Raw genomic sequence first — 121,896 nt, 5'->3', positions numbered from 1 at the left:
TTGCATAATGAATGACACAACAGTCAATCTGGGGAAACCACTCTGTAGCAGTAAGGTCTGCCTTCCGCAAAGACCGCTCCCTCCGCAGTGTTACGGGGTATGGATGAGACCCTGGTGTGAGCCTCATCTATGGTGGCGGAGGGGAATCCCCGTTCCCTGAAGAACGAGGACATTTCCGATGCCCTGGTATGGAAGCATCGGAAATGTCCTCGTTCTTCAGGGAACGGGGATTCCCCTCTGCCACCATAGATGAAGCTTACACCAGGGTCTCATCCATACCCCGTAACACTGCTCTCTCTCCCCATCCCCGCACTCGCAGCAAGGGCAGATACCCTCTGGTCCTCACCTTTCACCCCACCAGCCGGCAAATACAACACATAATCCTCCGCCATTTCCGCCACCTCCAACGTGACCTCACCACTCGCCACATCTTCCCATCTCCCCCCATGTCTGCCTTCCGCAAAGACCGCTCCCTCCGCAACTCCCTCGTCAATTCTTCCCTTCCCTCCCGCACCACCCCCTCCCCGGGCACTTTCCGTTGCAACCGCAAGAAATGCAACACCTGTCCCTTCACCTCCCCCCTCGACTCCATTCAAGGACCCAAGCAGTCGTTCCAGGTGCGACAAAGGTTCACCTGTATCTCCTCCAACCTCATCTACTGCATCCGCTGCTCTAGATGTCAGCTGATTTACATCGGGGAGACCAAGCGTAGGTTGGGCGATCGTTTCGCCGAACACCTCCGCTCAGTCCGCAATAACCTACCTGAACTCCCGGTGGCTCAGCACTTCAACTCCCCCTCCCATTCCCAATCCGACCTCTCTGTCCTGGGTCTCCTCCATTGCCAGAGTGAGCAACACCGGAAATTGGAGGAACAGCACCTCATATTCCGTCTGAGGACCTTGCGTCCGTATGGCATTAACATTGAATTCTCCCAATTTTGCTAGCCCTTGCTGTCTCCTCCCCTTCCTTAACCCTCTAGCTGTCTCCTCCCACCCTCCCATCCGCCCGCCCTCGGGCTCCTCCTCCTCCTCCCCTTTTCCTTCTTTCTCCCCCCCCCCCACCCCCCATCAGTCTGAAGAAGGGTTTCGGCCCGAAACGTCGCCTATTTCCTTCGCTCCATAGATGCTGCTGCACCCGCTGAGTTTCCCCAGCAATTTTGTGTACCTTCGATATTCCAGCATCTGCAGTTCCCTTTTGAACACTCTGTAGCAGTAACTTGGTTTATCTCCATAGTTACCTGCAGAAGTTAAAAAAAAAGTCAAATCATGTCAAGGGCTCGTGTTCCTCTTTAATCTTCCTGTATTTCCTGTGTCAATGAATTCCAGAGGTCCCAGGCAGAGGCATGGAATCAGTCGCAATCATTTAACACCTTTCCAAATAAACTTGTGGTTTCCATGACACAACATGGAAATGAGTGAGTTTACATTCGTATTGCTAAGCAACAGAATAATGCTTAACAACGATTCATTCTGACAGGATGACTGAACACTTGGCAAATAGGGGCTGATCTCCAAGACCCTACATGGATGGATTAGTCATGAGAAATTTAAATTTAACTAACCATGCCAAGATAGCTGACATACTGTAGCAGATAAGGAAGTGTCAACTGATATTATTCGGGGGAAAATCTACAGATGCTGTATAGGAGGAGCTGTTGGAAAAACAGTGGAAGGGAATGAAATTGGTGACAATTTATTGCCATGGTTAGGAAATTAGTTAGGAGCTAACAAAGAGTTGACCGAGATCATCAGAATCAGAATCAGAATCAGATTTTATTCGCCAAGTATGTTTTGCAGCATAGGAGGAATTTCACTGGCCAGGTCAGTCATACAATTAAAAGCAGCAGACTCAAAAACACATTTTAACATGAACATCCACCACAGTGACTCCTACACATTCCTCACTGTGATGGAAGGTGAAATAAAGTTCAAGTCCTTCCTTCAAGACTCAATGTTGTCTGTTCTGTTAGTGTCGGTCATTAAGGACAAAGCTGTAAAGTAGGCAGCCTAAATAATTACAGGCCCATAGCTTTAGCCGGCATATTGTCAAAAGTTTTAGAAAGTGTTCTGCTGGATAGAGTAAATGAGTTAACCACAGTTAACCAGTTTGGCTTTAAAGCTAAACATGGCACTGACATGCATATATGCCCTAAGGGAGATTGTAAACAAATATAGAGGCAAAAACTCTTCAATCCTTATGTGCTTTATTGATGCTTCCAAAGCCTTTGACTGTGTTAATCACAGAAAGTTGTTTGGTAAAATGAGTCAAAGAGGGGTGCCTAAATACATTGTGAGAATTCTGGCCTACTGGTATGCCCACCAGACTATGCAAATAAAATGGGGCAATAGGGTCTCAGCCCCATTTGGGGTTAGCAATGGTGTTAGACAAGGGGGAATTTTGTCTCCAGTCCTTTTTAATCTTTATATTGATGATCTGTCCGAACAATTAAAAGCCTGTAATACTGGGTGCATGATTGGTAATATTTTAGTGAACCATATTATGTATGCAGATGATCTTGTGGTCTTTAGTCCATCTAGCGCTGGTCTCCAGCAGCTCCTTACTATATGTGTTCAAGAAGGAACTGCAGATGCTGGAAGATCGAAGGTACACAAAATTGCTGGAGAAACTCAGCGGGTGCAGCAGCATCTATGGAGCAAAGGAAATAGGCGACGTTTCGGGCCGAAACCCTTCTTCAGACTGATGGGGGGTGGGGGGGAGAAGGAAGGAAAAAGGGAGGAGGAGGAGCCCGAGGGCGGGGGGATGGGAGGAGACAGCTCGAGGGTTAAGGAAGGGGAGGAGACAGCAAGGGCTAGCAAAATTGGGAGAATTCAACGTTTCAGCCATCCGGACGCAAGCAACCCAGGCGAAATATGAGGTGCTGTTCCTCCAATTTCCGGTGTTGCTCACTCTGGCAATGGAGGAGACCCAGGACAGAGAGGTCGGATTGGGAATGGGAGGGGGAGTTGAAGTGCTGAGCCACCGGGAGTTCAGGTTGGTTATTGCGGACTGAGCGGAGGTGTTCGGCGAAACGATCGCCCAACCTCCGCTTAGTCTCCCCGATGTAAGTTTATTACAGAACAAATGACAGATGATGAGGATATTTATAGGCAACGACGCATGCTGTATGTACAGGCGAATATTCTCTTGCGTAAATTTAGTGCGTGTGCAGATGTGGTGAAGATGTCGCTATTTAGAGCATACCGCACACCACTCTACACTGCACACCTGTGGTCAAACTATGGAAATACAAGTTTGCAGAGACTAAAGGTGGCATATAACGATGCCATGAGAACACTGCTAAGGAAACCTATATGGTGTAATGCTAGTAACATGTTCGGGGCTGCAGGAATCAGTACTTTAGAAGCTGTCCTAAGAAGTCATATGTATAAATTCATTTGCAGGATAAATGATTCTAAAAATGTAATTATTGTGGCCTTGTCAAACATAAGGGTTAGCACTACACGCTACGAATCGCAGCTGTGGAGACACTGGTATCGTTGTCTCGTTGTAGGACATTGATCATTCTTTTAATCTGGATTTTTAATTCATGTATTGTGTTTTAAAATATATATATAATTTATGATGCTTTTATAAGTGACATACTAAGATTTTATATGCACTTTATGATATTTTTTAATATGCAATGCATTTTTATGTAATGTTGCCCCTTGTCTGTACTTCTAGTCCGTAATAATAATAAAGTTAAAAAAGTTTGTTCTTCTGTGGTCGTGGGCCTCGAGCCTCGAGCCTCCGTTGATGGGCGATCTTGACTCCCGTAGCTGGCGGCGTTCAGGCCCTCCGCGTCGATGCGTTCAGCTCCTGCATTGGGGTTTGTCTCATGGACTTCGGACCCCCCCCCAACATAAAACAAACCGAAGTACATTAAAACAAACTTTTAACAGATGCTAAAAATAACAAAAAGGTGAAAAAACGAACAGACTGCTGGCAGGGCTGCCATCTCCCCGGCGCCCCTGGTGGTCAAGGGTAGGCAATATAATGGGTGAGATGTGACCAGTGAGTGTTTTGCCCAGCCAGGACCAGGTTGTAGAAACAAAGAACTGCAGATGCTGGTTCATTCCAAAGATAGACCCAAGGTGCTGGAGTAACTCAACGGGTCAGGCAAAATCTCCGGCTCACCTATGATATATGTCAGTGGCTGAGCAATTTCAAGCGGCTACGTTTCTTTCTCCCCAGCCTTATTATTCTTTGAATAAAATAAAATTAAAATGGTGCTTATAAGCATCTGGATAAACAGGGTCTGATTAGGAACAGTCAACATGGATCTGTGCCTGGAAGGTCATGTTTGACTAATCTTCTTGAATTTTTTGAAGAGGTTACTCGGGAAATTGATGAGGGTAAAGCAGTGGATGTTATATATATGGACTTCTGTAAGGCATTTGACTAGGTTCCTCATGGAAGGTTGGATAAGAAGGTTCAATTGTTGGGTATTAATGGTGGAGTAGCAAGATGGATTCAACAGTGGCTGAATGGGAGATGCCATAGAGTAATGGTGGATGGTTGTTTGTCAGGTTGGAGGCCAGTGACTAGTGGGGTGCCACAGGGATCTGTGTTGGGTCCACTGTTGTTTGTCATGTACATCAATGATCTGGATGATGGTGTGGTAAATTGGATTAATAAGTATGCAGATGATACTAAGATAGGTGGGGTTGTGGATAATGAAGTAGATTTTAAAAGTCTACAGAGAGATTTATGCCAGTTGGAAGAGTGGGCTGAAAGATGGCAGATGGAGTTTAATGCTGATAAGTGTGAGGTGCTACATCTTGGCAGGACAAATCAAAATAGGACGTACATGGTAAATGGCAGGGAATTGAAGAATGCAGGTGAACAGAGGGATCTGGGAATAACTGTGCACAGTTCCCTGAAAGTGGAATCTCATGTAGATAGGGTGGTAAAGAAAGCTTTTGGTGTGCTGACCTTTATAAATCAGAGCATTAAGTATAGAAGTTGGGATGTAATGTTAAAATTGTACAAGGCATTGGTGAGGCCAATTCTGGAGTATGGTGTACAATTTTGGTCGCCTAATTATAGGAAGGATGTCAACAAAATAGAGAGAGTACATAGGAGATTTACTAGAATGTTGCCTGGGTTTCAGCAACTAAGTTACAGAGAAAGGTTGAACAAGTTAGGGCTTTATTCTTTGGAGCGCAGAAGGTTAAGGGGGGACTTGATAGAGGTCTTTAAAATGATGAGAGGGATAGACAGAGTTGACGTGGGTAAGCTTTTCCCACTGAGAGTAGGGAAGATTCAAACAAGGGGACATGAGAATTAAGGGACAGAAGTTTAGGGCTAACATGAGGGGGAACTTCTTTACTCAGAGAGTGGTGGCTGTGTGGAATGAGCTTCCAGTGAAGGTGGTGCAGGCAGGTTCGTTTTTATAATTTAAAAATAAATTGGATAGTTATATGGACGGGAAAGGAATGGAGGGTTATGGTCTGAGCGCAGGTATATGGGACTAGGGGAGAATACGTGTTTGGCACGGACTAGAAGGGTCGAGATGGCCTGTTTCCGTGCTGTAATTGTTATATGGTTATATGGTGCTTGTCTTTATTTTTGCCGGAAAACATAATTTACTTTTCGCAGAATGCTTGCCGCTTCTTTTAAATCTATGGTTTTACTCAGAAGCACTTTGGTAAAAGCTTATCATCACGCACACATCAAACTTCCTGCATATTCTATCAGGTATCATCGTGTACTTCCGTATAGCTAAAAACAGTCATGAGCTATAAACAGTAAGTCTATTTCAAATGATTGTAAAGTTGCCAGCAGCTTGCAATTTCCTTGTGTTCACAGTGTTAATGACACTTGCTAGAAATTATAAACATATCATACCTTTTTGTATAAAAAGGGCTCATGTCATTAAGAGTTTAGAACTCTCAAGAGCTCTTGATTTGACAATTGCACTTTCATTAGCACTTCCTCTGAACAGACAGACATTTATTTTAAGGAACTACAATCAGAAGATTTCCAACACGATGAGAGAACATAGAAACATAGAAAAATAGATGCAGGAGTAGGCCATTTGGCCCTTCGAGCCAGCCAATTCAATATGATCATGGCTGATCATCTAAAGTCATATTCCATTTCTGCATTTTCACTATATCCCTTGATTCCTATAGCCCTAAGAACTAAATCTAACTCTCTTTTCAAAACATCCATTCAATTGGGCTCCACTGCCTTCTGTGGCTGAGAATTCCACAGATTCACAACTCTGTTTTTCCTCATCTCATTTCTAACTGGCCTACCCCTTATTCTTAAACAGTGATCTTAATTTAGTCATGCAGTCATGCAGTCATGTTTATTTCTGCCTTTGTCAATTTCTGTGATATTCAGTGCTTCAGTGATATTTGCATTCTGCTGGGACTAACAACCGCAAAAATAGAGACATAACGGCTAAGAATTGAGCAGCATTTGCACTTATGCAACAGACATGGGGCAGCATGGCAGAGTGGTAGAGTGGTCGTGCGCCAGGGACCAGAGTTCAATCCTGACTACATGTGCTGTCTGTACAGAGTTTGTACATTTACAATGTACAAAGTGTGACCACTTGGGTTTTCTCCGGTTTCCTCCCACATGCCAAAGACCTGTAGGTTTGTCAGTAAATTGGTCTCTGTAAATTGTCTCCAGTGTGTAGGATAGAACTGGTGGACAGTAATTGCTTGGTGTCGCGGAGTCGGTGGGCTGAAGGACCTGTTTCCATGCTGTATCTCTAAACTAAACTAAACTCTGCCGACCATAACATTTCCCTCTTCTATGATCCCATTCTGCTGCGACTATTCTATATTTCCTGAGCAACGAACCCCCTCCCCCCACCACCTCTTCCTCTTTAACCTACGTCCTGGTCCAAACACTTCAGCTTCTAATTGATCCATCTGTTAAGCAACATGTGTTACAAATAGCACCCTGGTCTTTCACCACACAGAATATGAGCTCTAATGTTTTTCACTTGGGTGTACCTGACAGTGATGGTCTATTTTTTACAGATCATGGGTCCATAACGACACAGAAGCACGCCATTTCCTGCACACTAGGAACAATTTACTGAAGTCAGTTAACTGACAAACCTGTACATCTGTGGAATGCGGGAGGAAACCGGAGCACCCGGAGAAAACCCACGCGGCAACAGGGAGAACGTACAAACTCCGTACAGAAAGTACATGTAGTCAAGATCAAACCCGGGTATCTGTCACTGTAAGGCAGCAACTCTACCGCTGCGCCACCCTAAGCAATTAAATATCAAGCAAATCCTTCATTTTACCATGGACTCAATTATGGTGCATATTTTAACCTGTAATTCATTTATACTTAACCTGGTAAAAACACGAATGCCTATGTCATTGTTTTGTTTGAGAACCAGGCACATCACATTATGAACACACCAACGCAGATTAAAAAGAAGGCTTTAAAGATATATTTTATTCTGTTTTACTGAATCGTACGAATGCCTACTATGTTCTGTGTGCTGAAGCAAAGCAAGAATTTCATTGTCCTATCAGGGACACATGACAATAAACTCACTTGAACACTTGTACCATTAACCTCGTGGATCCTCCAGTGATGTGAACTGCGGTGCTGGTTTACATCACCAAGTTACCCAGCACAATTGATGGCCAGAAAGGGCTTGTTTGATTGAAAGATACATAATTGAAACAGGCCTTCAGCCCATCAGGCCCACACTGACCATCGATCACCCATTCACACTAGTTTATGTTATCCCACTTCCACACCCACTCCCTACACACAAGGGGCAGGTTTTACAGAGGCCAAATGAACCTACAAACCTGCATGTCTTTTGGCATGTGTGAGGAAACCAGGGTACCAGGAGGAAACCAACGAGGTCACAGGGAGAACATGCAAACTCCATGCAGACAGCACACAAGGTAAAGATCAAACCCGGGTCTCTGGCACCGTGAGGCAGCAGCTCTACCTGCTGCACTGCTATGCCGTCCATGTGTAAACTGGGTTATGATGTGTAAAGTGAGTCTGAGGAAGGGTCCTGACCTGAAGCGTCGCCTATCCATGTTCTCCAGGGATGCTGCCTGATCTGCTGAGTTACTCCAGCACTGTGCCTTGTAAACTTGCATGTGCAGTTCCTTGTTTCTACATGTGTAAAGTGCTACTTGGATAATTTATTACATTGAGGAGGACATAGCAGGATCACAGTGTTTGTTCATGCTGCAGGTAACTGCCTCTCTTCCCCTGATAAAGTCACATCCATTCACTGGTTCTCACTGAGATGAGCCTTAGATGCTAGGGCTTTTGGATGGCCTTAATAGCACCAAAGCATGTCCTGGATGGCAGCGAGTTGCTGAGTCTCTTTTCCTCTCTCCATCCACCATCTGTTCTTTAGGTCAGGAGTATTCAACCATCAGCTGTGTGCCGCCTGATTCAGTCCTGCCTTGCCACCAGCCCCGTCCAAAAAAATGTCAAAGAGGACATATCCCAAACTTACAAAAGACAAGATCTCCAGAGTGGACAGCAACCCTGCTAAAGTTCAAAAACTCGAGAGTGAAGAGTTGTACTCACTGTTTAGGATCATCAATAGTGCACCATAGTGAACCAAATGCAAGACAGTGAAGAACTTCAGCCAAATATTCTTATCCTCAACCTTCATGCCTGGGCAGAGAAGGATATACTAGGGAACCTCTGAGATGCTGTAATCACGACCATCTTCGAAAAAGGTGACAAGTCTAACCGATCTACTATAAAGGGGTGTCTATCATTATCTGGGTCCTCCTCTTCCCAGTGGCTGAAACTGTACTCCATAAATCACGTTATGGACTCCCTTCCACTGGTTGCACATCAGACGTCATCTTCATCACATGACCACTCCAGGAGAAATGCAGTAGGAGCACAAAACACTACACATGGCCGTTTCCGACCCCACTAGAACCTTTGATTTCATCTTCTGGGAGACACTATGGAGCTCCGTCCTCAAGTTTGGCCACCCACAGAAATTCACCTCCATCTTGCATTTGGTTCACTATGGCACATCAGTGATGAACCTAACCCATGGGTTTGTAATAAAGCCAGTCTCAATAAAGGCTGGCAAGAAAAACACTGCGCCAATGTCCTGACACTTTTCTCAAACCTTCTTGCACCTCATGAATGAATAAAGGAGTTTATTGGCCAAGTATTCACATACAATGAATTTGCCTTGGTGCAGTAGACTTCCCGCGGCAGTGCAGAAAATCTTCAGAGGTAGTGGGAGACCATTCAATCTACAGCAACTATACTCCAGAACCATCGTCTTCTAAACCTCAGTAATTGAAGGAATTCTATCCGTCTTGGGACGGCCTGGGCCAACTCAGGTAAGACTTCCTTGAAGTCACATTGGAGGAAGCTTCCCAGCTGCATGGAAGTTTTGATGTTTCCAGTAATGGGAGAATGTAAAACCAGGGCACAGTCTCAGAATTAAATGACGTACCTTCAGAATGAGGATGAAGAGGCACAGGGTGATGAATCTGTGGAATTCATTGCCACAGATGACTGTGGAGACCAAGACATTGGGTATTTTAAGCAGAGATTGATAGGTTATTGATTAGTGGGTGTCAAAGATTATGGGCAAAAGGCAGGAGAATATGGGTGAGAGGGAAAAATAAATCAGCGATGGTCGAATGGCGGAGTAGCCTCAATGGGCTGAATGGCCTAATTTTGTTCCTGTGTCCTATGGTCTTATTTGAATGGATAGCATGCAAAACAAAGTTTTTCACTGTACCTCGGTAAATGTGACAATAATGAACCTAAACTTGACCGTAAACAATGGTGGTCACTTATGACCATACTCGAAAATTGTGGAAATACTTTGGTGTCTCATATGCAGGGAGGACCTAGAATAAAATCCATGTACTTAGTTCAACTTGCATGAAGTCCTCAATTTTTAATTACATTTAGTTTCTTTGGAATTGGATCACTTATTGGACTAAAACATGGCACTGCTGAAACATATAACAGGAATAGGTCTTAGCCCCTACGATGTCCATACCGGACATAATGCCAAGATAAACTAATCCCCTCTGCCTGCATGTGTTCCATATCTCTTCATTCCCCACTATTTCAGTGCCGTGCAATACCCCTACTTGCAATGATGGAGAAGCAAGATAAATAGTCTGACTGCTCTCTTGATCATCTAAAGATAGGCTTATAAACCTAACAGGGGGACATGGAAACATATAAATAGTTTCATCAAAAAACTAGTTAAAGGTAAACGGTTAAAGTAAGAATAGAGCCAGACAGTAGTAAAGCAATTTCAAAAGGGGAACGAAAAGGGATTTTTATACAACTGAAAGTCACAAAATGTCTTTATTGTCATACATATTTAAAATATGAAAATATTAAATTAACATCCTTGAATCTCTATTTAAGGACAGTATTTGCAATTCCTTCCCATAAATAAAGAAAGCTTGCTTTTTTTTAAACAACTAAGTGATTTTTGAGTATGATTATTGACACTTAATTTCAGAATTCACTGTCACAAAGAGCTCAGTTGTTTTCTGAAATGCAAGTATGTGACACAATTTTAACTGTATTAAAAGAAAGCATGCAGACTTGTTTGCATATCAGTAATCCAAGCCAAAATAAATGAAAGTATATTTGCGTATAGTTGAAAAAACAAACCTGTCACCAATAAAATTCCATCATAAATCTTCAAATCATTGGAATGTTTGCATAATCTCAAAAACTAAATATTTGTATGCTGCACGATTGAACTTTTTGGCTTATTTTTTGTAAAATAATGTCTTCACTTTTTCCCTTTGAGAAGGTTTGAGGTTAGGACTGTAAAACTCTGATAATCTGGCATTCTTAGGGCATTGGTGGTGCTGGACTATCAGATTTTCCGGACTATTGGATGTTATGTGCATTATTACAATAAATTGTTTTTAATTCATTTATTTTAATTGATACATTGTTTTATAACGTGAATCCAGTGAGTTTAAAGGGAGGAGGGTGGAAATGGGGTTACAATGAGTGGAAGGGAGTATGAAAGTTCATTACTTCATAAATTATAGGAGCAGAATTAGGCCATTCGGCTGATCGAGTCTACTCCACCATTAAAGCAAGGCTGAACTATCTTCCCTCTCTCAGCCCCATTCTCATGCCTTCTTCCCATAATCCCTGACACCCTTATGCCCCTGTCCCACTTAGGAAACCTAAATGGAAACCTCTGAGACTTTGCGCCCCACCCAAGGTTTCCATGCGGCTCCCGGAGGTTGAAGGTGGTTGCCAGAGGATGCAGGTAGTGGAAGCAGGTAGGGAGACTGACAAAAACCTCCGGGACCTTGGGCGGGGCGCAAAGTCTCCAGAGGTTTCCGTTCAGGTTTCCTAAGTGGGACAGGGGCATTACTAATCAAGAATCTATCAATCTCCGCCGTATAAATATCCATTGACTTGGCCTCCACAAGCATCTGTGGCAATGGATTCCACAGATTCACCACCCTCTAACTAAAGAAATTCCTCCTCATCTCCTTTCCAAAGGTACATCCTTTTATGCTGAGGCTATGGCCTCTGGTCCGAGACTCACAAACTAGTGGAAACATCCTCTCCATATCCACTCTCTCCAGGCCTATTACTATACTATTGTTTATCGCATAGAACAAATGGAATTGTATCCCACCACCAACATGTCAAAATAATGTTAACTAAAATCAGATGGATCCTTTGGCAATGATCCTATTACAGACAAGATTGAGCGGGTGTTGGTGAGTTGGAAAGCGCATTGGAAGTGCGGCCCAAGTGAGAGAAAATGTCCATCACGTCACCTCTTGCTGAAACCTTCCTTTGCTAGCTTTCCAATAATTATTCCAACCTCTCATTCAAACTTCCATAAAATTGAAGTAATCCAAAGTGTGCTGTATTGTCCTAATTTGTACTGTCCAATTTGCTCATGATCCTTGTCCCTAGTGATCTATGGTATAACAGTATTTAATTCTCACCCTTGACTTCAAATCTGTTCATCATCTTTCTCCTCTTTATTTTTGTAATCTTCTCCCTGTTGCAACAATCGAAGATCTTTGAAGTTCTCAATTTCTATCCTCTTGAATGATCCAAATGTAATCATTGTAGAATAAGCAGCTGTGTCTTCAGCAGACAAGGGTCCAATTACTGCAATTCCCTTCGTCCATCGTCATACCTTTTACATTTAGTGCCAGCTGTTTGTCACCATGCCTGGGAAATGCCTTGGGATGCTTTGTTACATGAAAAGTGCTATACAAATATGTTGTTTTTTGCGGAATGTAAATTAACAAGATTGCTTCTCAACTTCCAAGGTGAATAGAGTTTGGAAATAGATGCTGGATTATCCATTGCTTATTTTTACATTGTTGCAAAAAAATCAAAGTTAGCCCCAATCGGTCGTCCATTTAAAAAAATGTCTGGACAAAAACATTTGGAGAGGATGTAGTAGATGTTTGGAATTTGAGCACAGAGCTTACTATTGTAGAATCCTCACAATTCTATGCTCAAGCCTTATGGTGTACAACAGATTCACAAAATATACCTTTAACTAGATAACATTATTCAGTCATGGCCTGGGAATGGGAAGGCAGGACCTTGATTTATAATCTCTGAGAATGGAGCAAGCTTTCAGTACTGCCGTGAACTATCAGCATGGCCCACATGTAACAAAGTACAATTAAAAAGCTGACATTAAGATATCATTTAAATTTCTAGATAACATGTTTGTGATAGTGTCTCCACGAGCACAGCTGATACCACTGCTGCTTCACAGCTCTAGAGACCCAGGTTTGATCCTGACCTCGGGTGCTGGTGGTGTGGAGTTTGCACATTCTCCCTGTGACCGTGTGGGTTTCATCTGGGTATTCCGGTTTCCTCCCACAACCCAAAGACATGGGGTTTGTTTGGCCTCTGTAAAATTGCTGCTGGTGTGTAGGGAGTGGATGTGACAGAGGAATAACGTTGAACTAAAGTAAACGGGTAAATCAATAGTGGGCATGGACTTGGTGGGATGAGGGGCCTGTTTCCATGGTATATCTAAACTAAACTCTAAAAGTTGCTTATACAGAGGTAGTGAACCTTGAAACTCATGGGTACATTCATAACAGTTACATAATAATCTAGAAATGCTCACTTCTGATAGTTACTTATACGAGGAATTGTCGCACTACATCAATTTACCAATAATGAAAAGGGTAAGGAATATATTAAATGTTTATTTCCATCTCCTGATGACATTTTAAACGCTGTTTAAATTAAATTTTATAATTGAGACCTTTTATAAGCGAGTTAGAAGTGACTTTCCTGATGCATGACAATATGCCACATTACAATAGGTTTCAAAAGAGGACGAAGAGAAAAATAAGGTATGGAATAGTTTACAGGATGGAACTGTCCTTTGAAAACATTGAATTAAAATGGAATTATTAGTAAAATGGATTTAAAAAAAATGAAATAATCGTTTGATTATGAAAAATTATCAAAAATATTTATTTTCCAAGAAATGTAGAAAATTGGTTTCCAATTTTGTTTTCCAGATAAACATCCAAAAACAATCCATGTATGATTATAAAGACACAAGACAGTGCAGATGCTGGAATCTTGAGCAAAACACAAAGTGCTGGAAGAACAGTCTGAATAAGGGTGTTCATCCAAAACATAATTTGTCCATTCCCTCCGCAGATGCTGCCCGACGCACTGAGTTCTTCCACTACTGTGAATTTTGCACAATTGATTACACATCCGTGAAGGATGCCTCTTCTTTATGGTCCAAAGTGATCTATTTTCAATATCATAGAAAACGGTAACTGGTAAGCTACCAGGTGTGTCAATTCTTGAATAACCAGACAAACCTTTCACTGAACAATACTTCACGGAATACTCCAGATTGGCAAACAAATCTTGTCATTTTTCTTCACTCTGTCACAGGTGTCTTTGTCATTTTGAGCAGCTATTTCCGATTGTGTTATTGCCACTTCTTCCATTCCATTCAACAAAGATTAACGGTATAGTAACGGCCATAAATATTATCCCTACAATGAGAAAAACTATAACCTGGAAAAAATAAAAGTTAAAAAGCAAATTATTCTCTTTATCAAATAAAGAAAGCCACAGGTGATGTCAATCTGATGGCATTTAACTGAGATTTTTGGAAAGAGATGCCCAGAAATGTATCCCTGATCAGTTGTACGAAAAGTGCTCATCTAGTCTGTTTCAGCAGCTAGTAAGCAAATGAGAGGAGGAGCAGTACGGGAGATTTAAACAGTAACCATTAATGTCCAGGATTGACTGGTCCTTGTTATGCTCAAAGGAAGGTATTAACGGGTCTAAAGAAGGGTCTCGACCCGAAACGTCACCCATTCATTCTCTCCAGAAATGCTGCCTGCCCCGCAGTTACTCCAGCTTTTTCTGTCCATCTTAGGCATTAATGGAATGGCTTATGTTGAGGTGGTCACTGCTAAGGTACAGACAGAGAGTAGATGATTGTCCACAAGGAAAGAAGGCAGAAGTCGTTGTGCACATTTCCACTATTTATGAAGGGCTGCAAAGTAAAACTTGGGAACTATAGACATGTAGCCCTAATATCTGTGGTAGGAAGGTTACTGGAGAGGATTCCAAGGGCTAAGGTATACTTGCATTTGGAAAGACAGAGGTTGAATGGGGATGCTATTGCATGGTTTTATGCATGGGAGATTGTGTCTCATGAATTTGATTGAGTTTTTGAAGAAGTAACCAAGAAGGCTGACGGGTGCAGATCCAACAACAGAGTCTACATCAAATTCAGTGATTTGTAAGTTTGCAGATGACACTAAAATAGGTGGACAGGTATAATGGTTAATAAGGATTACAACAGAATATTGATCAACTGGCAAGTGGGCAGGCAAAAAGCAAACAGAGTTAAATTTAGGTAAGTGTAAAATGTTGGATTTTGAGAAGTCATACTAGGGCTGGACCCTCACAGTTGATGGTAGGGCCCTGGGAAACATTGTAAAGCAGAAAATCACAGGTGTACAGGTACATAGTTCCTTGATAATGGTGTTACAGATAGATAGGGTGGTGGAGAAAGCATTAGGCACATTGACCTTCATCAGGCAATTGAGTATGGAAGTTGGGATGATATGTTACATTTGTACAAGACGTCGGTGAGGCCATACTTGGAGTATTGCTTTCAGCTTTGGTCACCCTGCTCTAGGAGAGATGCCATTAAGTTGGAGAAAGTACAGAGAAGATTTACAAGGATGTTGCCATGACTCAAGGGCCTGGGTTATAGGGAGAGTTTGGGTTGGCTAGGACTTTATTCCTTGGAGTGCAGGAGCATGAAGAGTGATCTTATAGATGTAGTAGATACAACCATGAGGGAAATACATTTTGTAAATGTACAGAGTTCATTACTCAGAGTAGGGGAATCAAGAACTAGAGGTTTAAGGTGAGAAGGGAAAGATTTAATAGGAACCTGAGGGGCAGCTTTTTCACAGAGAGGGGGGTGGGTAACTGCCAGAGGAAGCAGTTTTGACAATGGAATAACAACATTGAAAAGACATTTGGACAGTTATACAGATATGAAAGGATTAGATGGATATGGGCCAAACAGGGGCAAATGGGACTAACGTAGAAAGGCATCTTGGTCGGCCTGGATATGTTGAGCTGAAGGACCTGTTTCCTTCATGACACCTGTATGACTCAATGACATTTGTAGCCATGGTTCATTGTCAAATAATTAGCAGTGATGCCTCATTGCTGCTGCGACATGGGTTTGATCTTGATCTTGTTCCCGTTTCCTCCTTCATCCTAACAGTGTGATGGCAGTTAACCGGCTACTGTAAATTACCACTCAGCCTAGATAACTGGCAAATAAAAACAAAATGGCATGCGAGGAAATAAGTCGTTGGGATACAGGGAATTAAGGAGAGGTGCATAAAACTGTTAGGATTGCCATGCTGGGAGACAGTGGACCCAACAGGCTGAACAGCCTCCTTTGTCATACTAAGTAAGTAAACTCTCTGCCCTCTAAAGTTCAGTCCACAGAAGCCAATGCAATGAATCTTGGAAGCTGCATACAACATAGCGATGCCAGATAATGCTGTCAACCAGGGATGAATTTCTACACATTGTAGCTGTGAAATGCAAAATTAAAACACACAGCTGTTTCAAAATTCTGAACTGTGATTTTCACAATCACATACTGTGGTCTAGATAACAATAGTTACCTGAGTGCTGAAAAGTTGTGACAAAGGCAGAATACATTATCACAAACTAGATCACAGTGTTTAATGCATCATCTGAGGAAATGCTTTCTAAAAATATTGCACTCATGGACTGCATTTTCCAACCACTATTGCAACCTATCAGAAACATTTAGGCAGGTACATGGATAGGGTATGTTTCGAGGGATATAGGCCAAAAACTGGTAGGTGGTATTGGTGTAGATGGGGCTTGTTGGACGGTGTGGGCAAGTTGGGCTGTAGGGCCTGTTTCTATTCTGTATGACTCTATGGAAAATGGAATGACCACTTTCACACATCAAGCTTTCAAAAGCGGCAATGTTTCTGATGCTGATTACGGTCTGAATATTGGACTGGACACTTGGGATAACTCGCGGGAAACCAAACAAAGCCTTGATTTAATATCTCATCTGAAATACAGCACCTTGGTATTGGTCTAGAAGCATCAACTGAGATTTTCTGATCAAGACTCTGGACTATAGGGCGAGAGTGTGATGAACTGGACTTGGTTACGGCATTTACAAACTGAAAGATGGAGTGCAGTGCAGGTACCTTTATTGCTCGGCAATAGAAGCAGCAATGGCCAAATTTCAAGATTAAAATAAAATAGAAGGTCCAGTGAATAATGCTGAATGCTAAATTATGATACAGAGAAAAGGGATATACAATGCAATGGGAATGAAAAGTTTAGGATAAATATTCACGCTAAAGGATCACAGCAGGCCATTTTTATTAAAATTAATAATAATGGGGTGGCACGGTGGCGCAGCGGTAGAGTTGCTGCCTTAGAGCCACAGACCCGGGTTTGATGTTAACTGTCGGTGCTGTTTGCACGGAGTTTGTACGTTCTCCCCGTGACCGCGTGGGTTTTCTCTGGGTGCTCCGGTTTCCCCACACACTCCAAAGATGTACAGGTTTGTAGGTTAATTAGCTTGGGTAAAAGTTGTAAATTGTCCCTAGTGTGTAGGATAGTGTTAGTGTACGGGGTGGTCGCTGGTCTGCGCGGACACGGTGGGCCGAGAGGTCTGTTTCCATGCTGTATCTCTAAACTAAACTTAAAAGATCTACTGTGGGCACAGCAGTATTTACATGCTTCTGCTTGTCATCATATCTTGGCCTTGGCCCTGAATCACATCTCTAGCTGTGGCAGTAGATTTTGACAAAAATGCTTGGCAACTATTTATAATTTTTTTTGTAAATGTGCATCACATCAAAACAAATCAAACAGCGATGACGAGCGGTTAAGGCGTAGAATTAAAAAAAGGGTTTTCCCTGCAAAGGTTCACTGTATCTGCTCTGTATCTCTAAACTAAACTAAATACTGTGATTTTTGTTTTAATGAATGAATGATGTTGCAGAACAGGGATTCAGGTTTACAAAAGCATTAGAAATAAGATTGTAAATGGGGATGTCGTCATTAAAACGCACGTGTGTCATGTTAGATTTCTGTATTTAAATCTCTCAACTGACACATGAATCCCACGACCTTTGAAATCAGAGATGAGGGTCCCACCAATCAATTCATGTAAATTTGGTGTTCAATTTTACTTGTGATGGGCTCTTTTCCCTGTGCAACCATCTTGTTCTCAAGGCATAATAAGCAAGTCTGGAGGTCAGTGCGTCACTCTGACATAGGGCATGAAGAAGATAAATAAGCTGGGTCAAGGTCTTTGTCAATTTATAATCAACTTTTACAGAAGGTGCATGGAAAAGAGCGTTTTTATTTTTAAGTAATAAATAATATGTTACCCTTCAACACAGAATTGGATTTTAACGTCCACATTCAGAATTAATAAAATTGATTGAATGCATTGTTAAAGGTACCTACACATTTTTTTGTCCATTTGCCTTGAGACTCATTCTTCACAAGCTTTAAATACAACGAGGCAGGCAGAATGAAGATCAACATATTAGCAGCGGTGGAGCCTGGAACAAAAAAATGTGACGTGTTTGAAATCTGTGCGTAATAAAAATTAAATGGAGTTACAGAAAAGAATATTGTATGCAGGAATATATTATATATTCCATATAGCCATATATTTGTACAGGAATAATATTGCAACCTACCTATGACAGCAAATACATCCTTTATCGTTGGAATGTATATTACCAACAGATCCACAATTATTAGAAGAATGACTGTGACTATAATGTGATGAATCCAGTTGAACTTTCCCTTAAACAGCAACAGGACAATCGAAGATCGGATCTGTATGAATAAAAATCATAAACATGTGCTTAGCAAATCTTACAGTTATTAATCACCACAGCAGTAAAGCTCAATACAAGCGCGCACACACACACACACACACACACACACACACACACACACACACAGCATATTTCATTATTATTTTCAATGCGTATAGTTGAAGCAATTAGAAAAACACGACAAATTCTTTAAACTTGCACGGGCGTACATACACACACATACTACGTCAAGAACTACCAAATGTACAAATTGTCTTCCTCAGAAGTTCAGATCAATAAATATATACTTTAATCAAAAAATTAGTCCCTATTCATGACTAAGTCCCTATTCATGGTGTTATTCATTGAACTGAAAAACCTCAGTCTGACTCTTAGAACTCTTATAACTTAGAGCGAGTTTCTGTTCGAATGCAAGGAGAAATCTTCAGATCAGAGGATCATGCATCTATTGACTTCTGCAGCAAATTCTGCAAAACAAAATTGACTAACAGTTTCACAATTAATCTTGAGTACTCACAGTGAACAGAAGGACAGGCACAGTCAGTATTACCGCTATAATTACAGCCAGACGAATGAGCAAAATAAGCTTATCACGAGGATCATTGTAAGAGTGAAGCAGCTCTTCTTTAACATTGCCTGTGTGAAGAAACAAAAATAATCAGGTCGTCTTTCAAGAGAGAGAGAGAGAGTTAGATTTAGCGCTTAGGGCTAACGGAATCAAGGAATCAAGGGATATGGGGAAAAAGCAGGAACAGGGTACTGATTTTGGATGGCGGTGCTAGCTCATATTGAATGGCGGTGCTAGCTCGAAGGACTGAATGGCCTACTCCTACTCCTGCACCTATTTTCTATGCTTCTATCATTGGCATTTGGCTAATTTTAGCCTGAATCTCAAGTACTTTCTCTGTGCAGTTTCCCAAAACCTGGAGGCATAATTCCCGATGCTGCCTGATGAAATGGATCTGTCAAGGGTGACACAGCCACACAAAGTGAAGTCCACCCATGGACCATCATGAGAGCTCTTTGGCGGGTCATGTCGTGGGAAAGCTTTTTCCATTGACTGTTTATATCTTTCATCATTGGCGACATTTAGAAACAGTTCAAATACATATTAATAAATTACAGTTTAAAAAAACATAAACATTTAGACTTAGAAATTTAATTAAAAGCCTTAAAAATGAATGTAAATATAAAGGAAAAAGAAAACAATCATTTTGCTTCACTTAACCTTCCACTGAAGCTGAATGACTCCATTCAGATGAAAGGAGCCATGTTAAATGTGGCAGCTTTAAGTGTTGTTAAACTGATGCACCATGCTCTCATTGGACCTAGTCCCTCAGCTCCAGACAATCCAGGACATCACTCTTGGATGCAACAGTGCAACAGAAGGTCAAATGCACTGACCTCCAGCTTGTTGCATTGGGAGATAAAGCCTTGTATTCTCTGACCCAGGCAGCTTAGCTAGCCGGCCCATTGAAAATACTTGACCATGTTTCAAGTTCCCACTGCTACCCCCCCCCCCCCCCCCCCCCCCGCCCCCACACCACCCCTCCCCACACACCATCCTCTCCCCCCCCCTTACACCTCCCCATCCACACACACCCCTCCTCCCCTCCCCCCCCCCCCCAGCCACACACACCACTTTCCCCCCCCCCACACATGAAGAGGAGGGGGAGGGAGTGCTCAGGAATGAGGGAAAATGAGCTGCGCTTGTGCAGTTAGGGGCTATGGGTGACTGGTGGAATATTGCATTGGGGGAACGGATTGCGTTGGGGGATCGGGTGAGTGGTGGAATATTGCATTGCGGAATGGATTGCGTTGGGGAACCAGGCATCCCATGTGACTGGGGCCCAATGGGTCCCACTTAGTCTAGTCTAAATTAATTACTGATTCGCTTTTACAAGAGTATTACTTTTAGATGAATTACAGATCTGACTATTGAAACATTTATTTGGGGATAGTGAAATATGTTCAGTCCAAAACTTTGGTTTGCTGATAAACGACCATTTTCTAATTATAACATTTCCTCTTCAATGCATTGGCCTCCCCTAATGATGAGTGAGTCATATATGGAGGTCATCCCCAGGTTACGGCAAGGATCCCGTCCTGTGGAATGTTCATAACCCAAACAGTTTGCAACTCAGAAATGAGGGTGCAGACTGAGTTGCTACATGGCAACACATATCAACATCCCCACAGCAGCGGGAATGTCCATATGCCAAATATCCATCCGTCGTACTTAAGTTGGATGTTCGTAAACTGGGGAAGATCTCATTACTTTGTATCTCTAATCCCAATTGCATAAGAATAATTACATCTGAAATCTAATGACTTTAGACTCAGACTTTAGAGATAATGCATGGAAACAGGCCCTTCGGTGTACCGAAACCACGCCCACCAGCGATCCCCGTACACTAACACTATACTACACAATAGGATCAATTTACAATTTTAACCGGTCGATTACCCTACAAATCTACATGTCTTTGGAGTGTGGGAGGAAACCGGAGCACCCAGAGAAAACCCACATGGTCCCAGGAAGAATGCACAAACTCCATACAGATGCCACCTGGTAGTCAAGATTGAACCCGGGTGTCGGGCGCTGTAAGGCAGCAACTCTACTGCTGCGTCACTGTGCCGCCCCAAAGCTAAATCCAGTTTTCAATTGAGTTATTTGGTTTCAGATAAAGGCGTAAGTGCTTATGGTCAAAATCTGCACAATTTATTACTTGAAAGATTGAATCATTCAACAAAATGAATGACTGCACAGTTTGCTACACTGTATTCCATCTGCCACTTCTTTGCCCACCCTCCTAACCTGTCCAAGTCCGGGCCTGGCCAAGCTGGCCATCCGCGAGTCACGGCGCCAGGCGAAAGAGGGCTCTGCCCGAGCCAGATGCTTGACCCTTCACCAGGGTAACGTCCGCGCCCGGGTGGTGTTAGAGAGGGACATAGTTGTATGGTAGTTATTTAGTATATTTGTAAGGATTGTAACATAGTTTGATGAAAATTTAGTGTCTTGATAATTTGGTGATTTTGTAATATGGTGGTGGGTGTGTTACCATGGCTTTGTTTTGTATCATAATCGTAATTAAATAAATTATTTTTGATTAAAAAAAAACCTGTCCAAGGCCTTCTGCAGACTCCCTGCCTCTCCACCTATTTTCATATCATCTGCAAACTTGGCCACAAAACCATCAATCCGATAGAACCCTTCGATGGTGGGGAGGACAGATCACACAAAAAGGCAATTCCAGTTGATATTGGCAAGGTTGAACCCCATGAAGAACTTGGTCTACACATCTCGTTGATTTGCTTCCACATATGTTCCTATAACACAGACAGTCAGGTGGCCTGCAGTACATAATAGCAGTGCTGGTGATTACCCCTAATGTTTACCACCTTACTAAACCTCATGAAATAGCAACAAGAAGTGGCAAAGCAAGTTAAGATCTGGATTTTGAACCTAGAAAGAGAAGGATTAAATATTCCTTGCACTTACCAAGGAACGTCAGGTATCCAAAAATTGCTGTCAGTAGGTACATGATAAACATCGACCCAAAGGAATAGACTGAAACCAGTCGCATTTTCTTGCATGTGTGACTGTAAGACAGAGATTGGTCAATTTGTACTCAAACTGACTACAGCTGAAAAAATATATAGAAATATTTTTAAATGATTACACTTACTTCTTAAGTTCACTGTAAATGGGCAATACTGATGGATGGCACACAAAAGCAAAGGCCACAGTGGGCAATGCATAGACTGTCTGTGGAATAAATCAATAGTTCAGATACAACCAGATTTAATTTGTTTTATTCACCGGATGTGGCCAGTGCTGGGCAGCATTTATTGCCTGACCCAAACTACCCCTGAATCAGGTTATTTGCTGGGCGATTTCAGAGGGCAGTTAAAAGACAACCACAAAATAATAATAAAAAGGAACTGCCGATGCTGGTTTATACCAAAGATAGACACAAAATGTTGGGGTCACTCACTGGGTCAAGCAGCATCTCTGGAGAAAATGGATGAGTTCGTAAGTTCATAAGTTATAGGAGCAGAAATAGGCCATTTGGCCCATCAAGTCTACTCTGCCATTCAATCGTGGCTGATCTATCTTTCCTTCTCAACACCATTCTCCTGCCTTCAACCCCATTCTCCTGACACCCCTGATAGCTGCGTTGTGGGTCAGGACCCTTCTTTCAGACTGATTGTGGTATGGAGAGTGGGAGTGGGGGAGGAAGAAATAAAACTGGAAGCAAAAAGAAAACAGGACAAATTGGCCAGGCACCAGATGACCTCAGGCAAGGAGGTTATCTGTTGGCTAGAGACAGGTGTGAGCCTAAGAGGGGTACATATTGACGATCTATGGAACTAGCTACCCCAATTTTACTGGGGGAGGGGGGAGGGAGGTGTTTGTAGAAGCTACTTAAAATTAGAGAATTCAACTTTATAAGCTACCCAAGCAAAGTATGAGGTGCTGTACTTCCAATTTGCATGTGTTCTCACTCTGGCTATGGAGGAGACCCCCATATTTGTACGCCTGGAATCATTCTGATGGTAGATTTATTCCTAAAGTTAAGAAAATGGAATTTCATGACAAACAGTTTCACGGTCCCTTAGATTAGGTATGTTGCAAAGCCTACCTGAAGCGTCTTTGAAAATCTGCCGCTGCGGGTGTGTGCGATTTTGGCGCCGTTTAGAGGGGGCGGGTTTAAAACGCGATTTTCTCTAGGCTGTTCAAATCGAAGATGTTCAGCCTAGTTAATTATTAACGAAAAATCGCTGGAAGACCCCGTCGCAAAAGCTATTATTAGGTTTAAAGGCCTTGAATAATAGTTATAGTAGTTTAAAAATCAATCTCTAAACCCGGGACCGCCAGCAACCGCAGGGTCTCATAAAGCAGACAACTGAAGGGAAGGTTGTATATTTTTACATTAAAAAGGGCTTCTAAAGATCCCTTTATACAAAGTTTACTATTGCGAGTAGCTCAATTTGGCCCCATTATATCGCGCAGTATTTTTCTGGGCATTTGGGGCACAAATCTACCGCAATGTGAACGTTCTAAACCAGCGCGTTCCACAGGGACCCACTGGAAAGCTGATTTAAATGGGCATTTATTTACAGCAATTAAACACTAAATTCCTTCCATTTGGCCTATAAATAAATGTAAATGAGATTTAAAAATCATGTTTTATTGTGAATTATTTGTGAATATTATTTGGACATTTAGGCTGTTTAAAAATGTTAATCATTTATTAAGAAATGGATAGATGTTTAGATCTAGTAATTGAAGTCTGAAATTAGCTACAATTAGGTAACTAACTAATTATATGCTTTAATTTCAGGTCATCCAAGTAAGATTATTTTATATTTGTTTCAGAATGCTTCAATCTATGATAACTGAAAATTTCATTCAGTTCTCTTAATTTTTAAGAAAGTTATGGGCTTTTGACTATTCACGATCACAACTTTTTTGTTATGTCCATAGAAAATCAATAGGGAACAAGATGCTCATTTCCGAGTATGAAAATGGCCATAACTTTTTAAATACTTGAGATATGAAAGTGAATTAGGTGTCAAATTAAACTTATTTTTATGCTTTATCTGATGGGATAAATTACAGACTTGATTTTTAAAATCTCAAAATTTTGTAACATTGCTACTTAGATGAAATCCCAACATTATTTTTTCATTTCAAATTGATTTACATCGTTGGCCAAAGGAAAGCATGTGTGCAACATCAAGTGGGGAAGAGAAAGTTACATGAATGGAAGCAAATGACAGCATCTGGACTACACACAAAGTGCTGGAATATCTCAGCGGGTCAGGCAGCACCTGTGGAGGGCATGGACAGCTGACATTTTGGGTTGGGACCCTTCATCAGATTGTTTTAAGGCCCAACCCACAATGTTGCATGTCCATTCCCTCCACAGATACTGGCTGACCTGTTGAGTTACTCTAGCACATTGTGTTTTGCTCAGGATTCCAGCATCTGCAGCTCCTTGTGTAGGCTATTATACTTGACATTTACACCATGTAATCAAGGGCAAACGCCTACCCCTTGATAATAATACTGTGAATGTAATAATCACATTGAACACGGACAATGACACAGGCAGCAGGTAAGGAGAGAAACACAGTCTGAAGTTGGGTTCCGACCCAAAACGTCACCAATTCTTTCTCTCCAGAGATGCTGTCTGTCCCGCTGAGTTACTCCGGCAGTTTGTTTCTACCTTCGGTATAAACCAGCATCTGCAGTTCCTTCCTACACATTTAATCTGTTTCTATGCTGACTAGCTGGGAGCTGACAGCATTTTCCTTTTTTCATTTCAGATTTCCAGCATCAGCAGTTTTTATACATTTCCATTTACTTACAAAAACATAGAGTTTAGTACCTTACTATTCCAGATAAAATACTTGGCTGCGCACATGTCTGTGCAGTTTGAAGAATTAGTCACTGTATAAGGACAGGGAATCTGGGTCTTTTTATAGACAACCTGAAATCAAGACAAGGGATTCACTCCAATTTGCAGTTCTCTCAATCATTTGCAAACATTACCGAACAAATATGTATAGAAATTCAGTTTTAATCCCCATTTATTTATTATATGTATATGAGCAGACATTTTGCCCGGAAATCATGCACAATCCCAAAAAGGCCAATAAGCTTTTGGTTTATGCAGGCCAGTGAGCGATTTTTTAAATGGTTCTTCTTCTGAAGGGGATTCCTGAGCTGAAACGTCACCCATCCATGTTCTCTGGCGATGCTGCCTGACCCGGTGAGTTACTCCAGTACTGCTTGTCCTTGAGTGATTTATTTTTCTTGGTTTGCTGCATTATTCTGTAAATTGTCCCTCGTGAGTAGGATAGAACTAGTGTCCGTGTGATTGCTGGACAGCATGGATTCGGTGGGCAAAGGGGCCTGTTTCCACGCTGTATTTCTAAACTAAACTATTCTTTTAATTGTGAAACTACTCCCCCTTGGAGGGAATTCTTCTGTGATATATTATTGCTAGTCCCTGGATGTTCGCAGCTGTTGAAATTAAATGACCCATAAGGTTTCAAATGCACTTGATTTAGTTTTGCAAGCTGCAGCCGATCCCTTTACAGGTGTGCAAAGCAGTTCAGGTCTGTCCGGGTCTGGGTATGGGGAAGGGAAGGGCAGGGCATGGTGCGAGGGCTTTGGGGAGGCACAGGGTTGCAGGTCAGGAGTGTGAGGGTCTGGCAATGAGTAATGGTCAGGATGGAGCTCAGCCACTGGTGATTCTCTGCTGTAAGGCCCGACAAGAGCGGCATGGTGGCACAGCGGTAGAGTTGATGCCTTACAATGCCAGAGACCCGGGTTCGATCCTGACTACGGGTGCTGTCTGTAGGGATTTTGCACATTCTTCCCGTGACCACATGGGGTTTCTCCTGGGTGCTCCGGTTTTCTCCCACATTCCAGACATACAGGTTAACCGCCTTCTGTAAATTGTTCCCGTGTGGAGGATTAGAACTAGTTTACAGGGATCGCAGGTCAGAATGGACTTGGTGGGCAGAAGGGCCTGATTCCACGCTGTATGTCTAAAATAAACTAGTCTGAAGAAGTGTCTCGACCCAAACAATCACCTATTCCTTTCCTCCAGAGATGTTGCCAGACCCACCGAGTTACTCCAGCAATGGAATAAACTAAACTAAGTTGTCTGTCAGAAGTGAGATTGGAATTTGGGTGAGGGGAGAGGTTTTAGGCCATGAGAAGGCACGGTTGGTAATGAAGGGGTCTGGTCAGTTGTTGTGGGACCGAGTGTCCAAAATGGTGATGCCCAACGGCTTGTTGGTCTGGAAGTTTGGATGTGGAAAATTGGGTCAATGGATTGAGGCATCCTCAAGCAGGGTAAATACCAACCTAAGTGAGGACCCACCAGAGTGGGGTTCTCAGAGCAAGACAGGGACTTGCTCTAGGAGGCTTCCACAAAAAATATCTGAAACAGGGTACTCCGGCCTCCACAAATGAAGAGTTGCAGATTGGTGTCACTGCCTGCACTGCATCTTAGTGCATGCTGCAGCACATGCACGGCTTCCTCTATGCAAGGGGTGGCACGTTGGTGCAGTGGTAGGCATGCTGCCTTACAGCGCTGGAGACCCAGGTTCGATCCCGACTACAGGTGCTGTCTGTGTGGAGTTTCCAAGTTCTCCTTGTGACTACATGGGTTTTCTCTGGGTGCTCCGGTTTTCTCCCACATTCCAAAGACATGGGGGTTTGTAGGTTAATTGGCTTTTGCAAATTGCCCCTCGTGTGTAGTGTACGGGTGATCGTTGGATGACGTGGACCTGGTGGGCTGAAGGGCCTGTTTCCACGCTGTTTCTCTAAACAAACTAAGCTAAATTCTCGTCAGATGCATGGAGGCCCCAAAAAAAAAAAAATAAGGTTCTTCCTTTAACCTGCATGAAGGTCCATATTCTCAGTTACATTTTACTTTATATGGAAAGTAAATCACAAAAAGCAGAAAAAAATGATTATCCACTTGATTTTATCCCACCATACCATGAGGCTTAGATTTATTGCAATGCACATGGTTTGACTCACGGATACATGAAGAATACTTACTACAATCAGAAAGATGGTCATACAGAAAAGCGAAAATCCACTGGTGTATCCAAGGTATCCTATAAAAGGAATGATTCAACTATTACCTTGATTTTTGATGCCATCTCCTTCAACACGAAAAAACAGAATCATTTACCAGAGTCCTTCACAACGTAATGTCCTTTCCAACACATTCATTGCTTTTAAAGATGACATTTATGAAGAAATTACAAAAGGTTATTGAAGTCATTGAAAATACCTCCTCGGTCGAACCTAATTTAGTTTAGTTTAGTTTAGAGATACAGCGTGGAACCAGGCCCTTCAGCCCACTGAGTCCACGCTGACCAACGATCCCTGTACACTAACACGATCCTACACACCAGGGACAATTTACATTTTTTTACCGAAGCCAATTAACCTACAAACCTGTACGTGTTTGGAGTGTGGGGGGAAATCGGAGCACCTGAAGAAAACCCACGCGGTCACGGGGAGAACGTACAAGCTCCGTACAGACAGCACCCATAGATGGTATCAAACCGGGTCTCTGGCACTGTAAGGCAGCAACTCTACTGCTGTGCCACTGTGCTGCCCTAATACAAACTTTTATTGTCTCCTCAGTTCTGATGAAGGATCTCCAAACTGAAAAATTATCTTTGCTTTGCTTCTCACAGATGTTGCGGGGGTCCGCTGAGTGTCTCTAGCATTTTTGATTTTTAATTGAAGTCGTTGAATACATAGATGCAGTGAAATAAATAGGAGTGGGAGTAGATCATGCAGCCCTTGAAGCCTGCTCTGACATTCAATCATTATTCCTTATTTTATTTTTTGGTACCATATTCCCACTCATACATCTTTTGATGCTTAGAGTCAAAGAGTCATATAGTACGGAAACAAGACCTTCAGCCCAACTTGCCATGCCGACCAAGATGCCCCATCTACATCAGTCCCACCTGCCCGTGTTTGGCCCATATCCCTCTAACCTTTCCTATCCATGTACCAAGCTTTTTGCATCTTGAAATCTGTTTCATTTCTAAATACATTCTGCAACTAGGCTCCATAGTCTTCTGTGGTAGAAAATGACACAGGCTCACCAACAACTGAGTGAAGAGGTTTCTCCTCATTTCCAAATGACATAGACACATAGAAAATAGGAGCAGGAGTAGGCCATTCGGCCCTTCGAGCCTGCACCGCCATTCAATATGATCATGGCTGATCATCCAACTCAGTATCCTGTATCTGCCTTCTCTCCATACCCCCTGATCCCTTTAGTCACAAGGACCACATCTAACATCCTCTTAAATATAGCCAATGAACTGGCCTCAACTACCTTCTGTGGCAGAGAATTCCACAGATTCACTGAACCTCCCTTCTCCTATGATTCACTATGACTATCCTGTAACCTGAATCTATGACTTCTGGGTCTGCAGAATCAGTTCTCTCTGCATCTAGTCAATGGCATGGCTTTGCAATGAACAATGGCAGAATTTACCTCTTTTGATCTGTTAGTCTGCTCAGCTCCACTCTCCCACCCCATCTTCGAAGTCCTCATCACCGGATAAAATATTTAATCTGTTCTCCTACATCTGTCCCATTGTTCTGGCCCTTGCGTTCGGTGTCTTAAATTGGTGTTCCGGTGGATGAGTCATCAATTAGTAGAACACATCAAGTCAAAACAGAATGATAACAGAAGGAGGCAGGGAGAATAAAAAGTCCTGGCTGATTTCAGAAGGAAATGAAAATGAAATGAAACAGTGAGCTCAATTTGGGAGAGTCAGCCAAAATGTTCACATCAAAAAATTCATCTACACAATTTTAATCCATCAGTGGATTTCCCCACAGTGCAATCACAGCGAAGGTAATGAGACGAGTGAAGCATTATTATACTTTATTAACATGGCAGCGTGGTGGTGCAGCCGGAGAGTTGCTGCTTTACAGCGCCAGAGGTCCTGGGTAGAACCTGACCATGATTGGTGTTTGTATGGAGTTTGTACGTTGTCCCCATGACTGCGTGGGTTTTCTCTGGTTGCTCCAAAGACTTACAGGTTTGTATGTTAATTGACTTGGGTAAAAATTGTAAGTTTTCCCTAGTGTGTAGGAAATGTGCCAGTCTATGGGGATCGCTAGTTGGCACAGACTCGGTGGGCCAAAGGGCCTGTTTCCGTGCTGTATCTCTAAACTAAACTAAACTGAAAATATTGTTATAATCTACAGGATCTTGAGAACTGCACATTATGCTCTGTAACACTTCTGTGTGATCATGTAAATCCATTTTTATACAACACCTCATCTTGCCCTTGAACAAAGAAGCCCTCTCAGTATTGCACCTCTGTGTCTACTGATCAAAATAAGAGCGAAACATGAGCACACAGGTGCCTGACTCATAGTAAAAGTGTTACCAAGAAGTAGGCTGGCAATTTATTTAAGGAAGAGGAGGAGGTGGGGATTTCCACACTTAGATCAGAAAGATAACTCGGCACTGATCGAAAGCGTGTCTTTACTGGAATAGCACATTCACAATGATATGAACAGCAATACAAAAAAGACACGGAGGTCTGTCCATACAGCTCCGAAAGATAATAATCAGTTCTGCCCATGACAAAAAGGAAATTAATACCAGAGTTGTCACCAGAACAGTAATTTATTTAAGGAAGTGGAGGAGGTGGGGATTTCCACACTTAGATCAGAAAGATAACTCGGCACTGATCGAAAGCGTGTAATTAAAACCTAACGGCAATGAATTAAGTTCCATTTACACTTGCAGAGTTGGGGTTTGAAGAATAAAGGAAAGAAATACAGTTAACAAAAACGATGACAAAATATTAAAACTTTCTAAAATAAAGAATATGGCTATCATTTGCTGAGAGTGCTCTGGATTCACTCATTTTAATTTTGCTGGCCACTATTTTCCAGTCATTTTGATCTTTTAACAACATGTTTACTCAACATTTTGCTCATTACTTGTCACCAAATGCAGTTGGTGGTTTTTTTAGTCACACTTAACACAATAACATAAACATTTCCTCTTTCAGTTCTTCGTCAGCGAGGTGCACTACCTTGTTTGCCACTTGCTCTCATGGGGAAGAGAACCTCCCATTAGGTTTTAGCAAGCAGTTAGTGGTGCAGTGAGGTATATACCCAAGGAATACACCTGGAATGGAGCCAAATCTCACCCCCACCCAGTTGCTCACATCAATTGAAGAAACATGTTCATCAAATTGTTCTCTCCTTGAGATTTAATTAATTTGTATTAGAAGTAATTTCAAGCAGATACAAGGCTGGATGTGCTCCTGACGCTGTTTTAGAGAAACAGCATGGAAACAGGCCCTTTGGCCCACTGAGTCTATGCCTGACCATCGATCACCCAGTACAGTAGTCCTGTTTTCCCACTTTCGCAACCGGCACACAAGAGGGATTTTACAGAAGCCAATTAACCTACAAACTTGCACGTCTTTGGGATGTGGGAGGAAACCGGAGCACCCGAAGGAACCCACGCAGTCACGGGGAAAATGTACAATCTCCACACAGACAGCACCCGTAGTCAGGATCGATGTTGGGTCTCTGGCATTGTGAGGCAACAGGTCTACCACTGGTTTAGCAAACTAGAAGCATGAACACCCAGCCTTATTTTCACCATCTCTGGCATCTTACGGTAGAACATAGAACAGTAAAGCACAGGAATGGGCCATTCAGCCCACAATGTTTGTGCTGAACATGATGCCAGGTTAAACTGATATCATCTGCCTGTACATGATCCATATTTCTCTATTCCGTGCATGGGCATGTGCCTATCTAAAAGCCTCTTACATGATATATACATATTAAAATATATATTGCTTCAAGGACATTTGATACCTACCTAAGTTCTTGAAGAGACACAAAGGTAAGATGATGACCAAAGTCACAAGTAGAACAAGGCACGTGCCATTTAAGTACCACGCTCTGGAAAGAAATGAGAAATGTGCATTATTATCTGCACTGAAGAAAAATGTTTCACAACAGAGAAAACAACTGTAACCCTCTATTACTTGGAACAGCGAACAGTTGGTAACCAGTGAGAGCAAAAAACAAACAGTTGGAAGAACTCATTGAGGGGGAGACCTCATTGCAACTTACCAAATAGTGAAAGGCCTGGATAGAGTGGATGTGGAGAGGATGATTGCACTAGAGGGAGAATCTAGAACCGGAGGGCACAGCCTCAGAATAAAAGGACGTACCGGTACCTTTAGAAATGAGATGAGGAGGATTTTCTTTAGTCAGAGGATGGTGAATCTGTGGAATTCATTGCCACAGGGCTGTGGAGGCCATGTCATTGGGTAATTTTAAAGCAGAGATTGGGATTGAGAGGGAAAGACAGATCAGCCATGATTAAATGGTGGAGTAGCCTGAATGGGCCGAATGGCCTACTTCTGATTCCATGACTGATGAACTTATGAATGGGTCAAGCAACATGGATGTCGTGGGATGTGACCCTGCATCAGGAATGAAAGTGTGGAGGAAAGGTGGTCAATATCTAGAAGTGAGGGTTATGAGTCTAGGTAACAAGGGCTTAGCATAGCACCTGTCTTTTGTCTGCAATGACCATCTTGAGCTTCCTACACCAACCTTCTCCACTGTCATGGTGAGGCTAAACGCAAGCAGCACATTATATTTGGCTGGGTACACTACAACCTAATGGTGTGGCCATTGGACTCTCCAATTTTAGGTAGCGCCCTCTACTCTGTTCCCTTTCCTTTGTCTACATGGATGCTGCTTGACCCACAGAGATATTCAAGCATTATTTTTGCTCCAGCATCCACAACCACTTGTGTCATGTGATAGCTAGTTCGCACTTTAACTGTTTATAGGATGTTCAAATTAATGATCATATTTCAGCGTATGAAGGACAGTCAGCTTTAGTGTTCTTCTCCCACGGGGTTCCATCTACCCATCACTCATATTCCTAGGTTTCTTCTCTCTTGGTTCATCTTTACTATCGTCCCCTCCCCACCTTGTTTCATCTGCCATTCATCCCTGCCTTATCTGGTTTTACCTATCACCTAGCAACCTCTGTCTCCATCCTTCCCTTCCCAACATCACCATATAGTTCCATCTGTCTTTTTTAAATTTTCTTACATTTCCACCTAACCCCTATGAACATTTGTTTCAACACTAGTCCCTTCTTCTCCCATATCTGGCTCCATCTGCCCATCTGCCCCCCACCCTCCACACACTATGCTTCATCCTGTTCCAGCTATCGTGTAGCGAACAATGTCTCACTCCTCCTCTTTCTGCTACTTACTGATTATCTTTCCTCAAAATTTTCAGTTCTGATGGAGGGTCAGGATCTAAAAAATGGACTCTTCCTTTGTCTACACAGATGCCGCTTGACCCACCGAGTTCTTCCAGCGTTATTTTTGCTCAAGCACCCACAAATCCTTGTGGCTTGTGATAGGTAGTTCATCCTTTAAATATGTTCATAGGGTGTTCAAATTAATGATCACATTTCAGAGTATGAATAAGGAAAAGTCTGCTTCTGTGTGGAAGGATAATAACTTGATGATCCTGAATTGGCTCATGAAGTAGAGGTGAAGCTATTTATGAAGGCAGCATAGTTGTGACTCAGGATGCAGTCTCAGTGAAAGCAGATTCAGTAGGTAACATTCAAAAAGATTTTGATAAGCACTTGGAGGGAAAACAATTACAAACTAGATGAATTGAACATCTTCAACAGAGCTGACACAGACATAACTGACTGAATGGGTTTCTTCTGAGCTGCAGTATTCTACGACTCAACAATGGCTGATGTAGGGAATTCTCTGGCACAAAACCATTCCTGAAGCAGAATTTATAAATAATTTTATAAAATAGTTGTGCATTTGCCTGAAAAAAATTGTGCAAAATGAAGAATGAGCCAGAGGGTGGGATTAAACCCCACATGTGGCTCACACGTGGTTTAGTGCGCCACAATAAAAATGACATTGATGTATTTAAAAGATACGTTTTGAAATAGTTTTGAAATATCTGACGGATTTCCCTTCACAGAAAAAAATATTCTACCCCTATCATTTTATTACAAGACATGAAAAGATGAACTTCTGTAGTTATAAGATCCTCACAACATGCCAATAATCATGTTTTAATAAGTTAATTAAATTGCCAAAATATGTTCTGCAGTGGAAGCTCCATAATGATTCGAACAATCTGGATTCTTGTTTTTTTCCAAAATAGTTTTCATACGGACTTTGGAAATTCTCAATTAAAAATGTTTTCACAATATAATTATACTTACTCAGAATCTGCTTGGTACATAAAGGACTCGATGACATGTGGTAGTTGATTCTTGACAATTAGTAAATAACTCAGGATGGCTAAAATAAAAGGATAATCAAATGAACATGTTATTTCAATAGACAATAGGTGCAGGAGTAGGCCATTCGGCCCTTCGAGCCAGCACTGCCATTCAATGTGATCATGGCTGATCATCCCCAATCAGTATCCCGTTCCTGCCTTCTCCCCATATCCCCTGACTCCGCTATTTTTAAGAGCCCTACCTAGCTCTCTCTTGAAAGCATCCAGAGAACCTGCAGAGAATTCCACAGACTCACTTTCTTTTTTTCTGCACAAATATATTGACCTTGCTTTAAGATTGACACTCAGTGTAAAGTATTTTCTGACTGGAGAATTGTTCAGAGTGAGTTGCAGATTACCACAGTTGGAGTGTTTTCAGCAAAGCTTGACCAGATCATAATTATGGCAGATTAACAGGAAAGGCATGTATATGTACCATTTTGCTCATTACAGACTCTCAACAACCAATAGAACAAACACAAATAATGTTTAGTTTCATCGAAACCCATTTTCAAGATTGCATCAAAAGAAATTGAAGTTTTAATTCATCATTTAATTTTGCGCCTATTTTGCTATTTGTTAGAAATGTATTGTAAAGCATAAAGGAATATTTTAGAAAATATCATTCATTACAACTTAAGTCACTTTATTCTTATTTATTATTTCTCCCTTACTTATTCAATCTTCTTATTGTCCCATCATAAGCAGTCATGCTTTTGACAACCTGGACCCTAAACACAACCAGTGAACTGAACAGTAATGTTGTACTTGAGAAAATAAAAGTTCTTAATTCTGTAAATATTACCTCCAATGTTCTGAAGTGACGTCGATCCAAAAACAGCAAATTTCCCTGGTCTTCCATATGCTAGCTCTCCCAGCGTTTCATAAACCATGGAACCTAAATACAGGGACAGTTTTACATATTAAAATATTAGGCTGTTATTTTTATAGTTCAACATAGTTAGATATTATCTCAGTTTAAAATGCTGTGAAATGGTTAATGGTTTTGCAGCAGATAGACACAAAAAGCTGGAGTAACTCAGTAGGACAGGTAGCATCTCTGGGGAGAAGGAATGTGTGACGTTTCGGGTTGAGAACATTCTTCTGAATAGACACTTCTTCAGTGATAGATTTGCAGCGCCTTTTCATTTACCTAAAGATATCTCACTTGAAAAACTATGAAAGATTAGTTCAAAAATAAATAGATATAATTTATCTGCAATCTCTTGCTTGGAAGAATAAGTAAACTGGTTCTATTTTAACGTTGAGTTTTCAGTTTACTTAAATTTCTTGTTATGCATCATTTCAGTGGCGTTGAGTAATTCAAATCATAGACGGCTGTGGAGGCTGTCTTTGGGTATTTTAAAAGCAGAGGTTGATAGGTTCTTGATTAGTAAGGGTGTCAAAGGTTATGGGGAGCAGGCAAGAGAATAGGGATGAGAGAGAAAGATAGATTAGCCATAATTGAATGGTTAGCCTGTCTCAATGGTCCAAATGGCCTAATTCTGCTCCTATGGTTTCTGAATTTAGGAAGTTCCAGGCTTTCAATTCAATTGTTTGATCTTGCACCTTTCTCACCAACATCTGAGGTCATTCTTGAACTACAGTAGTTGTACTAGGATATTTAATAGCACAATCATGCACTTCAAGGTGGCAGATTTTATTTTCAGTGTACTAGGATGGTGTTAAAGGCAATCTATTAGTTTCATAGTCACTAATAGGCATTCACCTGTATTGTGTTAAATTTAAATCCCCAGCTTTGGCGAGATTCAAATCATTTTCTCCAGATCAATACTTTGGAAATCTATCACATCATTTCATTTTCTGTTAATTTTTTACTTTCTATCTTTCCTTCACAGGCCTATTTAATAGGCTGATTGTTTAAAAAAAAAGTATTTATAGTTGCATATTAAACGTTTCTACTTAGTTTAGCTTCGTATAGTTTTGCTTAGTGATGAGACAGGAACAACATGGGAACAGGCCCTTCGGCCCACTGAGTCCGTGCCATTCAATGATCACCTGTACACTAGTTCTATCCTACATATTAGGGACAATTTACAGAAGCCAATTAACCTACAAATCTGCATGTCTTTGCGATGTGGGAGGAAACTGGAGCACCCGGAGAAAACCTACGCAGTTGCGGGGAGAATGTGCAAACTCCGTACCTATCGCACCCATAGTCAGGAACGAAACTGAGCCTGTGGCGCTGTAAAGTTGCAACTCTACCGCTGCACCACTATACAACATATAATAATGACCAGCTAAAATAGCAAGTTTCCTAACAATAATATTTGAAAGTATATGTTTAAGCTCTGTATTTTAAAAATACCGGAAGATTTTACACCGAACATACATATAATGTGGTTGCTGAGAATATGTGGGTGTGCAGAGTGTGGCCACAATCACATGTCAAGTTTGAAAAGCAGGAGCACAATTACATAGAACAGTGCAGCACAGGAATGGGCCCTTCACCTCCCATTGCCTGTGCTGAACATTATGCTGTTAAACTGGTCTCATCTGCCTATCCATAATCCATATCCCTTTATTACTTGCACTTCCATGTGTCTTTTGAAAAGCCTCTTGAATGGCACTGTTGTATCAGCCTCCACCACAACCTATGGCAATGCGTTCCAGGCCCCCATCAGTCCCCGTGTAAAAAACGTGCCCCACACAATTCCATTAAATGATTCCCCACTCACCTTACAGCAATGCCCTCTAGCATTGGACATTTCTATCCTGTGAAAAAGATTCTGACTGTCTACCATATTTATGCCTCTCATCATTTTGTATACTTCTATCAACTTCCAATGTTCCAGAGAAAATAATCCAAGTATATCCAACCTCTTCCTGTAACTGAAATCCCCCAATCCTGCATCATTCTGGTAACACCCCCCCCCCCCCCCCCCTCCCTGCACCCTCTCCAAAGCCTCCACATCCTTCCTGTAGTGGGACCACGAGGTTGCGTAATTTGCGTGCCAAGGACACGTAGGTGGGACAGGCCCTTTACTCCCAATACTCTAAATGCAGCCTAACCAAAGTAACTAAGTGGGTTTGCAAAAAAAGACATACAGTGCTAGAGCAATTCAGTGGTTCAGGCAACATTTCCGGAAATATGGAGACATGGATAGCTGACATTTCATGATGCGTCTCTTCTTTTGACCTTTCTTCAATTTGGTTTGTTAGTTGTTTACTTAAACATGAAGACTGGACAATTTGCCAAAGATGACAAAGTGCTCTTGAAAGAAAGTACTACTTACCCGTTTCCACTGAAATTTGGAGCAAGAGGTGAATTGAATACAATGACATCAGTGCAATGACAACTAAAAGGAATCTGTAAAAATACAAATACATTTTAATTCTATGCTGAAAATAACCATAGTTTTTTTCTCATATTCATTCTGCTAATTTCATTTGAAGGTTTTTTGAAAAAAAGGAAATAGTAGTAGAGAAAAACATGTGCATAAATGTAGGCAAATGGGTTTAGTTTAGTTTCGAGATACATCGTGGAAACAGGTCTTTCGGCCTTGAGTCCATGCCAACCAGTGGCCACCCTGCACTAGTTATATCCTACACATTAGCGACAATTTACAGAAGCCAATCAACCTACAAACCTGCACGTCTTTGGAACGTGTGAAGAAACCTGAGCACCCACGTAGTCACGGTCACTCACGAGTTCTCCGATTTCCTTCTGCTAATTCTGTAAATTGCCCCCTAAATTGGAAGGAATGAATGCAAAAGTGGGCTAACATAGAACTAATGTGAATAGGTTATCAGTTGACGGTTGGACCTGCTTCCATGCTGGATCTTTAAAACTAAACTGAAAATTATTTTTCCCACAATGAGTTCCAGGGTTGACATGGGGACAGAAACATTATTTGTTGAGACTGCACTAAAAGATGAAAACATGCTGAAAAATCTCCCCTTGGCTTATAATGCGAGGTAGAATGTAATTTAATGGGTAGTTTTCCTGATGTGAAATAGTAGGTGTCACCGGTTTTCCAACTAATGTTTAACACCTCTCATTAAGTGTCAAAGCAGACTAAAGAAGCAAAGCCCACAGTGAGCAACAAGGAAGTTGAAAAGCAGAAATACCTTCCACCAATGCCAGTAATATATGATTACTAACTGGAACTCAAATGCTATTTTTTATCCAAGTCTAGTTGAGTTTAAGGTCATGTGTACAAGTGGAGTAGAATGAAAGGTCTTGCTTTGTACAGGTGATCGTTGGTCGACGCGGATTCGGTGGGCCTGTTTGCGCGCAGTATCTTTAAACTCTAAAATCTGCTTTCCACCTAATTATAAGCTAGAAATACTCAAAGCAGCATCTGTGGAGAGAGAAACTTTGTATGATGGTTGCCAGGAGGAAATTCTATAAATTTGTTCAAATCTTCTTGGCCCTTTAGCTCTACAAACCGGATTAGTTTTGGTTTAACACTTGAACTATGGAGTAGGTGAACTCTTCCTGTGAGTGGTATGTTAATAGATGTCAGATAGAGTTGTAGAGGCATACAGCATGGAAACAGGCCCTTCACCCCTACTTGCCCCATCTACACTAGTCCCACCTGCCTGCGTTGGACTACATCCCTCTAAATCTATCCTATCCATGTACCTGTCCAAATGTTTCTTAAATGTTGTGATAGTACCTGCTTCAACTACCTCCTCTGGCAGCTTGTTCCATACATCTACCACCCTTTGTGTAAAAAAGGTGGTGAACTAACTAAATCATTTCAATAACTTTCATAGATGATAAAAACAGAAAATGCTGCAAATATTCAGCAGGTCAGGCAGCATCCGTGCAAAGAGAAAATTAGTTCACTTTTCAGATCTGAGACCCTTCATCACAACGGAAATATAAAAAGTTCTGACAAAGGCTCTCAGCCTAAAATGTGAACTTGTTTCTCTTCCCACAAATATTACGAACAGCAGAGTATTCCAGCATCCTCTGCTTTAATTTGTTATTTCTACAATCTGCATTTTTTAATTTCCAGTGTTTCATCAAAGGTATTTGACCTGAAACATATAAAATTTGTTCCTCGTCCCACCAATGCTGCTCTGGGTATCTCTACCTTATAATATGCTGGAACATAAATTAAATGTGTCTTAAAATGTAGCTGGTGAATATTAACATTGTGCACCTTCAGTTGATCACCTTGAAGTCAATAAAGAAATAAAAAGAAAACACAATGTATTAAAAAACTGGCAAGATAGAAATTTCAAGTAATATGTAAATAGTTTTACTATTATATTAAATATTTTTAATGTGATAAAGTTAGCTGTAAATGGGTATCTGGAAAAGTTGAAGTAATAACAAAATAGCAATTAAAAAGACTGCAGTTGTGGAATGCAGGAAGTAAGAAAGTGCAAGTTAGTAATTATAGACAATAGACAATAGGTGCAGGAGTAGGCCATTCGGCCCTTCGAGCCGAATGGTTGGGTCTATGATTTGTCGCCATGAAGGGAGGAGCAAATCTTGCATTATGTCAGGCATATCTTTGATAATCGATGTGTGAATGTACAGAACGTATTAAGATATGTTCCCATGAAAGTAACTTCCCACTGGGGCTGCCAGTTTTGCAATCAATTTACAATGGTAGATGATCAAAAGCATTCATTTCATGTAATATCACTCATACAGAGCTGGTAACTAAGTAAATGAACACTTGTATGACTAGGGGTTTGGAGCAAATACAAAAATAAAATTTAAAGAGCCCAAGATGTTACTGAGCAGAAACAGTGAAAGTGACGGTTGATATGGTAACAGTTCTCTTGAACCATAATAATAAATAATATTTATAAAGGTACTAAATGGTTTGTTTAGTTTCATTTTAGTTTAGTTTAATATTGTCACGTGTACCAAGGTACAGTGAAAAGCTTTTGCTTCCGTACTATCCAGTCTAAGAAAAGGTCATACATGTTTACAATCAAGCCATTCACAGTGCAAAGATAAAGGATAAAGAGTTTAGTGCACGGTAAAGCCTGATTAAAGATAGTTCAAAGGTCTCCAATGTGGTAGATGGGAGGTCAGGATCGCACTCTAGCTGATGACGTACAGGTTTGTAGGTTAATTGACTTGGTATAAGTGTAAATTATCCCCAGTGTGTGTAGGATACTGTTGATGTGCGGGGATCACTGGTCTGTGCGTACTTGGTGCGCCGAATGGCCTGTTTCCACACTGTATCTCTAAACTAAACTAAAGTACTTTAGAGTATATGGAAGATATCCAACAGAATATTCAAAATCTCCTCATAGCAACTAGGCAGGAGAATAACAGAAATTAAAGATATGTGAGGTAATGTATTTATATAGAAATAGCAAAGCTGAAAGGTACATTTTTAATACGCTTATGCCAGACAAGAAAATTATCCGTTTGGAACTCATTGCGCAAAATGTTGTTTTCAGCTGAAACCACTGTTGCAAAGACAGATAATTATGGGACATGTATTTGGAAACAAGAATAAAAGATGAGCTGGCTTTTTTCCCTTTGATTACAGTGAAATAATGACATCAAATATGTTCAATGGTCTTAACATTCATGAAACCAGCTCACAAAAGAGCAACAAGGGATTTTTTGTTTAGTTAAGATATTAGAGATACATCGCGGAAACAGGCCCTACGGCCCACCGAGTCCACGCCGCCAAGCGATCACCCGTCCACTAGTTCTATCCTGCACACTAGGGACAATTCACAGAGGCCAATTAACCTACAAACCCACATGTCTTCGGAATGTGGGAAGAAACCGGAGCACCCGGAGGAAACCCATACGGTCTCAGAGAAAACATGCAAACTCTGTACAGACAGCACCCGTAGACAGGATTGAACCCGGGTCCCTGGTGCTGTAATGGGCCTGTCCCACTTAGGCGATTTTTTAGGCGACTAGGCTGTTGCCACATGGTCGCCGGGGTGTTGCCTGTATGGTCGTGAGTAATCTCCTCAAATCTGCCCAAAGAGTCGTAGCATCTTTCCGGTTGCTGTTGGATTTTCAACATGTTGAAAATCTTTCGGAGACAGTCGGCAACAGTGGGTTTGACGCCAATGAGCGTAGCTTGACTTCTCCTGACGTAGGTGCTGTCGTAGTTGTCGCCAGGTTAACGTAGGTTGTCACCAGGTGACGTAGGTTGTCGCCGATGCTGACTTCATTTAAAACATTTTGTTGTTAAAGTAATGATTCTATTTCAAATTTTATATCGATGGGGAGGGTCCAGTCGCAGGCTTTTCAGTGACCTGCTACGATTATGACAGTTCTCGGCAGTCGCCTAAAAATAGCCTAAGTGGGACAGGTCCATAAGACAGCAACTCTACCGTTGTGCCACCGTGCCACCCGGATTTGTGCAACAAGATTTCTGTTCATGAAATTATGGATATAATTGGTGATTTTTAAAAATGTATTCATTCACAGACTGTGGAAAAAAAAAACTTAAAGAGCCAACATTTGTTGGTTATATTGGCTTTGGTAATAATTGCAAATTGTCGCAAGTTTGTCGGATAGGGCTAGTGTATGGGGATTGATGTCGGTGAGCTAAAAGGCCTGTTTCTGAACTGTGTCACTGAACTGTACTAAACTAAACTAAAGATTTATATAATTACATGAATTTTTCAGCTGCCATGGTGCGATTTGAACGCATGCTTCTGGAAACTATTCCAAAGAATGATTGTTACCAGGCATAACAAGAGTCTGTGGCAATATTTTGTGCAGCATTATAATGGGCAAATCATGAATTAAGATTATAAACTGATTAAGGATAGAAATCACTAAAAGGATTTCAATTTTTTGATTCAATAATTTACTGAACTAACTAACTGAATAATGGTATTTAACATCGGACTAAAAGGAAAGTGAGGTCATATTTCGATCCTTCAAAAAAAAGTGGGATGTTTATTTAGAATATGAATGTTAAAAAAGTAGGTCTAAGAGAAACCAAAATAGAATAGTGGAATAGACCTTTTCACTGAAGTTAACCTTTCGGGATTAGTTCCAATAAGAGATTCATACTTTTAGAAGATATTAAATGTTCATTTGGTGATCCATAATTCTTGACTAAAAAAATCCACCTTTCATGTGAATGACTAAGTGCAATGAATAACAATTGATGGACATATGGCAAATATTGACTTCTGTCTCTCAATTTCATTTTATGCACCTACTAAATTTGAGAGACTGAATGGATTTTCTGGTTTTGAATTTAATGTTGCCTAATGAGCTGTTCAATATTCATTTAGTTTAGAAGTGTTCATTAATCTCCATTCGGTTCCTATATGCATACAGACTATTCTGTCACTTTATTCATTTAATGAACATTTTATAAATGAAACCAACACCATCAAATAAATTCAGCAAATCTCAAACATCAATTTTGATCGAATGATTCCACATGCAGATTAAACTGCATATCCTCAATTAATCTTAATCTCGATTTTTTTAACATTTAATTACCTCGGTTCAGATGGAATGCTGACGCACTGTTTGACCCAATATAATTCAAACTAGAATGTTCATATGTACGTTTCTTGTCCTTTACAATTTAAGTTATTACAAAAAAACATTCTGCTTTACCCCTTTATAAAAACAATTTAAAATCACATTCCAGACCATTCTGTACTCCTATGCACATGGAATTACTCCCCAAAGAGAGGATGGTGAAATTCTTTAAAAAAAATTCCCCAAGGAAACAGGCCCTTCGGCCCACTCAGTCCATGCTGACCAGCGTTCCCTGCACGCTAACACTATCCTACATGCACCAGGGACAATTTACATTTAAACCAAGCCAAGTAACCTACAAACCTGTACATCTTTGGAATGTAGGAGGAAACCAGTGCTCCCGGAGAAAACCCACAAAAATCATGGGGAGAACGTACAAACTCCGTACAGACAGCACCTGTGGTCAGGATCGAACCTGTGACTCTGGTGCAGTAACTCTACCACTGTGCCACCATGCCGACCTTTTTTCTAATTCCTAAGATCAAAAATATCCATCCTGTTTCACTCTCTACAGTTGCTGTTGATTATTACTAACATTTAGTTCTTATCACTGCACACAGAGGTTGGCATGTATATGGAATGAGCTGCCAGAGGAGGTAGACGAGACAGTTACTATAACAACATTTGGACACGTACATGGATAAGAAAGGTTAAGAGGGATATTGGCCAAACGTGAGCAGATAGGACTAGTGTTGATGGTCGGAATCAGCAAGTTTTAGCTTTAGTTTAGAGATACAGGGTGGAAACAGGCTCTTTGGACCACTGAGTCCATGCCGACCATCGATCACCCTACACTAGTTCCAAGTCCTCCCTCTTTCACATCCTACACATTAGAGGCAACCTACAAACCTGCACCATCTTTGGAGTGTAGGAGGAAATGGAACACCCCAAGAAAACTCACATGGTCACAGGGAGAACATACAAACTTTGCACATACAGCACCAGTGGGTGAGGATCGAACCCAGGTCCCTGATGCTGTGGGCAGCAACTTTACCACTGCTCCACTGTGCTGCTCAAGTTGGGCTGAAGGGCCTGTTTAAAAGCTGTATGACTCCCTAAAACTCTAATATGTTTTAAGGAGAAATTGAATATGCAGTTGTGATGTATTAACCATTGTATTAACATCTAAAAAAACATAAACTTGAACGTTTCAAACACAGCCTGAAAATAAAAATACACCTAAAATCAGGGACCAATATTATCCATGGTTCAATTGTTGGCCTTTGTGCTTCTGATTCAGAGTATCGTAGGTGCAATTGAGAACAACAATCCAGGCTGACACACCACTGCTGTAAGAAGAAGCCATGTTATGTGAAATGTGAAACAAGCAGTGCATTAATTATCTCTTCTTGCAGTGAATGTGAAAAAGGTAATGGGACGACACTGAACAGGAAGTATGTTATTGCTGGTGCTCCTGCCTAAATCCTTTAATCAACATCACTGAGCTGTGAAAGACTAACTTGTCGGCGCTACATTGCTACTTGTGGAGATTAGTGAAGTGCAAACTAACCATCTGCTGCATTTTTTATATTAGAATGGAGATATGTTTCCCAATATGTTGAATGGTTGCCTAGAGTTGTTGCCTACGGCGCCCGAGACCCAGGTTCAATCCTGACTAAAGGTGCTGTCTGTATGGAGTTTATACATTCTTCCGGTGACCAGGTGGGTATGCCCCAGGTGCTCCGGTTTCCTCCCACACTCCAAAGACGTACGGGTGTGCAGGTTAATTGGCTTCGGTAAAGATTGTAAATTGTCCCTAGTGTGTAAGGTAGTGCTAAGGGTGGTCAGTGCAGTCTCGGTGGTCTGAAGGGCCTGTTTCTGCATTGTATCTCTCTAAACTCTAATGTACTTTGAGATGTCGCAAAGATGTGAAAGCCGCTATACAAATTTACAAATTCTTCCACCAACCCAATTATCTTTTTAGCAGAAGAGACCGCAAGATGCTATTTTTGAGGATAGGCTATATTTTTGATGGTATTCACAGCAGAAAGCAATGCAATGTAATATTGCTGTTAATTTCAGCCTTCAATACTCACAAAAATGATATAATCCCTGTGTTGGCCATGGCATATGATAAGCCCAAGAGTCCACTGCCAATGATGGCATTGCTGAGGTTGAAAACAGACATCGGCATGGAGGTGAATCCAGACGGCTGAATGAATTAGAGAAATAATGTTAATCTAACAATCAAGAGTAACAGATGCCTGGATTTATTTTATAAACTTCTAACACAATTATGTCATTTTGCGTGAAAAACTAATAAACATCAGAATTTTTAATGGATACATATTGAATATATTACTAAATATTCGGATGGATGCACAGAGTCTCTTGCCCACAGTGGGGGAATTGCGAACCAGAGGGCATAGGTTTAAGGTGAAGGGAGAAAGATGTTATAGGAATGCCAGACCAAGTGCAGACCCGTTGCACTTGGTCTGCTCCCCCAACGCACCCTTTCCCTACCCATAGCCCTAGGAATATGAGGGGTACTTTTTCACGCAAAGGGTGGTGGGTGTGTGGAATAAGCTGCCGGAGGAGTTAGTTGAGGCAGGGACTATCGCAACGTTTAAGAAGCAATTAGACAGGTACATGGATAGGACAGGTTCAGAGGGATATCATCCAAACGCAGGGAAGTTGGACTAGGGTATATGGGACATGTTGGTCGGTATGGGCAAGTTGGGCTGAAGGGCCTGTTTCTACGCTGTATGACTCAATGACTCTATATAGTTTTTAAAGCCGGCACAACGGCACAGCAGTAGATTTGCTGTCTTTCCTGGTGCTATGGGTTGTTAAGCAAGTTTTTCAGGTGTCATTGAGATAGCAGCTAGTAATACAAATGAGACCAATCATTCAGATTATTCAAATTTAATTACGAGGCATGGGACTTCCTGAATTTTTCACCATTGTAAATCACACAGGGAAACGATAGGTATGTGTTAATAAGATGCAAAATAGATGCTGGAATCTTAAGCAAAACGCAAACACCTGAGGGTGCTCAGCAAGTCTGTCTGCATCTGTGGAGGGAATTGGACAGATAGTGTTTTGAATCTTCTGAATCATCCGAATTTTGTTCTCAGCAGGGCAGTACTCTGCATATCGCCAACTTGGACAATGTTACATTGTTATCAAGCCAATTAACCTACAAACCTGTAGGTCTTTGGAGTGTGGGAGGAAACCGAAGATCTCGGAGAAAACCCACGCAGATCACGTACAAACTCCATACAGACAGCACCTGTAGTCGGGATCGAACCCGGGTCTCTGGCGCTGCATTTTGCTGTAAGGCAGCAAATCTACCGCTGTGCCACCGTGACTGCTTGAGGTGGGACCCTTCTTTCGTCTGGTGTGATTGCTGTCGCATTAAATTGGAACCTTCAGGTTAAAATCAAGGAAGTGTGCAGACAGGTTATCTTGCCACCTAATATATGGTTATAGACAGAGTTATTCTGTCTATTGATTATGGGGTATTTGTGTATCCAGTGAGACACTCCTCGCAATAAAGGTAATGAAAAAATTTTTATTATAGGTGTCTGAATTCCCAATAAAAGGTGTTTGAATATTTAGAGGTGTCCTGTCAGGTGAGATGCACTCCAGTTCTTAACATGTAGCTTTATGGAACCACATGTCTCCATTTAAAAATTGTAAAGTAAACAACATGTGTAATTTAGAGTCATACAGTCATAGAGTGATACAGAGTGGATACAGGCCCATCGGCCCAGCTTGCCCACACCGGCAAACATGTCCCAGCTAAACTAGTCCCACCTGCCTGCGTTTGGTCCATATCCCTCCAAACCTGTCCTATCCATGTACCTGTCCAACTGTTTCTTAAATGTTGGGATGGTCATGGCCCCTGGCTCGAATACCTCTGGCAGCTTGTTCCATGCACCCACCACCCTTTGTGTAAAATGTGTTTAATCAGCTGGTGTTATCTCTGTGCTTAGAGAGTATAGAGTGTAGAGGGTTACCTCCAAGAGATTCCTCCACCATCACATTCAACATCACAACACTTGGGTTCTTCCCCTATTCCCCCAGCACCCACCCCCCTTATTTCTGGGGCACACAACCGGCAGTTCCTAATTTCTTTCCAACCTATCTTTATAACTCTTCTTTTGAACATTCTCTCAAAGGTTATAAATACATTCTGATAGTTAGCATTATTAAGCAAGTGGCTGCTTCATAAGTTCATGAGTCATGGTAGAAGAATTAGGCCATTCGGCCCATCGAGTCTACTCTGCCATGCAATCATGGCTGATCTTTCTTACCCTCTCAACCTCATTCTCCTGTCTTCTCCCCTTGACACCCTTACCAATCCAGAATCTGTCAATCTCGCCTTAAAAATACCCAATGACTTGGCTCCACAGCTCTGTGACAATGAATTCCACAGATTTACCAACCTCTGACTAAAGAAATATTTCCTCATCTCCTTTCTAAAGGTATGCTCTTTTATTCTGAGGATATGGCCTCTGGTTCGAGTTTCTCCCACTAGTGGAAGCATCCACTCCATATCCACTCCATACAGGCCTATTACTATACTATTGGTTTTCTCTTAATACAATTAGAATTGTATCTCACTACCAACATGTCAAAATAAGGTTAAGTAAAATCAGATGGATCCTTAGGCAATTATCTTATTCCAGTCAAGACTTTGGTACCATCGAGCTAGTCAACTTTGCAAATACAGTAGCTCTTTCTTTTATTCACTGCTCATCACTGCTGTAGTTGCTCTCCACAACCACTCTATCAGCCTTTCACTATTCGGTAAATTTCAATGAGGTTCCACCTCATCCTTTCTAAACTGCAGCGAGTACATGCCCAGTGCCATCAAACGCTCCTCATATGTTAACCCAATCATCCCTGGGATCATTCCCATAAACCTCCTCTGGACCCTCTACAATGCCAGCACATCTGCCTCAGTTATGGGGCCCAAAACTGTTCACAATTTACTCACCTTCGCCTGGGTTGGCAGGGAACATGTGCTTTCAACAGCATCATTATAAATGCTTTTTCTGGAAAACAATATTACAAGTAATATGAAAATCTAGATTATATATTTTTTGGTTTTACTCTTCGCCATATTTCACATTTTCTTTTAAAATATCCAATATTGTTTTTTACACTAATTTTAAAGTAACTAAATAAGTGCAATGTTGCATTATTTTCTCGAATAAATGTTTTGTTAAAATTATCAATACTCATAAATACATTTTCAACATAAATCAATGTGAATATTCTTTGCCACTGGGGTAAAATATGCCAACAAAATAGCATAAAGCTTATTTAGAGATGCAGGGTGGAAACGGACCCTTCAGCCCATCGAGTCAGTACTGACCAGCGATCACCCGTTCACCAGTTCTATCCTACACACTAGGGCCAATTTTATAGAAGCAATCAATCTACAAACCTCCACATCTTTGGAATGGGGGAGGAAACCGGAGCATTCAGAGAAAATCCACACGAAATTCACACTAGAACGTATAAACTCCGTACAGACAGCACCTGTAGTCAGGATTGAACCCCCCCCGGGTGTCTGGGGCTATAATGCAGCAAATCCAATGCTGCACCACTGTGTCACACCTGGGTTGCTGGAACTGTGAGGCAACAGCACTATCTGCTGCACCACAATGCTATTTTACTGTGTGCACTGCAGTTAGCAACCTGTTCTCTATAGAAATACCAGGTAGTCATATGCGTAATCTGGCCCAATTTGTTTGCCTGGGGAACACTTGACTTAAATAATTTATCTTTATAGTTGCAAAGTGGATCCATTAAAGTCAGCTTCCAATTTGTGAAATTAACTTTCCTGAGAATCTATGTTGGATTCCTATAATTCTGGACATTCAATATCTTACTTTACAAAATATTATTTGACAATGGCAGTTTTCTTTACAGTAGAGCAGTTAACAGTATTAATGATTCTCCAACATGTTAATGTAATATTACATGAAGGAATTTATATTTTCCACATACCCTTTCATTCCACCTTCTGCAGCTGCAGGTTCATATTCATTAAATTTGGTGCTGGTCTTAAGTTCCACATTTGCCATCCCAACTTCCAGGTCAGCGTTTGGCAAAGATGTTCAGAAAAAGTCTTCAACGCTGTCTTAATTGAAGCTTACCTATTTGGACCGACAGGGTAGTGTTAATTATTGAAAGATGAAATTACATATTGAGTAGAACTGATTGTTAAAACATCCCCACTGATTCATATAAGGACCAACCTTTCACAAATAGGCATGCAAATAACATTCTTGTAGAAATTCCTTGAGTCTACTTCTTGTAGAATTCCTACTTGGAAATTTAGTGTGCAAAAAAATGTATTCTTAATTTAACACAGTGCTAACGATTTCTGATCATGCATGAATGGGCCATGAAGTTTCTCTGCAGCAAAATATTATTATCAGTTTAGAGACACAGTGTGAAAACAGGCCATTCAGCCCACCGAGTCAGCGCTAACCAATGACCTCCTGTAAAACATGACCCACATTGGCTTCTTCTGATGCTCTAGTTTTCTCCACCATCCCAAAGATGTGCTGATGTGTAGGTTAATTGGCCTCTGTAAAAAATACACGAAAAGTGTAGGGAGTGGATGAGAAAATGGGATAACATACAACTAGTGTTAATGGGTGATTGATGGTATGAGTATACTCGGTGGGCCAAAAGGCTTGTTTCCATACCTTATCCCTAAACTAAACCAAAGTAAACTAAACTGAGAAGGTCAAGTATAAGGTAATTCCTTTCTAATTGATTTAATTTAGTCAATTTGAGTGTTTTTAAATGCTCCTGTAGTGTTCTAGGGTTTTACATGATTTTGATTATTTTATCGTAATAATTATTTTTATTTTATGTACTTTTTCAGTGCTTGTCACTGTCAAAGGCATTTGCAAGCTTTCCATCTCAGTATCACATCAGATAACCTGTGAGTTTGGGTGGAACCACACATTATGTGTCAACCTAATCCGGTGGGTGCAGGCCATCAGTTAAACTCAGAATAGCCCTGTTCTAGGCTGGTTATTGTCAATTAACTGGGGGTCGTCTGCCAAGTGGAGGCCATCTCCAGCAAAGAGTGGTGCTTAGAGAGTTGACAACTGGTGAACTCAAGAGATTTGTTAGCCAGTGGAAGATCTGATCTATTCACTTGTGTTCCATTCACAAAAATATATAAAACTTCAGTAAAAAAGTAAACATAACTGAACAACATCCATGGTTTGTGTCTCCAAAATACAACCTCAATAAGACATATGGACCAGTTAACTCATGTTCAATGGGAGGAAAGATACAAGAATATTTTGAGATAGAGAATACACAAATAATTTAGCATGAATTCATAAAAGGAAAACTCATATTTAAGCAATCTTATGAAATTATTTGACAAAGTATTAGAATGTGCAGATGTGGACAATGGAATCATCATGGAATACAGTCTTTCAAAAAAGCCATCATAAATGGCATTGCATTAATGACAATGCAAACAATAGACAAATGGTCTCTCAGCCCAGATAACCAACTGGGTTGACAGATGGCCATAAGACAATCTTCAGCTAGAGTGCGATCCTGATCTCCCATCTACCTTGTTGATCAAACTTTATTGGAATTTATCTTGAACTAAATGGTGTACCCTTTATCCTTTACCTGTGCACTTTGGACAGCTTGATTGTAATTAAGTATAGTCTTTTCGTTGACTGGATACCACTGTACCTCGGTACACGTGACAATAATAAACTAAACTAAACTAAACTAAAGAGTCGGTATAAAAGGGTTAATTTATTTGGTAAAACATGATAAGGTGAGACAATGGTTATGCACAGAACTAGTTTATAATCATAAATTAGTGGCATAATGTTACAAATTTAATTGATAACTAACTGTATAGGTAGATCAGATAGATAATGCAACAAATGTAAATGCATAAAAGGCAAATGAAATTTAGTGGCATGTGTGTATGATGGTACGTTGTACATTTTGGCAAGAGATTGCTACTAACTTAGAAAAGTTGGAAAAATAAGAAATAAAATGGCACAGAGGAACAAAGGAGCCTTGGAATATGTTCAGAATCCAGCAATAGTACCATTTAATAAGATCATCTGGAAGAGGAGCAAAGTATTACCCGTGTGTCCACTGCATTGAATTCATGCTAATGTCATTAGCCCTCGATGGGCAGTCAAAAGTGAAACTATAAAAAGCTCTAATGAAGAACAACTACCACTGTTGTTAACGATGCCAAAGCTAATTGAAACTGCCTTTTAGACCCAACTTTATGTGAAATCAGCAGAGCTTTTACATTATTAAGTGTCGAAATGCACAAAATAGTTACTGTTATTAATATATTTTAAGTGGCATTACTGGTAGTTGGTGGCTACAACAATGAAAATGGACGGGACTTTGATTAAAATGAATACATTGCATGATGGAGACAGGATACAGAAAATTCAGGCTCACGAAACATGAATTTTGCAGGTGCAAGCAATTTCCTAGCTGTTATGCATAAATACAGCATGGACAACTAGGAAAGTAAGAGTCTTCTCACCACAGGGCGTAAATATATTCATCAATAACCAATTGAAGCATGGAAACACTAACGTCCTCAGTTAAATCAAGTGTGGCCATAGGACCAATGTTTCATTGTATGTCAACAGTTGAATGTCAACTGATTTCATGGAACTTGACTTTTTAGTCTGAATTGAATGACCCTTTGCATTTGAATTTCAATTAGGAATCCATGTATATCTGCAATACCATCTATGACTATGAATTATTTTAACCTGTAGAAACAAGGAACTGCTGATGCTGGTTTACAAAGAAGGACATAAAGTGCTGGAATAACTCAGTGGATCAGGCATCATCCCTGGAGCAGGTGTGGTTCATGTCAGGACAAGTGACATTTTGTGTCAGGTTCATTCTTTAGACTGGTAGGAGACGTTTCAGGTAAGGAACCTTCTTCAATCTCAAGAAGAAGACTCAAAATGTCAACTATCTGTTCTCCAGGGACGTTGCCTGACCTATTGTGTTACTCCAGCACTTTGTGTAATTCTTTAGACCTACGGCTTATTACAACTTTACCTTCTAACACAAGCAATATTCCTTAAAACATAAAAAAGGACTCACCATTGCATTTATTGTTCAGAGCTGTTATCACTAAGAAACCTACATCACACATACGGACCTCCCCACCATTGAAGAGATTGATAGGAGGAGCTGCCTCAAATAGGCAGCCAGTATCATCAAAAGCCCACACCACCCTGGCCCACTCTCTCAGTTCACATTACCATCTGTAAGAAGGTATAATAGTAAGATTAAACGAGAACTTACCAGTTTGAAGTTTGATCTTTATTTTATGAGGAGTTACGATGAGGGATTACGTGAAGACCCCCTGCCAGCATGCATGCTCGACATACTTCAAAGCAGCGGTGTGGAATCACAGAAAACAACACAATAATTGAAATAAACATAGTAAAGATAAGGAGAACTAAGATACCAGTTGACCTTTATAATTAAGGGTGGGAGTGGAGGGCACGTAATCCCTCATCGTAACTCCTCATAAAATAAAGATCAAACTTCGAACTTCAAAGTTCTCGTTTAATCTTACTATTTTACTACGGAGTCACGTGAGTGACTACATGAAGATTTTAAAGCTCTGTGATTTCAAACCGTGTAACAGTCCATGCTTCACTCACTGCCGAAGTCATCCAAGGGAGGAAGTATGTTATCGTAATCAAACATGAATCTGTTTATAAAACAATAATGATATTTATTTGAAACAATAACAAAGAAAATAACGCTCCCCCGGGCTTAAATTATATATTTGCAGAGTCTAAAATTCTCTCTGCAAATGAAACAGGTTTTACTATTGGCTTATTGTAGAATGTTTGGAAAGTTCTTTCCATGGACCACCCTGCTGTTGCCAGGATGTGGTCCAATGGTACGTCCATTTTCTTAGTCGCCGATGTAGATGCTGCCCTGGTGGAGTGAGATGTGTAAATATCAATATCCACTCCAGCAGCTCCCAATACCTGTTTGAGCCATCTAGAGATGGTTTGACACGACACCCGACCATGTGGCTTTTTGTAGCTGACCCATAGTGCCTTTTCTCTCCCTCGGGGATCTTTGGTTGTGTTGATATATTGTAGTAGGTGTGTCATGACACATAAACGGGGGTCAGGCGGGTACGCCCGGATTTCCATAATGAGTCCTGAAGTTCCTGGTCTGCTCTGTTTTACCAGCTCCTGAATAGTGAGCGTTATTTGGTCTGATGTTATGACCATATTGTCCAGTCTGAGTAGGTAAAGGGACTGGACCCTTTGTGCTGAGACTAACGCCATCAGCATAGCCTTTTTCAGGGTTAGATGTTCCAGAGTGAGGGATCTGGCTGGTGGCCATCCCCTTAGGTATGTCAGGACAACACTGACATCCCAGATCTTGGTGTACCTAGGTCTAGGGGGGTTTGTATTGAAGATCCCTCTCATTAATTTGGCCACCAGCGGATGAGACCCTCTGGCCTGTTGTCCTGGTGCCTGCCCCAGATAGGCTGACAGTGCACTTCTAGCACAATTGATAGTGCTATAGCTCAGACCTTTATCGTGGTGAAGGCTGGACAGGAACTCCAGTACATTAGTTATGGTTGTTGATCTGTATGTTGTCCCTGTTCTTGAGCAGTATGTTTCACATTTTCTGATACTGGAGAGATATTGTTTCTTGGTGGAAAGTCTGTGAGATGCTGTCATAATGTCCATGGTCCTATTTGACAATCCCAGGTCCAGTAAAGGTCTTTTTAGAGTCTGCAGCCCAACAGGTTTATTCTGTCATGGCATGGGTGACTTTCGCCTGAGACAGGGTGGATCAGTAGATCAGGTCCGCTGGGAATGGTCATGGGTGGTTCAATGACCCTGTCAAGGACCACTGGGAACCATGGCTGTGTAGGCCAGTCGGGTACTACCAAAATACCTGAAGCAGAGTCCATCTGTATTTTGCGTAGTACCCGACTGATGAGGCAGAAGGGGGGAAAGGCATAGAAAAAGTAGTTCCCCCAGTTCAGCGAGAATGCATCCATCGCCGCTGCCACAGGGTCTGGTTCCCAAGCAACATATGTTGGTACCTGGTGATTCAGTCGGGATGCCAAGAGATCGATATCTTGTGTTCCATATTGCTTTGTAATTTCAGCAATTGCTTTGGGGTTTAACATCCATTCGTTGTTATCATTGAATTTGCGTGACCTGGTGTCTGCCACTGTATTTAGCTTACCTGGTAGGTAAATTGCTGATAACCAAATATGTTTGTCGACACACCATTGCCAGATTATCACATGATATCGATTTTATCCCGCCCATATGGTTAATATAGGCCACCACTGTGGTATTGTCAATCTGTAAGCAGACATACAAATGGTGCATAGTTGAACAATAAGCTTTTAACCCATAGAACGCACCCAACATTTCCAAATAGTTTATACCCAGTGTCTGTAGTAGTGATGATTCAAGATTATTCCATCTACCATCTGTACTGGATATAGTATTAGTTGTTCCCCAGCCTTGAGCACTGGCATCTGTTTGTATTGTTAATGTTGGATTATTGATAATGATGGGACTGGAAGTATGCCAAATGTTCTCTTTCCACCATTGTAACTGTGATATTGCTTCGATTGGTAATTTCATGGTTTGGTCAAAGTGACCTGCATGTTGTTTTAACGCTTGCACCATTGCTCTTTGTAAGTTTTGATAATGCAAAGGACCAATCTGGGTAGCTGGAAATGCTGCTACTAATTTCCCAATTACTCTTGCCACTTGTCGAATGGTTGGTTGATTGTTAACCATTAATTTGTTACAGGCTTGTGCCAATTCTGCTGCTTTTTCTTTGGCAACGTTACAGACATGTGGACTGAGTTAATTGTGAATCCCAGATAGTCCAAAGTTGTGGATGGCGTCAACTTAGATTTATCTGGATGTATGACAAACCCCAAGGTTTCAAATAAATGTTTATTAATATTAAATAAATATTAGTAGCTAATACTGCTAAAAGCTAATTCCATGGTTTTGCCTATTATCAAAATATCATCAAGATATGCCATGACAATATGTTTTTGTTTTCTTAGTATTGCCAGGGCTGGTTTTAATATCTTGGTAAACAGTCTTGGGGCTGATGTTAGGCCATTAGGCAACGATTTGTACTGCCTTAGTTGCCCCATCCAGTTAAATTTTAGGTATCTACGATGATCCTTATGAATGGGTACTGAATAGTATGCATCTTTTACGTCGATGCTTGCCATAAAGTATCCTTTGGAAATCAATTGTTTTGCAGTTACAAATGTTTCCATTTTAAAGTGTATATACCTAACAAAAGTATTCAACGTGGTTAAGTCAATGATGATGCGACATCCACCATCTTTTTTGGTTTTAGTAAATATATTTGATACGAATTCCAAAAGGTTCATGTTTAGATTTCTCTATGATTCACTTTGTATGTAACCTCACCAGTTCTGCTTGTCCCTCGCGTTTTTCTTTTAGTGAGAGGGTAAATCCCCTTTGGGGTGCATGCTGAACTGGTGGCATACTTTCTTGAATAAATTCAATTTTATATCCTTGAATACTTTTTAGTAAATAATTGTCAAGTGTGATAGTCCTCCATGCTTCCAAAAACAGGTGTAGCCTCCCCCCTGTTAGCAAAGGGCCCCCACCTTTTATGTACTGGTAGGAACCAGACCCACCTACCTCCATTGTTATTGGTAGAATGTTCACTTCTTGGGCTTCTGGTTCCTTGTCTGTCGGGGTGATGCTGTGTGGGGGTGGCGCATCTTCCATGGGGCCCGCTCTGGGCCCTGTCCTAAAAAAGACCTCCGGGGATGATATGCGGGCCCCGAGCTTTCACCAGTACCATGAAGTAGACGCCCACTGGTGGATGCGTAGGGGTACTGCTGTCTGGGTTCCGTGGTTTTGCTCGTTCCGGGGCCTGCCCTCATGAGTCCAAATGCCTTGGACTCTTCATCCAGATCTTTCACTTGTTTTGGTAGGTCTTTGCCAAATAGCAGGATCTTTGGCTGTGAGGTCGGCGTTTTACACAGTCCTGCGAATTTTGGGTTGAGGGCAGGTCTTATGGCCTCCTTCCGGAGGTTGTTGATCTCATACTGTGTGTTGCACAGCAGAGCCAGGGTGTCCTGTTGATTGGTTGTCATATCAACCCCGTCCACGGAACGAGCATATGAAGTTATAGCCGACGTCAGAAGCTTCAGTAATTTTTGTAATTTGAGTTCTTGGGTTCGGATACCCTGCCCAATGTACCCCCAGATTTGACTGTTAACGGCTGGTACATTGAGCGATATGCAATTTTCGGGAGGCGTGTAAAGATCCAACGCCTCATTGACTACCTGTTCTTGGAGTGGTTTAAAGGACAGGTAGTCAATACTGGCCGCCAGTTTGGGCTGTAACGGCCGTCCCGCTCGCGGTGTTACCGTGTAGCGGTTCACCACTCCCAGCAGCTCTTCCTGATCCTGTAACACCAGCACACTGCCGTGTTCTTCAGCCAGTGACCCCTGTTCTTGACCAGCCCAGTCCTGGTCGCCAACGCTCCCCTCACCTGAGGGTGATGCGATGCGAGTGCTTGGTAATGCACTGGAGCGGGAGTGCTTGTACTCCCTTCGTGAGCTTGCCCCATCTCCCGGAGCAGGTCTCGCTGGAGCATTTACTCCATGAGCCTTTCCATGCGGCCCAAACGGTCACCTCTGCCGCTCTCAGGCGGTGAGTCTTCCGCACCGGACTCGTCTGAGTAAACCGGCCGGTCTGACTTCCATTTAACCTTGCCTCCAGCCCGCTGCGGTTGTTCGAGCTGTGGTGCTAGCGGCGCTGGGCTTGGCTGTACAGAAATATTGTCGGTGACTGAGGACCGCAGCGTGTGCGGTCCAGGTGCAGCCGGTCGCCCCCCACTGCTGGGACCCTCCTGATCCATCGCAGTCGGACAGGGTACGACCTTCTTTGGTTGTCTTCCCTTGTTCATTGCGCTGAAACGAGAAGCAGTACAAGGATTTCCAAAATACGACCTCAGAGTAGTTTACTTACCTGGAGGTCCCGTTTTTAAACTAGCTGCAGGAGAGCTCGTTCTCCCGCCCGTCGCTGTGCACTGCGTGAGACGCTATGTCGCGCATGCGTGCTGGCGGGGTCTTCACGTAGTCACTCACGTGACTCCGAAGTAAAATATCATGAAAACTGTGACCACCGTATTCAAGAAAAGCTACTTCCTAACAACCATCACTTTCTTGAACTCTGCGCTACACTAACCTCACAATGAACTATGGACAGTCTTTGGTTTCACTAAGGACCATGATTTTGTTTTGCACCAATATCGGGGTTATTGATTTATTAAATTTTTGTTTATTGTATATTATCAATGCGCATTTTGTTCACAAGCCTGTTACGAAGTAAGGATTTTATTTTTCCATGGCTAGTACATATGGCAATTAAACATTATTTGTGTACAAACTCCATACTGGCAGCACCTGATGATGCCCATATCAATATTAATCTCCAATCAACAATATTTAAAACTGAAAAATACAGAGAGCAAAAGCATTTAATTTGATTAAATATCGTATACATTTTAATGTTATTAATAAAACTTAACTGCATGATGTTATTTTGTAGAGTTTCCTATAATTATGCCTTGAGAAGCAAGTATTGATTGAAGTGGGTAAGCGGGGATGAAGGAGAATCTTATCAAATATTTACTGAGCCCAAACATTACATTCAGAGTTAGTCAGATTTTTCTTAATTGATTAATGTCTTTGGCATCTGCCAAGCCCGGCATCTAGGGTCCATCTCTAATTATCCTTGAGGAAGGTGGTGGGCCACTTTCTTCTTACATGGCCCTTGACCTTCTAGTGAAGATGCTCCTGCAGTGCTGTTGGGGAGGGAGTTCCAGAATTGTGCTAAGCTGAGTGATTCGAGTAGGTTATTGGTGCGTTAGGGCCACTTGGTTGCTGTGTTATAGGTGCCACAGGTAGATTGGTAAACCGGATTAGTGTAGATGGCTGCCTGATGGTCGGCTTTGAAGGGGCCAGGCAATTATATAGTCAACGAAGGAGCATTCAACCATGCTGTACGTCACACAATGTTCCTATATCATTGGATCTTTACAACACCCACTTCTATAAAGCTGTGGTCTTAGCAACCCACAAGTGTAACATGAATCCTGTATTGGTAGTAGAACTACAAATCTACCAAGAAAAATAAGGAAGGAAAATGTATGGCCTACCCTTGTTATCCCAGACCCCTTTATAACGGACTTTGGTTATAGCGGACGGAGTGGCCCCACAGTAATCAGACACCACTGTCCTTTCAAGAACACAGGCTGCTAGTTACACTGTGGGTGGCCATAGAAATTGACAAGCATTTTCTTTGATCCACACGTGTGCAATAATACTGTTTAGCAATGCGACAAACAGCCTTTAGTAGTTTTAGCTTGCAGCAAAAATATATATTTTTAGCTGTTAAGAAGAACATTGTATTTTTAAATAAATTGTCATTTTATGGAGTGGCCGCTAGGTGGTTGGAGCGAATCCGTAATGGTTATAGCGGACAATCAGCAATAAGAGACACTATTCCCACCCTCCCACCCCATGGGGTTATTGTTCATGTCTCTGGGGTGATAAATATTACTACCTAGGCAAGTATCAGAGGTTAGCTCCCATATAAGCATCCTTTATTGAAGGAGACACAAGGAACTGCAAACGCTGGTTTAGAAAAAAGACACAACGTGCTGGACTGGGTCAGGGAGCAACTCTGGAGAATTGGATAGCTGACATTTCAGGTCAAAATGTCACCTATCCAGATTCTCCAGAGATGCTGCTAGATCTGTTGAGTTACTCTATCACTTTGTAACCTTTGGAAGGCACTGTGGTGCAGTGGTAGAGCTGTTGCCTCACAGTGCAAGAGTGCAAGAATCCTTACTACAGGTGCGGTCTCTAGTAGTTTCAGAGTTTGTATGTTCTCCCTGTGACCGCGTGGGTTTTCTCTGTGTTTTCCGGTTTTCTCTTACACTCCAAAGACGTGCGGGTTTGTAGGTTAATTGGCTTCTGTAAACTGCCGCTAGTGTGTAGGATACGAAAGTGGGATAACATAGAACTAGTGTACTGGTGATCAATTGTCATCATGAACTCAGTGGGCTGAAGGGCCTGTTTCAAAGCTGTATCTTTCAACAAAACTAAAATCCTTATTCAAGGCAATCAACTCTGAACTAACTACATTATTTGGTACAATAATGTGTCACAAATCAAATTACATGTTAACTTGTTCTCATACGTGTACATGCACTGATATACATCTCAATATTCAAATCTTTAGACTTTACTTTAGACATTCAGCGCAGAAACAGGCCCTTTGGCCCACCGAGCCTGTGCCGACTAACGATCCCCGTACACTAGTATTATCTTGGGACAATTTACAATTTTACCAAAGCCAATTAACCTGCAAACCTGTATATCTTTGGAGTACAGGAGGAAACTGGAGCACCCGGAGAAAATTCACACAGTCACAGGGAGAACGTACAAACTCCATACAGACAGCACCCGGGTCTCTGGCGCTGTAAGGTAGCAACAACTCCAGCTTTTTGTGTCTATCTCCGATTTAAACCAGCATCTGCAGTTCCTTCGTACACAACTCTGCCACTGTGCCGCCCCTAAATCATTATAAAGAATTTCAAGTGGAACATATAATGGACAGTTACCACCCATTTTATATTCTTGTCATTTATTAAAATAATTCCCCCTAATGTTAGATGGGGGCTATATCATAAATCATAGAAATAGCTCATTCAGCCTATTATTTGTGGATAACACATCACCAGCAAACACGTTCCTCTTAATTGTTCATGCTTAATTTTGCACTTAGGAAACCATATAGGTTAAAACACTGTCACATTTATAATGAGATCATGGTAAAATTGAAAAAACACAAACTCTGCCCTGAAATAAAACAAGGTATTGTAGATAACAATAATTGAAAATAAAGACTGGAAATAATGAAATAGTCAGCTAATCAGAGAGCATATATAGACAAAAACAAGTTAACACCCTGAACTTTGTGGTCGATAGTAAAATGATGACAGGGAGAGAAAGTGATCATGGTTCAGCTCACTGAGCATCACCAAAGCTGCCTGATCAGTTAAGTACTGACCAAGCATTGTGCTGCTTTGCAGTGGAAAGTGCAGTATGAAAATCATGAACAGAAATAGGCAAGAGCCCACTTGGAAAGAAACTTAATAGTGAATTGTAAATTACCAGTATACACATTAATAATTTAACAAGTGAAATGAATAAATGTAATAATCTCTAATTTAATATATTTTCTTATAATGTGAAAAATGCAGGTTAGACCAGCATTCATTGTCCATCTGTGTTGGCGATACTCTGCATTCTAATAGTACTTTAGCAAAGGTACTACCAACACGCTCTTAGCAGAAAGTTGGGGTCATAGGGATCATAGAGGTATAGAGCATGGAAACAGGCTCTTCAGCCCACCGACATACAGGGCTAGTCCCGTTTGCCTGCATTTGGCCCACATTCCGTCCTATCGATATATCTGTGCAAATGTCTTTTAAAAGTCATATTTGTACCTGCATCTATAGCTTCTTCTGGCAACTCTTTCCAGATACGGATTACACCATGAATAAAAACGTCACTGCTGAAAACCTCTTAAATGTCTCCCCTCTCATCTTCTGATTGAAGAAGGGTTCCATCCCGAAATGTCACCTATTCCTTTTCTCCAGATGTGCTACCTGACCAACAGAGTTGCTCCCGCACTTTGTGTCTATCTTTGGTATAAACCAGCATATGAAGCTCCTTCTACAATTGGCTTATGGATTTACCTAGGCAAGCTACTTTCTCCTAAGTTGAAGGGAAGGTTTGTCAGTCAGTGGGTCACTGTGTGTGCTGCAGGTGACTGCACCGATGGGCTAGCTGTGCCTGGGTGTAAGCTGGGATAGCAATCGTCCTAAGACTCAAGGATGGCTTCACACTGACCTTGACCCCAAACCATTTTCAATGGTGTAAAAGGATGTGAGTTAGGTATCAGCTCATGCTAAAGGCAGAATGACTTCCAGCTATCCTAGAGAAATGAGTCATTCTCTGTGACATAGATTCACAGTTTAGCTTAGAGATAGGGCTTGGAAAGAGGGTTTTCAGCCCACCGAGTCCACACCCACCAATGAACACCCACCAATGATACACTAGTTCTAGTCCTAGATATTAGGGCCAATTTACAGAAGCTAATTAAGAAATGTCACCAATTCTTTCTCTCCAGAGATGTTGCCTGTCCTGCTGTCATAGTAGCTTCAATCCACAAACCTGCACGTATCTTTGGAATGTGGGATGAAATCGGAGTACCCAGAGAAAACCGATATGGATCAGAGAGAACGTGCAAACTCCGCACACAGAACACCCATAGTCAGGAGCGAACCAGGATCTCTGGAGTTGTAAGGCAACAACTCTACTGCTGCGCCACTGGGCAGTAATGCTGTAAAAGCAAGCACTAAGGACTAGTGATGTTAACACACACTCACACTGTCCTACAAAGAGTGCAGAGAAAAGTGCTCTTCAAAGGAAGTAGGACAAAAGTGGGGCACCACTTGACTTCACGCCCTTAAAGGAAGAGTCAAGAGAGTCAAGAATGTTTTATTGTTAAATGTCCCAGATTGAACAATAAAATGTTCAAGAAGGAACTGCAGATGCTGGAAAATCGAAGGTATAACCATATAACAATTACAGCACGGAAACAGGCCATCTCGGCCCTACAGGTCCGTGCCGAACAACTTTTTACCCTTAGTCCCACCTGCCAGGTAGACAAAAGTGCTGGAGAAACTCAGCGGGTGAGGCAGCATCTATGGAGCCAAGGAAATAGGCAACGTTTTGGGCCAAAACCCTTCTTCAGACTGATGCAGGGTGGGGGTGGGGGGGAAGAAGAAAGGAAGAGGAGGAGCCAGAGGGCTGAGGGAGAACTGAGAAGGGGTGGAGACAGCAAGGGCTACTGGAAATTGAAGAAGTCAATGTTCAAGCCGCTGGGGTGCAGACTGCCCAAGTGGAATATGAGGTGCTGCTCCTCTAATTTCCAGTGGTGCTCACTCTGGCCATGGAGGAGGCCCAGGACAGAAGGGTCAGATTCTGAATGGGAGGGGGAGTTGAAGTGCTGAGCCACAGGGAGATTAGGTTGATTAATATGGACCGAGCGGAGGTGTTCGGCGAAACGATCGCCAAGCCTACGCTTAGTCTCACCGATGTAGATCAGCAGACATCTAGAGCAGCGGATGCAATAGATGAGGTTGGAGAAGGTGCAGGTGAACCTCTGTCACACCTTGAATGACTGCTTGGGTCTTTGAATAGAGTCGAGGAGGGAGGTAAAGCGATAAGTGTAGCATCTCCTGCGGTTGCTGGGGTGCCCGGGGAGGGGGTGGTGTGGGTGGGAAGGGAAGAATTGATCAGGGAGTTACGGAGGGAGCGGTCTTTGCGGAAAGCAGACAGGGGAGGAGATGGGAAGATGTGGCGAGTGGTGGGGTCATGTTGGAGGTGGCGAAAATGACGGAGGACTAATTGTTGTATGTGACGGCTAGTGGGGTGAAAGGTGAGGACTAGGGGGACTCTGCCCTTGTTCCAAGTGGGGGGATGGGGAGAGAGCAGTGTTGCGGGGTATTGAAGAGACCCTGGTGAGAGCCTTATCTATAGTAGGGGAGGGGAACCCCGTTCCCTGAAGAATGAGGACATTTCCGTTGCCCTGGTGTGGAACACCTCATCCTGGGAGCAGATGCGGCGTAGACGGAGGAATTGGGAGTAGGGGATGGAGTCCTTACAGGAAGCAGGGTGGGAAGAAGTGTAGTCTAGATAGCCATGGGAGTCAGTTGGTTTATAGTGGATGTGAGTCAAAAGTCTATCTCCTGCGATGGAGATAGTGAGGTCAAGAAATGGTAGGGGAAGTGTCAGAAATGGTCCAGGTGTATTTGAGTGCCGGATGGAAGTTAGTGGCGAAGTTGATGAAGTCAGTGAGTTGTGTGTGGGTGCAGGAGGTGGCACCAATGCAATCGTCGATGTAGCAGAGGTAGAGGTCGGGGATGGGGCCCTGGTACGTCTCGAACAAGGATTGTTCGACGTACCCTACAAAGAGGCAGGCATTGCGGTGTCCCATGTGCGTGCCCATAGCTGCGCCTTGTATTTGGAGGAAATGGGAGGAGTCAAACGAAAAGTTACTAAGGGCAAGGACCAGCCCCGCTAGGCGGAGGAGAGTATCAGTGGATGGGTATTGGTTGGTTCTCCGGTCGAGGAAGAACCGGAGGGCTTTGAGACCCTCCTGATGGGGGGTGGAGGTGTAGAGTGACTGGACATCCATGGTGAAGATGAGGGGATGGGGGCCTAGAGAATGGAATGCCTGGAGACGACAGAGAGTGTCTGAGGTGCCTTGAACATAAGTCGGGAGGGATTTAACCAGGGGGGATAGGAGTCGAGGTATGTGGAAATAAGTTCGGTAGGGCACAAACAGGCAGAGACAATGGGTCTACCAGGACAGTCAGGTTGGTGGACTTTGTGGAGAAGGTAAAATTGGGCCGTGCGGGGCTGGGGAACGTTGAGGTTGGAGGCTTGGGGGGGGGGGGGTAGGGAGCAGGAGTGGATGAAGTCAGTGATGGTGCTAGAGATAGTGGCCTGGTGCTCGTCTGTGGGGTCATGGTCCAGGGATAAGTAGGAGGTGTCTGAAAGTTGGCGCGTGGCCTCAGCTTTGTAGAGATCAGCGCACCAGACTACCACGGCACCTCCCTTGTCGCCGGGTTTGATAACCCAGTCTGGGTGGTTGCGGAGTGAGTCGATGGCTGTACGTTCAGGGGGGGAGAGGTTAGAGTGAGACAGGGGAGTGGAGAAGTTGAGGCGGTTGATGTCCCACTGACAGTTTAAAATAAAAAGGTCTAAAGCCGGAAGATGGCCATGTGGGGGGGGGGGGGGTCCAAGAGGAGGGGGTCTGTTGGAGATGGGACAAGGGATCAACAATGGGGGGGCGTGGACTCATTCCCACGGAAAAACGCTGTGAGGTGTCGGTAGAAGAGCTCCAAGTCGTGGCGGGCGCGGAACTCAATGAGGTGGGGACGGAGGGGGACAAAGGTAAGGCCTCCACTGAGGACAGACCGTTTGGTGTCGGAGAGGGCGAGGTTGGGGGGGATGGTGAACACACGACAGGGATGGGGGTTGGGGGCGGAGGAAGGCAGGTAAGTGGACTGAGGCTGAGACGATGTCTGGTGGGGGGGGGGGGGTAGTGGGTGGTCAGGGAGGAGGGGGGATGAAGACTGTAGTGTGGGTGGGGAAGAGCTGGGATCACATGGTTTGAGAGGGATGGGGAAGACCCAGAGGAACAGCCGCTGATCTCCCGGTGGCTCAGCACTTCAACTCCCCCTCTCATTCCGAATCCGACCTTTCTGGCCTGGGCCTCCTCCATGGCCAGAGTGAGCACCACCGTAAATTGGAGGAGCAGCACCTCATATTCCACTTGGGCAGTTTATACCACAGCGGCTTGAACATTGACTTCTCCAATTTCCGGTAGCCCTTGCTGTCTCCTCCCCTTCTCAGCCCTCTGGCTCCTCCTCTTCCTTTCCTCCCCCCCCCCCACCCCACCCTGCATTAATCTGAAGAAGGATCTCGACCAGAAACGTTGCCTATTTCCTTCGCTCCATAGATGCTGCCTCCTCACCCGCTGAGTTCCTCCAGCATTTTTGTCTACCTTAGACCAATAAAATTCTTACTTGCAGCAGTACAATAGAATATGTAAACATAGTACACTGTAAATAATATAATAAACGATTAAAAAAAGTTCAGTGCGTGTGAATATATATATATACATATATAATCTAAATTTTAAAATTAAAATATATAAGAAAAGGAAAACTCCGGGGATTGGGATGTTGTCAGTAGTTTGCACTCGGGTTCACCTTGGTCCTGATACTGGAGCCCTGAATGGAGGGAGGGCACGCCAAATTCTCTTCTATTTACTGTCGGGAATCTCCCCACAGATCCCCGGCCAGTGAGCAAGTTATCGCTTCTCATTTCAAAGCCGAGGGGCATTCAGGATCATTTACCAATGAATGGAGATTATTTATTCATACGTTTTTGGAGCTTCGGGTAAACCTCTTTGACAGCCAGGCAACGTGGCTGTGAAAGTTCCCCGCGTCCTGTTTGTGGAAGGCGCTCACTCCGACCACATTGTACCATTACAGCATTGAAGGCTCACACCGCGGATGCTTTATCGTCGTTTCCGGATAGGTACACGAGGGACGAAGCTCCGGATAACGTTGTACCAATTTCAGAGTTCAGCACCAATGGCCATACGCCATTATAAAATCTAACGTTCGCTCCTTCGATGCGAACCACACGGGCTACAATGTCCCTCCGTGAGACAACAAGTTATGCTTATGCCTTCTCATAAGACACACTGCAACACTCCTCAAATAGAGCCTAATTCCCATCCGATGCAAACCAGAAATAAACCTGCCTGTGGAACATTGCATCATAGAAAGAAGCGGCGTAAAATAGATTTGTCGGAAGAAACTGCAGATACTGGTCTAAACCGAAGATAGACACAAAATGTAATTCAGCGGGCCAGAGAGCATCTCTGGAGAAAAGGAATAGACGTTTCGGGTCGAGACCCTTCTTCAGAAAACGAGGTCATCATTTTTTTGGGGAGTTTCCCATTTAGTCTCTCTAAACTATGATTTATCCGTTTTGCTGAGAATTCTTTCCGTTTAACGATTTATCTCATTCGCTTTGATAGATTACCAGTCTCTCTGTTTTCAGCCAGACCATATTTAACTGATCACAACTCTAACTATTTAAAACATCATTCCATCTGTCTTAGGTCTGTGTTGTCTGCTGTACTAATCCTCCATCAGATCTCAAAGTAACACTCCAAGAACAACTCCAGCTGTATATGAACCTCATCCTTCAACAAGCTCCCTGGATCACAAAGCCAGCGTGCCCGGGTCTAAAACGGAAAGGGTACAGATGTTAGCGGATCCGCCAACATTCCTTGGATTCTGGAGAGGACGCGAGGATGAGAAACATATATACAGTGTCCTCCATAATGTTTGGGACAAAGACCCATCATTTATTTATTTGCCTCTGTACTTCACAATTTGAGATTTGTAATATAAAAAAATCACATGTGGTTAAAGTGTACATTGTCAGATTTTAATAAAGGCCATTTTTATACATTTTGGTTTCACTGTGTAGAAATTACTGCTGTGTTTATACATAGTCCCCCCATTTCAGGGCACCATAATGTTTGGGACACATGTCTTCACAGGTGTTTGTAATTGCTTAGGTGTGTTTAATTGCCTCCTTAAAGCAGGTATAAGAGAGCTTTCAGAATCTAGTCTTTTCTCCAGTCTTTCCATCACCTTAGCAAACTTTTATTGTTCTTTATCAACACGAAGACCAAAGTTGCGCCAATGAAAGTCAAATAAGCCATTATGAAACTGAGAAACAAGAATAAAACTATTAGAGATATTAGCCAACCCTTAGGCTTACCAAAATCAACTGTTTGGAACATAATTTTTTTGGCCTTCCATCACAGCAATGTGATGGATGTTTATGTAAATTATGTTGTGTCTTGGGTCTATTTGTTTGTAATGTATAGCTGCAGAAACGACATTTCGTTTGGACCTCAAGGGGTCCAAATGACAATAAATTGAATTGAATTGTATTGTATTGTAATTAAGAAGAAAGGTGAGTTTACTAATCGCAAAAGGACTGCAGGCCAAGGAAGACCTCCACAGCTGATAGAAGAATTCTCTCTAATTCCCAAACACCTGTCCGACAGATCAGAAACACTTTTCAGGAGTCAGGTGTGGATTTGTTAATGACCACTGTCTGCAGAAGGCTTCATGAACAGAAATACAGAGGCTACACTGAAAGAAGCAAACCATTGGTTAGCCGCAAAAATAGGATGGCCAGGTTACAGTTTGCCAAGAAGTACTTAAAAGAGCAGCCACAGTTCTGGAAAAATGTCTTGGGGACAGATGAGACGAAGATTAATTTATATGAATGATGGCAAGAGCAAAGTATGGAGGTGAGAAGGAACTGCCCAAGATCCAAAGCATACCACCTCATCTGTGAAACACGGTGGTGGGGGTGTTATGGCCTGGGCATGTATGGCTGCGGAAGGTACTGGTTCACTTATGTAAATTGATGATACAACTGCTGATGGTCGTATAATGAATTCTGAAGTGTATAGACACATCCTATCTGCACAAGTTCAAACAAATTCCTCACAACACATTGGCCAGCCGTTCATTCTACAGCAAGACAATGATCCCAAACATACTGCTAAAGGAGTTTTTCATAACCAAAAGATGGTCAATTCTTGAGCGGCCAAGTCAATCACCCGATCTGAACCCAATTGAGCATGCCTTTTATATGCTGAAGAGAAAACTGAAGGGGACTAGCTCCCAAAACAAGCATGCTAAAGATGGCTGCAAAACAGGCCTGGCAGAGCATCACCAGAGAAGACACCCAGCAACTGGTGATGTCCATGAATTGCAGATGTCAAGCAGTCATTGCATGCAAAGCATATGCAACAAAATACTAAACATGCTACTTTCATTTACATGACATTCCTGTGTCCCAAACATTATGGTGCCCTGAAATGGGGGGACTATGTATAAACACAGCTGTAATTTCGACATGGTGAAACCAAAATCTATAAAAATGGCCTTTATTAAAATATGACAATGTGCACTTTAACCACATGCGATTTTTTTCTATCACAAATCTTAAATTGTGGAGTACAGAGCCAAATAAATAAATGATGGATCTTTGTCCCAAACATTATGGAGGGCACTGTAGGTTTGGCAAGTGGTTAGGAAATTGGCAGATGGTGCATGATGTGGGGAAGTGTGAAATTATCTACTTCTGTAAAAAAGAATGAAAAGGGAAATATTAGTTAAATGTATCTGTATTACAACATATTATTAAGAAAGGGATCTGGGGGTCCCTGTACATATGACACTAAACAGCTGTGGTGTAGGAAGGAACTGCAGATGCTGGTTTAAACCGAAGATAGGCATAAAAATGCTGGAGTATCTCAGCGGGACAGGCAGCATCTCTGGAGAGAAGTAATGGGTGACGTTTCAGGTCGAGATTCTCCTTCAGACTCACAGTTAAATAGTTGCATGCAGAAACATAGAAAACATAGAAAATAGGTGCAGGAGTGGGCCATTCGGCCCTTCGAGCCTGCACCGCCATTCAATATGATCATGGCTGATCATCAGTTAAACAGAAACAGCAAGTAATTAGGATGGTTGATAGAATGGTGGCCTTCATTATAAGGGCTACCCAGTATAAAACTAGACCCGTTTTGATGCAGCTTAACAGTGTGTTGGTGAGACAAGAAACAGAATACTGTTACCTAAAATTGGAAAATTCAATGTTTTTTTACAAGGACGCGTATCTTCCTTTAGTTGGCCATGTCACTGGAATTCTCTTCCTCACAGTGATGTGGAATTAAAATTAATGAATATATTCGTTAGAGATTGACAGAGGGTTGAACTGAACTGGACCAGCATAGAACGGTTAGCGGGCGGGAAAGTGGTGTTGAAAGAGGAACACGATGGGTGGGGGCGGGGGGGCGGTCTGGTCTATACCTACTCTCGATTCTGAAAAGACTACTTGAAAAGGCATATATGAGTAATTGCAATAGTCGAACTAACGGAAAGTATCACGATGAATGGAAGTTCTTCCTTTCAGGGGAACTCACGAAATATTCCGCTATACGCTCGCTTTCGCTAAGCATGCTTCAAACATCACTCCAGAGATGCTGCCCGTCCCGCTGAGTTACTCCAACTTTTTGTGTCTATCTTTGCTTTAAAGTTTCAACGGCTATAGAGCAGATACCACGACTCCCGGAAGGACATGGTCGGGACCCTTCTTCCTTTAGCAGGTTCACAGATGCTGTCTGATTTACTGAGTTCCTCCAGCACATTGTTTCTTGCTCAAAGATCTCAGCGCCTGCATTCTCATGTCTTCAAAAAAAAAAGCCCGCCTTTTTCATCACATATATTTTCTCAGCAAACCGAATTCTAGATTTATTGCACGATTTATCAAAATGCATTCATAAAAGTACACATTGAAATAACATATGGTAAAAAAACATAGCATCGTGCTATTTTTCTAAAAGGCTACATTGCTACAACCGAGTTGCAGATTTCCAATGAAAAGTAATAATTAAATTCACAATCTATCATTGCATCGAGACTGTGGTCAGATTTTATACACGTTAGACATTCAACAATGCAGTTAAATATTGGGACAAACTTCAAGATAGCTTTGAAACGTTAAAACGCTTACCTTTGAGGAGTGGAGGGAGAGACTTCGATTCGGGACACCTTTTGATAGTTGTGAAACGTGGTGAAATGATATGTGGATTTCTCTGGATCAGCCTCCACTGGATGAAAGAAGTGAGATTCCAATTAGAAATGTTGGTGAGGCAGGTTATTCTTGCGTTGTGCTGATCGGTTTTATGGAGGAATAACAGTCTTCCGTCGTTGCCTCGGCAGCACTCGCGATAGCACGGCCACGCATTCAATGGCAAAGCGCTCGTCAGAATGGCCAACACTGAGCGAAGTGACTGAGGTTGAGATTCATCGGGTTGTTTCACTTTAGGCAAAGTGGAAAAAATGAACTGTGGTCGCTCTGAATATAACCAATAGAATAAATTGAGGGAAATTATTTTAGTTGAGGAAAATCAAATCCGAACAGTCGGAGGTAGAGCTAAGTATTAGTAAGGGGTGGAGTAATATTGATCACAGTACAGTTCAAAGGTTCAAAGGTATTTTATTGCCATTTAAGGAACAGTGAAACTCAATTTACCATAGACATACCAGAAAAAGCAAAAAGACACACAACTACATAAAAGTTAACATAAAGATCCACCACAATGGATTCCCCACATTCCTCACTGTGATGGAAGGCAATATAGTCTAATTTTCTTCCTCTTTATCCTCCCGCGGCCGGGGCAGTCAAACCATCTGCAGTCGGGACGAGCGAAGCTTCCGCAACCGGCGAGCGAAGCTTCCGCAACCGGCGATCGAAGCTCCTGCGGTTGAAGCTCCCGAAATCGGTCCCTAACCAAGAGACCGCGAGTTCCACGATGTTAAGTCCTCATGGGGCTTTTTCACGGGGCGACTTAACGCAAGAGTTAACCAGAGTTTAACATCGTGGGAACCTCGTGCGATAACAGTACGGCATTCGTGGACCACCGTGGACCACCGTGGCGCTAACGGCAGGTAATCGTGTAACTTGGTGACTCGGGAGAAAATTCAAGCAAGTTTGAATTTCTCCAAGAGTGACTTGTACACTTGTGGTTGAGCATTGCAACATTATATGAACGTAGTGGCCAGTGCGATATCCGTGCGATATCCGTAATAACTCTTGCGGTTACCATGGGAACTCCTGCGAACGGTGAACCCGGAAGCTGGACAGAGGGGACAGAAGGTGAGTAAAAATTGTCTTCTGTGGGATTGAATTTAAAAAATAAAGATTTGCATCCGCATATGGACATCAACTTATTCATGAGTTATGTTAATGAGATTCAAGAATCTTTAAAAGGAACTTTACTGAAAGGTCCCGCATTTTTAGGGTCCGTGAGAAATTTTTCACATGTACTTCTTTGAGAGATACAGCTCGGAGTCCTCGCCGACTAGCGATCGATGCCTTTCCGAAGCAGGGACCGGAACGCTACCAATCAATGTTCTCCAGAGACCCGTGTAAGGAGTGAACTGCACATGCTGGTTTAAGCCGAAGACAGACACAAAAAGCTGGAGTAACTCAGCGAGTCAAGCAGCAAGTCAAGCAGCATCTCTGGAGAAAAATAGGTGATGTTTCGGGACGAGACACATCTTCAGACTCAATTCCGATTAGGATGTCTGAAGAAGGGTTCCGATTCGAATCCCCCCCCCCCCCCCCACCCCCAACTCCCACCCACACACACAAATGCTGGAGAAACTCAGCGGGTGCAGCAGCATCTATGGAACGAAGGAAATAGGCAACGTTTCGGCCCGAAAAGTTGCCTATTTCTTGTGCATGTGTCGGAAGGAACAGCAGATGCCGGTTTAAAGAGAATGCTGGAGTAACTCGACGGCAGGCAGCATCTCTGGGGAGAAGGAATGGGTGACATTTCGGGTCGAGACCCTTCTGATATGCTGCTTGTCCCGCTGAGCAACATGTTGTGTCTATCTTCATTTTAATCCAGCATCTGCAGTTCCTTCCTGGCCGAACCCGATTGAAAGATGAGAGGCTGGGCGATAGAGCACTGAGTGTGACAAGGATCAGGCTTCAGTAAGCAAAGTAAAGAGAGGTGGCAACGTTATGGAAATGAAGCGGGTAATCCGAGTGATGGCGAGACGGTATCCTCTAATGTGTCGGGAAGAACTGTAGATGTTGGTTTGCGCCGATGATAGACACAGTAATACTGGAGACAGACATAAAATACTGGACGGGCAGCATCTGGATAAAAGGAATGGGTGACGTTTCGGGACGAGACTCTGAAGAAGGGTCTCGAACCGAAACGTCACACATTCCTTCTCTCCAGAGATGCTGCCCGTCCCGCTGTGTTACTCCAGCATTTCGTGTCTATCTTCCGTATGCTCTGTGATGGTCATCTCGGAGTCAAGTGGCAACTCTGGTCTGTAGACACGATGAACTGCAGATGCAGGAATCACGAGCAAAACACAGAGCGTTGGACGAGCCTGACCCTTTGAGTTCCTCCATCACTTTGTGTTGAAGTCAGGTCTGGACATTGCTTGGCTCAGTCTCAGGCGCCGGCTAACTAGGAAGGTCGAGTCAAAGTCCAGCACTAACACTCAAGAAATAACGTTTGCGGCCTGATGTTCCCAATATTTAATTGAAATCATCAATAAAGTAAATAAATAGATACCGGTCTAATCAGTATCTACGGGATTGGACAGGCTAGATGCAGGAAGAATGTTCCCGATGTTGGGGGAGTCCAGAACCAGGGTCCCAGTTTTACAGTCTTCATTTACTGGCGGCGGGTGTCTGTCACTAAAACAGGCAGGTGAGATTTCACATCCACCTTGTGTGTGCCTCTCTCTCTCTCTCCCTCCCTCCCTCTTACACAGGCTGAGAGACTCTGCCTCTGTGAGTGTACGTCTCTTTCTCCCCCTCTCCCACACACAGTAAGACCGAGGTACTGTGCTCAGTCCATCTGTGTCTCCCACATACACAGTAAAACATGTCTCCAAATGAGCCAATTCAACCAAGGGAGGATATTTATAGTGTGTGAAAAAAAAGTGACATCATTTGTGCCATGTGATGATTTAACAACACTTCACAATGTTCATTCAAGATTTAACGGGAAAGCTCGGGAGACGAACAAGTCACTCGCACAAATAACAGAAATGCCGAGTACCGTGGGAACTCTTTATCTACCCCCCGTTATATCGTGTGATATCGTGTTAGACCACGACCACTTCACTCTGGTTACATCTTGCGTCAAGTCGCCCCGTGAAAAAGCCGCATCAGGCTCCCATGGTTGGAGCTCCGAGGTCGATCCCCGACAGGGACTGCCAGCTCCACGATGTTAAGTCCTGCAGGCTACCACGGTTGGAGCTCCCAAAGTCGATCCCCAACAAGAGGCCGCCAGTACGCACGGAGATACATATTGTTAATGTAGTGTATAAGACAAATCAGGAAATTAATGGTGCGTGTAACAATGGGTGTACAATAATAATGGAGGACTTTAATAGTGCACTAATAATGGAGTACTTTAATTACATATGTGTTGTGCAAACTGGCAGCAGTACTATGGAGGTTGAATCCAAGGACTGCATCAGAGATAAGTTCAGAAATCACAGGAGCAGAATTACGCCATTCGGCCCATTCATTCAAGGCTGATCTATCTTTCTCTCTCAACCCCATTCTCTTGCCTTTTCGTCATAGCCTTTGACATCCTTACTAAGCAAGAACCTGTAAATCTCTGCTTTTAAATACTCAATGCTTCTATAGCCATCTGTACCAATGATTTCCCCAGATTCACCACCCTCTGGTTAGAGAAATTCATCACCTCCTTTCTAAAGCTATGCCCTTTCATCCTGAGGCTGTGCCCTCTGGTCCTAGACTCTCCCACTGGAGATCACTTTTTGAAACATGGGATAGGAGCAGGAGTATTCACCCCGTGAGATTGCTCTACCATTCAGTAGATCAAAGGTGATCCTCTGTTTCATTATCATATTTATGCTCTCTCCCTATACCCTGTGATGTCTTTTGCATTTGGAAATCTATACATCTCCTCCTTAAATATATGTTCAGCATCTTGAACTTCAGCGCTTCCATAGTAAAGAGTTTCCACTGGTTCACTATCCATTATCCACTATTTTCATAAGTGATAAGAGCAGAATTAGGCCATTCTCCTGCCTTCTCACATAACCCCTGGCGCCCGTACTAATCACAAATATATCTCTGCCTTAAAAATATCCATTGACTTGGCCTCCACAGTTTTCTGTTGCAATGCATTCCACAGGTTCATCAACCTCTGACTAAATACATTACTCCTCATCTCCTTCCTCAAGAAATATCCTTTAATAGTAAGATTAAACGAGAACTTACCAGTTTGAAGTTTGATCTGTATTTTATGAGGAGTTACGATGAGGGATTACGTGAAGAAGCCCGCTAGGACGCATGCGTGTCATTCTTCAAAGCAGCGGTGTGAATTCACAGATAACTGTAATGACTAAACATAGGCCTCTAAACATTAGAGAAGAGGTACCAGTTAAGTATATGATCAGGGTGGGAACGGAGGGCACGTAATCCCTCATCGTAACTCCTCATAAAATAGAGATCAAACTTCAAACTGGTAAGTTCTCATTTAATCTTACTATTTTACTTCGGAATCACGTGAGTGACTACGTGAAGATTTCAAAGCTCTGTGATTTCATGCCGTGGAAACGAGTCCATGCACACGTCTGCCTTGACTGTGGGAGGAATAGTGTTAGCATAATTGCACATGATTCGTTATTGAAATCATAAAATTTATTAACACAAATTATAACCCCATTTATGGGTTTTTAAATTAATTTACAGAATTTAAAGTTTTTTCTGCAAATGTTCCAGTTTTCCTCACTGGCTTATTATAAAATAACTGGAAAGTTCTTTCCCCTGACCATCCTGCTGCTTCGAGGACTTGGTCCATGGGCACATCCAGTTGTACTGCTGCCAATGTAGCTGCAGCCCTGGTGGAATGAGATTTGAAAACGTTAGTATCCACCCCAGCCTGCGTCAGTACCTGTTTCAGCCATCTCGAGATCGTCTGGACCGTCACTTTTTTGTGAGGTTTCTTATGGCTGATCAGCAGTCCCTTCTCATTGCCTCTTAGGATTTTTGTTTTCTCCATGTATAGTGATAGATGTTTAACTATACAGAGGCGGTCATCTGCAGGGTATGACCTAAATTGGATATTGAGGCCTGCTGATCCCTGTCTGTTCTGTTTTACTAGTTCGTAAATATGGAACGTAATATCGTCAGGTGAGGAGGTTATGTTGTCCAGTCTGAGTTTGTGCAGTGACTGAACCCTCTGTGCCGTGACCAGTGCCATTAACATGACTGTTTTTAACGTTAGTCTGTATAGGGACAGGGTAGATGCTGGTGACCAGTTCCTGAGTGCTTTCAGGACAATGCTTACATCCCATATATGGGAGTACCTGGTTTTTGGGGGGTTTGTGTTAAATATTCCCCTCATGAGCTTGGTTACCAGAGGGTGAGTCCCTACCGTGTAACGCTCTGTCCCTTGCCATACGTATGTCGACAGGGCACTTCTGGCGCTGTTGATGGCACTGTAGTTGAGCCCCTCATCATAGTGGAGGCATGCCAGATATTCCAGAACAGATGGGATGTTGATATTTCTGTTGGTGATTTTGTTCTTATGGCAGTATGTTTCCCACTTTCTGATGTAGACCAGATATTGTTTCTTGGTTGATTCTCTTTGGGCCGCCGAGATGATGTTTGCTGTTCGGTCCGTGAGTCCCAGTTGTAGAAGCGGTGTCTTTAAACTCTACAAATTAACAGGTTCAAGCTTTTATGGCTTGGATGGCTATCCCCTGTCACGGGATGTAGTAGTAGATCTGGTCTGTGTGGGATTGTAATACATGGTTCTAATACCATGTTTTGCACCACTGGGAACCATGGTTGAGTAGGCCAATCGGGTACTACCAAAATACCAGACGCAGAGTCTTGTTGTATTTTCCTTAATACCCGACTGATGAGGCAGAAGGGAGGGAATGCGTAAATAAACCATTTCCCCCAATGCAACGAAAATGCATCTGTGGCCGCTGCCCCAGGGTCTGGTTCCCATGAAACATAGTTAGATATCTGGTTGTTTAGTCTGGATGCGAAAAGATCGATATCCGGTGTACCATATTTTGCTGTAATATCAGAAAACACTGTTTTGTTTAACATCCATTCGGTGTTTTCATTAAATTTGCGTGACCTGGTGTCTGCCACTAAATTTAGTCTCCCTGGTAGGTAAGTGGCTGATATCCAAATATTTCTCTGGATGCACCATTGCCAAATTGAATTAGCGAGATTGTCACATGATATCGATTTGTTGCCGCCCATGTGGTTGATGTATGCTACCACAGTGGTATTGTCTATTTGTAATCTAACATGCTGGTGGTGTGATCCAGTACAATATGACTTAAGGCCATGAAATGCACCCAACATTTCCAAGTAGTTTATGCCCAGTGTGAGTAAGAAGGATGCCTCCTGCGCTTTCCATCTACCTCCACAGCTGGTGATGGTATTGGTGGCTCCCCACCCTAGTGCACTGGCATCAGTTTGTAGTACCATCGAAGGGTTACTGACAATGATTGGGTTGGAACAAAGCCAGATGTTATCTATCCACCATTTTAATTCCGTTTTGGCTTGGATTGGTAGTCTCATATGTCTGTCAAAGTGACCTGCATTAATTTTTAGAGCTTGAATTTTGGCTCTCTGTAAGTTTTGGTAATGTAGAGGTCCAAATTGTATGGCTGGGAAAGCAGCCACCATTTTACCAATTACTTTAGCTACCAATCTGATGGATGGGTTTCTGATGTCAATGAGGTTGCTGCATACCTCCATTATTTCTCTGGCCTTTCCCTTAGGTAGTGTCACTGTCATGTGAACTGAATCAATGGTAAATCCCAAGTAGTCCATAGTAGTGGACGGTGTTAGTTTAGATTTAACTGGATGGATGATAAATCCCAGTTGTTCAAACAACTGTTTTGTGGCTGTTACCGTTAGTATGGCCAATTCCAAAGTTATGCCCATAATGAGTATGTCATCTAAATATGCCATAATCATCTGTTTGCGTTTCCGTAGAAACGCTAGGGCTGGTTTCAAGATTTTTGTGAACAGCCTGGGGGCTGATGTTAGACCATTTGGCAGTGCTTTATACTGCCAACTTTGTCCCATCCAGTTGAATTTTAAGTAACATCTGTGGTCACCTAGTATGGGTACTGAATAGTAAGCATCTTTTAAATCGATGCTAGCCATGAAGTACCCTTTGGAAATTAGTTGTTTAGCAGTAACAAAGGTTTCCATTTTAAAGTGAATATATTGTACAAATGTATTCAATTTTGTCAGATCTATGATGATGCGACAACCACCATCTTTTTTGGTTTTGGTAAATATATTGGACACGAATTCTAATGGTTCGTGTCGCGTTAGTTCAATTACACCTTTTATGTAAAGCCGTTCCAGTTCAGCTTGTGCTTCTGTTTTCTCCCTATCAGAGAGCACAAACTTTCGGTTTGGTTTATGTTGGACTGGAGGGCTGTTTTCGTGTATAAACTCTATGGTATATCCCTGGATACTGCTTAAGACGTAAGTATCGGTTGTTAGCATGCTCCATGCATTCAAGAACCAGTATAGCCTTCCCCCAACCTCCATGCTTCCCATATTATTTGGGGAACCAGACCCACCTACGTCCATTGTTACCAGTGGCAGGACTACTTCTTCCTGAAGTTCTTCCGTTGCTGTGCTGGTGCTTGGTTTTTCGGGTTGGTTGCTGGTGTTGTTGGGGTTCCCCGCATTTTCCAGGAAGGCCGGCCTGGGCCATGGTCTAAAAAAGACTCATGTTTAAAGTGCCGTGCCCTCGAGCTCTCACCAGTTCCGCTGGTGGGTGGGTGGGAATGGAAATGGGAGTTAAAATGTTTGGCAATCAATAGATCACGTAGGCCTAGGCGGTCTGAGCACAAGTGTTCAGTGAAAGTCTGCATTAGGTACTTCAGGCTTTTTTGCACTCGTGTCGATTTAAAAAGAATGAACTTTCTTTTATTGTATTACCTATGAGTAGTGTGTTTGCAGACCTGTTATGCTGCAACTAGTAAGAACTAGACTAAGTGGGACACATTGGGTCCCCAATGCAATATTCCACCTCTCCACCCAATTCCAATATTGGTGGCCAGTGGGGGGAGGGGGGAGGGGGGGCTTTCTGGAGTGCTAGTATGGGTATTGTGGGATGAAGGGACTGGTTTCTAGAGGGCTAGTATGGACATTGTGGGCCAAATGGATTCTTGGGGTGACAGCTCAGTCACTCAAGCCTGATGTGCTGGCAGCTCACTCATGGTTTGTGGGCGAGCAGTTGACTCACAGCTATTTCTTGAAATTCCATTTCAAGCAGGGTGCAAGGCCATCAAATTCAGGTGCAGTTTTCCTATGACTTCAAGCAGGGTGCAAGGCCACCAAATTCAAGTGCAGTTTCCCAACCACTTCAAGCAGGGTGCAAGGCCACCAAATTCAAGTGCAGTTTCATACCACTTCAAGCAGGGTGCAGGGCCATCAAACTCGTGCCGTTTCATGCCACTTCAAGCAGGGTGCACGGCCACCAAATGCTAGTGCTGTTTAATGCCATTTCAAGCAGGGTGGAAGGCCACTAAATTCAAGTGCAGTTTCATACCACTTCAAGCAGGGTGCAAGACAGCCAAATTGAAGTGCAGTTTCATACCATTTCATGCAGGGTGCGAGGCCACCACATTAAAATGCAGTTTCATACCATTTCAAGCAGGGTGAAACCACCACAAAACCACCATAAAACCACACAAAACACCACATAAACACCACACTCACAGTTCAGTAGACATTCAGTGTGTTCAGTTGATTCACAGCTCAGACAGAGTCATGACCTCTCTCTCTCCCATCTTGCAGAGACTGAGCCACACCCACACTTCCGGGTTTTATAACCCCCCCCTTCCCACTGGAAGGGGCATGGCCTTCATGGCGTGATGGACAGGAGAGAGATTCGCAACATATTTTTAAACACTAATAGCACTTTTCATTGATGGGAAGAATCCTCTGCACCTGATGAGGGGGGGGGGGGGGACTGAGTAAGATGGCCAAAAATCGCAGCTGTAAGTGGTAGCTTTTTATCTAAAATCAATATACAGTGCAAACAGGAGTTGTCCTGTTGCCACCACCAACAACCATTTGCTGTGCAGCATCTCAAAGCAGTTACCACCACCAACAACCATCCGCAGTGCAGCATCTCAAAGCAGTTACCATCACCAACAACCATTCGCAGTACAGCATTTCAAAGCAGTCACCACCACCAACAACTATTCGCAGTGCAGCATTTCAAAGCAACCACATTTTCATTTTCAAACCATATTAAGGGCACTCACAGTTGAGCAGACATGTGTTCAGTATTATTCACAGCTCAGAGAGTGGTGACCCTCTCGCTTCCTCCATCTTGCAGAGGCTGAGTGAGGAACAACACTTCCGGGTTTTATATTCCCTCACCCCTCTCATCTGCAGGGGCAGCAGAGAGAATGTCAACATTTTTAAAACATTAATAACTCTTTTATTTTTCATTGATGGGAAAAATCCACTTGTCCTGCGCAGTGGAGGGAGACTCTGAGTAAGATGGCCAAAAATCACAGCCGTAAGTGGCAGTGTGTTTTCAAAAATCATGAAGCAGAAAAACAGGTAGTGGTCAAGATCTTACTTTTAGTAATATAGATTTCATAGTCTGGTTCTCGGTACATATGACCATTAAACACTGTTGACTTGACTCTTGAATCAGAGCTGCAGTAGAGACCAAGTCATAACGTTTTAAAGAAACACACATATAAAAGGGCTGTCCCACTCGGGTGACCTAATTGGCAAGTTTAGAAGAGTTTCAAAAATTGTCATGTTGAAGACCTTTTTTGACTATGTAGAAGACCTCCTTCGACTGGTTACGACTAACTGCGGGAAAATTGAACACCAAATAGCGGGAGTGAAGATGTCCTCCTTCAATCTCCTTCGACCTCCCTTCGATCATGATGAAGACTATCTACGATTACCTTCCACTACCCTCGATTACCTACGACTAACATGCCAACCTACTACGACTAAACCTACGAGTAAAAAAAGTATTGATTTTTGGTGACTTTTTTTTTAACTTGCGGGCATTTTTTAACATATTGAAAAAAATACCGTGACCTAGCTGAGGCCTCGAGTACGCGGAGACCACTCTCGAGCATGAAGGAGAGTTATGAAGACCTCCTACGACCTTGTGTCTACCATGCTGCTAGTATGAGTCGAAGGCAAACTCGCCAGAACTCGCGGATTAGGTCGCCCAAGTGGGACAGGCCCTAAAGACTTCCAGATGCAAAAGGCATAAAGTGGTCTGGGGGAAAAGAGTTGGAATACTCTGTTGCAACAGATGATCAACTGTGGCAAGGTGGACTGGGAGGAGTACTCCTGCTTCTGTTGTTTGTGTGTTTCCAGTGATATTTGGCTTGTGAACATGGACAAATTTGATGCAAATCTTTAAGCTTTGAATGTGCTAGGTCCACCCATGAGGAGATTGAGAAATGTAGGTGCTTATTAGTACAAGCCGACAAGGTACTAATCCTGAGAAGACAAGGATTGTTTTAAGAGTATAACTTTATTTACAATATATACAATACAATGGGTGTTTCATTGAAACAAGAGTGTAGCATTGTTAATTATGCACCCTCTTTGCTAACAACCAAATTACCTCCATCCAAATTGTCAGCCTGTCACAGTTAACGGTATAGAAATGTACATACATGATAACTTTTACATAATGTCAGGTAAAGCCTTTTTAATAGTATCAGAAAATACAAGACATGAAGGCATTCTACCCACATTGATGAAAAGGATATGCTAAAAAGCAGCAGTCATGCTTTATAAGCTGTCTGTACTGCATGCTTTCACTGGTACAAATATTTAGAGTGAATTATACAAGTAGAATCAATGCACAAGCTTTTTAAAGTTCTGGTGACTGTATTTGAAACATGAACTTCAGTTGTAAGTCACGGTTCATCATAGTTCTTTGTAAAAATGTTACAAAAAACAAATTGAAAAATTATAATTGTTTTGCAATTTTACAAACGTCAATGAGTCTAGCTTCCACTAACGAATAAGTCTTAAAATAGTATTTATTTTTACTAATTAACAAAATTTGATATGGTTTCAATGTTGATCAACTGAGGTTCTGTTTGACAGCAACAACCAGTAATCCAGAACTGATGAATGTCCAGTCACTCAGTACAAATAATTACATTGTGCCAGTTCACTTACTCGTTTGGCAATGTCACACCGTTTTAGCACTTGATATTGTGTTACACAAGTTATATTGAACAAAGGAAACACAAAGCACTGAAACAGAGTACCAGTAGTCAGCAGACGATCTTCAAAGATTCGAAGATAGTCCAGTAATTGTCTCAGAAGGATGTAAAGGAACAATAATACCTCTTAAATATTGACAATGTATTTACAAATAGTCCAAGATTATGTACATTTATTTACATAGTCATAAATATGTTAAATTATACTGCTTTCCTCCGGGTCTATAAATATTCTATGACAAATAGCAAATTAAAAAATAAAACCGTTTGCAGCAGGTTGAACGGTCATAGGAAGCACAATATACAAGTTTTCTTTCAAGTAACCAAGTGGGAATAGCAGAATAACACTTCAATTTCAGGAGGCAGAAAATCATTCAGTACTGAATATGCAATATTGTTAAAAGAATGCCATATTTTCTTCTTGGATCCCCTTATCTCATTTGTGTTATTGTCACATTCAACTACTTGTCGTCATTTAAGACAACTGACAACATCATTGAAAATTACAGCCATTCTCTGTAGTGGCAACAGATGGCAAAAGAGACACAAAGGAAGTGCCTTAGTGGTGTTTTGAAGCTCGAGTTGTCAATGGAAGTGCCACATTGTTCATTACAATTGCACAAATTCAACTTCCAACAACTACTGCTTGGCTTTAGACACGTGACTTAGAAAGGACAATGTAGTGTGTTTTGTTTTCTGCTCGCAAATCATCATGAGTGTCTTTGATGAGAGTCCAATGCAGCCTCTACAAAGTGTGCCATTGATGTTTATTAGCTGGACAGAAAATGGCTCTGCGAAAACAATTGATACTGCTCCCCTGTTTACATTGCACATTCACAGATTAGGCTTCTAGAAGTGGAACAGCTGGCAGATGTGAAGAAATGCCACAACTGTATTCAACCAATGGTACAAAACATTTTGAAAAATGTAAAATCTACTTCAGTCGTCTCATTAACTATGAAATGGATTCTTGATGCCAATATTCTCAATTATTATACATCACTAAAAACAGCATTATTATACAAGAAAAAGCAGCTTCAAAAAAATACTTTAAACATGCTGAATTCTTCGACAAGACATAGTTACAAGTTTAGTGTGAAAACTAAATCTCCAATTATCTATGATAAGCTAATTATGTTAGAGATGCAGCAAGGAAACAGGCTTTTCAGCCCACTGAGTTCAGGCTGACCATCAACCACCAATTTCACACCAATCCTACATTCATCACATTTTTACTTTCCTTGCCGATTTTACCTCCCACTTGGGACAATTTACAGGGACCAATTTACCAACCAGCCCACAGGTCTTTTGGATGTGGGAAGAAACTGAAGCACTTGGAGGAAACCCACAGGGAGAGCATGCAAACTCTACGCAGACAGTACCCAAAGTCTGGATTGTTACACCTTTCCTCAATTGCAATCAGACACGAACTCAGCAAACAGGTGAGAACCCTTAAACCTACAGAGCTGGACACGATATGTTCTTTTCGTCTTTTGTTCCCCTTGTGCCTGAGGTAGGTACAATGAGATAAACACCAAATCCACACTGAAATCTGTCCACTATCACTATTTCTTTCAGCGTGAATGTTGACAGTATTGGGATATGGGACACAAGAGTGGAATCTGATCCTACACTTATCCAGCATCCCAGATAAAAGGGGGGCAATCCTGTAGTTGATTTGTGAGGGACATGTTCTATCCCTCACTGGCCTAGGGATGTGGCCAAAGCAAATCTCAATTGATGCTCCTGTTGAGGTGCATCAACTCCAGCCAAGAACTGAACTTCTGTTCTGCGCGTTTCCTTTATCCCACTGGATGCATGCAGTTTATCCAAAGTCATTTTTATCCAAAACAGATTTGAATATTTCCAATATTTCAAAAACAAACAAAAATAATTAACATAGTGTAGAATGATAGAACCACACAGCACTGAAGCAGGTCTTTCTGCCAACTTCATCCATGTAGTTCTATTTGATTCATTTGTAAAATAAACTCGGCCAGTTTACAGCAGAAGTCTTTCACTGTGTCTTGCCTGCCAACGTGTTATTGTTTTTAATCAACATTACATTTTGAACAAGAGTATACACCACTCTTTACTAAAAATGCAGGTTGCTGCCTTAAAATTAAATAATCAAGTCTATGTCCACAATAGTTTTGTTTTTAAAAAAAAGTCAAAAATTGCTGAATGTCTACATGCTGACTGTTTAAATCTACTAATATACAGTGAAATATGGCCACACCCTAATTAATTTAGATTCAATATCTACAAGTCAATTTTCTAAGGGTTTATAATGCTTTGTTCCACCACATACGTGGCCGTATAAATACATATTATACACCAATTAGTCCATTCTCTAGGAATGGTATTATTATGGCCTGGGCCCACATTGATCAATAATCAGTTACAATATAAATAGTTTAGTATTTTGGACAACTATTCCTAACTTTGAGGAAGACAGCAAACATGAATGCCTTTCAGATTTCTTGGAAATTTCAAGGCTGGAAAAATAGTAATTGTTCTTCAGAGTAATGCTCAGTTCTGTTCAGTCGAGTATGTGGTTTTCTTCAGCAGCAGTTTAGTGGCCATCATCCGCTGATGCGTTGTGGATCCAGTCGAGAATTATGAGCGTCATGCATCCACACATAACAAATATGCCGCAGATCAGGAAAATTAATGCCTGTGGGGAGAGAGGGAAGAGCAAACTAGTTAATACGGTATTTCTTTTCAAATGGTTTATGTAGGTGTGTCTGCAAAACATCCTATTCTAATTAAGAACTATTAAAAACAGGAAGCATATTAACTACTTAAGAATACTTTGATGAAACAAGCTTCCTATTTTTTTTTAATTACTTTCCATGCGTTTGTGATTTGGCTGAAGAGACTGCATTTTAGCAGAGGGTCCAAATGGCCTCTCACTCTGCAGCCTGTCTCTTTTACCTTCTCAGTGAAGTGCTATTATTTCCAGTGTCTTGTAGGCACAAAACGCTGGAGTAACTCAGCGGGTCAGACAGCATCTCTGGAAAAAAGGAATAGATGACGTTTCGGGTCGAGACCCTTCTCCAGAGTGAGAGTCAGGAGGGAAGGAAACTTGAGGTGTGAAAAGATACAGAACAAATCAGAGTTGGGACTGATAACTCAAGAAAGGTGGAGCCCATAATGGTCCATTGTTGGTTGTGGAAGAGGTGACAATGAAGGGATACAATCAGTGAAACTCGCAAAAGGATTAAGGTGGGGGAGGGACAGAGAGAAAGGGAATGCAAGGGTTACTTGAAATTAGAGAAATCAATATTCATATCGCTGGGTATTAAGCTGCCCAAGCAAAACATGAGGTGCTGCTCCTCCAATTTGCGTGTGGCCTCACTCTGTGACAGTGGAGGAGGTGCAGGACAAAACGGGTCAGTATGGGAATGGGATATATATGTATGTGACATAAAATCTAACTACTCTTTTTGTACATAAATAATGTGAAAATACATCATGCACCAAAAGGATTGTTGCATAATCATATATTAAGTTGATTAAAAACAAAACAAATATTTAAATTTAGGTGAAGATAAATGTCTCTAAGTATGAGCTAAAATAATAAAGGTTTGTCCTTATAAACATTTTATTTATTGCACTTAAAAATTAGTTTTTCAACATACCCCAATCTTCTGCACTGATTTCATTGGCTCTTTCTTTACAAGTTTAAGGTAAAATGCGGAAGGCAGGATAAAAATCAACATAGCAGCAGCAGATGAACCTAAGGAAACATGGATAGAGGATTAATTTTCATCAGGTCCCATACATTTGATAAAAAGTGCACACGTTATGGAAGACATTTTATATTATGTACGCACCTATGAAGCCAAAGATATCTCGGATGGTAGGAACAAAGATGACCAGACAGTTAATGCAGCTCAGAATTACAATAGTGATTATTGTATGACGTATCCAGTTAAATTCTTTGCTGGGGAAAAGCAGCTGCTGAACAGAGACTCGAATCTATGGGAAAAAGTTAACATTATGTCACATCATTCATCCAATACCACATTTATTACACACTAACAAATGGAGGGAGTAGGTTTTGTGCCATCAAGTAACGATGGCTAGACAAGATAAATCCAGCTTGGCAAGATGCTGCTCTAATGATAATAGTAGCAATAACTGGAAATGAGGTTAACTTGATCGACTTAAATAATCATTATTGATATCACACGTATTATTTCACCTAATTATTTTAGCCTTATTCAGGTCAGAAAGACAGTGAGCCTTTAAAGTAAAAGCGTCACAATGATGCAATAAGTGTTTCCCTTCTCAATGTTATAACACATAACAAAATGCTGGAGTAACTCAGTGGGTCAGGCAGCATCTCTGGAGAAAAGTTGATGTTTCGGGTTGAGACCCTTCTTTCAAAACCTCACCTATTCCTTTTCTCCAGAGTTGCTGCCTGACCCCTTGAGCTACTCCAGCATTTGTGTCTATCTTCGGTGGAAACCAGCATCTGCAGTTAGTTCCTACACATAACAAGGGATTTTGTCTTGCATCTAACCCAGGCTATCAATTCTGATCTTTAAGTGGCCAGACCATTTGTATGATTTACAAAAAAGTTTACAAGGAGGTGCAGCAAGCAGTTAAGAAGGCAAAAGGCATTTTGGACTTTATATTAAGAGGAACAAAGTTCAGAAATAGGGAGTAACTGGAAAAGACATTGCAAAAGAGATTTACCAGGTTAACTGAAATAAGTGTCCTATCATGATAGTCTAAAGAAGTTGCATCTGTCTGCTTTGAAGTTTAAAAAATTAGGGTGATCTTATTGAAACAGAAGATTCTAAGGGTAGATTTTGAGGTTTCTACTAATGGGAGTCTCGAATGAGGGCACACATATTTTCTAGGGGAGCTAATTTAAAACCCAGGTCTGTCAAATTTCATTTTCATAAGGCAATAAAACTCTGGATCATTTTATTCTCGAGGGTTGTGGAATATGGGTCATTATATGTGTTCACAGTGGAAGTAGATTAATTTGTGAAAGATTAAAGAATTGAGGGTTGTGGCGAACTGGTACAGAAGAGGAATGGTGACCAGGGCTGATCAGCCAAGATTGTATTAAATGGTGGGGGAATACTTGAGGGGCCTGTTCCTCTGTTATATTCATGGCATAAAGCACAGAAAAACATTTATTTATTAGCAGGTTGATCTTTCATGTTAAATGAACATAGGCAACAAAATCCCATATTTAGCATGTATAACCAAAGGCAAATTTCTAGTCTGATATTGATTTCTTCATAAGGAGTGTACTTACTGGAAAAAGCACAACTGGAACTGTCAATGTAACAGCCACAAGTACTGCCAGACGGACAATAAGGAGGACAGTATCAAATTGGTACACCCTTGAGTATGTGTGAAGTAACTCTGGCTCAACTTCACCTGTAGAAGGGAAAGAGATGAGAGGTTTTAATTTAAAACTTTATTTCCTTTTCTTTTTAAATCTATCAGGAGAGAAAACACATCAAGAAAAAAAATTCAGAAACGTCTCTAGTCATTTTGCTATGTTAAATTGGAGTAATTAGCAGGCTTCAGGAAAAATAATCAAGGGTCAATGAGCTGAAACAAACTATGTTTCTCTCACCACATATGCTGCCTGACCTGCTGATTATTCCCAGCACTTTCTATTTTTAGTTCACAATTCAGCATTTGCAATTTCTTTAGTTTAAATATCAGCCTGAGGTTCAATCTAAATATATTTCTTTCTGGCTCAAGGCCATGGCACATACATAAAATATTCATGATAATTGTTCAAACCATTAAAAAATGTAATTGCTAAATTTGTGTTTCAGACTTTTAGGTTATCCAAATTTTGTGGAAACACTATTTTTCTGGAACTATATACTGATTCTTCTCAAATAAAACATATACAATGATCAAGATGACACATTCGTTGGAATGAATTAGCAGGTGATGCATTTCAGCCCTATCCTCACATGAGAATGGCTGTTTAATCGAGGTGATGCTGTCATGCTGAGGAAACAGTAAATGAGGAGAAGACAGTGGCTCAACAGAGTAAAGGATAAAGGAATGAGAGGGTAGATACATTAATTGGGACTTACCAAGGAAGGTCAGGTAACCAAAGAGAGCAGCCAACAGGTACATAATATATATAAAAAAGAACGAAACGTTGGAAACTCTCTGCATCTTCTTGCGAGATCGGCTAAAAGAGAACAAAATATTGTTTTGATTAATTCATCCCAGTTCATTTAACATAACAATATGGTAATTAATAAATTTACCACAGTCAATTTCAATAAATTATTAGCAAATGATCACACATTTCAGGTTTTTTCTTCAATAGGTAGCACAGAATATTTTTTCTAGGAAATTAACAGGAGCAACACGTTGCTGGCAAATGTTATAGGTGATTTTGATGAGTGATGGCCGGCCGGAGAACAGAATGTTTTTTTCTTTCTTGGAACTTCGTGTTAATATCAGATAGTGCAAAGTTTGGTGGAAGCAGAGGGAAAAGTACATCTAATCTGCTCCAGTGACATGCTTCAATACCCTCTGCTGGAAAAGCCTTTCTGTTCCCATTACCAGATATGTGACTGATTATAATGCAAGTGTTTATCAATAGTTTATACCCACAGGCGAATGCTGTCTACGAACGAGACCACAACAGTCCCCAATTTATTTAATAGAGAATACTTCTGCTGAATCACGTGGAATTAAATCTCACACATGCTAAATGCAATATAATAGAAATGGGTTCTTACTCTTTGAGTTCTTCATAAATAGGAAGTACAGCTGGATGGCACACAAAGGCAAATGTCAGAATTGGTACGGCATAGACAGTCTGAAATACAAAGGAAAATGGAAAGCTTAATATTAACAATTTACATTTATACAGCAAATTTATCTTAACAAAACCATTCCAAGTCAAGGGCATTATTAAATGTTATAATAATAAAGATCAGGCATTGGTGTTTTGTTTTAATTGACTTGATTGAAAGAAAGATGGAAAGATGCAGCAAGGAAACAAGCCTTCGGCCCCCTGAGTCCATGCCGATCATCCATCACCTGTTCACACTAGTTCCACGTAATCCCACATTTACATCCATTCCCAACATGCTAGGGGCAATTTGCAGAGGCCAATTAACCTACAAACCCACACGCCTTTGGAATGTAGGAGAAAATCGGAGAACCCAGAGGAAACCCATGTGGTCAAAGGGAGAACATGCAAACTCCTCACAGACAGTTCCCAAGGTCAGGATTTAACCTGGATGTTTGGTGCTGTGAGACAACAGCTCCACCAGCTATACCACTGTGTCTCCCAATACCTCTTAACACTGAAATCATTGTACTGCAAGGTATCATGAGCAAACATATCACAATGCATACGAGTCTCATATGAAATAAATCATGATCTTTTATGTTAATTTTTAAGCACATTTTCACAATTGATTCATTCTTACCTGTGAATTGAAGACAAAGTATTGCGGTTTACATATATCCTCATCGGTTTCATTGTGCATTAAACTGGGCTCTGAAACGCTGGTAACTGCTTCATACGCTGATGTTGCAGTCATCATTATCGTCATATTCAGTGTTGCATTGCCTAGCTCCTGGTCCATAAGGGGCAATGGACAAGGAATTGCAGAGTGCTTGTGAATTACCTGCAAGTATTTGTAACATGAGAATTATAATGGATAAAAAATAAAAATGGATAACCACAGTTTGAGAATGCCAGTAGACATGTTTTCTTTAAGTCCACTCTAATTCTCCTGCTCCCCACAACCTCAAGAGTCAGTGATGGCTCATTGAGTGCAGTGGCAGTGCAATGTGACCTACACCAGAAAGAGTACAAGTTCTAAGTGCTGGAGTAATTCAGCAGGTCAGGCACCATCTCTGGAGAACATGGATAGGTGACGTTTTGGGTTGAGACCTAATCTAATCTGCTCCAGTGACATTCTTCGACACCCTTTGCTGAAAAAGTATTTCTGTTCTCATTGGCAGATATGGAACTGATTATAATGGAAGTATTCAAAAGTAGTTTAAACCCACAGGCGAATGCAGTCGACGAACTAGCCCAGAACAGTCCCCAATTATTTTAATAGAGAATCATAAGTTTAGAATTGTACACTTGCTAAGTGCAATATAATAGAAATGTGTGTCACTTATCCATGTTCTCCAGAGTTGCTGCCTGACTGCTAACTTACTCCACCTCTTTGTATCCTTTTTTGTAAATCAGTATCTGCAGTTCCTTGTTTCTAGGTTCAATGCATGTCTTGTTTAAATGGGTTCCAAAAATGTACCAGAGAGCTGCTACAACTGACATTGACATAACTTGGAGAAAAGGATGCCGTTACCATTATTGTTTAAATATGGAAAGTCTTACGAGATCGAAAGTCTTCTATCAGAATGCAACAACAAAAGGCTCATTCTCCTGGTTCTCATGGGACCAGTCATTTAAAAAAAAAAATTGTCGATGGATCCACATCCTGGAACTCTTATCCAGCATTTCCCACAAGTTCTGCAGGAGATAGAGTTGGTGGCTTACCACCAAATATTCAACGGCAATTAGCGATGGGCACTAAATGGGCTAACACTTACCTCCCATCATTAAATAATAGCTCTGTTGTTTGCCGGTAATGTTCTTTTCCCAAACATGTATATTTTAAAAAGCTGTAGATGTGTACAACAATGGATGGTAATGCTTACATGAAGCTTTATCCAATGTTATTCACTGATTCAGTATTGTTACCCAACATTAATATTTATCTCCACATCAGCTGCATGAGTTATTTCAACCCTGGGACATACAAATATAGTTTGTCAATATGGCTTTGGTTCTGTCATACTCAACCAGCCTCTTGGTAGTTACTGGATTAACATAACAGCTGGGTTGACGGGATCTGGCTTTTAGAGCAATGGAGAACGGCAATGTGACAAACAAGGCTAACAGCTACCTTCCACCATGAAAAAAAACCTATGTTACTGAGAAAATGAGTATAAAATCAAAATATAAGACCCTTTGAAAAAAATAGTTCTACCATTAAGCAATTTTACACAATTTCTGCAGTCATTTCTAACAAGATGAATCCAATTTCATACTTACAACTATTAGGAAGAAGAGCATGCAGAGAAGGGACAACCCGCTGGTGTAGCCCAAGTAGCCTGAAAAATAAGAGAGGGAATTTATAGATGTCAGTAACATCCTTCAAATATTTTCCAATTCATGATTTAACAGTAAAATCAAAGAATATTCTTCATAAAGGTAATTATAATTTTGCTATGTTGCACAGAAAGAAAATGTGATCTATTAATATATCTACACTTCACACAGTCACCACAATGTTGAACAGATTGAAAAAAACAAACATATCTGAACAAAACTGGTTGATTAATAATGTCAATTCCCAACTGCGGCTGTGCAATTCTATGTCCCCGAGTTGTGTGACATTTAATGAGTCTTGCATCAAGTTCACATTTAAACAGCGGGTAGTGACACTGAGGGGGTGGGAGGATCTGGATGTACATGATTTGTTTTCTACTAGTCACTCATTTGATGATGAATCCTATTGACAACCCTATTCTTCTTAACCGAGTGCAGCATGTCGCAATTCATTGTATCAAGAGGAAAAGTAATATGGATTTTGGTTTTACAAGCAGTGATTTTAGTGTTCAGATTAAATTCTCAGCAAATTATTTCCACAATGGCAAACTGCCCACTTCAAAACAGAAAAGGCATTGCCTACAAGAAGTCATGGATTATTAAAAGTACAGTATATTCTTACTGTCATTGGCTTTCAGCGTAAACAACTCACCTAAATTCTTCAGCAGGGACAAAGGAAGAATGATGAATAAAGACACTAAAAGAACCAAGTAGTCACCATTCACGTACCATTGTCTGAAAAAAAAAAAGCATTTCTGTTAGTCTTATTCCTGTTAGTCTCAACATAACAGCTGAGATGTATTAACTTTACTATTGAACATCTTGCTGACCAACGTATGGTGGAGTCTTATAGGATAGATTGAGAAATGTTAATTGCTTAGAGGCTTAAGCTGTCATTACAATTTACATTTTATTTTACTACCCATACATTCAGCTGTGATTAGATTTCTCTACATTCCCAGATAGGAGAACACATATGGAGCCAGTAAGAACCAGAATGTAGGTTTACCCTAAACAAATTCACACACACAACATGGAACTACATGAAACCAGTCCAAAACATTCATTAGCCACATGTCACTCGAGACCAACTGGGACAGGCTGGCAAAACAAGTTGGAACCAATCCTGAAGGAGTTGAAAGACTCCACCACCTTTCTCAGCAATAGAATAAATAAATCTCACAGCTCCTATTTTCCACAACAGCTGCATCTTATTATTAAAACATACAGTCCGAATACAGTTAATCGTCTACACAAAAGGTAGCTACAAAGCTGCGTGAAAACCAGAAACAGGTTTTATTCCGGTTGATTCTAATTACGCCAGGCATGTGATGCTCAAGAAATATTCCACAAAGACTAATTCACTGATTCAAGTTAAAAGGTTTGTTGCCAATTGCACACTATTTAATGGTGAAGAGCACATCATTGGTGGTGCTGCCTTTCCACTGATGTGAGGAAGTCAGCTTCATGTAACCATATGCTATGAGTATAAGAGAAGCACAGGTCTGCTTGAGGCCTTACTTGACTTGTAGTCAGTGTACAATGTAGAATAATGTAGCACATTAATATTATACACCTAAATCATACAATTAAAGAATATTATTGCACTGCAAGTTATTTTGAATCTGATATACATTATTAATTGTTAGTACTTTTAATGCGTGACTACACTCATCCTTCCACTGATATTACTTTAACAGTGGTGCCTATTCTGTATTTGGAGCTTAATTTCTAATTATTTTGCTTCCAGGTGATATGACAATGCTGTATTCTCAGATAAAGTATGGAATTCCCATGGATAGAAACCACACTTTAAATCTATTGAGGCGATATTGTTTTTCAAAGACTGCCAAAAGCACATGTTTATTTGCCCTGTAGCAAACTTGGTACTCATTTGGGATTGTTTGGTGCGGTTTTACGTCAACTGATCAGCTGCTCATTGCGACAGAGTGTATCAAAGAACAGAGAAGTACATGGGTTTACATAACTCGGTTATCTCTGTAAATGGGCGGTGGGGAGGCGAGCTCACAGTATCTGGTCGGATTAAATATATAGAATGAAAAAGTAACCCAGTAAATAAAATGTTTCAATGTCACCCTTTACTATTTTGTTTTGACAAGCAATTATATGCATTTATTCAAAGCCAAGCATAGCTGTCAGTTCTATTCTTAGCTTATCTTTCCTAAAGGAATTGGATGATGCCACATGGTAAAATCTTTGGAAACTCCATGATAAGAACAAGAGTACACTTTGTCATGTAGTTTTCCCAATCGGTGTCGTGCTTCTCCATTATTCAACCCATGTTGCTTAAATCATTTGCATGTTTCTAATTACTGTTTGCATTGTGGAATCTACTTCCAGTTTGATGATACAATTACTGGGTTTTACAATCATTGAGGTGGACTAATTATACCAACTAATTATAATATAACTTTTGTATTCAGTTCCTGTCCAACTTTGCACTGCAGTTTGGGGTGACTAAGAATCCATTTCAGCACGGGTGGCTCAAAATGGCAACTGGGACTTGTGTGAAGAGGGCAAGGAGCTGTACATTTGCTGCAGCAATCACGATTGATGCTGATCTCTCTCTCTCTCTCTCTCTCTCTCTCTCTTTGGGATGAAATTAGAAACATCTTCACTGTGTCCATTCTAATGAAAGCTTCACGCCTCAAATGAAAACATAGCTGTTCCATCTGCCCATCCTATAGAATAATTCAGGCATTGTTCTGTGTATACCAACTGTATCAAGCCACACTGTTCTCTCCCACTTCCTGCAGCAAGATCATAACAAAATAATGTCTTTGGCATTGGATATGCAAACTATGGCAGGGCAATGAACATACCATGTCCTCCTCGATTCTCTTTAAACCGAGTTCTGGTTGACGAACAGTTTTTATGGAAATTAACCATTGGGTGTTAACGTGCTATAGAAGGGTGTACATTACAGTTGAAGACTTTGGCTGGAAACACTCTTATACCAATTGAAACCAGCCCTTCATATAGCACTAGCTCAGTTGGGTATAAAACAGGACTTTTAGAATAAAAATAGAAAATGCTGATAAAACTCAACAGATCTGCTATACTGGAATGGGCTAATATACTTAGGATGATGATAGCCAACAGAATACAAGGCATAAGAAAATGTATTACACTGGGTCAAATGAAGCATTCCATTCACATAAGTTGCTTTCTGCAAGGGGCGCTGAACTTCACTAAATACTGTCACTTTGTGTAGTAGTCAGAAACAGGCCCTTCAGCCCAAATCATCCATGCTAACCAGGAACCAACTATACTGGTCCCATTTGCCTGCATTTGGCCCATATCCTTGTAAACCTTTCCTTTCCATACACCTGTCTAAATGTATTTTAAATGTTGCTACTTCATCTGGCAACTTGTTGCATATGCCTACCATCCTCTGTGTGGAAATATTACTCCTTACATTCCCACTAAATCTTTCCCTTCGCATCTTAAACCTCTGACCCCCCCAGTTCTTGATCCCCCTCCAAAGGTGAATGTTTCTGGAAATGTTTTTTAAATCTCTGGTACAAATCTTTAGCATATTGTGCCTGACATTCGGTTTGTAATTCAACGTACCCAGTCGTTTCCTCATGTCCCAGGAAAGCATGAATGACAATTGGTAGCTCATATTTCACAATGTAGAGGTAGCTTGATGTAGCTGTAGTAAGAAAAAGGTAAAGAAAAGTATATAATGAAATAAATATCTAAGACCGTCTAAACGTTGACGCTAAATGTCTTTAGATTAGAATATATAGACCTTAGGAGGATGTTAATATTTTGAACGAAATGTAGTTTAGGAAAGTAGTAGAATTTTACCTCCAATATTCTGCATCGTGATTGAAAGTGATGCTGCCAATTTCCCAGGTAACCCAAATGCTCTCAGTCCAAGTTGTTCATAGACCAGTGAACCTGGGACAAAAAACAAGGTTTAATGCACGAACATGAAAATATTTCATTCTGATTGGATTAAAGTATGCACTGAAGATAATCAATTACCTCCTTCCTTTGCAGTCTTCAGTAAGAGATGTATGGAATACAGGGAAAATACTGATACACAACTCAAAAGGATCCTGGAAAAATGCAAAACAGTAAGATTGCTGTTATATGACACTAAACAATGAATCACATTTTCATTCAATAATGTTACCTTCTCCCAGCTAACATTGATTTATTCCACCTTCCTTGATCTCCATTCCCTTTGATCTTTTTGCACCTTCACACTTCCTTATCTATCTATCTCCCCCCTCCTCCCCCACCCCGAATGTCAGTCTGAAGGAGGGTCTCGAGCCGAAACGTCACCCATTCCTTCTCCCCAGAGATGCTGTCTGTCCTGCATTTTGTGTCTATCTTCGGTTTAAACCAGATTTTGCAGTTCCTTCATACATACACACTTCATTCAATAATGAATGGATTGTAATTTACATTAAAGTCAATGCCTAACTGCAATATTAACAAGTACATCTTCAGTTGTAAGGAAATAAAAAGTGATGGTGAACAGTCGTTATTTTGCTTTAAAAACAAACTTCAATCATTTCACCATGTGGCTAACTAATTGGCTACAACACTGATTTTTCACACATTGCCTTTACAGTGCTGTTGCCTTGTCCTGCTATCTTAAATAATGCAAGATCAGAGCAGTTTCCCAGCCAAATCAACAGACACTCACATCCACAATAAGTAGTCGTGTTTGCAATTGCACTGTAACCCAACTACATTTCCACCAATGTTAAATGCAATTTTTATTTTTTCCCGATGGTACGGCAACTATGCACATCATAGCAAGATTAATTACACTGGTTTCTCAGTCACTTGAGAAATAACATTTCAGCAAATGATCATTATAGCAACCACTCATTATATTATCAAACCAATGTCGAAACACACAAAAATGACTATTTACCTCCCTCACTAGTGATTGATTCCATTTTAAATCTACGTTCATCTTTTCTGTTGCTACACTGGTTGCATTTCAGAATAAGAAACAGATCTATACAGTGTGCAAGATTAAATATCAAGCAAACTCATGATTTTACTATGATTAATAGCATTAATAAGAACATGCCATTTTTTTGTATATTTATCCTCATATTTCAAGAACAGCCCTTTACATTTCCTTGAAGACAGACTGCTTTGCAAATGCTACAATCTATTGGCACAAAGCGATAGCAGCATTATTTACAGTTTCTAAGCTTTCATGTTGTTTTAGTGAACATGGATGCATAACCTTGGTACAAAGATTGTATTCCTTTTTCTGATGACAAACTATTATTTTAATCAACACCCTTGCTGTTGTGTGGGCATAACTAGACATATGGGAGAAGCAATCCTATTTATTCAGTCAGTCACAAGATTATTTGCCTAATCTTGAAGTTTAGGAGTGCCCTTATTTTTTACTCCTTCATCAAAGAACCCAACCTTTCTTAAATAAGTGGTTGCCTCCGGCCAAATATTTCAAATGCCTCTTTGTTGTAAATTGGTTAGATGGAATGTCTTACAAGTAGTCTCCCTTGTTAACAAACAGTATAGGAAATACATTTAGCCTAAGAAACTCAGCAAATTAGCCACACAAAGCATGGGTCGGTTCTTATACTGGCTGTTTGCCACCACATGAAACCCATTTTACAATATAATCTGATGCATGAATAGGATCTGCAACATAATAATCAGATCACAACCCTCAAATCTAAACTTCTTAGGCTTAAAAACCGATTCCCACTGGTTGCCACCAAATCCTTTGTTTGTAAACATCCCTTTAACTCCCTCCCCCACTAAGAAAGCATTACAAGTCCTCTCCCAGCCTGTGCTGCACTATTACTCAAGGTCATCTCCAACCAGTGACTGAGAAACACACAAGGAAACAAACCATCCACAGGGCCATGAATAAATGATTCACCTCAAACAGACTGAATAAGCAATCAAGTCTGAACGGTTCCATGCTCTCTCAGCCTATTGTTCCCAACATACTTGCCCATCATTATCATCTGTTACTGTTTTGTCAGTTACTGTTAAGGCACCTCGCAAGGATAAATTAAAAGATTTAAAGCTAATGCTTAGTCCTGCCCCATTCTATGCTGAACTTCACATACGTAGTTGCGATCCTTTCACATGTCAATTGAGATGTCATCAATGGTGTATATTAAAAGTGCACAATTTTTATAAAATGGACAATTTGAAAAGCTGCTGCGACTCCTCCTCCCCAGACACGTGACTAAACAGTAGGTAAGGAATACAGCAAAGGACCGCAGTAGGTTGCTGCAGTCAGTGCTGCACTGCAGCGTCAGCAGGTTAGGAGCTGCATCTTGCAAAGCACGTGCTTTTTGTTTTGCCGTCTGTGAAACACTTACACAAAAAGTACGATTCCAGTGTTAGCCATGGCATATGCCAATCCGAGAATGCCACTGCCCATAATGGCATTGCTGAGGTTAAATGCTGAAATTCCAAATGAGGTATTTCCAGTTCTCTGGCAAAAGAAAATAATAAACAGATTCAGTAAACCATAGATGCCAGAGCATACTTCTGAATGGAAATACACAGAATAAAGCACTTACATATTCTTCTTCAAATTTCTTTTTCCCATAGTACAAATTTGGCAGAAAATTCTGACTTTCTGCATCATGTTCGGCATATTGACTGCAAGAATAAAAATAAAATTGCAGCATTAAAGAAAGCTGAATTGCTGGTAGATTCTTGAATGCAAGTTATTATTTTTTTATGGCACAGATCACGAGTTGAGAGATCTGAATTATTCATTAAACCATGTGATGCTCTATAATGCAGCAAGGACGGTACAAAATAGCTCGCATGGCAAACGCCTTTCCATTAAGTACAATTAGGAGAGCATTTTATTCAATTAAACTAACATTTCTCATTATCAGAAATCTGGAGATATTCCTTACCTATTAATGGGAATCTTTTTCGTGGGAGGGTAGTCGTTGCTGTTGGTGCTGCTAGTGTCGTCATCGGGTGTGATGTTAAATCTGTTCATCTCCGTTATGGTCATGGTCAGACGATTTTAGTGAAACACTTCTAACTTTGCGTTTGGTTCCTTCTCTCTTGTGTTGCAACCGGCGATGTGTACACTTCCTCCGCCTTCTGCCAGCGACCTGCCTTTCCCACCCTGTGCTTTGTCCGTGTGGTTTCCCCTAAGGAAATAGTGAAATGTCAATAACCAGGCAACCGGCTGAACATCCACCTTAATTGTCTCTCTCCACGTGATCTGCTCAGCTACCCACTGAGCTCGAATGGAAAAATACTGTGAAGAACAGCTATGTGCCGTTGTCTCTGTCAGCCCACTAGTCTCATCACGAGATGCAGACAAAATCCTGGATGTGTTCAAATCAGACAGAGTAGCCTGTATTAAACATCAATATATGGGCATATTTATTTAATAAATTGAATACAACCATTGCCCTGATCTGACGATTCCATTATCCCAAACATTTATATCTCCAATCGCAACCTGTACATTTCAGTTCCATTTTTTTGGCCACAATTTTACATTTAATTTCTGACGAGGGGAGGGTTGCGCTTATTAAACACCGCAACCAAAACAGTCTCGTCTCTGCCCTGCACTGTTAATCCCGCCAGGGGTAGGGTGACATTTGAATGAGTCATGAGACTACAACACACGAATCCAATGTAATTTTCCTAATGGTTGCTTAAAACTCAGATTTACCGAAAGCAACGAAGTAAAATATTTTTTTGCTCATGCATCTTATATAAGATAAAAGTAACATAATCTCAAACAAAAGCAATCTGGCCATTGACGTGAAATTCGAAATGCTGGATAATGAATAGGCGGCAACGAGCCAGTTGCATCATCTTCCTCTTGATGACTATCGCAATACATGCATGTTGGAAAATAACCGCGGACATAATGCTATCTAAATATAATATCTATATTGAAGGCTGATCAGGCATCAATCCATTTCTACTAGAATAAAATGAGAAATTAGGTTAAAGAGACAATGGTTTGAACATATTGCTTACCTCTTCCCAGACGTGGCTTATAAAAATAAAAGATCTTCAATTACAAATCAGTCCGATGTTTGAAATAACAAGGGTAGTTATTTACATCCAAAAAAATGTCGAGTTTAAAAGAAAACAGAACGTAGTAGAGATCAAGATATCTCAAGAAGCTTGTTTAGTGAAGATTAATTCTAAGGTAGCCCCCCTTTGGATATTCGTCCAGCTGTATCTGTTTGTCTGTATAGATATATTGTTATTAAACTGAGATCCGATCCGAAAAATACGCCCGACCGACCAGTGCCACTCCTGTATATATGCCGTCTCTGTGTCAATGGGGTTTTTTCCGACTGATATTAGAGATCGGTTTAAAATTGCATCAGAAAGGGGTGGAGTTTTATTCTCAATCCGCCATTCGTCGGAGTGGCAACTGTCACCGCCTCCAATTGTAAGTTAAAGATATCTAATTGTAATGTTTGTAAACAAAGCCGTCCATATATATATTGTACATAAATGCCCCATATATAGGTTGCGCCTACAAAGACAAACTGTCAGATGTTGTACTTGTAATAATATCACATTTAGGTACCAGAGCCCACTCTTTGGTTTGTAATATAAGAATATCCTATGTTAATTACATTTCAGGGTTTTCGTGATTAGCAGGAAAGGGTTCCTGCTGATCCAAGCTCTGTTTTAGTCACTGAAGAGACGATTCTTTGCCTTAAAACGAATTTTAAAAATAATTTCTATTCATTTCCAGAGAGAAGAAAAATGTGTACACTCAATTTCCGGAAACCGTGAACAAATGCTCACTGGATCCACCCAAACGTCATGTTCAAGGTAGGTTTAAAGACGATGCTTGTAGGATCATCAAGTATTTGATCCGGATGTGAGTAAATGTTTTATTGAGGGAAGGTCATCATGCATATCATCATGTACAGAGCGGCGCGGCTCTGATCCGCTGAGAAAGTCTTTAAATACTCCAGAGCTGATCAAAGATTATTTTATAAAAGCACTTTTGAATCAGGGCTGGCAAATCAGAGGGAGCAAAGGGTGGTGTTTAACAGCCTGCAATGACCCTGAAGACTGATGCGCCAAGTGCTGCTCATACATTGTTTTTTTTTGGTAATTAAAAAATAAATAAACTTTATTCAGAATTAAAAATATATACAAGACAGAAACTGCACAAGACCTCTTTACACCTTCTCAGTGTCAAAACATTTAACAATGTTCAACATCGCATTGGTGTTCGCACCTATCTTTAAACAAAACACCGTTGCCACGCATTTGCACCCCCCCCCCCCCCCTCCCCCAGCCCTCCCGGGGTGACGTCCCTTCCCTTGTTTGAGGGGTATCCCCATCGGATTATGTCTTTCAATGCCCAGCAGCGGAAGAACCCTTGACTGGGCTGTTGGTACATTGATAATACAAGTGATTTTTACAACATAACATTGTAACTAGGCAGAGGCACCCCAACAGGAATATTCCTAGGCACGTTAGGTTTGTAGGTTATTATTACGTTAGGTTTGTAGCACGGATTTTGAATTAAGGTCATTTTTGTTTTTGCCTGGGAAAAAGGGGATTTGGGTTTCTGATTCCATTTATTTGATATTAGCAATCTGCATTTTTGCAATATAATTCATCACGAGCAGAGCCGCCGTCATTGTTTCCCTTGCTTTGGAACAACTAATGCGTCATTTTGACACTCGACATGCCCCTCTCTTTGTCGTGGCCCCTCCTGTAACTGGGACCGGTGCCAATTCCCAGCAGAAGGTGCGTACATTCGTGTGTGTATGTGTGTGTGTGTGTGTGTGCGCGTGCGTGTGTCCTCTGCACATGATGTTATGCAAAGAGACCAGAGTAAAACTCAGGAGAGTTAAGACCGAGGAGACAGCAGATGCTGGAATCTAGAACAAAAACAGAACCCTGCCAGAACTCAGGATGTTAGGCAGCATCTGCAGTGGAAGTAAAAGGTGTAAGTGGGGGTTTCAGGTCAAGACCCTGCATCAGGGCTGTGAAGGAACAGGGAAGATGGCCAGTATATTGCAGTACTTGGAGGTGTGGGACATACGCAGGTGAGAGGAACAACACAATGGAATGGACATTGAATTTTCCTATTTCAAGTAACCCATCCACCCGAAGTGCTTATCTGCCACGCACATTTTCTCTTTGTTCGTCCCTACCATCAAAATCCCGCCCCCTTCCACACTGACCGGGATCCACTACTCATCTGACGCCACCTATCTGCACCAATCTCTGTCTCATCCATCTTCCTTTCACCTCGTTCTGTCATCTCATCGTCCCCTTCCCATTTAGCTTTAGTTTATTTATTATGGTCACATGTACCGAGGTACAGTGAAAATATTTTGCTTGCATGTAATCCGGTCATAGGAAATACTTGGTTCTTTGACTGTAACCAAATTGTCCACAGTGTACAGATAAAGGATGAAGGGTACAACATTTAGTGCAAGATATAACATTGAAGTCCAATTGAGGTCAGGACCGCATTTGGGTCCATCTATCACCTACCAATCTCTGTCACACAGAGAGTTGTGAGTCTGTGGAATTCTCTGCCTCAGAGAGTGGTGGAGGCAGGTTCTCTGGATACTTTCAAGAAAGAGCTTGATAGGGCTCTTAAAGATAGCGGAGTCAGGAGATATGAGGAGAAGACAGGAATGGGGTACTGATTGTGGATGATCAGCCATGATCACATTGAATGGCGGTGCTGGGTTGAAGGGCCGAATGGCCTCCTGCACCTATTGTCTATTGTCTATTGTCCCACCCTCTCCTCCAGTTGGTTCCATCTGTGCATCATGCCCCACCCCAACCAGTTGCACCTGTCATCTAACAACCTCTACATCACACCCCGATGTATTGCTATGTTCTGGCAATCTTTCTGTTCCCTCTTAGTCCTGACCCTGAAATGTCAACTTCCACCTTTGCCTCCATACTCATCCCACTGAATTCTCCCAGTGTTCTGTTTTTTTCTCTCGACAGTGGGAGTATGCATGGAGATGGACTCCAACAGGAAAATGTTGAGAACAGGTGAAAAATTTATCAAGGAAAGCCTTTGCTGTCGTGCCAAACTGAGAAAGAGAGAGAGAGAGAGAGAGAGAGAAGCAAGTCTAGCTCCAATTCAGAAGATAGACACAAAGTGCTGGAGTAACTTAGCGGGTCATGGCAGCATCCCTGGAGAAAAAGAATGGGTGACGTTTCAAGTTGGTACTTTTCTCCGGGAGGTCCGGTTTCAACCCACATTCCAAAAACGTGCAGGTTCTTTGGCTTCGGTAAAAATTGTGAATTGTCCCAAGTGTGTCGGATGGTACCAGTGTATGGGGATCGCTGGTCAGCGCAGACTCGGTGGGCTGAAGGGCCTGTTTCTGTGCTGTATCTCTAATGATCATATGTTTTTTTTTAAATTCTGTTTTTTTTGCAACAGTGTGTTGGAAATCAAGCCCGAAGCATAGTCAACATTCTGTAGCACAGTTAGAATCTTGGGCTGAAATCACGGCATTTTTACAGTTTTGATTGAGACCTTTCAGCCCATTGAGCCAATGGTAGCTCCAAGTAAAGTAACCCTTGTCAATTCCATTCACCAGCTCGAGTCACAGAGTCATACACCATGCAAACCTTTGGCCCATCAAGTCTGCGCTGACCAACAAAGCATCCATTCACACTAATCCTGCACAAATCCCATTAGTCCAACAATTTATGCACTCTCATGTGCCTATCTAATTCCCTGCTAATTATATTTCTGCAGGCAAAGAGTTCCAGATCATAACTGCTTTCCAAGTAAATTAAAATTTCCTTGAACTTCTATATCCAATTTTTTAATATGCTTTGTAAATTATAGAATTTAACAAAAACTAAAACTAATGGAAAGTCACAGTAGAAGGGCCAAGTCTTTAAGGTAAGGTCAGAACTTTGGTCAGAATGGAAGAGTAATAGTAAAGGTGTGTAAGAAAGAACCGCAGGTGCTGGTTTAAATCGAAGGTAGACGCAAAATGCTGGAGTAACTCAGCGGGTGTGGTAGCATCTCTGGAGACGTTTTGGGTCGTGACCCTTCTTCAGACTTCTTCAGTAATAGTAAAGGAATGTGTGAGGAAACAGAAATTGGAACTGACCAGAATATATCTTGAGTGCAGTCCCACTTCCGGTGCTGAGACACAATAAAATGAAGGATTTATGATCTTTACCTAGATTATTTATTGCTAAGGGAAGCGGCTTAGTTAAAAGTAATTAAAAAAATGGCTAGTCAAGAGGGCATACTGGAAAGCTTGAATAAACTCCAGGCGTGTTCTGCAGACTGTCTGGAGGCTACAGGTAAAGGAGTCTGAGAGAGAGACTGTTTAAATCCATCAAAGACAATGCACTGTATGGTGCTGTTAGTGTGTGTGGCCATGGAAAAGGCACAGTGGAAAATTACTGAGAAGTTGTGACTATCAGTTGAAACAGGAAAAAGAGACACATCAATGCTCTGTGAACAGTTCATGTTAAAAAAATGTGTTGCAAGATGTTGGTGAATTATTAACGTCTTACTATGTAAGATGCCAGGTGCAAATTGACCTTTTTGTGTATATAATGTTGAAAAAAATTCCATTCTGTGTTTCTGACTGTATCACTGAGTTAAAGAGTGCATGCTTCTTCCTATCTATACTGCATTAATATTGATAAAACCATGAGAAAAGTTTTTAATTTTTCGATGATTTTCTTTCTAATTAATAAAACAAACACAGGCGGTATTCAAACACTCGAGGAGCTGCAGAATGGACTTTCAACCTCAAATAATGGGAAAATAAATTTACCCGTGGCAGCCTTGAGCTTTTATGAAAGATACATATAACTTTCATGGAAAGATAGATTTTGAAAATTACAGTATACTAATCCATGAGGAGCAAAGGATTAAGGCATGAAAGCAATTCTAGGACTGATTCACAGAATCATAGCATGGATGTAAGCCTCTCAGCCTGTCATGTCTGTACAGGTTCAATGCAAGAGCAAACCAGCTAATTCTACCTACCTGGCCTCTCCCATGCCCTAATCCATAATTTTTTCCTTGTAGATGCTTGCCCAGCTCCTTTTCAGAGGATAAATCAAATCTTCCCTCACTACTCTCTCAGACAGTAGATTTCAAACTCTAATCATTCGCTGTGTGAAGAAAGCACCTTGGGTGGCACAGTGGTGCAACGATAGAGTTGCTGCCTAACAGCGCCAGAGACCCAGGTTCAATCTTGACCTCGGGTGCTGTCTACTAAGTTTGTACCTTCACCCCATGACAGTATGGGTTTTCTCCAGGTGTGCCAGTTTCCTCCCACATCTCAAAAGGCATGCAGGTTTGTAGGTCATTGGCTCCTGTTAATTGCCCCTGTTGTGCAGGATAGCCTAATGTGAATGGGTGATCATTGGTCAGCATGGACTCAGTGGGCCGAAGGGATGTTTCCACGCTGTGTCTCGGAACTAAAAACTAAACTAAATACTTGTTCTGCCGCATGTCCTACACTTCTTGATCTCTCCATCAATGGCAACATATTCTCTCTATTTACCATTCATGATTTTATAATATAACACAGCACAGGAACAGGCCCTTCAACCCTTAATTAAATAACACTTTCAGGTACCACTCACAACCTCCTGTGTTCTGAGGAGACCAATACTAGTTTCTCCAGTCCCTCCATATAAGTGATGACACTTGTTCTTGGAGTCATCTTAGTAAATTTAAATCTCTTTTGTACTCTCTCCAATGCTAACATTTGTTAATTGTGGCCCCTGGTACCAGACACACTACTCCAGTTGTGGCTGAACCAATGTTTTATAAAATTCATCATGACTTCCTTGCTACTGAACATTGTTACACGAGGAGCCAAGAGTAGCACTGGACATCAATGGTTCCAAGGTTTCATTGTTCAATGGTTCTTTATTGTCACATGTACTGAGGTACAGTGAGCTTTTATTGCACACTATTCAATAAATGATTAATATAGAAGCACAATCTTAGATAAGGTACAAAGTGTCTAGAAGTAGTCCACTGAGACAATATACAAGATTCGCCAGGTGTTGGCGCAATTTTTAAAGTCCAAGTTGCTTTAAGTGCAGCCGTCCATAAAGGCCCATTGAGCAGGTGGCATTGCTGGCTCGGCCAGGCCAAGGGAAGTTGATGGTGTCCTCCACTGCTGCTCCACTGCTGCCTCGTCCAGTCCGCAAGTTCAGTCTTTTGGATTGGCCCCAAACTAGTCGTATCCCTAGCTGCTGCAGGGCCTTTAGCCATCAGCTCACCACGGATCTTCACATTGGCAAACCATCATCTCTCTCCTTGCCTGGCCACCGTTCAGTCTTTGTGCCCAGAGCGCACCTCCTGCAGCCAAACCTGAGAGCACAGAAGGTTTCTTTTACCAGCCCTTTGTTCTTGGCGTCCACCGCTGCCATCTTGACTCTCTCAACCCTTCTCTCCGGCTCTCCAGTCCTCAGAGACGACAAAGGGCCGGGCCTGGCAGGTTCCTTTTCGAGGACGGGCTTCCTGGCTCCATGTTTGGTGAGCCAGGCCTGCTATTGGGTGATGGGTGCGGTACCATGGTCTGCCACGTGGCACCACAGTTGAGAAGGATGCATTGGTTTTATGGTACAATTAATGTAGAGGAAGAATGAGAAAAATGGTGATTGCATTGAGTGCATATTGTGAATAAAATATATATTTGAAATTAAAAATAAATATGTTTCTATTCTTAAAACACTGGATCTCATTTACTTTCCTTAAACATTTTGCCAACCTACCTTGTCACTTTCAACAAATTCTGGTTCCCAGTTCTCTTTGCTCTTATACCCCTTTCAGAAATTATATCAGTAAGTTGTTTCACATACATTCTGCTCAGTGTACTTGAGTCCAGCGAAGTGCAAGATCAGAAATTCTAATGCAATCCCTGGAATGCAATCCCTCTCTGTCAAGTCAAGAATGTTCAATTGTCATATGTAACTAAATTCATTGCCACAGACGGCTTAGAGCCCATGTCAATGGATATCAGGGATTGACAGATTCTTGATTGGTACGGGTATCAGGGGTTGTGGGGAGAAGGTGGGATAATGGGGTTGAGAGGGAAAGATAAATCAGCCATGATTGAATGGTGGAGGAGACTTGATGGGCCAAAGGTTTTTGCTACCAAAGGTTATCCAATTTGATGGCGAAAACAGGAAGGCAGATTATTATCTGAATGGTGTCAAGTTGGGAAAAAGAGAAGTACAACGAGATCTAGGGGTCCTTGTTCATCAGTCACTGAAAGTAAGCATGCAGGTACAGCAGGCAGTGAAGAAAGCGAATGGCATGTTGGCCTTCATAACAAGAGGAATTGAGTATAGGAGCAAAGAGGTCCTTCTGTAGTTGTACAGGCCCTAGTGAGACTACACCTGTCGTATTGTGTGCAGTTTTGGTCTCCAAATTTGAGGAAGGACATTCTTGCTATTGAGGGAATGCAGCGTAGGTTCACAAGGTTAATTCCTGTGATGACAGGACCGTCATATGTTGATAGATTGGAGCGGCTGGGCTGGTAAACTCTGGAATTTAGAAGGATGAGAGGGTATCTTATTGAAACATATAAGATTATTAAGGGTTTGGACATGCTTGAGGCAGGAAACATATTCCCGATGTTGGGGGAGTCCAGAACCAAGGGCCACAGTTTAAGAATAAGGGGTAAGCCATTTAGAACGGAGATGAGGAAAAAAATTTTCACACAGAGGGTTGTGAATTTGTGGAATTTTCTGCCTCAACAGGCAGTGGAGGCCAATTCTCTGGATGCTATCAAGAGAGTTACATAGAGCTCTTAAAGATAGCGGAGTTAGGGGATATGGCGAGAAGGCAGGAACGTGGTACTGATTGTGGATGATCAGCCATGATCATATTGAATGGCGGTGCTGACTCGAAGGGCCGAATGGCCTACTCCTGCACCTTTTGTCTATTGTCTATTGTCAAAGCCTTTGATAAGGTCCCACAGAGGAGATTAGTGGGCAAAATTAGAACACATGGTATTGGGGGTAGGTTATAGACATGGATCGAAAATTGGTTGGCAGACAGGAAACAAAGAGTAGGGATTAACGAGTCCCTTTCAGAATGGCAAGCAGTGACTAGTGGGGTGCCGCAAGGCTCGGTGCTGGGAACGCAGCTATTTACAATATGTATTAATGATTTAGATGATGGAATTAAAAGTAGCATTAGAAAATTTGCAGATGACACAAAGCTGGGTGGCAGTGTGAATTGTGAAGAGGATGTTATGAGAATGCAGGGTGACTTGGATAGGTTTGTTGAGTGGGCAGATGCATGGCAGATGCAGTATAATGTGAATAAATGTGAGGTTATCCACTATGGTGGCAAGAACTAGAAGGCAGATTATTATCTGACTGGTGCCAGATTAGGAAAAGGGGAAGTGCAACGGGACCTAGGTGTCCTTGTACATCAATCACTGAAAGTAAGCATGCAGGTATAACAGGCAGTGAAGAAAGCTAATGGCATGTTGGCCTTCATAACGAGAGGATTCGTGTATAGGAGTTAATAGGTTCTACTGCAGTTGTACAGGGCCCTGGTGAGACCACACTTGGAGTATTGTGTGCAGTTTTGGCCTCCTAATTTGAGGAAGGACATTCTTGCTATTGAGGGAGCGCAGCATAGAAGGTTAATTCCCAGGATGGCGGGACTGTCATATGATGAAAGAATGGAACGACTGGGCTTGTATTCACTGGAATCTAGAAGGATGAGAGGGAATCTCATAGAAACATATAAAATTATTAAGGGATTGAACAAACTAGATGCAGGAAACATGTTCCCGATGTTGGGGGAGTCCAGAATCAGGGTCCACTGTTTAAGATTAAAGGGTAGGCCATTTAGAACTGAGATGAGAAAAAACCTTTTTACTCAGAGTTGTGAATTTGTAGAATTCTCTGCCTCAGAAGGCAATGGAAGCCGATTCATTGGATGCATTCAAAAGAGAGTAAAGGGCCTGTCCCACTTTCACGACCTAATTCACGACCTTTTTTACTCGTGGACATTTTTCATCATGCTAGAAAAATGCCCCGACCTACTTGATGCCACGAGTACCTACGACTAGTATCATGTACTCCTACGACCTACCTACGACCTCGTGACGACCATGCTGCAAGTATAAGTCAAGGGCAAACTCGGCAGAGGTTGTGAATTAGGTCGTGAAAGTGGGACAGGCCCTTTAGATAGAGCTCTTAGGACTAGAGGAATCAAGGGATATGGGGAGAAAGCACAAACGGGGTACTGATTGTGGATGATCAGCCATGATCACATTGAATGGTTGTACTAGCTCGAAGGGCCCGAATGGCCTACTCCTGAACTTATTTTCTATGTTTCTATGTTGCTATGAATGGCCTCATTATTGTCCTAGAATTTATGAACTTATGAAAATGGAACATGAATGTCTTACTTGCATGAGCATAAAAGATTTGTAAACACTGAAACGTCTGTCCATTTGCTACCTGACACAGGGCAGCACGGTGGCACAGCCGCAGAGTTGCTGGCTCACAGTTCCAGAGACCCAGGTTCGATCCTGACTACAGATGCTGTCTGTACGTAATTTGTACGTTCTCCCCGTGACCATGTGGGTTGTTCCTGGGATCCCCGGTTTCCTCCCACATTCGAGTCGTACAGGTTTGTAGACTGATTAGCTTTGGTAAAAATTGTAAATTGTCCCTAGGCTGTACGATAGTGCTAGTGTTTGTGGTGATCGCTTGTCGGCACGGACCCAGTGGGCCAAAGGGTCTGTTTCCTTGCTGTATCTCTAACCTAAACTAAACTAAATTAAACCAAACTAATCAAACACACTTAGTTCTTCCAACAGTTTGTTTATTGCCCACAGATCCATGAGCGTCTTATCCTCAAAAGCCCATTAATCAATCAATCAGTTTTATTCGTCACATTGCACATAGAGTGCAAGTGAAATGAATTTGTCAGCAGCGGTACAATGATAAAGAACACACAAACACAATAAAAATGTAACACAAACATCCACCACAGCATTCATCACTGTGGTGGAAGGCACAGAAATTGGTCAGTCCTCCTCCATTTCCCCCGTGGTCGGGACCTCAACCCTCGGCAGCCGTCGCTGCGGGCGTCCAGATGATAAAGGACAAGGTAAAAGTCAAGGTAAGTACAGGATCGGCTCTTCCCCACCGGAGACCGCGGCTTCAGGCTGATGTAGGCCGCAGGCCGGCGGTCGAAGATTTAAAATTCGCGCCGCAGCCAGAAGCACCGCAGACCGCAGTGCCGGCGGTCGAAGCTCCCCTCCAGGAGTGATGGTAAGTTCACGTTTGGCCCGCGGTAGAAGTTGGCCGCGGGCCGGCATTCGGGGCTTCTTCTTCCCCCCGGGTCCCCCACGAGGGATCCCGGGCTGTAGATGCTGCGCCAGCTGGAGCTCTGCAGACCACGGTTTCAGGCTGCCGGCTGCCGCGCTCCCCTCCAGCGAATCCCAGCGTGGGCTCGCCCGCTCCACGCCGAGTCCGCACTGCGCCCGCCGCTGAAGCCCCGGGCGCGTCTCCGGGAAAGGCCGCGCCGATCCTTGCTGTTAGGCCACGGGGGAGGCGACCTGGAAAAAGTCGCCTCTCCGTGGAGGAGGCGACCAAAGCGGTTTCCCCCTCACCCCCCCACACTACCCCCCACACAAAACACACCGAGAAACATCAAAAACATAATGTAAAACATACTAAAAAATGGACACGCTGCTGACAGGGCGCCGGCTTGCAGCGCCCCAACCACCCTCTTTCCTCGAGTCCTGAGGAAGAAAATCAAGTGCATTTGAACCACTGATAGAGAGAAAACATAACTAGAGAAATTAGTGCAGTTGGATTTGACAGAATTGCTCTTGCAAAACTGCTTCTCCCTTGCAGCTGGATCCAGTGGTTTAGAGATTCCAAGAACCAGCTTGTGACTAATACTGAATTCCTACAGCTGCTGAGGGAGGCAGATGTTGGTCCACAGCCCTTCTTCTGGGAGAGCAGTAGTTCTGTCTGATTGTTGCCCTTATTCATTTTGAGCAGGTGCTTGGTTTCCATCAGAAGAGTGCCATCGACAAGGCAACAAGGTTGAAATTGCAACGTGAGGCATGACATCCTTGTGCTCCCGGGAGCAGTAGTGAACCGGGCTATGGATTCACATTCATAAAACCTACAAGTAATGAGTTGTAGAGAGACTGAGAGGCTGTAGGTGATACCAACAGTCGCAGGCGAATCACAGAACTATGCGGCACATAAAAAGTGGAGAAGGAAAAACATTCCAGTCTGCCTTCAGCTGTTAGCAGAATTTTGATAACCAAGTCTTGAGAACCAACACAAACACTAATATTTGTATAAAAGCAGAAGCAAGTACAAACAGAGGGTGATGAATCTGTGGAATTCATTGTAACAGACAGATGTGGAGGCCAAGTCATTGGGCATTTTTGAGGCGGAGATTGACGGATTCTTGATTAGTAAGGGTGACAAGGGCAGGGAGAAGGCTGGAGAATGGGGATGAGAAGGAAAGATATATCAGCCATGATTGAATGGTGGAGTAGACTCGATGGGCTGAATGGCCTAATTCTGCTCCTATCTACTACTTTTTTCTTTTTTTTCTACTTTTTTTTTAGATGTTTTTATTAAGGACAGTGCATATTTATAAACATTTGCATGCAATACGCAAGATTATAACTATAGGCTAATTTCCATCTGTAGTCCCTCTGGTAAACCAGGTTAACACATCACAACACATTCAATCCATAAGAAAAGAATCAAAACAAAACAAAAGACAAACAAAAAACATAACAAAACAGACAATAAAGTTAAAAAGTAACAATAAAAGACTGCCAGATGATGATATTACGGTTGATTATGAATACAGGTTTGATTTTCCAGTAACCATTTTTTGAGTTGTTTTGTAAATGTGGTGATGGTTGGCAGATCCCGTATGAAGCATGACCTTATTCTGTCAAATTCTGTCAAATCCAACTGCACTATGACATGACCTTATGAACAGATGATAAATCCAGTTAAATTAGTGTGAAATTAAATGAGGAAGTGAAAACAATCAAAAGGGGAGCTCTATGTCTGGTGTGAGATGAGAACCCAAGCAGGAGGCAATAGGTATCAATTCCTTTAGTTGGAGCTGAAGTGAGACTGTTCAGTGGTGCAGCTGGTAGAGATGCTTCCTCACACTGCTAGTGACCCGGGTTTGATCCTGACATCAGGTGCTGTCTGTGTGGATGTTTGCACATTCTCCCTAACAACACATGGGTTCCCCCTTTGTGCTCCTGTTTCCTCCCACATTCCAAAGACGTGTTGGTTTGTAGACTCAGTAAAAAAGTACCCCTAATGTGTCGGGAGTTGATGAGAAAGTCTGATAACAGAATTAATGCAAACAGGAGATCGATGGACGGAGGGCTGAAGGATTTGTTTCCTTGTTGTATCTTGAAATTAAAACTAAAACAGAAGCAATAGGCAGAGTTCCTATGCCTGGAAGAGGGGGGAGATAAATTCTGTGCATTGCAAATCCCTAAACAGTTGGTAAAGAAGATGATTTCACTCTGTGAAGTGCACACAAGTTTCTTTCCCTTTGATTGACCCATGGCACCTTACTGAAAAGGAGCTCAGATGAGAACAGGATATAATGAAATTGTTATATCCCACTATTCCTTATTAGATTGGACAAACTAAGCTTACAGGAAATAAGAAAGGAGAGTAGAACCAAGGAACTGCAGATGTTAGTTTACACAAAAGGACGCAAAATGCTGGAGTAACTCAATGGGTCAGGGAGCATTGCTGGAGAACATGGAGAAGTGACGTTTTGGGTCGGGTCCCTTCATCAGACTGATTGTGGGGTGGGAGGTGAGAAAGCTGGAATAGAGGAGCGGCAGGACAACATGGCAGGTAATAGGTGGGCACAGGTGAGGAGGGAACGTTGATAGGTAGTTGGTTATAACAAGGGACATAGATTAAAGCAGAAGGTGTAAGATAGACTGGTTGAAGAGTTGCAAATTATGACAAAGGAACAGGATAGGACAGATTTAGAGGGATATATGGGCCAAACACATGCAGGTGGGACTAATCTAGATGGGGCATGTTGGTCAGTGTGGGCAAGTTGGACCGATGGGCTTGTTTCCACGCTGTATTACTCTATCTACGACTATGGTGAAACCTACTGTATATGCAACCCAGACTGATAAATCAGAGCTTCAAAATTAATGAAGGCATGAGCTCTGTAAGACCCTTTTAATCATTGTAATCATGCTTTTGGAAAGATTTCATTTTCTAATTTTACTTTAAAGTTAGATAATAGCTTTATTAGTTGAGAATAGAAATATAAACTGAAATGTAAAGTGTTATTTTAATGAAGGGTTTAATCCCAGCTAATCCTAATTTATTAGTTCAGACGTCAAAAGTATCAAGTCTCAGAAACTGCAGGAATACTCAAGCGTTGCATTCACTTGCCAGCTATTTTATTCCCAAACTGGTGATGCGTAACACAACCCATTAAAGGTCATTTCAAAACTCTGAACATATTATACGGCAGGGGTTGGGAGGCATAATTATGTCACCAGGTTTGGATGGACCTATGGAAAAATTAAACAAGCTATTGATGTGAAAGGAAGTGGTTACCGTATGAAAACTAATACATTTATACTGTGCACTTAGAATCTTTCATGCTTAAAATTAATTTGCTATAGTCCTGGCAGCAATCACAAGAATAACCTGACTCACTCATTAAGAATGTACCTTTAGAAAGGAGATCAGGAGGAATTTATTTAGTCAGGGGGTGGTGAATCTGTGGAATTCATTGCCACATGATGTTGTGGAGACCAAGTCAATGCATATTTTTAAAGTGGAGATTTACAGATTCTTGAAGTTTTCACCATTCATTGGTAAATTGATTGATTGATATAATTTAATTGCCACACAACCAAGGTCGGTGGTATTTGGGTTGCCAGCAGCGGTACAGTAATAAAGAACACAACCACAATAAAAAACTTACACAAACATCCACCACAGCATTCATCACTGTGGTGGAAGGCACAGAGCTTGGCCAGTCCTCCTCCATTTCCCCCCGTGGTCGGGACCTCCACCCTCCACAGCCGTTGCTGCGGGCGTCCAGATGGTAAGGGACAAAGTCAAAGTCAAGGTAAGTCCAGGATCGGCTCTTCCCAACCAGAGACCGCTGCTTCAGGCTGGTGTAGTTTTAAAGTACCTGCCGTGCTTAAATGATGGTAAAATGACATTGAAGATGTCCAATCCACATCTCTGCAGACATGGTCCTTGCCAGTTTGGCATCTGAGGCCTTGCATCCCTGCATGTGTGGAACAGATGCCATTTTGTTGCCCTGCCATTGAAAGTATCTGAGGAAACATGCTAATGATCCCAGTTTCTTGCACATGCAGATTTTGCACAAGAGTCAATATTCTCATCAGAGTTTGCAATGAAAGCAAGACATGCCCCATCTACATTAGTCCCACCTGCCTGTGTTTGGCCTTTATATACTCCTCTAAATCTGTCTTTCTGTATGGCTCCATGTAATTATAGATTGCTGACTAGCTTGAGAACAGTGTGTGTTGTTTCCTTGTACTCACTTCCAGTCAAGTAGGATACTAGGGCTTAGTGCAGGGTAGAGTTAGGGGTTTTTGGATTTGGCACTAGAGGTATTTCTAGCTGTGAGGTCCTGTGATCATAAAGAGATAAAGACCATATTTCCTTCCTTGTCGTCATGCCCTTCTCTCCTCTGGTAGCTGGTGCTGTGTGACGTGTCTAATTTCCTCTTCCTACACCTCAATCAGCTATGCAATTCCTTTCTTACATTATCATCCACCAGCTGATCTATAACAGCATTTGAACATTTTTGTGATGCAGCTCTGAATTTCATGGATCAATTTTGTTCAAGCCTAGGCATGTATTCTAGAAACAGTTCTAGTGTGTTTCAGATGTTCTCTTCACAGCTCTGATGGCAGAGCATAGTGAGCAGAGCAAGTGAATAGTGCTTAGAGTCATAGTGTCATACAGTAGCAATGTTACAACATTTTGAGATTTGAAAAATCAAGTCTGCAATTTACTCCATCAGATAAAGCATAAAAATAAGTTTAATTTGACACCTAATTCACTTTCATATCTTCAGTATTAAAAAATGTTATGGCCATATTCATACTCGGAAATTAGCATCTTGTTCCCTATTGCTTTTCCATTGACTTAACACAAAAGCTGTGATCGAGGACAATCAAAAGCCCATAACTTTCTTAAAAATTAAGAGAACTGAAATAAATTTTCCGTTATTATAGATTGAAGCATTCTGAAACAAATATGAAACAATCTTACTTGGATGGCCTGAAATTAAAGCATATAATTAGTTAGTTACCCAAATGTAGCTAATTACAAAATTCAATTACTAGATCTAAACATCTATCCTTTCTTAAGAAAAGATTAACATTTTTTAATAGCCTAAGTGTCCAAATAACATTCACACAAGAATTCACAATATAACATGATTTTTAAATCTCATTGTCATGAATTTATAGGCCAAATGGAAGGAATTTAGTGATTAATTCCTGTAAAATTAATGGCCATTTTAATCATCTTGCGAGTGGGATTTTGTGGAACGCGATCGTTTGGAACGTTGCAGTTTGCAGTGAATTTAAACCCCATATCGGCAGGAAAAATACTGCTGGTTCTTATGGGGCCTAAATCACCTTTTCGCAACGTAAAATTTGGATTAAGGTAATCCTAAGAAGCACGTTTATATGTAAAATAAACGGCTTTCCTTTAGCTGTCCCGTACCTGAAATCTGTCCCCGTTGTCGACGTTGACGGCATTAGAAGCTGATTTTTATTTTACTCCAGCGCTGAAATTGTCTAACGATTTAAATAAAAAAATTCACAGACCGGCAGTCGGAACAATTCTTCAGCATAAGCTAGCACCCTGAGAAAATATATCCAGGACAGGCAGGATAAAACCGCATTTTAACCCAGCCCCCCCCCCCCCAAGGCGCCAAAGTCGCGCGCACGGCCAGTGACAGAACTGCAGCGCCGCTGAAGGTAAGTTTTGTAACATATCTACATACAGCATGGAGATAGGTCCTTCGGCCCAACTTGCCCATGCCATCCAAGATGCCCCTGCTATACCTGTCCTACCAACCCATGTTTGACTCATGTACCTCTAAACCTTTCCTATCCAACTTGACATTGCTGGTAATGCTTGTTGGTGATCACAGTTGAGGGAAGGATATGCGTGGAGCATCAGCTAGCAAAATGCCATATGGCTTCTTGTTAAGTAACAAGGACTGTTTTTGTTGACCAGGAGCCCACAAGCACCGATCCCTAGTAATGATTTTAACCCTTTTACCAAGATGGCATTAGACATTTAATGACGACTAACTTGCGTTTCTATGAACAAACTAATTTTTACCACCTACTGATCAGTGTGGCATCATAAGCTGAATATTGGTCCTTCGTGATGCTCACTTCAATCAAGGCTGTTGCAAAAACTATTCATAAGTTCATAAGTTCTGGGAGCAGAATTAGGCCATTCGGCTCATCAAGTCTACCCTGCCATTCAGCTGATCTATCTTTCCCTCTCAACCCCATTCTGCCTTCTCCCCATAACCCGTGACATCCTTACTAATCAAGAATCTGTCAATTTGTGCCTTAAAAATACCCAATGACGTCCTCCACAGCCGTCTGTGGCAATGAATTCCACAGATTCTCTACCCTCTGACTAAAATAATTCCTCCTCATCTCTTTCCCAAAAGGTACGTCCTTTTATTCTGAGGCTATGGCTTCTGGTCCTCGACTCTCCCACTGGTGGAAATATCCTCTTTATATCCACTATCCAGGTCTATTACTATATTATTGTTATCTCTTAATACAATTGGAATTGTATATCCACCATCATCATGCAAAATAAGGTTAACTAAAATCAGATAGACCCATAGGCAATGATCCTATTCCAGTCAAGACTTAGGCGCTAACAGGCTAGTCAACTTTGCAAATAGCTCTTTCGTTTATTTAATTCCCATCACTGCCGTAGTTGCTCTTTTTATTACTCATCCCCAATTTATCAAGGTAGTGTAATTTAAGATTTAGCTGTTTTGGTGAATCTGGTGTTTTATACATGCCAGACCAGGTAACAAAAACAGTGAATACACAAGTAAACAGCAGCAAAAGTTGGCCACTTGACCTGTCACGTCTGTCCTACAATTCAATATGATCAAGGCTGATCTACATTGGCATCAACTCCCCTTCTGTGCCTATACCTCATGATCTTTAATTCCCCACTCTTTCAAACATTTATCTACATCTTAAATTAATACAATGAACTGGCCTCTACACGCTCATGAACAGAGAAATTCCAGAGATTCACTACCCTTCTGAGAGAAGAGATTTCTCCTCAGCCCAGTTTAAAATGGTGGGCTACTTGGTTTGTAGCAGAGTTCCTTCCCTGAAGAGTATTAGTGAACCAGAGAGGCTTTTACAGCAATCTCGTCGTTTCATGGTCATCATTCCTAGTAAGAGCTTTTCAATTTCAAATTGATTTAATTACTTGAATTTAAATTCACAAATGTACTTAAATCAATTAAGCTACTGGAAACCAGTTCATTAACATAACTACTATGCTATTTGTTTCTGTAACAACAAGCTGGGAAGAAATTAGGGCAGATGTCAACCAAAAGATTCTTCTGTCAAGGTTCCTGGGTGATCTTTACCACTGATGCTATCACACTTGCTGAATGTTTAGAGTTTAGAGTTTCCTTTATTGTCATTCAAACATTAGTTTGAAATAAATTGCGTACCTTGCAGTCATGACAGAAAGAAACCCAACAGAACACACAATGAACACAGTATAACACAAACATCCATCACAGTGAATCTCCAGGCACCTCCTCACTGTGATGGAAGGCAAAATGTCTTATCTCTTCCTTGCTTGTTCCCGCTGCGTTGAGGCGATCCAGGCTTTCAATGTTGGGCCCCCCGCCAGGTGATGGTAAGTCCCGCGGCTGATTCCTAGCTCCGCGAACGGGCCGATTCAAACTCCGCGACCCGGGGCGGACGAAGCTACCACCCTCCAGTCCAGCGGATGTAGTTGTTGTTGCGGGAGCTCCTGAGAATCGGTCACCAACATGGGGCCTGCGAGCTCCTGATGTTACCGTCCACAGGGCCCGCGGCCAAAGCCTCCGAAGCTCCGAAGTCAGGTCGCAGCCACAGCGCCACCTCAGCCTCTGAAGTCGGCCAGTTCCATGATGGTGAGTCCACAGGCTCTGCCACTGGAGCCTCAAGGTCGATTCCAGTTGGAGGCCGCCAGCTTCACGATATTATTAGGCCTCAGCGCAGACGGAAACAGAGATGGAGATACGACAAGAAAAAGGTCGCATCCCCGTTGAAGGAAGAGGTTAAAAAATGTTTCCCCAAGCCCCCGCACATACACAACTAAAAATAAACTAAAACATACATCTAACAAGACAAAAGAAAACAAAAAAAAGGAAAAGACAGACGGACTGCAGACGAGCCGCAGCTGCATGGCAGCGCCGCCACTTCCATCTTGCTGGCATTTTCAATTTTAATTTAGAATTCCAACATCTGCAGCTTTGATAGATTGATAGAGTCATCGAGTCATGCAGCCTGAGAACAGTGGTCACTGGTCCCAAATGGCTCATCCACAAACACATCATCCACTTGCCCCTCCTAATTTCCTAATATTAATTAAATTTTTATAATTTACTTTAGAATTCTCACTGCTGGTTCCAGACCCCATCCCATTACATCCAAGTCACAAACATTGCTGACTTGTGATTTTCAAACTTATGGTATTGCATCTAATAGTTTTCAAATTTAACAGCATGTAGAACTCTTTGTATACTGTGGTTCATGTACAGGCTATATTGATAGCCATGCAAAGGCAGCAGCTCCGTGATCATTGTATCACATGAATATCACAAGACCAATTATTGGAGCTTCGTCACTTGTTGTCTAGCAATTACTAGTTCTTATGATCACAGGTGACCTAATTCAGATGTGAAATGGTTGCAAAATTCATTCCATTACACCTGATAGCCGGGATATTATTTCATACGCTAAGGATGGAATTACAGTTTTCATAAATAAATCAAATTTTGCAAATGACTGAGATCGGTCTCATGCTTTTGTTCTCTGTAGAAAAAAATAATTAACTGGGTAATGTTAGCATGGTCTACAGAAGGCTTTACACATGTTGACAAAATCTCCATGATCCGAAAGCAATTTTTATAATCCAACAGCAATTTATATCAGATTTCTTCAAAAATTAAAGAATTTAGGAAGCTGGAAATGCTGGAATACTGAGTAAAACACGAAAGCATTGGGGGAACTCAGACTGTTCTAGGGAACGGTACTGACCCAAAACATTGCCTTCCCATTCCCTCCATAGATGCTGCCTGACCAGCTAGATTCCTCATGTACTTTGCATTTTCCTCATGCTGGAAATGCCAGCAGATCAGGAACACTGTAGGAGGAAGAACTAGTCCAAAACTGGGAATAATGAAAGGTAGAACAGGTTTCAAAATCCAGAGAGGGGAGTGATGGATGAAGAGAACAAAACATGTGAGATAATAAAAAACAGAAGCCAGGAAGGGTCAAATGATAGAAGTGGTGAGGGTGTAAGATGAAAGGTGGTAGGTGTTTGATTGATTCAAAGGTTCAGTACTGAAATAAGCCCTTCAGTCCATTGAGTACTCACCGACCATTGATCACCCGTTCACATTCATTCTACAAAAAAGATAGACACTAAATGCTGGGGTAACTCAGCGGGGCTGGCAGCATCACTGTAGAAAATGGATAGGAAACTTTTCAGGTCGGGACCCTTCTTCAGACTTCACACTAGTTCAATAGTCAAGTCAAGAATGTTTTATTGTCATATGTCCCGGATGGGACAATGAAATTCTTACTTGCTGCAGCACAACAGAATATGTGAATATGTAAACATTGTATATAATGGGGATAAAAAAGAAAAAGTTCAATAAATAACAAATATAGAGCAAATAACAAATCGGGTGGGCGGCGCGACTCACGTCGCAGCGGCCTCTGCAGTCCGTCTGTCTTTTTTCAATTTTTGTCTTGTTTGAATGTAGTTTTTATTTTTTTGTAAACTGGGTATGTGTGTGGGGGGCGGGGGGTGGGGGGGGTGGGGAAACTTAAAATCTTTCCCCTGCACGGAGAACCCGACCTTTTCTCTGTCGGGTCTCTGTTGTCATTGGGGCCTAGCACCGTGGGCGGCCGCCAACCGGAACGACCTGGGGCTCCAGTCGCGGAGCCTGCGGACTTACTTACCATCGCGGAGCTGGCCGAGTTCGGAGTGGGAGGAGCTGTGGTGGCGAGTGCTGCAGCCCGACCCCGGAGATTTGGAGGCTCCAGCCGCCGGCCCGGTGGACGGGGACACCGGGAGCCCGCGGGTCCCTGCTGGGAGACCATTTTTCGGGGCTTCCGCAATGGCGACTTCTCCCGCCCAAGTTGCGGGGTTGAGGATGACCTGGAGCGGGCCCTTACATCGCCCGGCGCAGCTTTAAATGGCCGCGGGACTTGTTAGCGCACGCCGGGGGCTCCGACACCAAGACCCGGAGCAGGGCCTTGCATCGCCCGGCGCGGCTTTAATTGCCACGGGACTTATTTACCATCGCCCGCCGGGGGCTTTGACTCTGACATCGGAAGGAGAACGAGGAGTGCAGGGGAGAGATAAGACTTTGCCTTCCATCACAGTGAGGAGGAGATTCACTGTGATGGATGTTTGTTTAAATTGTGTTGTGTCTTGGTTCTTCTTCTTGTTTGTATGATTGCAGAAACCAAATTTCGTTTGAACCTCTGGATTCAAATGACACCAAATAAATTGTATTGTAAATAACAATATGGTCTTTGCAGTTCAGAGCTTGTTCGTTGTGTTTAATAGCCTGATGGCTGTGGGGAAGAAGCTGTTCCTGTGCCTGGACATTACAGTCTTCAGGCTCCTGTACCTTCTTCCTGATGGCAGTGTTGAGATAAGTGTGTGGCCAGGATGGTGTGGGTCCTTGATGATTTGGCTGCCTTTTTGAGGCAATGACTACGATAGATCCCTTTGACGGTAGGGAGGTCAAAGCCAGTGATGGACTGGGCAGTGGTCACAACTTTTTGTAGTCCTTTTCGCTCCTGGCCATTCAAGTTGCCGAACCAGGCCACGATGCAACCAGTCAGAATGCTCTCGACCGTGCACCTGTAGAGGTTTAGGAGAATCCTCTTCGACGTGCCGAATCTCCGTAATCTTCTCAGGAAGTAGAGTCGCTGATATGCCTTCTTTACAATTGTGGGGAAGATGGGAAAAATGCCTCCCCAGACTGTCTGAATGACTACCGTCCGGTGGCCCTTGCCTCGGTAGTCATGAAATGCTTTGAGAGGCTGGTGAAGAAACACATCTGCGCCTTCCTCCCTCGCAACATGGACCCGTTACAGTTCACATACCGTCAGAACAGATCCACGGACGATGCGGTCTCCCAGGTTTTGCACACCGCTCTCTCATCTTGCCAGCCAGAAGGGGGGCTACGTGAGGATGTTGTTCATAGACTTCAGTTCAGCCTTCAACACGATAGTCCCCACCAGACTGGCCGAGAAGCTACTGGAATTAGGGCTCAACACCCCCCTGCGTGCCTGGGCCCTGGACTTCCTCACCGCCAGGCCCCAGGTAGCCAAGATGGGAGGGAATACATCAAAGTCCTTCACCCTGAGCACAGGATCGCCCCAGGGTTGCATCCTCAGCCCCCTATTGTACTCCCTGTACACACATGACTGTGTGGCTAGGTTCAGCTCCAACTCAATAATCAAGTTTGCTGATGACACTGTGGTGGTGGGCCTGATCTCAGACAACGATGAGAAGGCCTACTGAGAGGAGGTGGCTGATCTGGCACTCTGGTGTCAGGATAACAGCCTCCTCTTGAACATCAAAAAACTAAGGAGCTGATCGTGGACTTTAGGAGGGCACATCATCCGAGGACGTACACACCATTGAGGATAAATGGGGATACTGTGGATAGGGTGAGCTGTTTTAAATATCTGGGAGTCCACATCTCTGAGGATATGACATGGACATCACACGTCGCAGCACTCGTGAGTAAGGCAAGGCAGCGTCTTTACCACCTCAGGCAATTGAGGAAATTCAGAGTGTCTCCGAGGATCCTCCAGTGCTTCTACTCAGCGGCTGTGGAAAGCATCTTGTCCGGAAATATTACCATCTGGTTTGGGAATTGCTCTGCCCAGGACAAGAAGGCTCTGCAGAGAGTAGTGCGTTCGGCCGCACACACTATGGGAACTTCACTCGCCCCCTGCAGGAACTATACATCAGGAGGTGCAACTCCAGAGCCAATAAAATCATGGGAGACCCCTTCCACCCCTGCAACGGACTGTTCCAGCTGCTATGGTCAGGCAAACGCCTCCGTTGCCATGCTGTGAGAACGGAGAGGTTGAGAAGGAGTTTCTTCCCAGAGGCCATTAGGACTGTAAACTCCTATCTCACCAGGGACTAACTTTTACTGTAGCACTCTACTGCTTTTTTAAAAAGAGCTGTTTTTTCCCCTTTTTCCTTTAGCCCACGATATTTAATATGTAAAATGATACGTGATTCTGTTCCATTCTGTTTGTAGTTTGTTTGGTTGTTTGTTTGTTTGACTTTTTGCACAACGTCCGCGAGCATTGCCACTTTTCATTTCACTGCACATCTCGTATGTGTATGTGACGAATAAACTTGACTTGACTTGACTTGGCATCGGTGTGCTGGGTCCAGGAAAGATCTTCTGATATATGTACGCCCAGAAATTTGAAGTATTGCCCCTCATCGTCCCGTTGATATGAACAGGATTGTGGGTCCTCATCATTCCCCTACTAAAGTCCACAATCAGTTCCTTGGTCTTACTGATGTTGAGAGCCAGGTTGTTGTGCTGGCACCATTTGGTCAGTCGGTCGATCTCACTTCTATACTCTGACTCGTCCCCATCTGTGCTTCGTCCAACCACAGTAGTATCTTCGGCGAACTTGATGATGGAGTTCGCACTATGACCGGCGATGCAGTCATGGGTATAGAGTGAGTAAAGCAGGGGGCTGAGCATGCAGCCTTGAGGTGCTCCCGTACTAATTGTTACTGAGGATGAAGTGGTTCCTCCAATTCGAACAGACTGTGGTCTGTAGATGAGGAAGTCGAGGGACGCGCAGAGGCCCAGTTCCGTGAGCTTGGTAAGCTGCTTGGAAGGAATGATGGTATTAAACGCCGAGCTGTAGTCTATAAACAACAGCCTGACGTTGGTGTTTTTATTGTCCAAGTGGTCCAGTGCTGAGTGGAGAGCCAGTGAAATTGCATCTAGCATTGATCTGTGTGGCGGTAGGTGAACTGTAGTCGGTCGAGGTTCTTGTCGAGGTAGGAGTTGATGTGCACCACAACCAACCTCTCAAAGCACTTCACCACCACAGACATTAGTGCCATTGGTCGATAGTCAGTGATGCATGTCACCTTACTCTTCTTGGGCACCGGTATTATTGATGCCCTCTTAAAGCAGGTGGGAACCTCAGACCTCAGAAGTGAGAAGTTGAAAATAGTTTTTCAAACAGTGGGTTAACACAGAACAGTTCCTAGTTCTATGTTAACCCACTTCCGCGTCCACTCCATATACACTAGGGACAATTTATGGAGGTCAATTAACCGACAAACATGCACGTCTTTGCGATGTGGAGGTAAACTGGAGCACCTGGAGGAAACCCATGTAGTCACAGGCTGAATGTGCAAACTCCACACAGTCAGTACCCGAAGTCAGGTACGAACCCAGTTTCTAGCGCTGTGATGCAGCGGCTCTACCATTTGTGGTTGCATGCCACTGGGTTGAACCAGGTTAAAGTGCAGACAATTATTTGAAGAGGAATGTAAAACAAGTGTCAGCAATGTTAAATAAAAATGTGAGAAATGCTGATTATTTGAAATTGTAGAACTCAATGATGGACCCAGAATGTCACGTGGGAAGATAAGTTACAGTTCCTAGGGCTTACATTGCACTTCATTTGAACATGATTGAGGTTGAGGACTGAGAGGTCAGAATCCCAGAGAGATGGAAAATTAAAGTGACATGCAATTGGAAGTTCAGTGTTATGACTGTGGAATGAACATGGCTGCTCCATGAAACAGCCATCGAACTTGGCTTGAGTTGCTCTCATGTATAAGGGACCAGATTGTGAGCAATGGATTTGGCATGTTAACTTGAAAGAAGTCCAAGTAAAATGTTGCCTAATGTGGAAAGAACATTTGCAACGTTGGATGATGTGGAGGGATGAAGATTGAGGTAGGTATTATACCAATTGTGGCCCAAGATGCTGCTATTGGAAGTGGAATGGGTAACGGTGGAGATAGAAGAGTGCCCCAGAGCATCCTGGAGATGATGGTCCCTTTGGGAGGCAGTAGATCGTCAACATTTTAGTTAATTGCAGATCGCTACTACTTCTGGGTTGCAGAGCAATTTATTCCTTGTTAGGATCACGACTAATTGGAATTGCCAATATTCTGAGCCTTATTTAGAATGGCATAATTCCATTAAGTACTATCCTGGCACTTCATGGTGGTATGCACTTAAGAATAACATCAGGACTTCAAAGACATACAGATCTTGGCTATGTCTAGACTGTCCCATAACATTATGCATGTGATTTTCTGCTGATGGGCACTGTACCAGTATGACTCAGGTGATAATTGCCTTACCTTATAAACTGTGCGGAGACCACATGTTCTCAGTGTAATCCATGAACTGGATTGATCTCAGCCGCACATTATTGCTGGCTTTGTGAGCATTAATCCATGCTACTTTCTACATGGCCCACCAAACTTTATAACACATTTCCTTGCCATGGTGGCCTCATGGGACAATTTTAAGAAATTGAACTGTTGGAAAAAACAATGAGGTATGTGGAGTTAATTTAGCTAATGGTCACGTGTACTGAGGTACAGTGAAAAGCTTTCATTGCGTGCTAACCAGTCAGTAGAAAAATTATAAATGATTAAAATCGAGCCATCCACATTGTACAGATACATGATAAAGGCAGGGCCGGATTTAGATGAAGAGAGGTCCTAGGTTATTTCATTTGCCCCACCCCCACGACTAGAGGACCATGACTACCCGACAGTGACAGTGTGACACTTTTAGATCCTACTGTATGTTGTCATTAAACAGTTGGTTTTAAAATACATATTGGAGTGGCGATGGTCGGTGGAATCGATGGTGGGAGTGGAGTCCGGGTCAGCGGGCGAAGCGTGAGTGGTCTTCGTGGGCAGAAAGGTCGGTGGTGCGGCGATGTTCGGTGGGCCCCGGTGGGGCATCGATGTTCGGTGGGCCCGGTGAGGCGGC

General features: G+C 42.1%; 2 protein-coding genes across 2 annotated transcripts; both read right to left on the bottom strand.

Moving 5' to 3' along the window:
- Nucleotides 1–13,493: 13,493 nt before the first annotated feature.
- Nucleotides 13,494–68,347, bottom strand: LOC116984059 (sodium-coupled neutral amino acid transporter 1-like). The gene is made up of 16 exons (XM_033038129.1): nucleotides 68,115–68,347; nucleotides 47,741–47,889; nucleotides 46,722–46,779; nucleotides 43,813–43,928; nucleotides 36,558–36,631; nucleotides 34,106–34,198; nucleotides 33,242–33,320; nucleotides 30,830–30,912; nucleotides 26,995–27,053; nucleotides 24,803–24,904; nucleotides 22,094–22,173; nucleotides 21,907–22,007; nucleotides 18,922–19,040; nucleotides 18,261–18,402; nucleotides 18,024–18,119; nucleotides 13,494–14,025 (listed from the first exon to the last, which is right to left on the bottom strand). Exons 2-16 carry the CDS (start codon nucleotides 47,815–47,817, stop codon nucleotides 13,961–13,963), a joined length of 1,344 nt encoding a protein of 447 aa, XP_032894020.1. The 5' UTR covers nucleotides 47,818–47,889; nucleotides 68,115–68,347; the 3' UTR covers nucleotides 13,494–13,960.
- A 10,321-nt stretch (nucleotides 68,348–78,668) lies between these two features.
- On the bottom strand, nucleotides 78,669–96,900 carry slc38a2 (solute carrier family 38 member 2). Its single transcript, XM_033038128.1, has 16 exons — nucleotides 96,546–96,900; nucleotides 95,453–95,698; nucleotides 95,105–95,186; nucleotides 94,901–95,016; nucleotides 92,553–92,626; nucleotides 92,373–92,465; nucleotides 92,133–92,214; nucleotides 89,191–89,273; nucleotides 88,482–88,540; nucleotides 86,839–87,039; nucleotides 86,140–86,219; nucleotides 85,480–85,580; nucleotides 84,675–84,799; nucleotides 83,233–83,377; nucleotides 83,038–83,135; nucleotides 78,669–82,070 (listed from the first exon to the last, which is right to left on the bottom strand). Exons 2-16 carry the CDS (start codon nucleotides 95,554–95,556, stop codon nucleotides 81,969–81,971), a joined length of 1,545 nt encoding a protein of 514 aa, XP_032894019.1. The 5' UTR covers nucleotides 95,557–95,698; nucleotides 96,546–96,900; the 3' UTR covers nucleotides 78,669–81,968.
- Between the last annotated feature and the right edge of the window lie 24,996 nt (nucleotides 96,901–121,896).

Source organism: Amblyraja radiata, chromosome 19, assembly GCF_010909765.2.
Source record: "Amblyraja radiata isolate CabotCenter1 chromosome 19, sAmbRad1.1.pri, whole genome shotgun sequence".
Classification (NCBI taxonomy): Eukaryota; Metazoa; Chordata; class Chondrichthyes; order Rajiformes; family Rajidae; genus Amblyraja; species Amblyraja radiata.
This window is presented reverse-complemented; position numbering and strand designations above follow the sequence as displayed.

Excerpts from the sequence above, each read along its gene's own strand:
- LOC116984059 (XM_033038129.1), bottom strand. The coding sequence starts at position 47,817 with ATGGCAAATGTGGAACTTAAGACCAGCACCAAATTTAATGAATATGAA. Across the intron at positions 36,632-43,812 it reads ACAGGGATTATATCATTTTT|ATTCCTTTTAGTTGTCATTG; the intron begins GTGAGTATTGAA and ends GTATTTTTACAG. Across the intron at positions 27,054-30,829 it reads GTGTCTCTTCAAGAACTTAG|GATACCTTGGATACACCAGT; the intron begins GTAGGTATCAAA and ends TTCCTTTTATAG.
- slc38a2 (XM_033038128.1), bottom strand. The coding sequence starts at position 95,556 with ATGACCATAACGGAGATGAACAGATTTAACATCACACCCGATGACGAC. Across the intron at positions 92,215-92,372 it reads CACGATGCAGAATATTGGAG|CTACATCAAGCTACCTCTAC; the intron begins GTAAAATTCTAC and ends TTCTTACTACAG. Across the intron at positions 84,800-85,479 it reads TGGTTACCTGACCTTCCTTG|GTGAAGTTGAGCCAGAGTTA; the intron begins GTAAGTCCCAAT and ends TCCCTTCTACAG.